At 59.6% G+C, this 139,583-nt stretch overlaps 2 protein-coding genes, 6 long non-coding RNA genes and 3 pseudogenes across 8 annotated transcripts; 5 read left to right on the top strand and 6 right to left on the bottom strand.

Annotated features, from left to right (window-relative positions):
- Nucleotides 1-4,794, top strand: part of LOC123381632 — a 7,881-nt pseudogene extending 3,087 nt beyond the window's left edge.
- Nucleotides 4,795-18,158: 13,364 nt separating this feature from the next.
- Nucleotides 18,159-19,456, top strand: LOC123381774. Its single transcript, XM_045043686.1, has 2 exons — nucleotides 18,159-18,711; nucleotides 19,015-19,456. Exons 1-2 carry the CDS (start codon nucleotides 18,195-18,197, stop codon nucleotides 19,416-19,418), a joined length of 921 nt encoding a protein of 306 aa, XP_044899621.1. The 5' UTR covers nucleotides 18,159-18,194; the 3' UTR covers nucleotides 19,419-19,456.
- Nucleotides 19,457-35,993: 16,537 nt separating this feature from the next.
- On the bottom strand, nucleotides 35,994-38,711 carry LOC123381697. Its single transcript, XR_006589025.1, has 3 exons — nucleotides 38,019-38,711; nucleotides 36,353-36,600; nucleotides 35,994-36,047 (listed from the first exon to the last, which is right to left on the bottom strand). It is a non-coding gene; the product is annotated as an uncharacterized LOC123381697 (long non-coding RNA).
- Nucleotides 38,712-44,515: 5,804 nt separating this feature from the next.
- Nucleotides 44,516-46,211, top strand: LOC123381712. Its single transcript, XR_006589052.1, has 3 exons — nucleotides 44,516-44,545; nucleotides 44,978-45,227; nucleotides 45,987-46,211. It is a non-coding gene; the product is annotated as an uncharacterized LOC123381712 (long non-coding RNA).
- A 4,726-nt stretch (nucleotides 46,212-50,937) lies between these two features.
- On the bottom strand, nucleotides 50,938-55,511 carry LOC123381518 (annotated as a pseudogene).
- Nucleotides 55,512-70,567: 15,056 nt separating this feature from the next.
- LOC123381694 lies at nucleotides 70,568-73,283 on the bottom strand. The gene is made up of 3 exons (XR_006589023.1): nucleotides 72,591-73,283; nucleotides 70,927-71,174; nucleotides 70,568-70,621 (listed from the first exon to the last, which is right to left on the bottom strand). It is a non-coding gene; the product is annotated as an uncharacterized LOC123381694 (long non-coding RNA).
- A 5,805-nt stretch (nucleotides 73,284-79,088) lies between these two features.
- LOC123381713 lies at nucleotides 79,089-80,784 on the top strand. Its single transcript, XR_006589053.1, has 3 exons — nucleotides 79,089-79,118; nucleotides 79,551-79,800; nucleotides 80,560-80,784. It is a non-coding gene; the product is annotated as an uncharacterized LOC123381713 (long non-coding RNA).
- A 4,726-nt stretch (nucleotides 80,785-85,510) lies between these two features.
- Nucleotides 85,511-89,958, bottom strand: LOC123381517 (annotated as a pseudogene).
- A 15,181-nt stretch (nucleotides 89,959-105,139) lies between these two features.
- Nucleotides 105,140-107,847, bottom strand: LOC123381693. The gene is made up of 3 exons (XR_006589022.1): nucleotides 107,155-107,847; nucleotides 105,499-105,746; nucleotides 105,140-105,193 (listed from the first exon to the last, which is right to left on the bottom strand). It is a non-coding gene; the product is annotated as an uncharacterized LOC123381693 (long non-coding RNA).
- A 5,807-nt stretch (nucleotides 107,848-113,654) lies between these two features.
- Nucleotides 113,655-115,354, top strand: LOC123381723. Its single transcript, XR_006589072.1, has 3 exons — nucleotides 113,655-113,684; nucleotides 114,121-114,370; nucleotides 115,130-115,354. It is a non-coding gene; the product is annotated as an uncharacterized LOC123381723 (long non-coding RNA).
- Nucleotides 115,355-120,036: 4,682 nt separating this feature from the next.
- On the bottom strand, nucleotides 120,037-127,125 carry LOC123381655 (histo-blood group ABO system transferase-like). The gene is given in 6 exon segments (XM_045043266.1): nucleotides 120,037-120,322; nucleotides 120,325-120,770; nucleotides 123,084-123,218; nucleotides 123,709-123,744; nucleotides 125,534-125,581; nucleotides 127,083-127,125. Coding segments are annotated over 4 exon segments (855 nt in total). The 5' UTR covers nucleotide 123,744; nucleotides 125,534-125,581; nucleotides 127,083-127,125; the 3' UTR covers nucleotides 120,037-120,083.
- Between the last annotated feature and the right edge of the window lie 12,458 nt (nucleotides 127,126-139,583).

Below are 139,583 nucleotides of genomic sequence, written 5' to 3'. Positions count from 1 at the left end.
TCGTGCCCAACTTTAAAAAAAAAAAAAAACCCAAAAAAGAAAAAACTTTTAACCATGCAAATATATATGCCCTGAAATTTACCCTCTTGACCATTTGTAGGTGGCATTAGGTGTATCACCGTGTTGTGCAACCATCACCCCCGTCTATCTCCAGAACTTTCTCATCTTCCCAGACTGAAACTCTGTCCCCATCCCCCTGCCACCAGCCCCTGGTGCCCCATTCAGCTTCCTGTCTCCATGAACTTGATTTCTCCGGTCCCTTCTGTAAGTGGGGTCACACCGTGTTCGCCCTTTTGTCACTGGCTCATTTCACTCTGCACGGTGTCCGACGTCCGCGGGTTCACACATGGGGTGGTTTGTTGCCGACTTTCCTGCCTTTTCAAAGCCGACGCCCTGCTTTTAAATGCCACCCAGGAAATGCAAAGTGCAGTCATTATGGACATGACAGACGACCCACTGGCTAATTTTTCCTCGGGCTCCACGACACTTTAGTCTGGGGCAGGACCGCTGCGCACGCATTTTCCCAGACTGCACGCCACTGTCGGGGCTGGGCACGGGTGTCCCTCTCTGCAGACAGGAAGCCTGGGCCCCGGGAGCTTAGAGACCTGCTCCGTCACCCAGCCGGGGAGGCAGTGTCAGGTCCAGGTAGACCGTCTGTGTGTCTGACTGCCGTTCCCTTGACCCAGCTACTTACTTGGGTGAAATACCTGGGACAGTGGCCACTTCCCGCCCCTCCCGCCAGGGTGAGATCTCTCCCTGAGGTTATGAGGGAGGGAATGCACCCCAAGGTCTCCACTCCCAGTTTCGAGACCGTGAAACCGAGCCACAGAGGCTCCGCCCTCCTTCAGGCCCTGGGATTGTGTGCAGGAAGCGCCCGGTACAGCTCCTCCTGGGGCGACTCAGAAGCTCAGTCACCTGCGGCAGCTTCCCAGCCCCACTGACTGAGGATGTTCATGCCATCTTCCTGCAGACTCCCATTGTGCTGTGTTTTTTTTCAGGATGGTTTACCCCCAGCCCAAGGTGCTAACACCCTCGTGAGTAAACTTGCGGAACCCACCCCACCTCCCGCCCTGAAATTCACCATATACACTAAAAGGCGGTTTCACTGAAAACTCGGCGGGAACTTGCTTCGGCAGCTTCTGAGTCTGAATTTGGAGCCCACCAATTCTTCTCCGTCCTTTCTCTCTCCACCAAAGAATGCACAAGGGGCGCCTCCTCCTTCCCGGAGTTCGGCCCCCGCCCCTCGCCGGCAAATCCCAACTCCCACGCTGAGGTCCAGCAGGGTCCAGTGTTCGCTAAGGGCTGCGAGTGATTTGCACGAGTCTGAGTTTTGATTTCCATGTCATTTGTTTCTTGCACATGTGAAGGCCTTCTGGAAGGAGGGTCAGCCCTGTGGGTCCCTGATGGGGTGGAGGCTGGGTGGGTGGGGTGGGGTGGGGTCCCGGGTGGGGGTGATGATGCGCCAGGGCCCTCCATGTGTTCACTGTCATGCTACTAACACCGGGTGGCTCTCTTGTGCCGCAGTAGGAAAGATGTCCTTGTCCTCACCCCTTGGCTGGCCCCCATCGTCTGGGAAGGGACTTTCAACATAGACATCCTGAATGAGCAGTTCCGGCTCCGGAACACCACCATCGGACTAACGGTGTTTGCGATCAAAAAGTAAGTAGGTGACGGGGCGCCTGGGTGGCCCAGTCTTTTCAGCATCGGACCTCAGCTCAGGGCAGAATCTCGCGGCCCGTGAGTTCGAGCCCGACCACATCGGGCTCTGTGCCGACAGTTCAGAGCCTGGAGCCTGCTTGGGATTCGGTGTCTCCATCTCTCTCTCTGCCCCTCCTCTGCTAATGCTCTGTCTCTCTCTGTGTCTCAAAAATAAATAAACATTAAAAAAAAAAAGTAACTAGATGAGATGACAGAGGGTGGGGACCGGGATGCAGGAGAGACCGAGGACATCAGGTCTGGCTGTGTGTTCAGCACACGGCGGGTGGGGGCCCAGCCTGTCCTCCTAGGGGTTAATGTGAAGGTTCACGTGTTCAGCAGTCTCTCCGGGCTCAGTGAGTGGACACCACTTGGCTCCCTTTCCGAAGGCTGCACGTCACCCAGGAAGGCAGCTCCAGACCCACCAATGACCCCAGGTTGCTCCTCTGCTGAGTCAAGGAAGGAGCAGAGCACCCCAACATCCAGGTGGCAGGGGAGCCCTCCTCCGGCCACAGTAGCAGAAGGGAGGAGGCTGTGTGCTTCCTTGGACGGGTAGGAAGCCAGTGTCTGTGGAGCTGGGCTCCTGTGTGCTCCCGTATGGGTGACGGTCATGGAGGGGGGACAGCCAGGTCAGGCACAGCACTCGGTGCCAGACCCCAGGCTCCTGTGAGGGAGCTGAGCAGTGAGGCCCTGGGACTCCAGGGACAGGTGACTTCCGCTGAATTAGCTAGGCAGCCGCAGGTAAGTGGCGTGGTCTCTCTGAGCCTCTGGAAAGTGGGGCTGATGACAGGATCCTCTCTCGGGATCGCCATGGGGGAACTGAAAGCTCGTAGGTGCTGGGCCCGCGTGTGGACAGGTGGGGCTTCCTCCCTCCGCAGAGCTCACCCGAGACCCCAGAGGATGGCCCTGAGGCCTTTGCAACCCCTTTCCCGGGTCTTGGCCCCAAGTGCAGGGAGTAAGAAGGGCACAGGGTCGCCTCCGAATCCTACTCCAGTCCCTGGAGACAAGCGGCTGAAATCACCAACCAGAAGCTTCACTGCCCAGGCTCCTCGGCCAGTGCCAGTAGCTCTGACGCAGCACTGCCTGCTGCGCGTGCGCTGGCTGTACAGTCCCCAGGGGGCTCCGAGTACAGTCCCCAGGGGGTTGGCAGGTGGTGGGCATGTCCTCAGAGGAAACCAGACTCCCCGAGTCGAGCTGTGAACCCACGATCACATCGGCTGGGTCTGGACTGCCCCTGGTGACCTGACTGGTGGCTGGGCAGGGGTGTGTGTGTGTGAGTGTGTGTGTGTGTGTGTGTGTGTGTGTGTATATGTGCGCGCATGTCCCCTATTGAAAGGGAGTGCCCACCTTCCCTGTGGGAGGGGTTTCTGGGCCAGGCACCGGGAAGTAGCCTTAGGGCCTGCTTAAAAAACTGTCACCGAGGGGCTCACCGCACTTGCCCGATGACAGGGAGCTGCTGTGTGCAGGGTGGGGAGCAGCGAGCCCCCTCAAAGAGGGACCAGCCATGGGAGGCGGTTGGAGAAGACTTCCAACCTCTTGGGGTTGGGGAGATACAGACCTGGACCCGGAAGCTTACACGCTCGGGTTCAGTGCTGTGACCCGAGCAAGCCCCCTGTTCCTCCAGGGGCCCTCTTTGGCCTCCCCTGGCCACATGCTGGGCCTGAGTCCTGATCTGGGGGAGATGGGGGGTGACCCCTCCCCGGAATACCCGCCATTGACTGAGGGCCCAGTAGCCTTCAAGGGAGGGCCCTGCAGGGGCAGACACAGTCCTGGGGGGCCAGGGACCGACCACTGAGCCAAGAGGGGCAGGTGGCCGGCCCTGCAGGTTCTGTGAAGTCTGCGAGGGCACGTTGACCAGAGCTGTGCCCGAAGGGTCTTGACTCCCTCACAGCAGGTGGGAACCGGCAGAGGATTTGCCAGGGGCGGGTCCTGCGGGTGGAGGGGGTCTGCCAGGGGAGCTCGGCACGGGGGTGCGCTGCTGGCTCCAGCATGCTGACTCGTGGCTGCACGGGTTTCCAGCCTCCTCCGCCTCAGGCTCGCTCCCCTTTGTAGGACGGGGCGCTGATGGTTCCCCGTCCCCCGGGGCAGAGGGTAGGGAGGCGCCGCGGGCAGACTCACCCAGGACAGGCCAGGACAGCGGCTGTTCCTTAAGCAGCCCAGGGTTTGCCTCCTCGATAAGGCGCACAGGTCCGTGGCCCCCAGCTTTGGGCTCCTGCCGCCAGCCTCTGGCAGCGACCCTCCTCCCGCCCTGTCCCCTGTCCCTGTAGATACGTGGCCTTCCTGAAGCTGTTCCTGCAGACGGTGGAGAGCACTTCATGGTGGGACACAAGGTCACCTACTACGTGTTCACCGACCGGCCGGGGGATGTGCCCCGCGTGCCCTTCGGGGAAGGGAGGCAGGTGGTGGTCCTGGAGGTCCGGAGCTACTCGCGCTGGCAGGACGTGTCCATGCACCGCATGGAGATGATCAGCAACTTCTCCCGGCGGCGCTTCCTCCACGAGGTGGACTATCTGGTGTGCGCGGACGTGGACATGAGGTTCCGCGACCATGTGGGCGTGGAGATCCTGTCCCCGCTCTTCGGCACCCTGCACCCCGGCTTCTACGGGGCGGCCCGCGAGGCCTTCACCTACGAGCGCCGGCCGCAGTCCCAGGCGCACGTCCCCAGGGACGAGGGCGAGTTTTACTACGCGGGAGGCTTTTTCGGGGGACGGTGGCCGAGGTTCTGCGGCTCACATCGGCCTGTCACCAGGCCATGGTGGTCGACCGGGCCCACGGCATCGAGGCCGTGTGGCACGACGAGAGCCACCTGAACAGGTACCTGCTGGACCACAAGCCCACCAAGGTGCTGTCCCCCGAGTACCTGTGGGACAAACAACGGCTGGGCTGGCCCGCCGTCGTGAAGAAGCTGAGGTATGTGACCGTGCCCAAGAGTCACCGGGTCATCCGGGACTGATGATGGGCTGGCCTAGTGTCCGTCAGGGGTGCCACCCTGACCCCAGCCGTCAGAGCAGATGGCCTGTCGCCGCTCCCTTTCTCTGTCCGGTCGCGGGACATGGCCGAGGCCCGGCGCCGCCCGCATCAGGCACGGGGACAGTTAGGCCTGACCGGGGGCCTGCCGGGGGGCGCGGCTCCAGCAAGACCCCTTGCTCTTCGGGTTCCTGGTCAGCTTTGAAAGGTCGCTTGCAGCCGCGGGCAGGACGTGAAGGTGAGGCCGGATCAGGACCCCCTTGGCTGGCGCCTGGCTTCCCGGCAGCCTGGGCACAGCCCGCCGCCCGCTGGGGCAGGACTGCCCCCCCAGCCCCTGGCCTCCCTCAGTCCCTGCGGTTTGTGGGTGTTGCGCTTTCCCTGTCACTGCCACTAAAATGTTTCTGGCGGATGACGGGTATTGCGGCTTGTCCCGCAAACCTGCCTTGTGCGCTTCCTCGAGGCCCCGGCCAGGGTGAGTGCTGCAGTCTCTCCGCCTTGCGTCTCCCTTCTCACATCAAGCACAGGGCGGTCCGTGTTGCCACTGCTATTTCTCCCTGACGTTGGCCAACTGTTACAATTTCCATGTCACTTGCTGCTGTAAACACCTCCAATTTTATGTCGGATGCTTTTCTATTTATTGTTTTATTTTTGTAAGGTTTATTTATTTTTGAGAGACAGAGAGAGACCATGAGCTAGTGCGGAGGGGGAGAGACAGAGGGAGACACAGCATCCGAAGCAGGCTCCAGGCTCCGAGCCGTCAGCACAGAGCCCGACGCGGGGCTCGAACTCACGAACCGTGAGCCGAAGTTGGACGCTCAACCGACTGAGCCCGCAGGCGCCCCTATAACCTTGATAATGTTAACCATGTTCAGGTGTACAATTCAGTGGCAATACGTTCATTCACTGTTCTGCAACTGTCCCCTCCATCCATCTTCACGACTTTTTCGTCACTCCAAACTCTGTGTCTGCCCACTAGACCCTAACCCTCCCACACCCATCCCCCTCCCAGGCCCGGCACCCACTGCTCCTCCCACCCCTCTGAATCTGACTGTTCTCCGTCCGTCATGAGCGGGGTCCTCCAATATCGGTCCTTTAGGGACTGGCTTGTTTCCCATAGCACAGTGGCCTCAAGGTCTGTCCCCGTGAGCCTGGACCTGACCCACTTTTCCCCCAGAGGAGTTGCTCAGCTCTGTCTTCTCTAACCTGAGCCTCCTCAGTCCCCTGTGCTCCCCTCATCTTCCTCCTCAGCCTGAAGGACCCCAGGGCACCGTCCCTTGGGCCTCATCGATCCCACCCCATCTGAACCGAACCGTTCAGTCCAGATGCCAGACACACACCCCTGGGGGCCTCGGGCCTCCCTTGCCCACCCGTCCGTGTCAGGTATCTGCTCCTCCCGAAGGTGTCCCCACGTCAGGAGAGAAACACTAGGTCCAGACCCTTGGTGTCATCTGTGACTTCTTGCTGGCCACCAACTCTCCCAGTGGTGAGGTGGCTACCGGAGGGCACTAAATGTTCAAAACATTTCAAGGCATATGTTAGTCTCGGCTGCCTAAGGCAATGGCAGAACCGAGCAGAACGACTGGAAGAAAGGCCGAGTGGTGAGGAGCTTTAGGGAATAAGGACCTAGAACCTCTGGCCCATTATTCCTGAGCCTCTAGGACGCTTGCGTGCATGGGCTGGGTGCATGTTCAGGAAAGACCTGAGAAGGGCCCCGGCTCTCCCCTCTGGTGACTGTCAGACTCTGCAATTAGGAAGGAAAGGTCAAGGCAGAGTTGTAAACAGCCTGGGTGGCGTGGAAGGTGTATCCTGATCTTTGCAGACCATCTCCTCCCCATCTGTAAAGACTGGAGGTTGTTTTCTTCTTTTGGGGGGGGGGCGGTGATTCCGGGTGTTTAAGGAAATGTCTGCCCAATGAGCACTACGTTCACAGAACAGACACTTCGGTGAGCACACACGACAAGGAATACAGATTTTACACAATTAGTTCGGAAATGTCACTACAGTCGCAACTGATGCGAGCTGTGCCAGGAAACCCTGGAGGGGAAGACTGATATTTGAGTTGTACATCATACTATTCAAAATGTCAATTTTCAACAAAAAACATTTAAAATTTTTAAATGTTTATTTGAGAGACAGAGAGAGAGAGACAGAGACAGAGCACAAGTAAGGAGGGGCAGAGAGAGAGGGACACAGAATCCAAAGCAGGCTCCAGGCTCCAGCTGTCAGCACAGAGCCCGACATGGGGCCTGAAGCCACAAAACAAGAGATCATGACCTGAGCTGAAGTCAGACGCTTAACCGACTGAGCCACCCAGGTGCCTCCCCCAAAACACTTTTTACAAAAAGTTTATTTATTTATTTTGAGGTAGAGAAAGAATGAATGGGGGGGAGAGAGAACGGGGGACAGAGGATCCTACGTGGGCTCTGTGCTGATGGCAGAGAGCCTGATGCGGGGCCAAAACTCACAAATCATGAGATCGTGACCTGAGCTGAAGTCGGATGCTTAACCAACTGAGCCACCGGGCACCCCAACTAAAAAACACTTTTGAGGCGTGCAAAAAAACAAGAACATGGACCCCGTAGACCGTTGAAAACAAAGCAATTGACGGAAACTGTTCCTGAGGAAGCTCATGCATTAGACTCTCTAGACTTACTTAAAACCAACGATTTCAAATATGCACAAATACGTAAAGGAAACCACGAGAACAATATCCCCCAGGGAGAAGATAACAATGGTGAATGCATTAGGAAGTGTCCCCTCCTCTCTTTTTGAGGAATTTGGGGACAAGTCGTGTTAATTCTTTGTCAGATGGTTGGTAGAATTAACCAGTGCCAGTGAATACTGGCACTGAGATTTTCTTTGTTGGGAGGGTTTGGATTCCTGATTCAATCTCTTACGATAGGTCTATTCAGATTTATTATTTATTCTTGAGTTGTTTTTGGTAGTGTTTATATTTCTAGGAATTGATCCTTTTTTTTTTTTTTTAGAGCAAGAGAGAGAGAGAGAGAGAAGTGGGGCTGACTGGAACTTGTGTTTTACCTGAAGTGGGGCTCGAGCTCACCTGATGTGGGACTTGAACACACGAATTGTGAGATCATGACCTGAGCCGAAGTCAGTCTTAATGAGTGAGCCACCCAGGTGCCCAGAAATTTACCCGTGTTATCTAGGCTGTCTGATGTGCTGGTGGAAAACTCTTTGTGGTATCGTCTTATAATCCTCTTTATTTCTGTAAGGTTGGTAGTGATGTCTCCATGTTCATTCCTGATTTTAACAATTTGAGTCTACTTCCCCCCCAACCCCGATCAGGCTAGGATGGGGCTACTATTATAAACAGCAAAGAGAAAAACCAGAAAATAACCAGTATTGGTGAGGATGTGGAGAAATCAGAACCCTCGTGCCCTGTTGGTGGGAAAGTAAAATCTGCCACCGCTCTGGAAAGCAGTGTGGTGTTTCCTCCAGCATTAAAAATGGAACCGGCATAGGATGCAGCCATTCCACTTCTGGATACACATGCAAAGGATTGAAAGCAGGAATGTGAAGAGTTATTTGCACACCCAAGTTTGCAGCAGCACAATTCCCAGCAGCCAAGAGGCAGGAGCACCCCAGTGTCCACCTCCACCAGTGGGTGATGGATGAACAAAATGTGGTAGGAACGTGCATTGGTACATCACCCAGCTTTCAGCGGGAAGGAATTGCTGCCACCTGCCATGTGGGTGACCCTGAGGACAGGATGCGAAGTGAACTAAGCAAGTCACGAAAACACAAACGTTGCATGGTTCCACTTCTATGAGATGAGGTATGTAGAGTGGTCGGCCTTACAGAAGCAGAAGGAACACGGTGGTTTTGGGGAGCTGGGCAGGAAAGGGAGACCGGGAGTTGTTGTCCACCGGGTATAGAGTTCCGGTTCTGTAAGATGCAAAAGATCTGGGCATCGGTTGTTCACCACTGAATACGCACCGTGATACTGTGCTTCACGGTTAATATATATTTGGTCTTCGCCCCTGTTTCTGGCACAGATTTCCCCAATTTCCTGAGTGATGAAAACTGTGACACTGCCTTTTCTGTGTTCATGGGTGGCTTTTGGACTCTACCTGAGGGGGGAGGCTGGCTGCTGGGGGAGCCAACCCTGCGATTAGATGGCTGGAACTTTCCATCCCCTCCCCCCACCTCTGGGGAGGGAGAGGGGCCGGAGATGGCGTTCGGGCCCCAGTGACCAGTGATCCAATCAATCGTGCCCATGTAATGAAGCCTCCCCGAACGCCCATCCGCCTGGTGAACACGTGGAGATAGCAGACAGTGTGACATGCTCGGTTACTGTCACGGGGCCCGAGTGTGCACGGGCACTAGCTTCGAGGGTCCCAACAGACCTGATTCGACCACTCACCGCTGACAAAAGCCAAGGGCAGAGAGACACAGGAAAGGGTGGTGACTCAAGAAAGGATCCATTTTGGTGAGGCCGGCGCTGGGAAGACGGGGGGCTGACATCTCAAGGTGCTGCAGACAGTCCTGGTGGTGGTTCTCTCTCTCTATTTTTCTTTCTTTTTTTAATTAAAAAAAATTTTTTAATGTTTATTTATTTCTGAGACAGGAGAGACAGAGTATGAGCAGGGAAGGGGCAGAGAGAGGGAGACACAGAATCGGAAGCAGGATCCAGGCTCGGAGCTGTTAGTACAGAGGCTGGTGAGGGGCTCGAACTCACAAGCTGTGAGATCATGACAGGTGCCCTCCCATCTCTTGTGAAGTTTTATTTGTTTCCTAGGATTTTACATGAGGACAAATTAGGACAATGGTCATGGGTACTTGAGATGGACATTGAAGGTCGGGTGGATCGTTGTCTTGGGGTCAATCCCGTGGGGTCTTGCTGATGTCAGGGACGTCCGTCCCTGTTGCTTGAGGGTTAGTTTGGCTGCCCTCAGGGTCTTTGGCTGGCGTTACGAGATGAGCTGGGAGGAAGGACCCGATCGGTCAGGAGCACAGATGATGGGCAGAGAGCAGGGGGGATCCGAGCCTCCGCTGCACCTTGCCCTGTGCTCCCCATCCCTCCGCCCGGCTGGTCCCGAGTGCTGTCCTGTGTGACAAACGGGCGATCTAGGAGGTGACAGGCTTGTCTGAGTTCTCTGAGTCGCTCCAACGTTATTCGAACCCGAGGGCAAGTTTGTGGGAACCTCCTCTCTATAACTTAGAGACGCAGGCGACCTCTCTCCCCGGCCGCTAAGTGACCCCTGAGTTGGCCGCACAGAGACTCCAGGGGCCACACACAACAAAGGAAACAGACCTCACGCGGTTCAGACAAGTCACAGCCCCGAAAAGCAAACAGTAGCAGCTTCACGGAGCAGCAATGATGAGGCTCGGGGAGCGGGGGCTGCAGAACTGAACGGTGGGCGGGTCGCCAACCTTCCACTGGAGCCAAGCGCCCCCTGCAGGGCCGGGTCCTGGTGGCTGCCAGATGTTCCACCTGCTTCTCCGCGACTCCACGGCCGGCCGGACACAGCGACGTCACAACGTGGGTCACAAACACAAACATCTCTGGGCATCCACCACCACCTGAACTATTGTCCATTTTTGTAACTTGAGGTGGGCAGAGAGAATGGGGGCAAGGCCTTGAAGAGGGTGGTTCCTGGCCCAGACTTTGTGTTTGGGGGTAAACGCCATGCAGACGGGCCTTTGCTGGGCCCGAGGAGGGGACAGGTATGGGGACCCCAGCCGCAGGCACTGCTGTCCCGATGATGCCACCTCAGGTGCCCGAGTCCACCTGCCCCTTGGGAAGCACTTGCGACCCTCCGCTCTGCCTGAGGGCTGTGTCCTGCCCCAGAGGCACCTCCTCTCCTGCCAGCCAGGGCCACGTGCCCCAGGGAGCGCGGGTACCCCGACGGCGCTGGGGACAGAGCCAGTCTGGTTAGGACACCGTCTCCCAGAAGCCCTGAGCTCCAGGCCACCACGGTGCTCCCCTCCCTTCCTCCTCCGGGCTGCGTGGGCCCAAGTCCTCCTCTGTTCAGGGACCACCTTTGTCCAGGTTCCACACGCAGGCACTTGGGGCAGCTCGTCTGGACCTTCTGGCCTCGTGTTTCCTTGTCGGGAACATGGGCAGAGGCCTCCCTCCCAGACTCGCCAAAGGGAACCCGGCCAGGAACATTCAGACCGTGCCAAGGAAGATGCCACGTGGGGGACCCCGTTGGGTCATGCAAACCGATGAGGTCACGGTGGTCGGCACACGGCAGGCACCTGAGATCCCTGGCTGAATTCCGGAAGGAAGGAGGGAAGGAGGGAGGGATGGAAGGAGGAAGTGAAACCACAGAAGCGGGGTCCACACCTGGTCAGGTCAGAGGGCGTCACAGCTCGGGCCCTGGAAGGGGGCACGGGACACGTCCTTCTGTCCCTCCAGCGCTGACCTTCCTCCACGTAGGACCTGCTGACCTCCTGGATCATCTTCACCTCCCCTGCAAACAACGCTGAGTGTTCCCAGAAGGGGGACAGCGGGCAGGGGCCAAGGAGGGGCTTCCGGAATCCTGTACCCTGGGGGACTCTGGGACAGCCTTCCAGGTGGCCCTTTATGTCCTCCAGGCACCAGGCCACGATTCCACATCATCTCTCAGGGAATGCGCCAACCCATCTGAAGGCCCGTTACGTCCCCATGTCACAGATGGGGACACCGGGGCTAATAGCACAGCCTGAGTCACTAGTAAGACGAGCTGGGTCAGGAAGCCCATCTCCTTGACTTTGGATTGTCCTACCCGCAGGTGTGCATTTTGGCGTCCTGGGGCTCGGGGTCCCTCCTCCTGGGGGATCCCACCACCCGCCGAGGGCCCCTACCCACTGAATCAGGGGAGCAGAGCTGACCAACCTGCCTGGGGCCCCACATGGGGCTGGGGAAGGGCCGACCCCGGGCTCTGGGGGCTCTCCCAGTACTGGGCCAGCCGGTCCCCTGCAGGACAAGGACTTCTCGCTGGGGATCGGCTGGGGCCTCAGCTTCCTCACATTGTCACCTGGGCTGGCGGTCCCAAGACCAGAAACCTGCCCGTCTGAAGGTGACCACCGCTGCCTCCCTTGGGTTTCACTTGCCCGAGTCCCTCCGCGGGACGACCCGCATCGTTGACGCCTGCTCCCGTGGGGGTCGCCTCCCCTTGGACTGGGACAGGTCTGGCCTCCATCCCGGGGAACGCACTGGCTTTGGCGCATTATTTGGCCCAGACGCCTGTGAACCTTTCTGGCTCTGGGTCGTGAGGGATGTTCTCCCTTCTGTGGTGTGACCGTCCAGCCTTCTGCATCTCCCGGTTTCTGTTTAGCCACGGGAGGACCCGCCGTGTCCTGTCTGGCTTCAGGCTGTGGTGTCACAGCACGCACAGGGGTCTCCACCCCGAGACCATTGTCACTGAAGGGGCCTCCTTTTTCCCTCCTAGTCTTTAATCCATTGCGATTTCAATAGCAAAGGAGAAAAAGTCTATTTCAAACGACCACAAAGTACAAAAATGTGAACTCATTCACAGCCTGTGCCCTCCGGACATGCACTCCAGGGGCCCCATTACATTTGGGCTCAGGTCCCAGAGCCTGGTCTGGGCCTACATGATGGGCGGTCCCCACTGTGGCTCCCTGCCTTCCCGAATCGTGGTCCCACGTGCTTCTGTCAACCCCTCCCCTCCCGGGTGGATGACCCATGTGACCGGGTTCTAAGGGCTAGAATATGATAACCGGGTGTCATTTCTGGGCTGATTCATGGAATTTCTGGTTTCCTCTCTCGTGGGTCCATTCTCTGTCTCTGCCTCGGACTCTGTCTGTCTCTGTGTGTCTCACGGGAGCAGGGCCTGTGGGCTCCAGGGTCCAGGTGACAACCCTCAGAAGCCTCCCTTGTGGCCCGTGTGCCTCCCCAGGTCCGGTGCTCAGCTCCCTCATGAGGCCTCCTCGGCCCAGCCAGCGCACTGCCTGGGGAACTACTTCCTCATGAGGGCCCAAGGCTCCATCAAGGAGGGTCTTGACCTCGGTCCCCACACCAGGGGCTGCTGCTTGGCCACGTACTGCAAACCCAGGTCCTCGGTGCTCCAAGCCCCCGGGCTGCCCTCTGCTCAGAAGGACCTTGAGGGAGTGGGAAGCATTTTCCCAGGAGGGGAGAACAGAGGGCCAGGGATGAAGATCTCAGGACACAGAGTCGTCTATGAGCCTGTGGGACCCTTGGGACACTGTCGACACAGCCCAGTTTAGGAGGAGGAAGCTGAGTCCTTCTGTGCTGTAGCCCCATCCACACTTCCTAGCTCCAGGGGCCCAGCGTGGTGGACACAGGACCCCAGACCCCGTCCTCCCCTAGTTCCTGGCAATCCCCCCGGACACCTTGGGGACCCCCTGACCCTCAACTGGCACATCTGCCCTCCCTATGTGGTGGGTCCCGGGCTATTGCCAGGAATCCTGATGTCCCTGCCCCATGACCCCACTGCCTCCAGCCTTTCTCTTCTTTCCCCCGTATTACCCACCCCCTCCCAGTGTGGACTCCCCTCTGATCTCCAGTGGGACAGTCAGAATATGTGTGTGTGTGTGTGTGTGTGTGTGTGTGCACGCCTTTCTGGAGATGCCCAGAGGTCACAGCCTCACAGGGACGGGGTAGATAGGACCTCCGAGCATCTCAGGGGCTCTCATTCCCAGGGGGAACCCCATGGGGTGTAGAGGCTGGCCTAGGATTGGAGACCAGCCCTGCTCCTTGGACCCTGCACACCTCACTTGTCCTGGGCCAGTCCTTGCCATTCCTCACGGTCCCTCTGTCCCTGGGGGTCAGACGGGGAAGTGCATCAGTGTGGCCACGGCCCAGGCTCGCCCCCAGGGGTAGGTGGAGGGGAGGTGCCCCAGGTACACAGGCCTCCGTCCACAGGGCCGGATGGGTCGAGCGGAGGCCCGGTGTGGCCAGAGACCCGCACTCAGCACCTGTAGATGATCCAGACGGACCGGTGATGTGCATGAATCCAACCGCTCCCCACCTGGCTGGTCACCCATGTTCCCACCTCCGCCAACTGCTCTGGGAACCAAACCTCTCCTGAGCCTCAGAACCACGCCCGCCCCTGCCAGGCAGACCTCAGGGTGCAAGGCAAGGTGGGTTGGACATCTGGGGACACGATGGCCAGTGACTACACCCACCCCACCCAGCTGGCCTGGACCGCAGACTCCACCCCGGGGTCCAGGTGCATGGACCCTGGGGCATGGCTGGGCCAGGGTCCTGGAGGCAGCAGTGGAGGCCGACTCAGGGCAGGGAGAAGTCGGTCCTCCCCCTGCCCTTCTCCTTTCCTCCTTCCGGCTTGTCTTCCTGGCAGGACCTTGGACAGAGGTCCAGCCTGTGCCTGGCTACAGCCCTGGGTGGAGTCAGAGGGTGGGAAGAGGCCCCTGGAGGCCAGGGGGCACCTCCAGGAAAACCAAGTGTCAGGGGGCTACTTTAACTGGGCATCCCCCGGGCACTCAGTGATTTCAGCCCTTTGTATACATGAGCCGTGACCCCAGGACCGGGTATCAGCCCATTCCTCACCCCAAGAGGCACGTATCCTCCCCAGCCGAGGCCCCGTCGGTGGCCGGTCCTCCCTCCAGCCCCAAGAGGTCCAGCTGCTCCACAGGCTCTACATCTTCCGCGGCTGGAGCCCGAGCAGCCATCAGGGGCCTGGATCCGGGCCCTGGAGCCCCTCAGGGAGGACAGGTGAGACTGGGCAGCAGCCAGGAGAGGGCAGAGTGCAGTCTCCTTGAGGTCATGGCCTCCTGCTCAACCCATACCCTGGTGTGTGCCGACCCCTAAGGCATCTGGGCCCCAGCTGCTGGGCAGGTTCGGGGACAGAGACCACAGTGTCGCTCCTGGTAGCTCACAGGTGTCCCTGTTCCCTGTAGTTACACCTGTCCTACCAGTTGGACTCCCTCCTGGTCGGCAGGCAATACCCATGGCCAAAAGGAACAGGCCACTGTCAAGGTCTGGGAAGAATGATAGGCCAGGCAGAAGGGGAATGCTCGTCCTCGCCTCGGGGGTCCCTGCCGGGCTGGCGGGGGCTCCGGAGGTGGTATTCCAGCTCTCTGCTGACCAGCCCTGTGCCCAGAAACACCTGCCTCCCTTCTCTGGGCCTCACTCTCCTGCTCTGTGAAATGGGTGATGCAGAGCGATCATTCCCATGGCAGGAACAAGGTGGGTACCGGTGACGGATGGAGCACCCGTACAGGGCCCGGATCGCAGACCACAGTGGGGAAGGGGGGAGGGGACGCCAGTGAGGCCCTGCCCACAAAGCCATCCAGCCTTTCCATGTAGCCACCAGGGCCTGGCTCTCCTCCTGGTCCTTCCCAGGGACATCAGGCGTCAGCTTAGCCTCAGCCTCCACAGCCCCGGGGCAGCACTGGGCGCTCACGAGCTCTGTCTCTCAGGGTCCGCAAGCACAGCTCCTCACTGCCCCTGTCCCCTCAGCCGGCGGACGACACCGCATCACCGGTGCCGGCCTGGACGTGAGGATCAGCGGCTTGGACGAGAGCATCGGCCGAGCTGGCAGGGGGAACGTCCTTTGGTCCCCTCTCCGAGACCTCTCCGGGTACAGACCTCACTTGAACAACTCCTGTGACAGGAGACCATCTCTGGACCTGCCGGGGAATCCAGCCCCGGGAGGAGGCGACGACCTGCTCTGCTCTACAGAGCAGGAGACTGAGGCAACATCATCCTCCCAGGCCGGTGCCTGGAAATCCATGCTTGCCTGGGGGCAAATACGAAACCCGCGAGCTCCCTCCACATCTAGGATGCCGTGGCTCTGATGACACTGCCTGGTCACGTCCCCTGCGCCTGGCAAGCTGCAGTGACCCCCGACTCCTTACCTGACATCCGAGCCCCGAGTGAACTGGGCCAGATGCCCTCCCCAGGGTGTTCCCCTCCCCCTTCCTTAGTGTTTTCCTCCCCCAGGGAGCCCACCATCCCTGCCCCTCGAGTCCCCTGGTACCACCGCCCCGCTCCATGGCTCCCATCCAGAGCACCCTCATCTCTAAGGCTGGCTTCAGAGGTCACCTCCTCGGGGTCCTGAGAAAGCCCACTGTTTGGGTCAGAACGACCCGGGCTCACACTCACAGCGGGGCCACGTCAGAGTCCTGTGACACGCAAGCTCTATGCCCGCTTCTGGGACCTCGGTGCTCTTTTTGAAGATGGGGTCGGCGGCTCCCACGTCCGGTGGGTGTCTGGGGGATGAAAGCAGGGAGGTGAAGGTGTCCGACGTAGGGGAGCTTGTGGGGGGAGGGGGCTCTCGGGAAGGCAGGGGGAGGTGATGGGGAGGAGGGAAAGGCAGCCTGACCTCTACCTGCCCAGACTGGTGTCCACCTCCCCCTCCCCCTGCTCAGCCAGGCGCCCGGATGAACAGTGGAGTGGAGTGTGGGGGCCAGGTCAGCAGGGTGGGGGTCTGTCTCGTTTCCCTCTTGCCCCCGTGTCTCCATACCCACTGCGTCCAGCCGCCCTGCCTGGGTGGAGTGGCCGTGGCCCCAGGCCTAAGAGGATATGAGGGTCACTGAGCGGGCGGTGGAGATCGGATAGGTGTGACCCGAGGTGTCATGGACTCCTGCCGCGAGGTGGTCCCGTGTGCGCAGTCCCATGGTCCCGGTGCACCTGCGCAGGCTCCACCTGCCTCGACCTTTGGTGGGAGCACCTCCCTGCTCCCAACGCTCCCCAGCCACATCCTGCCCAAAGGTGGGAGCCAGGGGCCACTCTAGCCGGACTGGTGAAGCTCCTCCTCCAAGTGCTCATGGAACAGTCGGGAAACTGAGGCCAGGAGAGGCAGGGACTGGCCGGGAACCCACCAGGTGAGCAGAGCCTAGAGGGGCTGGAGGAGGTTTCGGGCTCCTAGGCCAGGTATTCATTTTCCCAGGTGGTTTTCAAGGGAATGAGAGCCTCTAAGATCCTGGAGGACCACTGAACCCACCCCATGTGGGGTCCTTTCCTCTGGGCATCCCCGAGTGGGCACAGGTCCACGCAATTGCATGGAAACACAGTCCCTCGCCCCCCAGTAACTAACCACCCGCGTGGGGGTCAAAGGATGAGTGGACCCTGGAGGTGACAGGGGTTGGGGGAGAGAAGAGGTGTGGGGCGGGGACATTGTCTCCAGGGAACATGCCCATGAGGGCAGCCACGCCAGGCTAATGGCCAGGGGATCCCCAAATGTCCCCGTGTGTATCACAGGCACCCCCATTCTACAGAAGCACCCCACTCAGCTCCCGTGGTTGGAGACCTTCGAATGCGCAACGTGTTCTCATGCTGTGTCCTGATATCTCGAGGCTGTGGTCTCAGGAAAGCCCACAGGGAGAGCCTTTTCCCACTTGCAGACGGTGGGTCCGGTCTCACCCCCAAAGCATGTGGTCACGTGCCCACAGGGACGCAAAGGTGACACTAGAAGGCCCAGGCCTGCCCGGTCTAGCCTGACACGGCCCTGATCCGACTGGTGAGTCGCACGAGCCTTCTCTGTGAATGTGTGTGAGGCTGTGTGTGTTTGTAAGGATGGGACGTGGGGGGAAGCCACCACAACAGGCGCAGGCTGATGGGAGGGTCATGTCCACACCCCAGGTCAAGGGTGACTGGGCAGGACAGGGTGAGTTGTGTAGAGCTACAGGACACAGGGACACATTCTGGTGTCCGTCCCCGAGCCTGGCCAGCAGCTGGGGTCCAGGTGCCCTAGGGGTCGGCACACACCTGGGTCTGGGCTGAGAAGGAGGCCATGACCTCAAGGGGACTCCACTCTGCCCTCTCATGTGTTCCATGCCAGGCGCACCCCTTCCTCATCCTCCACGGCCACGTGTGCCCACGAGCCTCATGGGATAGCAGGCATGGGACGTGTCTACAGGTGGCTCCCTGATGGCGCCCCTACAAATAGATGCCAGAAGGACCCCACTGTGCAGACGGGGAGACTGGGGGGCCCCAGGAGGCACGGGGTCTGTGTGGGATCCCAGCACTGATCAGGAGGAAAACCCAGGTCTGAACCCAGCTCTGTGGCCTCAAAGCCACGGCACCGGCCGCACCAGGCCTTGCGGTGACGTGTCTGGGATGTGTTGGTGTCACTGTAGGGACAGGGCATGGGGTGGAGGGGAGCCCTTTGCAGCCTGGGAGGGGCTCTTGTAGGAGCAGGAAGCCGGGTAAGGGGGCCCCAGGAAATGACCTCACCTCCCTGGTCACAGAGCCCAATTGAACTCAGAACCCGGGTCACCAGGCACCCACGTTCTGGAGACAGCGCCCGACTGGGCTCATTCATTGGGACACTTTTGCCTGACGAACATGTTCTCCTGTTGTGTGCCCGTGACCCGCGGCTGCCGGCTCAGGGGAGCCCGCGGCCGCGACCCTTCCCGACCCTGGAGACAGTGGGTCAGGTCGTGCACAGGACGCCTCAGGTCTCTAGCTCGCAGGGACCCAAAGGTAACACAGGAGACCCAGAGACATCCAGTCCAGACCGACACCACTCTGATCTGAACTGTGCGGCCCCATGTCCCCCCGTGTTTGTGTGTGTGTGTGTGTGTGTGCGCGTGGAAGGAGGGGTCGTGTGTGGAGGGCCCACCTGAGCAGGTGCAGGCTGATGAAGGGGTCAGATGCCTGGTGGGTGGGTCAGGCTCACACTCGGTCAAGGCTGGTTGGGATGGACATGGTGTGCTGGGGTGGCCCTCTTGTCCCTGATGTTCATCCGGAGCCCTGTAGGTGGAATCACTGTGTCCCAGGCTCACGTCTATGCACACTCAGGTCTGTGTCCAATCTGGGAGCCACAGGTGGAGAAGGTGGAAGGACACTGAGGATGGCCACGCATGGCTGTGATGTCTCTGGGACGGCCGCGGGTCACTGTCTTTACAGAAATCAACTGAAAATCGGGAAACGTCTGGCCGAATCCCGATACACCTGCCCTACAGAGTTGTGCGTGTGCCCCGTCGCCCAGGAGGGCCACCCTGGACCGAGGGAGAGAGTGGCTGCAGGGAGGTCTTGGGAAGCAGAGCCTGGAGATGACCTGGGAAGGCCTCCTTCACTGCCCTGGCCCCTTCACAGGGTCCTGGTTCACCGGTCCTGGGATGAGGACCTGGAGCCCCCGGAGCCAGAGCCCGAGGGTGAGAAGGCTGGGGTGGGAGATGTGTGTTCACGGGGCCCGGGGGTGCTGGGCCAGGCAGGGAGGAGCCCCCGGGGGCTGGTGTGGGGCCAGGAGCAGAGACTGAGAGCCCCGGGCTGCGGCCTGCAGGGGGGCAGAGGTCCTCGTGTCGGTTCCTGGCCGTGACTTCTCGGGGAGGCTCTGGGGTGAGTTGTGTCTCTGCAAAGGCCCTGGAGAGGCGGGCGCTGGGTGGATGGGGGACCGTCCCTCCTCTTACCCTGAGGTCTTGGAGCCACTGCAACCATCACTCTGTTTCCTTCTCAAGAGTCCGGGGCAGGAGCAGAAGCCGGTGTGGCTCCAGAGCCCGACCCACGGGCATCCGGGTCCTCGGCGTCTCTGCAGGCAGGAGTGGAGTCTGGAGCGACTCCTGCAGGGGCCGGAGAGCCAGCAGGTGACCTGGGACCTGTGCTGGGACAGCGGGCACCTGAGCAGAGTCAGCTGGTTCCTGCTTCTGCTCCCGACACTGTTCCTGCCACAACCCTCTTTCCCGTATGGATTCGGGCCACAAATCAAGGGCTCAAAGGCCTTCCAGGGGTGTTTATTGTATTGCTAATTGTTGCTCCAGTCCCAGTCCCTGACCCCTCCACCAGAATGACTCTTCCTCTTCTCCCTTATCCTTTCTCTCCTCTACTTTTTAGGTGGTACATTATTTGTTCATGGTTTGTTTAAAATCCACATTAATCTTCAATAAAAATTTATTTATTTTACGTTGTGCAATTCCTGAGCACGGGGTATGCTCATGACACTGTGAACCATGGCACAGAATTTTGCTGCAGAATATCTCGGTCCCCAAGGGTCACCATGTACTCGGAGCCCTCACTCCCCATTCGTGTCCCCGCCAGCCCCTGGGCACCCCCAGTCTGCTTTCTCTCCGTGTTCCGTTACCTACACTGGAGGTTTCCTTCAAGTGGAATCTCGCCAGAGATACCTTTGGGTCCCCACCGACTTTTCAGATGGGACAGATTCATTTTTGTACTTTGTGGTCGTTTGAAATAGACTTTTTCTCCTTTGATATTGAAATCACAATGGATTAAAGATTAGGGGGGAAAAAGAGGCCCCTTCGGTGACAATGGTCTCTGGTGGAGACCCCTGTTTGTGCCGTGCCACCACAGCCTGACACCAGAGGGGACACGGCTGGTCCTCCCGTGGCCCAAACAGAAACCGGGAGATGCAGAAGGCTGGACGGTCACACCACAGTGGGGAGAGCATCCCTCCCGACGCAGGGCCAGAACGGTTCATAGGCCTGTGGGCCAAGTAATGCTCCAAATCAGTGCATTTCCCGGGATGGAGTCAGACCCGTCTCAGTCCAAGAGGAGGCAGCCCCCATGGGAGCAGGCGACAGAGATGCGGGGCGTCCCGGGGAGGGACTCGGGCAAATGAAACCCAAGGGACCCAGCGCTGGTCACCTTCAGACGGGCAGGTTTCTGGTCTGGGGACTGGCAGCCCAGGTGGCAACGTGAGGAAGCAGAGGCCCCAGCAGATCCCCAGCGAGAAGTGTGACCGGCACCCCTCTCTGAGACAACAGAGCGCAGCCCCCATCCTCGGCCGCAGGCGCAGACCCTCCCCCAGAAGGGCTCATACCAGGACCAGCGGAGAAACTCTGGTGCAGCGTGTGGGGTGAGGCGGGCGTGGAGTGTGTGCTCTTCCCGAACCAGCTTTCCCCAGGGCTGGGTGCTGGCCACTCAAGTCTCTTCCTCTGCATCCTGTGTCCCCACATCAGAATTTCCAAATCGCCCAGGCCCTGGAACGTGGGCCGTTTGTGAGTTTTCACTCCCAGCTTCCTCAAGGGATCAAGCATGTGCATAAATCTCTCCTTTTTCAGGACACAAGCCGTCAAGTGGAGTTTCTGGGTCAAATTTTATATCATTTGTCAGGTACAAGCCTCAGCTTTCAGCCTCCACGGTCTCCTGGTCCACTGAGAGCCTTGCTTGGGAAAACGGGGGTGCAGAGCCCCGGGACTATGATCTCCAGGAGTGATCGGACAGGCGAGCTCTGAGTGGAGTGACCAGGGTACCTGGGGTGGCTGGCCCAGCAAGGACCGTCCTGACCCCAGCCCATACCGTCCCCCACAACGGTGGCGGTTGAGGAAGGAGCGGACACTCGTATGGGTAGTTCCCGCTCTGGCTCTAACGGGGGCTCTACTCCCGGAACTGGCCCCAGGGCTGAAGCTGGAGCTGGCCCCAGCTCTGCAGCTGGGGCAAGAGGCGGTGCTGGACCTGGCTCCAGCTCTAGGGAAGGTGCTAGAACCGCAGGCACCTCCAGAGAGGACCCAGACCTGCTTCTGCAGCCGGATATAGCTCTGGAGCTGAAGCTAGAGCTTCTGCTGTAGACTCTGGCTCTGGCTCCCGAGTGGGTGCTGAAGCGGCTTCAGCTTTGGCCCTGGAACTGCAGCTGGCCGTGCAGCCAGTGCGAGCGACACAGCTGGTGCCAGAGTCCCCGGGGGGATCCAATTCTGGAACCGCTGCGGGAGCTCTCCATGGTGCTGGAGCTGCTTTGGTTCGGAGCTGGCTCTCCTCGCGGCTGCTATGCTGGACCCGGTGCCGGGGGCCCTGCTTGCATCGCCGGTCCTGGATGTGGCCTTCCGGCTGGTGGCAAAACCAGCGGGGGAGCTGGTCGGAGCCCCGGCGTTGGCTCCACCTGCAGAACCGGTGTCCGGGCGGACGCCGACACCAGAGCCGGCGCTGGAGCGGACACGGGCTCCGGCACAGGAGGCGGTGATGGAGCCAGTGCCAGAGCAGGACGTCTCTGGGATGTCGGTGCCAGAGCTGGTTCTTTGTCCGGAGGTGGCATCGGCTCTGCGTCTACCACTGGTGCCCCAGGCAGCTTTTGCTCTGGAGTTGGCGCAGCAGCCGGCACTTGTGGGGCTTCTGCTCCGGACCCGGTATGAGAACTGTTGCTGTCGCAGGCTCTGACCCTGAACTCAGTCCTGACTCTAGTTCTGGAGCCGATGCTGGAGCCGATGCTGGAGCCGATGCTGGAGCTGGCTCTTCCTTGCAACCTCGCACTGGCGCTACATGGGGCTCGAGCAGCTTCTCACTCTAAAGTGGGCATGGGAGCGACCACCGGGGCTGACACAGCAGTTGGCGAGACAGCGGCCGCCGTCTCTGGAGGCAGCGCTACAGCCAGCATCGAGCCAGGGCTGGCTGGTGGGAGAACACCGACCCTGACCTTGGACCTGGCACCGGAGCTAAAGCTGGAACGGCCTCAATCTCGGCAGTTGAATCAGTGCCGGACCTGGAGTTGACTCGAGCTGGGAAGGGGCTTGATCTCGGGCTCTGGAGCCGGTTCTGGCTCTGGTTCTGAGCTGGGGACAGAACCGGCTGTGCCAGTGGCTCAGACGCAGAGGCCGGGGCTCAGACTGACTCTGGGTCTGGAGCTTCGGCGGGAGCTTGCTGGCTCTGCAGGTCTCTCAAGCTCTTCAGCCGGTGCCGGAGCTGACCCTAGGGCGGGATCTGGCGCTGAGGCCACTTCCGGTGCTGACACTGGCTCTGGAGACGGGTCCAGCCCTAGAGATGCCTGTAGCTCTAGTCGTGCTGCCGAAAGCGATGAGGACCAGGTCTAGTTCACTCCTGCCTTGTCCGTTGCTCTGGAATGTACGTCGGTCCGACCCAGACTCCAGAGCTGGCTGGTGCCGGACCTGGCAAGTCGGTTGATGACAGAGCTGCCTCTGTCTCTGCAGCCGGTGATACTGCGGGTGCCTGTGCTGGTTCCAGCCCTTCCTCTGGTCCTGGAGCTGGTGCTGGAGCTGGCTGTGGTTCGGGGGCTCTCACGTGAGCTGATGTTAGAACAACGGCTCTGGACTTGACACTGGATCAGGTGGGAGAGCCGGCCCGAGCTCCATAGCTGCCGCTCTGTCTGCTGCTGGGCTTGTGCCGGAGACGCCTCTAACTCCGGATTCGGTACCAGAGCTGGGGCAAGAGCTGGCCCTGAAGGCTTTGGAGCCGGGGGTCGAGCCGGCACCGTGGTCGGCACTGGTGCCGCAAGAGGGCGAAAATTGGCCACACGAGCGCCTTCCCACGTGCCTTTGCAAAACCAGAAAACGTCCAGCACCACGCAGAGAAGCCCCAGCCCGAGGACCCACCCCAGGGCGTCTTCTTCACCTGTAGACCGTATACGTGAGTGTCAAATACCTTTCTTTTCTTCCCTTCCTTGTCTTCTTATCGTGTAACATAAGATGCATTAATAACGGCTCACTTCACATCATAGGATGTAAGTCACAGGATATCAAAGACAAGCGTGGACGTCCCCTGAGAGCTGAGCATCCTCCTCGGGGAGAGGATTCGTATGGTTTGAACTGTACGTGGGACAGCTGTGCTACGTTAGGAGGGAGGATGACTGTCTCACTCTCTTTATTTGGAGCTTAACCTGGAACCTCAACTACCACAGCGCTAAACTGCCTTCCCATTCCCACTTTAAGAGTCTCTGTCACTTGCGGGCCTTAGAGACCGAGCGCCACGTAGCGTGCAAAGTGCCTCCCCGGTCCAGGCCTCGCGCTGCGTACTAGGCTCTGGGGGCACCTCCTGGGAATGCCGAGAAGTGCCTGGCTGATGCTTTCCTGGCTGAGGACACAGGTGACCCCCCAAGCCCTCTTACCTGGAAGAGGCCACAGTGTGGGCTCAAGCTGCCGCTCGTGACACCGGCCAGACACACCGTCAGCACCCAGACTCCCGGAAGAGAAAAGCGGGCCTCCCGACGCGAGGCCTCAGAAAACAAGCCAGAAACGGTCTTTTCGGAACGTGGACTTCCACAAAGGAAGTCAGTACAGAAGATGCTGTATTCCCTCTGACATGCATCTTGGGCGAGCAGGGGTTTTGCCTCCTGGTCATTACCCGTTAGGACACATGCTTGATATGCTCTGTTTCCTGTACAGTCGTCTCCTTTAATGCTAAATATTCTCACTCTACAGTCGGAACAGAGAAGAGGAAATTATGGCATACGCATGCCAGAGGCAGCCACCACCTGGAAGATTATCATTACTATTTTGACTTCTAGTTGTCCCTTGTGGGGCGTGACATCTGAACGGGCCCACCCCCAGGCACACAGAGGCCCGAACGAGGCTAACCAGGACCAAAGCGCTCCCATCCGGATCCTGATGAGCTTCCAGAGAAGTTCTGTGTGTTTGTGTGAGGGAGAAAGACAGAAGAAGAGGGAAAGCGACACGACTTCGTGGTTTTCAAGCTGCTGTCAAATCCGATCGCCACTGAGTACAGAAACCGCGTGACAGAATCCAACAGCATTTCGTGATACGAACGCTCAAAGCAGAAACAGAAGGGAACTTCCTGAGCGCTCCTACAGGCCACCTGCGAACAAGCCACAGCTCCCATCACCCTGAACGGAGAAAAGACTGGAAGCCTTGTCCCTGAGTTCAGGAGCAAGACGGACGAGACCCAAGCCCCCGGCAGCAGCCCACGCTGTCCTAGAGGTCTCGGCCGTGTCGACGAGGCAAGAAAGGGGGATAACAGACATCTAGATTGGAGGGAATGAAGGAAAGACGTCTCTAGTTGCAAATAACATGACTGTGTACATGGGAAATCGTACAGAATACACAGAAAAGCTTCCAGAGGTAATAAAATAGTTCAGCAAGGCTGCAGGATACAAACACAGTACCAAGAAAGAAATTGTACGAGACTGTAAACTGGTGCAGCCGATGCATGGAAGCTCCTCAAGACATCGAAAAAAGAAACACCACGTAACATGACAATTCCACTTTCGGGTATTTACAGGAAGAAAACAAAACACTCACGCCAAAAGATATCTTACCCCCGCCCCCCAGCATTACTTACAGAGTCAAGACGTGGAAGGAACCCAAGCGTCCACGTGGATGGACGGAAAAAGAAGATGTGGGAGTGTGCGCACACAGACACGTACATATCACAGAATACTAGTCAGTCATAAACAAGGAGGAAATCTATTTGTGACAACACAGACGAGGATATTATGCTAAGTGAAATAAGTCCGACAGAGAAAAACAAATATCATATCTCCTTTGTAAGTGGGATCTTAAAAACAGAGCTCAAAGAACTCACAGATCAAGCGATCACACCGCCAGTTGCCAGAGGCAGGGGCTAAGGGATGAGCGAACCAGGGAAGCAGGTCGAAAGGTACAATCTGCTGGTGATAAAAGAAATAAGTCTCGGGACGTGATGTGCAGCGTGGTCACTATAGTTAATACTGCATTGCACGTGTGGAAACTGCCAAGGGGTAAATCTGAAAAGTCTCTGTAACAAGAAAACATGTGCAACCACGTGTGCAGATGGACGTTAACAGGACCTGCTGTGTGATCACTCGGCCATACACACAGCTACCCAATCATCGAGGTATATACGGAACTGACTGAATGCCACGCGTCAGTGAAACAAAATCAGGGGCGCCCGGGGCGCCCAGTCAGTCAAGCGGCCGACTTGAGCTCAGCTCATGATCTCACAGTTCGTGGGTTCAAGCCCCGCAACGGGCTCTGTGCTGATGGCTCAGAGCTGGAGCTGCTTCAGATTCCGTGTCTCCCTCTCTCTCTGCCCCTCCCCCACTTGCACTCTTTCTCTCTCTCTCTCAAAAAGAAACACTACAAGTAGGTGAACTGAAAGACAGCATCACGAAAGCTAGAAGGCACCCTACTGAATGGGACAATGAATCGGCTAAGGACATATATCCTAAGAGACTTGCATGTGGAATGCATATTAAATCTTACAACTCAATAGGAAGAAACTGCGCATCCAATTTAAAAATGGGAAATGCAGGGGCGCCTGGGTGGCTCAGTCGGTTGAGCGTCTGACTTCGGCCCAGTTCGTGATCTCACAGCTCGTGAGTTCGAGCCCCGCGTCGGGCTCTGTGCTGACCGCTCAGAGCCTGGAGCCTGCTTCTTCTTCTGTGTCTGCCTCTCTCTCTGCCCCTAACCCACTCACATTCTGTCTGTCTCTCTCAATAATAAATAAACGTTAAAAAAAAATTTAAAAAAATGGGAAATGCAGCTGAGGAGACATTTCTCGAGAAACGATAAACAAGTGACCAACAATGTTCCACATCGTTCTTTAGGATGGAAATCCAATCAAGGCCACAATGAGATACAAGTTCACATCCACCAGGACGGCTGTCATTAAAAAGATAGATATTAAGAAGTGTTGGCAAGGAAGCGTAGACGTTGGAGTCCTCCTCCTTTGCTGGCAGAAATATAAAGTGATGTAGCCCTTTGGGAGACTCTCTGGCCATTTTTCAAAACGTAAACACGGAGTATCCGTATGATCCAGGGATGAAAACCTGTGAAAAGCCTGACCGTGAACATTCACAGCATTGCCACTCACAGTTGCCCAAAGGTAGAAACACCCCCAGTGTCCATCGACTGCTGAGTGCATACAGAACACGGTCTATCTACACAATAAAAATGATTTGAAGAACATTATTAGGCTTGAGCCCGACTGAACTCCCGGTCCATGCCGCACTCATGGTGAACCTTGACAACATCAGCTGCATTAAAGGAGCCTCCGGAAACCAGCACATCTGCGTTATTCTGTGTATAGAAAAGGCCCCACACAGCCTCCCTAGCTATAGCTGGGCACCTGCTACCAGGTCATTACAGGAAAAATGACCTCAGGTGTGCCCCTGCCTCCAGGCGCCCCGAGGGGGTCGAGGGCAGTGGTGGTGGACGGTGCCCCCCTTGGTGCCGAGGATCCGCCCTCTCACCTGCTGGATGACGGGGGTCCCCGATCCTCCATGGAGGGACGGAGGTCTCCAGCCGGTCCCTTCATACACAAACAAGGACAGTGCAAGACAAAGGCCCGGGGACAGGCAAAGGATCCCCGGTCCCCCGGGGCGGCTGGGCAGTCAAAGGGCACCCAACCTGCCCCAGCACCGGAAAGTCCTAAGTGGACTCTGGGCACCGGCTGAGCCCCGTGCAAGGGCTGCAAACTGTGGGCGGACACGGGTCGCCCTGCAACAGGTTGCGCACACCGAGTGCGCACGACGAGGCCCCACAGCAACAGGAGGAACCCTTCCAACACCCCCACGGATGTGCACCATGCTGGACGAGGAGGGGCGGAGTCTCCGGGGCGGGGTGCGCGCTCTCCTGGCTGGGTCCCGGGACACGGCTAAGTGAGGACAGAGGCCCACGAGCTGAGCCCGAGCCTCCCTTCCCCTGCGCCAGGTTGCGTCTCCTCCCCTGCCCTGGTTGGAAGGCCCCAGTCCTGCCCCAGTGTCCCCACCTCTGCCTCTGGCGTCCCCACCCCTTGCCTCCTGCTACCCTCCAGCCCGGCTGAGAGCCCACACTGTCCCCAGACTGGGTGAGCGATGTGGTTCCACCTCAGGCCCTCAGGGACAGTTGGGAAACAAGCCAGGAAAGGCGGGCACTGGCCCAAGGCAGCTGGAGGAAACACCTGTGCGCTCACTCCTCTGTCCCGGCTGTTACTGGCCATGTGAAATTCTGGAACGAAAGGTTGGGCCAGTTTGAGGCGGAATACAAAATGTAGACACTGTGGGGAGGGCTGAGACCCAAGAAACACAGCAGGTTTCCGGGGGAGATGTGCGTCCCCCAACATCCCCGCCCCTGCCAGGCAGCCCTGCTGCCCCAGACCCTGCACGCCAGGCACGGTGTCGCCCACTGGGGTGCTGGCCGGGGTCCAGCGTCTGCCATGACCCTAATTGTAGAAGATCTTGTTTCAGAAAATCTAGAACAGGGTGTTATGCAGACATCGTGTGTGATACCTTGTTCCAGTTACTGGCATATTTCCTACAGGATATTAGAAACGAGAAAGAGAACAGTGATGGGCCCGGAGACACCCCATATTCCCACCGCTGACCTCCACCTCCCCTGGCTCCCAGGTGGGTCCTGGGCGTTTGAGTCGGCATCAAACTGGGAACAGGGTGCTTGGCTTTCCACGGCATCGCCCTCGGACGCCCCGGTGTCGTGGCTCCAGGGACTGACCGGCTAGAGGTCACCTGCTTAGCCCACACGCGTGTCCAGACGGGCAGGCTGCAGGCCCCGGGCGCTTCTCCCTGCCCCTCCGCGTCAGCTCTGTGCTGCCCCTGCCCCTTGCCTGGGGGCTGTTGGACTCCGCTCCAGGCCGGCGGCCACCACGTCCCCAGTCGGAGAGGGAGGGCTGGCGAGAACACCCGCAAGCGACGTATTTCTGGCGTCCGTGCCCGGCTCGAGCGGCACCCGCTCCGGTCAGCTCCATGCGCACACACCCCTCCCGTGCCCTGCTGGATTCTCAGCCCTCAAACTGTGCCGGGTGAGGAATGACACTTCACATCTCGCTGACTCACTGGGACCGTCCCAGAGCCGCACGACCCGGGCCCCGCTGTTTACAGTGACAGATGGGAGCCGCAGCCTCGTGTCCATTCACTCATCCCCGCACGCGTCAGCACCCGTGTCTGTCTGCTGCTGTGTGCAGGCACCCGCACACGATGGTGAAGCCCAGACACCACCCCGCCCTCGAGCTCACAGCCGAAGCGGTGGGACGGCGACTCCCCCACGGTCAGCAGCTGGGGGCCACAGAGGCAGAGCATCCCCACCCTCCCCAACCTGCAGTGACCCCCGACTCCTGGCCCGACATCCGGCGCCCTGCGTGAGCTGGTCCATACGCCCTCCCCCGTGGGCACCCCTCACCCCACTCCGGCCTCCCTAGGGCCTTCCTCCCCCAGGGAGCCCACGGAGCCCCAGCCCCTCATAGGCCACTGCCGCCACCACCCCTCCCATGGCCCCCACCCAGGACGTCCTCATCTCCAGGCTTGGAGCCTCCTCAGGCTCCGTGCGAGCTCAGGCTTTGGGTCGGATTGTCCGGGGGGCAAACCCACAATAGGGCCATGTCCCAGCCCTGTGACCCACAAGCTCACGTGGTGGGTGTCAGAGCCTCATTTTCTTCGTTGAAAATTGGGTCTGTGACTCCCATCTCAGGAAAGTGAGCAGGGGGCACAGGCGTCACCTGGCTGGGGGAGCCCCACCCCAACATAAGACCTGTGATGGTCAGGGCAGGGCTCCATGAGGGTGAAGACTGAGTCCCTCGTTCCCGTTCACGGCTGGACTTGGTCACTCAGAGCTGAGTGCCCTTGACCCGGGGCCACAGTTCATGTATAAGAAGGGGTGAAGTCAGTGAGCACCCTGGGGAGTCCCTAGCAACTCTAACCACACCCAACACTCAGACATCCCCCGATGTGCCCCCTCCTTCCTGGCCTCCCTCCCAACCCTCTGATCCAGCCAGGGCTGCAGCCAGGGACAGGCTCCCCTTGTGTCCCGGGTCCTGGCAGGAAGACCGTGGGAGGAGGTGGAGAGAAGGAGGGGGAGGCGGGAGGTGACAGGCCGATCCTCTCCTTGCCCATACTTGGTGTCCACCGTCTCCTCCAGGCCCCCTGCCCCGGCCGTGCACCCAGCTGGACCCTGGGGGGGAGCGTGGGGTCTGTGACAGCTGGGACGGTATAGGTACATTCGGCGACCCTCGTGTACCCGCGTGTCCAACCCACCCGGCCCTCAAGTCTGCAGCCCACTGGCTGGGGTGAGGCTGATCTGAGGGCTCACAGGATTTGGGGTTACAGGGCAGCGGTCTGGAGGCAGGGCGCACATGGGATCAGTGGCACGGAGTCCCCCGGGGAGGGCACACAGCCGCACCTGGCCGAGGTAACGAGACCCAGCTGCCCTTTGCTAGGGAGGCCTGTGTGCCTGGCACATCTCCTCTCCATCCACCCAGGAGGAGAGCCTGGGCCCTGTGCACGCTGACGTCACTCCACGCCCAACCTCAGGGCCAGGTGGGAGACTGAGGCCAGGGACCGGCCCAGGATACGTGAGGTGGGCAGAGTCCAAGCAGTGGGGATCTCCATCCTAGGCCAAACTCAGTCGTCCCCTAGGGTTCGCCCTGGGAATGAGACCCCTGAGATCTCGTCGGATCCCTATCAACGCCATACGAAGTGGGGCTGTTATATCTGGATGTCCCCAGACCGTACAGGCAAGCACACGCACACACACACACAGACACACACACAGACACACACACACACACACACACACACAAACAGACACACATGCGCACACTGACCACCCGGCAGTGGTTCAAGGGGAGTACACCCTGGAGGGGGGAGGTGACACCGGGGCAAGAAGGGGATTGGAGGCAGCTCTGCCACGGGGCAGGGGCCCCCAGTGGGCTGGCAGCACGACCAGGGCTCATACGTGGGGTGGGAGGACGTGCCAGCCTGATGGCCAGGGGGTTCCAGGGTACCCAGGGGGCTGCCTGGGCTGGGCACTTCCCCGGGGCACCCGGAGAAGACGGGGTTTGGGGTCCTGTGTCCACCACCAGCCTGGAGCTAGAAGGAGAAACCCCCCTACTGGGAGCGGGCTAAGGGACAGGCCTCAGCTTACTCCTGTGTAAATTGGGCTGCATAGACGTGGTGTCCCAAGGGTCCCACAGGCTTGTCTGCTGGCCCTGGGCCTCCACCCCTGCCCCAAGATGCTCCTGGTACTGGGAAAATGCTTTCTCCTCCCTCAAGGTCCTTCTGAGTGGAGTGCAGCCTGAGGGCTTGGAGGACCGAGGACCTGGGTGGGCAGCACGTGGCCGAGCAGTGGACCCTGGTGTGGGGACCGAGGTCAAGACCCTCCTTGTCGGAGCCCCGGGGCCTCATTAGGAAGGGCTTCCAGAGGTAGTGCCCTGGCTGGGGTGAGGAAGCCTTAGGAATGAACGGGACACCGGGACGGGAGAGGTGGAACGGGGGACAAGGGAGGCTTCTGAGGTCCTCACTTCGCCCGTGGAGCCCGCTGGTCCTGCCCCTGTGCCCCCCTAGGGCCAGGGAGGGCTGCTGCCTTGACTACATCCAAACAAAGTCTGTGTTTTGTTTTCTGGTTTCCAAGCCTGGGACTGTCATGATGGTGCTGACCACCAGGGGGCAGGCTGTGTCCACTGTGCTCAGTGAAGCCTCTGGAGCGGGAAGGGACGCTCAGGGTTCAATCTGGGCGTCCCCTGCCCCCAACCCAACATGTACCTCTTACTATTAGTCTGCATGTCCACAGCATGAGCTGCTCAGAGGCAGGTAGGGACTCTGAGATCCTCTCTGGACGCATTCAGCTCCTGTGCCTCTCACCCTGAGCAGGCACTGTTTGGCCCGGGGGCTGGAGTTAGAGGTCCCGTGAGGTCCCAGCCCTCCAGGAGCTCACAGCCCAGAGGGGGAGGTGGGTCAAGGCACAAGAGCGAATCCATGTGAAAGGAAAAACCAACACTGTCGGGAAATGAAGCAGGGTGAAGGAGGGCGGCCAGGGGCCCCTGAGTGGGTCTCACAGGCCTCCACGGTGGCCCTGATGCTGGGACCCAGAAGGACAAAAGGAGTCAGTCCCGCACATGTCTGCAAGCAGTGTGCTGTGGGGACAAGCAAAGCTGCAGAGACTCGGAGGCACAGAGGGTTTTTCTGGAGAGGAGCTGAGGAGGAGCCAGTGTGGCCGGAGAGAGCTCGGGAGGGAGGAGGGCGGCCCAGCCCCCAGCCTGGAGGATGGGCTGTTGTCTGTGCTGGGGGACACATTCACCTTCCTTGGACCACCTCACACTTTCTGTACCAGTCTCCCGGCTCGGCTCGGCTGGGAGCCTCAGTCCCACGGTCACCCAGGAGGCCAGGGCTGCAGCCTCAGCTGAGACTCGACTGGGGCAGGGTCCGCCTTCAAGACCGCGACCGGGCACGTGCTCTTGGCAGGATTCGGCTGGGCCTGGGGGGTCTCAGGACTTCTGTGTCTCAGCCCGGACCCTCTGCAGGTTCTTGGCACTGGGCGTCCTGGAGCAGCTCATATTATCTGCTCTTGCTTCGTCAGAGAGAGACACACACACAGACACAGACACTGACACAGAGACAGAGAATGGACCCGGGAGAAAAGGAACCCGGAGACGCCACAGGCTTTCATGAACCACCTTGGAAGCGACACCCATCGTTATATTCTCTCCCTCAGAACCGGTCACACGGGCCTTCCACCGGGGAGGGGAGGGGATGTCACGAGGATACAAGAGGCTGTGTCAGTGAAAGAGGGCACGTGTCAGAGATAGAGACCCCTGTGCGTGCTGTGACGCCACAGTCTGACGCCAGCCAGGACAGGGCTGGTCCTCCCGTGGCCCAATCACAAACTGGGAGATGCAGAAGGCTGGACAGTCACACCACAGAGGGGAGAGCATCCCTCACGACCCAGGGCCAGAACGGTTCACAGGCCTCTGGGCCAAATAATGCACCAAAGCCAGTGCGTTCCCTGGGATGGAGGCCAGACCCGTCCCAGTCCAAGGGAGGCGGCCCCACGGGAGCAGGCATCAGAGATGCGTGGCGTCCCGGGGAGGGACTCGGGCAAGTGAAACCCAGGGAGGCAGCCCTGGTCGCCTTCAGACGGGCAAATTTCTGCTCTGGGAACCAGCCGCCCAGGTGACAAGGTGAGGAAGCACAGGTCCCCAGAGACAAGTGTGACGGACTCCCGTCTCCGGAAGAGAGATGCCTCAGGCAGAGAGGAGGGACTGGGGACTCCAGTGGGACGCTGCCAGCCTGCCGGGAACCAGCCCCTCCGGCTGCAGGTGCACTCAGGTGGCAGAGGGGACCTGAACGGGACAGCAGTGCGTGGCTGGCCTCGCTTTCCCCATCCAAGGCCAACGTCCTCTGCAGCTCTTGCCACTCCGCCCCTCGTCTCAAAGCAAAGTGGTCTCTTCACTCAGGTTCCCTGGTGCCTGTTCAGGACAAGGATGCCTCCCGGGAAGAAAGAGGAGAACCGACGGGGCTCACCCAGCCCGGGGGCCCTGGCAGACAAGCCAGCACTTGGCCTGTGGGCCACGGCCCTCTCCTGCCCCCACCGGCACCGTCTGCCCTCTGTCCCCTGACCCCCACCTCCCAGGAGACGAATCCAGCCCGAGGACCGCCTCGGGGCCGGCCTGGGAAGAGCTGGGTGGAAGGACAGGTGAGGGAAGACACAAGGGGTGTTCTCGACTCCCAAATCTGACGACCGAAGTCTGGGAGGCGAGAGGAAGATGGGAGGAAATGCAGGGTGTGCATTTGCACGTCTTCCTAACAGGAGAGGTGAGTGGGTGACCCAGGGACTCGGGCGGAGACCTGACACCTTCAAAGGAGCCGGGAGGAGGATCCGAGAGAACCAGAGCAAGGCCACAAAAGCACAGGGGCGGCGGGAGGTGCAGGAGACATACGTGTGTGGGTCCTCCAGGGCCCTCAACCTTCGCTCTGTGTGTGTGTGTGTGTGTGTGTGTGTGCGTGTGTGTGTGTGTACCGTGGTTAAAAACCTTGGTGAATATGGCTTACGTGTCTTCTTTTTTTTTTGTTTTTTTAATTTTTTTTCCAACGTTTATTTATTTTTGGGACAGAGAAACACGGAGCATGAACAGGGGAGGGGCAAAGAGAGAGGGAGACACAGAATCGGAAACAGGGTCCAGGCTCTGAGCCATCAGCCCAGAGCCCGACGCGGGGCTCGAACTCACGGACCGCGAGATCATGACCTGGCTGAAGTCAGACGCTTAACTGACTGCGTCACCCAGGCGCACCTTACGTGTCTTCTTAAGGTGACGAGGGCCATGGGGACGGCGCTCCCCCTTGCTGGCTGCGGGTGAGAGGCCACACCACCTCCTGGGTGGGGTCCGGGGCTCGCTTCTGGGATCCAGGTGCGTGCACACAGCGGGGAGCAGACAGGGTGCTGAGGGCATGCATGGACGCATCCACAAAGGAACAAGGACAGAAGCGGTTTCTGCTCTGGGCGGTGGGGCAGAGGCTGTTAGGGTCTTGTGCTTGGATTTGGGGAACTGGGGCTGGCAAGGCACAGCTGCTCGGTGACGCCCCCTCAGGACACCCGAGTCCACCTGCCCCTGGGAGAGCACGGGCGACCCTCCGCTCTGCCTGAGGGCTCTGTCTTGTCCCAGGGGCACCTCCTCTTCTGCCAGCCGGGGCCAGCCTGCCACCTGGGAGTGCAGGTACCCCGAATGCCCTGGGACAGGGCCGGTCCGGGTAGGACACCGTCTCCCAGCGGACTTGAGCTCCTGGCCGCCCCGGTGCTCTTCCTCCTCCTGCGGGCTGCGTGAGCTCAAGTCCTCCTCTGCTCAGGGACCACCCTCTGTCCAGGCTCCACACACTGGCACTTGGGGCAGGTCCTCTGGACCTTCTGGATTCGTGCTTCCTTGTCGGGAACGTGGGCAGAGGCCTCCCTCCCAGACTCGCCAGAGGGGACACGGCCAGGAACATTCAGACCGTGCCAAGGAAGATGCCACGTGGGGGACCCCGTTGTGTCGTGCAAACCGATGAGGTCACGGCGGTCGGCACACGGCAGGCACCTGAGATCCCCGGCTGAATTACGGAAGGAGGGAGGGAAGGAGGGAGGGATGGAGGGAGGGAGTGAAACCACAGAAGGGGGGTCCACACCAGGTCAGGTCAGAGGGCGTCACAGCTCGGGCCCTGGAAGGGGGCACGGGACACGTCTTTCTGTCCCTCCAGCGCTGACCTTCCTCCACGTGGGACCTGCTGACCTACTGGATCATCTTCACCTCCTCCGCAAACAACGCTGAGTGTTCCCAGAAGGGGGACAGTGGGCAGGGGCCAAGGAGGGGCTTCCGGAATCCTGTGCCCTGGGGGACTCTGGGACAGCCTTCCAGGTGGCCCTTTGTGTCCTCCAGGCACCAGGCCACGATTCCACCTCATGTCTCAGGGAATGCGCCAACCCATCTGAAGGCCCGTTACGTCCCCATGTCACAGATGGGGACACCGGGGCTCATAGCACACCCTGAGTCACTAGTAAGACAAGCTGGGTCAGGAAGCCCATCTCCTTGACTTTGGATTGTCCTACCCGCAGGCGTGCATCTTGGCGTCCTGGGGCTCGGGGTCCCTACTCCTGGGGGATCCCACACCTGCCAAGGTCCCCTACCCACTGAATCAGGGGAGCAGAGCTGACCAACCTGCCTGAGGCCCCACATGGGGCTGGGGAAGGGCCGACTCCGGGCTCTGGGGGCTCTCCCAGTACTGGGCCAGCCGGTCCCCTGCAGGACAAGGACTTCTCGCTGGGGAACGGCTGGGGCCTCAGCTTCCTCACGTTGTCACCTGGGCTGCCGTTCCCTAGACCAGAAACCTGCCCGTCTGAAGGTGACCATCGCTGCCTCCTTGGGGTCTCACTTGCCCGAGTCCCTCCCCGGGACGACCCGCACCTCTGATGCCTGCTCCCGTGGGGGTCGCCTCCCCTTGGACTGGGACGGGTCTGGCCTCCATCCCGGGGAACGCACTGGCTTTGGCGCATTATTTGGCACAGAGGCCTGTGAACCTTTCTGGCCCTGGGTCGTGAGGGATGTTCTCCCTTCTGTGGTGTGACCGTCCCACCTTCTGCATCTCCCGGTTTCTGTTTGGGCCACGGGAGGACCAGCCGTGTCCTGTCTGGCTTCAGGCTGTGGTGTCACAGCACGCACGGGGGTCTCCACCCCGAGACCGTGCCCATTGTCACCGAAGGGGCCTCCATATTCCCACCTAATCCTTAATCCATTGTGATTTCAATGTCAATGGAGAAAAAGTCTATTTCAAACAGCCACAAAGTACAAAAATGAATCTGTCCCGTCTGAAAAGTCGGTGCAGAGCCAAAGGTATCTCTTGTGAGATTCCACTTGAAGGAAACCTCCAGACTAGGTAACGAAACACGGAGAGAAAGCAGGCTGGGGGTTCCCAGGGGCTGGAGGGGGCACGAATGGGGAGTGAGGGCTCTGGGTACACGGTGACCCTTGGGGATCGAGATATTCTGCAACAAAATTCTGTGGCGAGGTTCACAGCGTTGTGAGCGTACCCCGTGCTCAGGAATTGCACAACGTAAAATAAATAAAACATTTTATTGAAGATGAATATAGATTATAACTAATGAACAAATACCATAACAGCTAAAAAATCGAAGAGTAAAAGGAAAAGGGAGAAGAGGAAGAGACATTTTGGTGGGGGGTCGCAGTCAGGGATTGGAGAATGAATTTGAAATAAAATATAATAAACAAAAAATAAAATAAGATAAAAAAAGCACCCTGTATAGGTCTTCAAGCCCTTGTTTTTTGGCCGACATCCATGTGGGATCAAGGGCAGTGGCAGGGGCGGGGAGAAGGGCGATGGCAGGAGCAGTGTTGGGATCACAAGCAGGAACAGTGGAACCAGGAGAAGCGGGAGCAGAAGCAGGACCCAGCTGACTCTGCTCAGTTGCCTGTTGTCCCTGCACAGGTCCCAGGTCACTTGCTGGCTCCCAGGCCCCTGCAGGAGTCGCCCCAGACTCCACCCCTGACTGCAGAGACTCCGAGGACCCCGATGCCCTTGGGTCGGGCTCTGGAGCCGCACCGGCTTCCGCTCCTGCCCCGGACTCTTGAGAAGGAAACAGAGTGATGGTTGCAGTGGCTCCAAGGCGTCAGGGTGAGAAGAGGGATGGTCCCACCTCACACCAGCGCCAGCCTCTCCAGGGGCCTTTGCAGACACACAACTCACCCGAGAGCCTCCCCGAGAAGCCATGGCCAGGAACCCACATCAGGACCTCTGCCTCCCTGCAGGCCGCAGCCCAGGGCTCTCAATCTCTGCTCCTGGCCCCACACCAGCCCCGGGGGCTCCTCCCTGGGTGGCCCAGCACCGCCCTGGTCCCATGAACACACAAGTCCCACCCCCAGCCTTCTCACCCTCGGGCTCTGGCTCCGGGGGCTCCGGGTCCTGATCCCAGGACCCGTGAACCAGGACCCAGTGGGGGACTGGGCGGTGAAGGAGGCCTTCCCAGAACATCTCCAGGCTTATCTTCCCAAGACCTCCCTGCAGCCACTCTCTTCCTCGGTCCAGGGTAGCCCTCCTGGGCGACGGGGCACACGCACAACTCTGTAGGGCAGGTGTATCGGGATTCGGCCAGACATTTCCCGATTTCATCAGTTGATTTCTGTAAAGACAGTGACCCGCGGCCAACCCGGAGACATCACAGCCGTGCCCGGCCATCCTCAGTGTCCTTCCACCCTCTCCACCTGTGGCTCCCAGATCGGACACAGACCTGAGTGTGCACAGCCCTAGGCCTGTGACACAGTGACATCCACCTACAGGGCTCGGGATGAACATTGGGGTCAAGAGGGCCACCCCAGCACACCCTGTCCCTCCCAACCAGCCTTGACCGAGTGTGAGCCTGACCCGCCCACCAAGCATCTGACCCCTTCATCAGCCTGCACCTGCTCGGGTGGACCCTCCACACACGACCCCTCCATCCACACAGACACAGACACACACACACACACACACACACACACACACACACACACGGGGGGACATGGGGCCGCACAGGTCAGATCAGAGTGGTGTCGGGCTGGACTGGATGTCTCTGGGTCTCCCTGTGTTACCTTTGGGCCCCTACGAGCTAGAGACCTGAGGTGTCCTGTGCACGACCTGACCCACTGTCTCCAGGGTCGGGAAGGGTCGCGGCCACGGGCTCCCCTGAGCCGGCAGCCGTGGGACACGGGCACACAACAGGAGAACATGTTCATTAGGCTAAGGTGTCCCAACGAATGAGCCCAATCGGGCGCTGTGTCCAGAACCTGGGTGCCTGGTGACCCGGGTTCTCAGTTCAATTGGGCTCTGTGACCAGGGAGGTGAGGTCACTTCCTGGGGTCCCCTTACCAGGCTTCCTAATCCTACAAGAGCCACTCCCAGGCTGCAAAGGGTTCCCCTCCACGCCATGCCCTGTCCCTACAGTGACACCAACACAGCCCAAACACGTCCCCGCGAGGCCTGGGGCGGCCGGTGCCACAGCTTTGGGGCCACAGAGTGGGGTTCAGACCTGGGTTTTCCTCCTGACCAGTGCTGGGACCCTGCACAGACCCCGTGCCTCCTGGGGCCCCCCGGTCTCCCCATCTGCACAGTGGGGTCCTTGTGGCATCTACTTGTAGGGGCGCCATCAGGGAGACACGTGTAGACACGTCCCGTGCCTGCTATCCCATGAGGCTCGTGGGCACACGTGGCCGTGGAGGATGAGGAAGGAGTGCGCCTGGCACAGAACACAGGAGAGGGCAGAGTGGAGTCTCCTTGAGGTCATTGTCTCCTGCTCAGCCCAGACCCTGGTGTGTGCCGACCACTAGGGCACCTGGACCCCAGCTGCCGGCCGGGCTCGGGGACGGGCACCAGAATGTGTCCCTGTGTCCTGTAGCCCTACATAACTGACCCTGTTCCTCCCAGTCACCCTTGACCTGGGGTGTGGACATGACCCTCCCATCAGCCTGCTCCTGCTCTGGGTGGCTTCCCCCCACGTCCATCCTTACAAACACACACAGCCTCACACACATTCACAGACACAGGGAGGCTCGTGCAACTCACCAGTCGGATCAGGGCCGTGTCAGGCTAGACCGGCCAAGCCAGGGCCTCCCATGTCACCTTTGAGTCCCTCCGGGCAAGTGACCAGAGGCTTCGGGGGTGAGACCGGACCCACCGTCTGCAAGTGGGAAAAGGCTCTCCCTGTGGGCTCTCCTGAGACCACAGCCTCGAGATATCATGACACAGCATGAGAACACGTTGCGCACTCGAAGGTCTCCAACCACGGGAGCTGAGTGGGGTGCTTCTCTAGAATGGGGGTGCCTGTGATACACACGGGGGCATCTTGGGGATCCCCTGGCCATCGGCCTGGCATGGCTCCACTCATGGGCATGTTCCCTGGAGACAATGTCCCCGCCCCACACCACTTTTCTCCCCCACCGCCTGTCAACTCCAGAGTCCACTCATCCTTTGATACCCACGTGGGTGATTAGTTACTGGGGGCGGGGGACTGTGTTTCCATGCAATTGCGTGGACCTGTGCCCACTCAGGGATGCCCAGAGGAAAGGACCCCACATGGGATGGGTTCAGCGGTCCTCCAGGATCTTAGAGGCTCTCATTCCCTCAAAAACCCCATGGGAAAGTGAAGCCCTGGCCTAGGAGCCCGAAACCTCCCCCAGCCCCTCTAGGCTCTGCTCACCTGGTGGGTTCCCGGCCAGTCCCTGCCTCTCCTAGCCTCAGTTTCCCGACTGTTCCATGAGCGCTTGGAGGAGGAGCTTCACCAGTCCGGCTAGAGTGGCCCCTGGCTCCCACCTTCGGGCAGGATGTGGCGCGGGAGCCTTGTGGGCGGGGAGGTGCTCCCACCAAAGGTCGAGGTAGGTGGATCCCTCGCAGGTGCACCAGGACCATGGGACTGCGCGCACGGGACCACCTCGCGGCAGGAGCCCACGACCCCTGGGGTCGCACGTATCCGATCTCCACTGCCCGTTCAGTGACCCTCATATCCTCTGAGGTCTGGGGCCACGGCCACTCTACCCAGGCAGGGCGGCTGGACGCAGTGGGTATGGAGACACGGGGGCAAGAGGGAAACGAGACAGACCCCCACCCTGCTGACCTGGCCCCCACACTCCACTCCACTATTCATTCGGGCGTCTGGCTGAGCAGGGGGAGGGGGAGGTGGACACCAGTCTGGGCAGGGAGAGGTCAGGCCGCCTTTCCCTCCTCCCCATCCCCTCCCCGTGCCTTCCCGAGACCCCCTCCCCCCACAAGCTCCCCCACTTCAGACACCTTCACCTCCCTGCTTTCATCCCCCACACCCCCACCGGACGTGGGAGCCGCCGACCCCATCTTCAAAAAGAGCACCGAGGGCCCAGAAGCTGGCATAGAGCTTGTGTGTCACAGGACTCTGACGAGGCTCCGCTGTGAGTGTGAGCCCGGGTCGCTCTGACCCGAAGCCTGGGCTTTCGCAGGACCCCGAGGAGGTGACCTCTGAAGCCAGCCTTAGAGATGAGGGTGTTCTGGATGGGAGCCATGGAGCGGGACGGTGGTAGCAGGGGGCTCGAGGGAAAGGGATGGTGGGCTGCCTGGGAGGGGAAAACACTAGGGAGGAGGGAGAGGAACACCCTGGGGAGGGCATCTGGCCCAGTTCACTCGGGGCTCCGGACGTCAGGTAAAGAGTCGGGGGTCACCGCAGCTTGCCAGGTGCAGGGGACGTGATCAGGCAGTGTCGTCAGAGCCACGGCATCCTAGATGTGCAGGTGGCTTGCAGGCTTGGTATTTGCCCCCAGACAAGCATGGATTCCAAGGCACCGGCCTGGGAGGATGATGTTGCCTCAGTGTCGTCCTCTGTAGAGCAGAGCAGGTCGTCGCCTGCTCCCAGGGCTCGATTCCCCGGCAGGTCCACAGATGGTCTCATGTCAGAGGAGTTGTTCAAGTGAGGTCTGTACCTCGGTGGTCTCGGAGAGGGGACCAAGGGACGTTCCCCCTGCCAGCTCGGCGGATGCTCTCGTCCAGGCTGCTGATCCTCACGTCCAGGCCGGCACCGGTGATGCAGTGTCGCCCGCCGGTTGGGGGGACAGGGGCAGTGAGGAGCTGTGCTTGCGGACCCTGAGAGACAGAGCTCGTGAGCGCCCAAGGTTGCCCGGGGGAGCGTGGAGGCTGAGGCTGAGCTGACGCCTGATGTCTCTGGGAAGGACCAGGAGGAGAGCCGGGCCCTGGGGTCTCCGGGAGGGACGGGGAGGACAGTCAGGACCCTGGGGTATCCGGGAGGGAATGGGAGGACAGCCTGGGCCCTGGGGTCTCTGGGGGTGAATGGGAGGACAGCGCGAGCCTTGGGGTCTCTGAGAGGGACTGGGAGGACAGAACGGCCCTGGGGACTCTGGCAGGGACTGGGCTCCGAAGTCAGACTCACAAGTTGCCGAAGCAAGTTCCTGCCGAGTTTTCAATGAAACCGCCCTTCAGTGTATATGGTGAATTTGGGGGCTCACACATTCAAGTGCAGAGTCACTGTCTACAGCCAGTATAACCCGCTGACCCCCTACCCCCGCCAGGGAAATAGTCACGGGGAAGAGCTGTGTGGGCTGGGGGAGCGTTCATCCCATTTCTCCTGGCCTGGGGGACCCCAGAGAACGTCTCCATTGTTCTCTTTCCCTCCAAAGGAGGAGCTGCCCCGAACATCCCTGCACCCTGGGTGTCCCCGCCCCTGGGTCCCCACTGCTGAGAAAGAGGCCACAGGGACCTGTGTCAGGAGTCTGGTCGGCCACCACTCCTGGGGCCATGCCAAGCCCTGGTGGCTGCATGGAAAGGCTGGATGGCTTTGGGGGCAGGGCCTCACTGGCGTCCCCTCCCCGCTTCCCCACTGCGGTCTGCGATCCGGGTCCTGTACGGGTGCTCCATCCGTCACCGGTACCCGCCTTGTTCCTGCCATGGGAGGGATCTCTCTGCATCACCCATTTCACAGAGCAGGAGAGTGAGGCCCAGAGAAGGGAGGCAGGTGTTTCTGGGCACAGGGCTGGTCAGCAGAGAGCTGGAATACCACCTCTGGAGCCCCCGCCAGCCCGGCAGGGACCCCCAAGCCGAGGACGAGCATTCCCCTTCTGCCTGGCCACTCATTCTTCCCAGACCTTGACAGTGGCCTGTTCCTTTTGGCCATGGGTATTGCCTGGCGACCAGGAGGGAGTCCAGCTGGTAGGACAGGTGTAGCTACAGGGCACAGGGACACCTGTGAGCTACCAGGAGCCACATTGTGGTCTCTGTCCCCGATCCTGCCCGGCAGCTGGGGCCCAGATGACCTAGGGGTCGGCACACACCAGAGTCTGGCCTGAGCAGGAGGCCGTGACCTCAAGGAGACTGCACTCTGCCCTCTCCTGGCTCCTGCCTGGTCTCACCTGTCCTCCCTGAGGGGCTCCAGGGCCCGGATCCAGGCCCCTGTTGGCTGCTCTGACTCCAGCCAGGAAAGATGTAGAGCTTGTGGAGCAGCTGGACCTCTTGGGGCTTAAGGGAGGACTGGCCACCGATGGGGCCTCGGCTGGGGAGGATATGTGCCTCTTGGGGTGAGGAATGGGCTGATACCCGGTCCCGGGGTCACGGCTCAGGTATACAAAGGGCTGAAATCACTGAGTGCCTGGGGGATGCCCAGTTACAGTAGCTCCCTGACACTTGGTCATCCTGGAGTTGGCCCCCAGCCTCCCCGGGCAGCTTGCCACCCTCTGACTCCTCACAGGGCTGCAGCCAGGCACAGGCTGGAACCGTGTCCAACGTCTTGCAAGGAAGACAAGGCGGAAGGAGGAAAGGAGAAGGGCAAGGGCGGACCGACTTCTCCCTGCCCTGAGTCGGCCTCCACTGCTGCCTCCAGGAGCCCTGGCCCAGCCATGCCCCAGGGTCCATACACCTGGACCCCGGGGTGGAGTCTGCGGTCCAGGCCAGCTGGGTGGGGTTGGTGTAGTCACTGGCCATCTTGTCCCCAGATGTCCAACCCACCTTGCCTCGCACCCTGAGGTCTGCCTGGCAGGGGCGGGCATGGTTCTGCGACTCAGGAGAGGTTTGGTTCCCAGTGCAGTTGGCAGAGGTGGGAACATGGGTGACCAGCCAGGTGGGGAGCGGTTGGATTCATGCACATCACCGGTCCGTCTGGATCATCTACACGTGCTGAGTGCGGGTCCCTGGCAACACCTGGCCTCCGCACGACCCATCCGGCCCTGTGGAGGGAGGCCTGTGTACCTGGGGCACCTCCCCTCCACCTACCCCTGGGGGCGAGCCTGGGCCGTGGCCACACTGATGCACTTCCCTGTCTGACCCCCAGGGACAGAGGGACCCTGAGGAATGGCAAGGACTGGCCCAGGACAAGTGAGGTGTGCAGGGTCCAAGGAGCAGGGCTGGTCTCCAGTCCTAGGCCAGCCTCTACCCCCCATGGGGTTCCCCCTGGGAATGAGAGCCCCTGAGATGCTCGGGGGTCCCTATCCACCCCGTCGCTGTGAGGCTGTGACCTCTGGGCATCTCCAGAATGGCGCGTGCACACACACACAAACACACACACACACACACACACACACACACACACAAACACACACACATATTCTGACTGTCCCACTGGAGATCAGAAGGGAGTCCACACCGGGAGGGCGTGGGTAATAGGGGGAAAGAAGAGAAAGGCTGGAGGCAGTGGGGCTATGGGGCAGGGACATCAGGATTCCTGGCAATAGCTTGGGACCCACCACATAGGGAGGGCAGATGTGCCGGTTGAGGGTCAGGGGGTCCCCAAGGTGTCCGGGGGGGATTGCCAGGAACTAGGGGAGGACGGGGTCTGGGGTCCTGTGTCCACCACGCTGGGCCCCTGGAGCTAGGAAGTGTGGATGGGGCTACGGCACAGAAGGACTCAGCTTCCTCCTCCTAAACTGGGCTGCGTCGACAGTGTCCCAAGGGTCCCACAGGCTCATAGACCACTCTGTGTCCTGGGATCTTCATCCCTGGCCCTCTGTTCTCCCCTCCTGGGAAAATGCTTCCTACTCCCTCAAGGTCCTTCTGAGCAGAGGGCAGCCTGGGGGCTTGGAGGACCGAGGACCTGGGTTTGCAGCACGTGGCCGAGCAGCAGCCCCTGGTGTGGTGACCGAGGTCAAGACCCTCCTTGATGAAGCCTCGGGCCCTCATTAGGAAGTAGTTACCCAGGCAGTGCCCTGGCTGGGCCAAGGAGGCCTCATGAGGGAGCTGAGCACCGGGCCTGGGGAGGGACACGGGCCACAAGGGAGGCTTCTGAGGGTTGTCCCCAGGACGCTGGAGCCCAGAGGCCCTGCTTCCGTGAGACACACAGAGACAGACAGAGTCCTAGGCAGAGGGGCGCCTGGGTGGCGCAGTCCGTTAAGCGTCTGACTTCGGCCATGTTACGATCTCGCAGTCCGTGAGTTCGAGCCCCGCGTCGGGCTCTGGGCTGATGGCTCAGAGCCTGGAGCCTGTTTCTGATTCTGTGTCTCTCTCTCTCTCTGCACCTTCCCCATTCATGCTCTGTCTCTCTCTGTCCCAAAAATAAAATAAAAAAACGTTGAAAAGAAAATTAAAAAAAAAAAAAAAGAGTCCGAGGCAGAGACAGAGAATGGACCCACGAGAGAGGAAACCAGAAATTCCATGAATCGGCCCAGAAATGACACCCGGTCGTCATATTCTAGCCCTTAGAACCCGGTCACACGGGCCGTCCACCCAGGAGGGGAGGGGGTGACAGAAGCACGTGGGACCAGGAATCGGGAAGGCGGGGAGCCACAGTGGGGACCGCCCATCACGTAGGCCCAGACCAGGCTCTGGGACCTGAGCCCAAATGTAATGGGGCCCCTGGAGTGCATGTCCGGAGGGCACAGGGTGTGAACGAGTTCACCTCCACCTTCCCCCGGGACTGGGACCCAGGCAGGAGGGGTGGCTGTACCTGGACCCGGAGCAGACCCAGGCCCGTGTGAGTGTGTTCCGTGCCAGGCCCACCCCTTCCTCGTCCTTCCACACTCACGTGTGCCCACGAGCCTCATGGGATAGCAGGCACGGGACGTGTCTACAGGTGGCTCCCTGATGGCGCCCCTACAAGTAGATGCCAGAAGGACCCCACTGTGCAGCCGGGTGACCGGGGGCCCCGCGAGGCACAGTGCAGGGTCCCAGCACTGGTCAGGAGCAAAACCCAGGTCTGAACCCAGCTCTGTGGCCCCAAAGCCATGGCCCCGGCCGCACCAGGCTTCTCGGGGACGTGTCTGGGCTGTGTTGGTGTCACTGTAGGGACAGGGCATGGCGTGGAGGGGAGCCCCTTTGCAGCCTGGGAGGGGCTCTTGTAGGAGCAGGAAGTCGGGTAAGGGGACCCCAGGAAGTGACCTCACCTCCCTGGTAACAGACCCCAACAGAACTCGGAACCCGGGTCACCAGGCACTCACGTTCTGGAGACAGCGCCCTACTGGGCTCATTCGTTGGGACACCTTTGCCTGACGAACATGTTCTCCTGTTGTGTGCCCGTGTCCCGCGGCTGCCGGCTCGGGGGAGCCCGTGGCCGCGACCCTTCCCGACCCGGGAGACAGTGGGTCAGGTCGTGCACAGGACGCCTCAGGTCTCTAGCTCGCAGGGACCCAAAGGTAACACAGGAGACCCAGGAACATCCAGTCCAGTCCGAAACCGCTCTGATCTGACCTGTGAAGCCCCACGTCCCCTCCCGTGTGTGTGTGTGTGTGTGTGTGTGTGTGTGTGTGTAAGGAGGGTTCGTGTGTGGAGGGCCCACCTGAGCAGGAGCAGACTGATGAAGGGGTCAGATGCCTGGTGGGTGGGTCATGCTCACACCCCAGGTCAAAGCTGGCTAGGAGGAACAGGGTGTGCTGGGGTGGCCTTCTTGTCCCCAACGTTCATCCCGAGCCCTGTAGGTGGATGTCACTGTGCTCCGGGTGCAGGTCTGTGCACACTCAGGTCTGGGTCCGATCTGAGAGCTGCAGGGGGAGAGGGCGGAAGGACACTGAGGTGGCCGGGCGGGGCTGTGATGTCTCCGGGCCGTCCGCGGGTCACTGTCTTTACAGAAATCAACCGATGAAATCGGGAAACGATTGGCGGAATCTGGATTCACCCGCCCTACAGAGTTGTACCTGTGTCCCGTCGCCCAGGAGGGCCACCCTGGACCCGTGGAGAGAGTGGCCGCACGCAGGTCACCGGAAGCAAGGCCTGGAGTTGGCCTGGGAAGTCCTCCTCCAGCGCCCCGGCCCCGCCGTAAGTTCTTCGTTCACCGGTCCTGGGACCAGTATTTGGAGTCCCCGGAGTCAGAGCCCGAGGGTGAGAAGGCTGGGGGTGGGCGATGGGGGTGCACGGGGCCCGGGTGGTGCTGGGCCACCCTGGGAGGAGCCCCCGGGGGCTGGTGTGGAGCCAGGAGCGGACTGAGAGCCCCGGGCTGCGGACTGCAGGGTGCAGAGGTCCTCGTGTGGGTTCCTGGCCGTGGCTTCTCGGGGAGGCTCAGAGGTGAGTTATGTGTCTGCAAAGGCCCCTGCAAAGGCCGGCCGTGGAGTCGCGGAGAAGCAGGTGGAACATCTGGCAGCCACCAGGACCCGGCCCTGCAGGGGGCGGGGCTTGGCTCCAGTGGAAGGTTGGTGACCCGCCCACCGTTCAGTTCTGCAGCCCCCGCTCCCCAAGCCTCATCATTGCTGCTCCGTGAAGCTGCTACTCTTTGCTTTTCGGGGCTGTGACTTGTCTGAACCACGTGAGGTCTGTTTCCTTTGTTGTGTGTGGCCCCTGGAGTCCCTGTGCGGCCAACTCAGGGGTCACTCAGCGCCCGGGGAGATAGGTCGCCCGCGTCTCTAAGTTATAGAGAGGAGGTTCCCACAACCTTGCCCTCGGGTTCGAATAACGTTGGAGCGGCTCAGAGAACTCAGACAAGCCTGTCACCTCCTAGATCGCCTGTGTGTCACACAGGACAGCACTCGGGACCAGCCGGGCGGAAGGGATGGGGAGCACAGGGCAAGGTGCAGCGGAGGCTCGGAGCCCCCCTGCTCTCTGCCCATCATCTGTGCTCCTGACCGATCGGGTCCTTCCTCCCAGCTCATCTCGTAACGCCAGCCAAAGACCCTGAGGGCAGCCAAACTAACCCTCAAGCAACAGGGACGGACGTCCCTGACGTCAGCAAGACACCGCGGGATTGACCCCAAGACAGCGATCGACCCGAACTTCACTGTCCACCTCAAGTACCCACTGACCGTTGTCCTAGATTGTCCTCATGTAAAATCCAAGGAAACAAATAAAACTTCACAAGGGGGTGGCACCTGTCATGATCTCGCAGCTTGTGAGTTCGAGCCCCTCACCAGCCTCTATACTAACAGCTCCAAGCCTGGATCCTGCTTCCGATTCTGTGTCTCCCTCTCTCTGCCCCTCCCCTGCTCACACTCTGTCTCTCCTGTCTCAGAAATAAATAAACATTAAAAAAATTAAAAAAAGAAAGAAAAAGAGAGAGAGAGAACCACCACCAGGACTGTCTGCAGCACCTTGAGATGTCAGCCCCCCATCTTCCCAGCACCGGCCTCACCGAAATGGATCCTTTCTTGAGTCACCACCCTTTCCTGTGTCTCTCTGCCCTTGGCTTTTGTCAGCGGTGAGTGGTCGAATCTGGTCTGTTGGGACCCTCGAAGCTAGTGCCCGTGCACACTCGGGCCCCGTGACAGTAACCGAGCATGTCACGCTCTCTGCTATCTCCACGTGTTCACCAGTCGGATGGGCGTTTGGGGAGGCTTCATGACACGGGCACGATTGATTGGATCACTGGTCACTGGGGACCGAACGCCGTCTCCGGCCCCTCTCCCTCCCCAGAGGTGGGGGGAGGGGATGGAAAGTTCCAGCCATGTAATCGCAGGGTTGGCTCCCCCAGCAGCCAGCCTCCCCCCTCAGGTAGAGTCCAAAAGCCACCCATGAACACAGCAAAAGGCAGTGTCACTGTTTTCATCACTCAGGAAATTGGGGAAATCTGTGCCAGAAACAGGGGCGAAGACCAAATATATATTTACCGTGAATCACAGTATCACGGTGTGTATTCAGTGGTGCACAACCGATGCCCAGATCTTTTGCATCTTGCAGAACCGGAACTCTATACCCGGTGGACACCAACTCCCGGTCACCCTCTCCTGCCCAGCTCCCCAAAACCACCCTGCTCCTTCTGCTTCTGTGAGGCCGACCACTCTACATGCCTCATCTCATAGAAATGGAACCATGCAACGTTTGTGTTTTCGTGACTTGCTTAGTTCACTTCGCATCCTGTCCTCAGGGTCACCCACATGGCAGGTGGCAGCAATTCCTTCCCGCTGAAAGCTGGGTGATGTACCAATGCACGTTCCTACCACATTTTGTTCATCCATCACTCACTGGTGGAGGTGGACACTGGGGTGCTCCTGCCTCTTGGCTGCTGGGAATTGTGCTGCTGCAAACTTGGGTGTGCAAATAACTCTTCACAATCCTGCTTTCAATTCTTTGCATGTGTATCCAGAAGTGGAATGGCTGCATCATATGCCGGTTCCATTTTTAATGCTGGAGGAAACACCACACTGCTTTCCAGAGCGGTGGCAGATTTTACTTTCCCACCGACAGGGCATGAGGGTTCTGATTTCTCCACATCCTCACCAATACTGGTTATTTTCTGGTTTTCTCTTTGCTGTTTATAATAGTAGCCCCATCCTAGCCTGATCGGGGTTGGGGGGGAAGTAGACTCAAACTGTTAAAATCAGGAATGAACATGGAGACATCACTACCAACCTTACAGAAATAAAGAGGATTATAAGACGATACCACAAAGAGTTTTCCACCAGCACATCAGACAGCCTAGATAACACGGGTAAATTTCTGGGCGCCTGGGTGGCTCATTCATTAAGACTGACTTCGGCTCAGGTCATGATCTCACAATTCGTGTGTTCAAGTCCCACATCAGGTGAGCTCGAGCCCCACTTCACGTAAAACACAAGTTCCAGTCAGCCCGACTTCTCTCTCTCTCTCTCTCTCTCTCGCTCTAAAAAAAAAAAAAAAAAAAAAAAAAAAGGATCAATTCCTAGAAATATAAACACTACCAAAAACAACTCAAGAATAAATAATAAATCTGAATAGACCTATAGTAAGAGATTGAATCAGGAATCAAAACCCTCCCAACAAAGAAAATCTCGGTGCCAGGATTCACTGCTGGTTAATTCTACCAACCATCTGACAAAGAATTAACACGACTTGTCCCCAAATTCCTCAAAAAGAGAGGAGGGGACACTTCCTAATGCATTCACCATTGTTATCTTCTCCCTGGGGGATATTGTTCTCATGATTTCCTTTAGGTATTTGTGCATATTTGATATCATTGGTTTTAAGTAAGTCTAGAGAGTCTAATGCATGAGCATCCTCAGGAACGGTTTCCGTCAATTGCTTTGTTTTCAACGGTCTACGGGGTCCATGTTCTTGTTTCTTTGCACATCTCAAAAGTGTTTTTTAGTTGGGGTGCCCGGGTGGCTCAGTTGGTTAAGCATCCGACTTCAGCTCAGGTCACGATCTCATGATTTGTGAGTTTTGGCCCCGCATCAGGCTCTCTGCCGTCAGCACAGAGCCCACGTAGGATCCTCTGTCCCCCTCTCTCTCTGCCCCCCCATTCATTCTTTCTCTACCTCAAAATAAATAAATAAACTTTTTGTAAAAAGTGTTTTGGGGGAGGCACCTGGGTGGCTCAGTCGATTAAGCGTCTGACTTCAGCTCAGGTCATGATCTCATGGTTTGTGGCTTCGGGCCCCATGTCGGGCTCTGTGCTGACAGCTGGAGCCTGGAGCCTGCTTTGGATTCTGTGTCTCCCTCTCTCTCTGCCCCTCCTTACTTGTGCTCTGTCTCTGTCTCTGTCTCTCTGTCTCTCAAATAAACATTAAAAAAATTTTAAATGTTTTTTGTTGAAAATTGACATTTTGAATAGTATAATGTACAACTCAAATATCAGTCTTCCCCTCCAGGGTTTACTGGCACAGCTCGCAGTAGTTGCTACTGTAGTGACTTTTCTGAACTAATTGTGTAAAATCTGTATTCCTTGTCGTGTGTGCTCACCGAAGTGTCTGTTCTGTGAATGTGGTGCTCATTGGGCAGACATTTCCTTAAACACCTGGAACCACCGCCCCCCCCAAAAGAAGAAAACAACCTCCAGTAGTTACAGATGGGGAGGAGATGGTCTGCAAAGATCAGGATACACCTTCCACGCCACCCAGGCTGTTTACAACTCTGCCTTGACCTTTCCTTCCTAATTGCAGAGTCTGACAGTCACCAGAGGGGAGAGCCGGGGCCCTTCTCAGGTCTTTCTTGAACATGCACCCAGCCCATGCACGCAAGCGTCCTAGAGGCTCAGGAATAATGGGCCAGAGGTTCTAGGTCCTTATTCCCTAAAGCTCCTCACCACTCGGCCTTTCTTCCAGTTGTTCTGCCCAGTTCAGCCATTGCCTTAGGCAGCCGAGACTAACATATGCCTTGAAATGTTTTGAACATTTAGTGCCCTCTGGTAGCCACCTCACCACTGGGAGAGTTGGTGGCCAGCAAGAAGTCACAGATGACACCAAGGGTCTGGACCTAGTGTTTCTCTCCTGACATGGGGACACCTTCGGGAGGAGCAGATACCTGACACGGACGGGTGGGCAGGGGAGGCCCGAGGCCCCCAGGCATCTGGACTGAATGGTTCGGTTCAGATGGGGTGGGATAGGTGAGGCCCAAGGGACGGGGCCCTGGGGTCCTTCAGGCTGAGGAGGAAGATGAGGGGAGCACAGGGGACTGAGGAGGCTCAGGTTAGACAAGACAGAGCTGAGCAACTCCTCTGGGGGAAAAGTGGGTCAGGTCCAGGCTCACGGGGACCGACCTTGAGGCCACTGTGCTACGGGAAATAAGCCAGTCCCTAAAGCACCGATATTGGAGGACCCCGCTCATGACGGACCGAGAACAGCCAGATTCAGAGGGGTGGGAGGAGCAGTGGGTGCCGGGTCTGGGGAGGGGAATGGGTGTGGGAGGGTTAGGGTCTAGTGGGCAGACACAGAGTTTGGGGTGATGAAAAAGTCGTGAAGATGGATGGAGGGGACGGTTGCAGAACAGTGAATGTACCTATTGCCACTGAATTGTACACCTGAACATGGTTAACATTATCAAGGTTATAGGGGCGCCTGGGGGGCTCAGTCGGTTGAGCGTCCAACTTCGGCTCACGGTTCGTGGGTTCGAGCCCCGCGTCGGGCTCTGTGCTGACGGCTCGGAGCCTGGAGCCTGCTTCGGATGCTGTGTCTCCCTCTGTCTCTGCCCCTCCGCACTAGCTCATGGTCTCTCTCTCTCTCTCAAAAATAAATAAACCTTACAAAAATAAAACAATAAATAGAAAAGCATCCAACATAAAATTGGAGGTGTTTATAGCAGCAAGTGACATGGAAATTGTAACAGTTGGCCAACGTCACGGAGAAATAGCAGTGGCAACACGGACCGCCCTGTGCTTGATGTGAGAAGGGAGACGCAAGGCGGAGAGACTGCAGCACTCACCCTGGCCGGGGCCTCGAGGAAGCGCACAAGGCATGTTTGCGGGACAAGCCGCAATACCCGTCATCCGCCAGAAACATTTTAGTGGCAGTGACAGGGCAAGCGCGACACCCACAACACCGCAGGGACTGAGGGAGGCCAGGGGGTGGGGGGGCAGTCCTGCCCCAGCGGGCGGCGGGCTGTGCCCAGGCTGCCGGGAAGCCAGGCGCCAGCCAAGGGGGTCCTGATCCGGCCTCACCTTCATGTCCTGCCCGCGGCTGCAAGCGACCTTTCAACGCTGACCAGGAACCTGAAGAGCAAGGGGTCTTGCTGGAGCCGTGTCCCCCGGCAGGCCCCCGGTCAGGCCTAACTGTGCCCGTGCCCGATGCGGGCGGCGCCGGGCCTCGGCCATGTCCCGCGACCAGACAGAGAAAGGGAGCAGCGACAGGCCATGTGCTCTGACGGCTGGGGTCAGGGTGGCACCCCTGACGGACACTAGGCCAGCCCGTCATCAGTCCCGGATGACCCGGTGACTCTAGGGCATGGTCACATACCTCAGCTTCTTCATGACGGCGGGCCAGCCCAGCCGTTGTTCGTCCCACAGGTACTCGGGGGACAGCACCTTGGTGGGCTTGTGGTCCAGCAGGTACCTGTTCAGGTGGCTCTCGTCGTGCCACACGGCCTCGATGCCGTGCGCCCGGTCGACCACCATGGCCTGGTGACAGGCCGATGTGAGCCGCAGAACCTTGCCACCGACCCCCCGAAAAAGCCTCCCGCGTAGTAAAACTCGCCCTCGTCCCTGGGGACGTGCGCCTGGGACTGCGGCCGGCGCTCGTAGGTGAAGTCCTCGCGGGCCACCCCGTAGAAGCCGGGGTGCAGGGTGCCGAAGAGCGGGGACAGGATCTCCACGCCCACGTGGTCGCGGAACCTCATGTCCACGTCCACGCACACCAGATAGGCCACCTCGTGGAGGAAGCGCCTCCGGGAATAGTTGCTGATCATCTCCATGCGGAGCATGCACACGTCCTGCCAGCGCAAGTAGCTCCGGACCTCCAGGACCACCACCTGCCTCCCTTCCCCGAGGGGCACGCGGGGCACATCCCCCGGCCGGTCGGTGAACACGTAGTAGGTGACCTTGTGTCCCACCATGAAGTGCTTCTCTGCCGTCTGCAGGAACAGCTCCAGGAAGGCCACGTATCTACAGGGACAGGGGACAGGGCAGGAGGAGGGTCGCTGCCAGAGGCTGGCGGCAGGAGCCCAAAGCCGGGGGCCGCGGACCTGTGCGCATTATTGAGGAGGCAGACCCTGGGCTGCTTAAGGAACAGCCGCTGTCCTGGCCTGTCCTACGCGAGTCTGCCCGCGGCGCCTCCCTACCCTCTGCCCTGGGGGATGGGGGACCATCAGCGCCCCATCTTACAAAGGGGAGCGAGCCTGAGGCGGAGGAGGCTGGTAACCCCTGCAGCCATGAGTCAGCATGCTGGAGCCAGCAGCGCACCCCCGTGCCGAGCTCCCCTGGCAGACCCCCTCCACCCGCAGGACCCGCCCCTGGCAAATCCCCTGAAGGTTCCCACCTGCTGTGAGGGAGTCGAGACCCTTCGGGCACAGCTCTGGTCAACGTGCCCTCGCAGACTTCGGAGAAACTGCAGGGCCGCCCACCTGCACCTCTTGGCTCAGTGGTCGGTCCCTGGCCCCCCAGGACTGTGTTTGCCCCTGCAGGGCCCTCCCTTGAAGGCTACTGGGCCCTCAGTCAACGGTGGGTATTCCGAGAAGGTGTCACCCCCCCATCTCCCCCAGATCAGGACTCAGGCCCAGCATGTGGCAAGGGGAGGCTAAAGAGGGCTCCTGAAGGAAGAGGGGGCTTGCTCGGGCCCCAGCACTGAACCGAGCATGTAAGTTTCCGGGTCCAGGTCTGTATCTCCCCAACCCCAAGAGGTTGGAAGTCTTCTCCAACCGCCTCCCATGGCTGGTCCCTCTTTGAGGGGGCTCACTGCTCCCCACCCTGCACACAGCAGCTCCCCCATCATCGGGCAAGTGCGGTGAGCCCCTCGGTGACAGTTTTTTGAGCAGGCCCTAAGGCTACTTCCCGGTGCTTGGCCCAGAAACCCCTCCCACAGGGAAGGTGGGCACTCCGTTTCAATAGGGGACATGCACACACACACACACACACACACACACAAACACACACACACACCCACACACACTCACACACACACACCCCTGCCCAGCCACCAGTCAGGTCACCAGGGGCAGTCCAGACCCAGCCGATGTGATCGTGGGTTCACAGCTCGACTCGGGGAGTCTGGTTTCCTCTGAGGACATGCCCACCACATGCCCACCCCCTGGGGACTGCACTCGGAGCCCAGAGGGGACACACGCGGACAGCCAGCGCATGCGCAGCAGGCAGTGCTGCGTCAGAGCTACTGGCACTGGCCGAGGACCCTGGGCAGTGAAGCTTCTGGTTGGTGATTTCAGCCACTTGTCTCCAGCGACTGGAGTAGGATTCTGAGGCGACCCTGTGCCCTTCTTACTCCCTGCACTTGGGGCCAAGACCCGGGAAAGAGGTTGCAAAGGCCTCAGGGCCATTCTCTGAGGTCTCGGGTGAACTCTGCAGAGGGAGGAAGCCCCACCTGTCCACACGCGGGCCCAGCACCTACGAGCTTTCACTTCCTCATGGCGATCCCGAGAGAGGATCCTGTCGTCAACCCCACTTTCCAGAGGCTCAGAGAGACCACGCCACTTACCTGCGGCTGCCCAGCTCATTCAGCGGAAGTCACCTGTCCCTGGGGTCCCAGAGCCTCACTGGTCAGCTCCCTCACAGGAGCCTGGGGTCTGGCACCGAGTGCTGTGCCTGACCTGGCTGTCCCCCCTCCATGACCGTCACCCATAAGGGAGCACACAGGAGCCCAGCTCCACAGGCACTGGCTTCCTACCCGTCCAAGGAAGCACACAGCCTCCTCCCTTCTGCTACTGTGGCCGGAGGAGGGCTCCCCTGCCACCTGGATGTTGGGGTGCTCTGCTCCTTCCTTGACTCAGCAGAGGAGCAACCTGGGGTCATTGGTGGGTCTGGAGCTGCCTTCCTGGGTGACGTGCAGCCTTCGGAAAGAGAGCCAGGTGGTGTCCACTCACTAAGCCCGAGAAGACTGCTGAACACGTGGACCTTCACATTAACCCCTAGGAGGACAGGCTGGGTCCCCACCTGCCGTGTGCTGAACACACAGCCAGACCTGATGTCCTCGGTCTCTCCTGCATCCCGGTCCCCACCCTCTATCATCCCATCTACTTACTTTTTTTTTTAAATGTTTATTTATTTTTGAGACACAGAGAGAGACAGAGCATGAGCAGAGGAGGGGCAGAGAGAGAGACAGAGACACCGAATCCCGAGCAGGCTCAGCCTCTGAACTGTCGGCACAGAGCCCGATGTGGTCGGGCTTGAACTCACGGACCGCGAGATTCTGCCCTGAGCTGAGGCCGATGCTGAAAAGACTGGGCCACCCAGGCGCCCCGTCACCTACTTACTTTTTGATCGCAAACACCGTTAGTCCGGTGGTGGTGTTCCGGAGCCGGAACTGCTCATTCAGGATGTCAATGTTGAAAGTCCCTTCCCAGATGATGGGGGCCAGCCAAGGGGTGAGGACAAGGACATCTTTCCTACTGCAGCACAAGTGAGCCACCCTGTGTCAGTAGCATGACAGTGAACACACGGAGGGCCCTGGTGCATCACCACCCCCACCCGGGACCCCACCCCACCCACCCAGCCTGTACCCCATCAGGGACCCACAGGGCTGACCCTCCTTCCAGAAGGCCTTCACATGTGCAAGAAACAAATGACATGGAAATCAAAACTCAGACTCGTGCAAATCACTCACAGCCCTTAGCGAACACTGGACCCTGCTGGACCTCAGCGTGGGAGCTGGGATTTGCCGGCGAGGGGGCAGGGGCCGTCCTCCAGGAAGGAGGAGGCGCCCCTTGGGCATTCTTTGGTGGAGAGAGAAAGGACGGAGAATAATTGGTGGGCTCCAAATTCAGACTCAGAAGCTGCCGAAGCAAGTTCCCGCCGAGTTTTCAGTGAAACCGCCTTTTAGTGTGTATGGTGAGTTTGGGGAGGTGTTCAGCAAGTTAGTGACGAAGGTGTTAGCACCTTGAGCTGGGGGTAAACCATCCTGAGGTAAAACAACATGATGGGAGTGAGTCTGCAGGAAGATGGAGACCAGACATGTCCCAGTCCATGGGAGCAGGCGTCAGAGATGCGGGTCGTCCTGAGGAGGGACTCGGGCAAGTGAAACCCAAGGGAGGCAGCGGTGGTCACCTTCAGACGGACAGGTTTCTGGTCTGGGGACTGGCAGCCCAGGTGACAACGTGAGGAAGCAGAGGCCCCAGCGGATCCCCAGCGAGAAGTGTGACCGGCACCCCTCTCTGAGACAACAGAGCGCAGCCCCCATCCACGGCCGCAGGCGCGGACCCTCCCCCAGCACGGCTCATACCAGGACCAGCGAGAAACTCTGGTGCAGCGTGTGGGGTGAGGCGGGCGTGGGGTGTGTGCTCTTCCCGAACCAGCTTTCCCCGGGGCTGGGTGCTGGCCACTCAAGTCTCTTCCTCTGCATCCTGTGTCCCCACATCAGAATTTCCAAATCGCCCAGGCCCTGGAACGTGGGCCGTTTCTGAGTTTTCACTCCCAGCTTCCTCAAGGGATCAACCTTGTCCATAAATCTCTCCTTTTTCAGGACACAAGCCGTCAAGTGGAGTTTCTGGGTCAAATTTTATATCATTTGTCAGGTATAAGCCTCGGCTTTCAGCCTCCACGGTCTCCTGGGCCACTGAGAGCCTTGCTTGGGAAAACGGGGGTGCAGAGCCCCAGAGACTATGATCTCCAGGAGGGATCGGGCAGGCGAGCTCTGAGTGGAGTGACCAGGGTACCTGGGGTGACCGGCCTAGCAGGGACCGTCCTGTCCCCGGCCCCATACCGGCCCCCACGACGGTGGCGGTTGAGGAAGGCGCGGACACTCGTATGGGTAGTTCCCGCTCTGGCTCGAACGGGGGCTCTAATCCCGGAACTGGCCCCAGGGCTGAAGCTGGAGCTGGCCCCATCTCTGCAGCTGGGGCAAGAGGCGGTGCTGGACCTGGCTCCAGCTCTAGGGAAGGTGCTAGAACCGCAGGCACCTCCAGAGAGGACCCAGACCTGCTTCTGCAGCCGGATATAGCTCTGGAGCTGAAGCTAGAGCTTCTGCTGTAGACTCTGGCTCTGGCTCCCGAGTGGGTGCTGAAGCGGCTTCAGCTTTGGCCCTGGAACTGCAGCTGGCCTTGCAGCCAGTGCGAGCGACACAGCTGGTGTCAGAGTCCCCGGGGGGATCCAATTCTGGAACCACTGCGGGAGCTGTCCATGGTGCTGGAGCTGCTTTGGTTCGGAGCTGGCTCTCCTCGCGGCTGCTATGCTGGACCCGGTGCCGGGGGCCCTGCTTGCATCGCCGGTCCTGGATGTGGCCCTCCGGCTGGTGGCGAAACCGGCGGGGTCGCTGGTCGGAGCCCCGGCATTGGCTCCACTTGCGGAACCAGTGTCCAGGCGGACGCCGTCTCCAGAGCCGGCGCTGGAGCGGACACAGGCTCCGGCACAGGAGGCGGTGATGGAGCCAGTGCCAGAGCAGGACGTCTCTGGGATGTCGGTGCCAGAGCTGGTTCTTTGCCCGGAGGTGGCATCGGCTCTGCGTCTACCACTGGTGCCCAAGGCAGCTTTCGCTTTGGAGTCAACGCAGCAGCTGGCCCTTGCGGGGGCTTCTGCTCCAGACCCGGTATGAGAACTGTTGCTGTCGCAGGCTCTGACCCTGAAGTCGGTCCTGACTCTAGTTCTGGAGCCGATGCTGGAGTCGATGCTGGAGCCGATGCTGGAGCTGGCTCTTCCTTGCAACTTGGCACTGGCTCTACATGGGGCTCGAGCAGCTTCTCACTCTAACGTGGGCACTGGAGCGACCACCGGGACTGACACAGGAGTTCGCAAGAGAGCGGCCGCCATCTCTGGAGGCAGCGCTACAGCAGGCATCGAGTCAGGGCTGGCTGGTGGGAGAACACCGACCCTGACCTTGGACCTGGCACCGGAGCTAAAGCTGGAGTGGCCTCGATCTCGGCAGTTGAGTCAGTGCCGGACCTAGAGTTGACTCGAGCTGGCAAGTGGCTTGACCTCGGGCTCTGGAGCCGGTTCTGGCTCTTGTTCTGAGCTGGTGACAGAACCAGCTGTGCCAGTGGCTCAGACGCAGAGGCCGGGGCTCAGACTGACTCTGGGTCTGGAGCTTCAACGGGAGCTGGCTGGCTCTGCAGGTCTCTCAAGCTCTTGAGCCAGTGCCGGAGCTGGCTCTAGGGCGGGATCTGGCGCTGAGGCCACTTCCGGTGCTGATGCTGGCTCTGGAGATGGTTCCAGCCCTAGAGATGCCTGTAGCTCTAGTCGTGCTGCCGGAAGCGATGAGGACTAGGTCTAGTTCACTCCTGCCTTGTCCGTTGCTCTGGAATGTACGTCGGTCCGACCCAGACTCCAGAGCTGGCTGGTGCCGGACCTGGCAAGTCGGTTGACGACAGAGCTGCCTCTGTCTCTGCAGCCGGTGATACCGCGGGTGCCTGTGCTGGTTCCAGCCCTTCCGCTGGTCCTGGAGCCGGTGCTGGAGCTGGCTGTGGTTCCCGGGCTCTCACGTGAGCTGATGTTAGAACAATGGCTCTGGACTTGACACTGGATCAGGTGAGAGAGCCGGCCCGCACTCCGTAGCTGCCGCTCTGTCTGCTGCTGGGTTTGTGCCGGAGAGGGCTCTAACTCCGGATTCGGTACCAAAGAGCTGGCCCTGAAGGCGGTGCGAGCTTTGGAGCCGGGGGTTGAGCCGGCACTGGTGCCGCAAGAGGACGAAAATTGGCCACGTGAGCGCCTTCCCACCTGCCTTTGCAAAACCAGAAAACGTTCCAGCGCCGCGCAGAGAAGCCCCAGCCTGAGGATCCACCCCAGGGCGTCTTCCTCACCTGTAGACCGTATGCGTGAACATCAAATACCTTTCTTTTCTTCCCTTCCTTGTCTTCTTATCGTGTAACATAAGATGCATTAATAACGGCTCACTTCACATCATAGGATGTAAGTCACGGGATATCAAAGACAAGCGTGGACGTCCCCTGAGAGCTCAGCATCCTCCTCGGAGAGAGAATTCGTATGGTTTGAACTGTACGTGGGACAGCTGTGCTACGTTAGGAGGGAGGATGTCTTTCTCACTGTCTTTATTTGGAGCTTAACCTGGAGAACCTCAACTACCACAGCGCTAAACTGCCTTCCCGTTCCCACTTTAAGAGTCTCTGTCACTTGCGGGCCTTAGAGACCGAGCGCCACGTAGCGTGCAAAGTGCCTCCCCGGTCCAGGCCTCGTGCTGCGTACTGGGCTCGGCGGGCACCTCCTGGGAATGCCGAGAAGTGCGTGGCTGATGCTTTCCTGCTTTCCTGGCTGAGGACACAGGTGACCCCCCAAGCCCTCTTACCTGGAAGAGGCCACAGTGTGGGCTCAACCTGCCGCTCGTGAGACCGGCCAGACACACCGTCAGCACCCAGACTCCCGGAAGAGAAAAGCGGGCCTCCCGACGCGAGGCCTCAGAAAACAAGCCAGAAATGGTCTTTTCGGAACGTGGACTTCCAGAAAGGAAGTCAGTACAGAAGATGCTGTATTCCCTCTGACATGCGTCTCGGGCGAGCAGGGGATTTTGCCTCCTGGTCATTACCCGTTAGGACACATGCTTGACATGCTCTGTTTCCTGTATAGTCGTCTCCTTTAATACTAAATATTCTCACTCTACAGTCGGGACAGAGAAGAGGAAATTATGGCATACGCATGCCAGAGGCAGCCACCACCTGGAAGATTATCATTCCTATTTTGATTTCTAGTTGTCCCTGGTGGGGGGTGCCCTCTGAACGGGCCCACCCCCAGGCACACAGTGGCCCGAACGAGGCTAACCAAGACCAAAGAGCTCCCATCCGGATCCTGATGAGCTTCCAGAGAAGTTCTGTGTGTTTGTGTGAGGGAGAAAGACAGAAGAAGAGGGAAAGCGACACGACTTCGTGGTTTTCAAGCTGCTGTCAAATCCGATCGCCACTGAGTACAGAAAACGCGTGACAGAATCCAACACCATTTCGTGATACGAACGCTCAAAGCGGAAACAAAAGGGAACTTCCTGAGCGCTCCTACAGGCCACCTGCGAACAAGCCGCAGCTCCTGTCACCCTGAACGGAGAAAAGACTGGAAGCCTTGTCCCTGAGTTCAGGAGCCAGACGGACGAAGCCCAAGCCCCCGGCAGCAGCCCACGCTGTCCTAGAGGTCTCGGCCGTGTCGACGAGGCAAGAAAGGGGGATAACAGACATCTAGGTCGGAGGGAATGAAGGAAAGACGTCTCTAGTTGCAAATAACATGACTGTGTACATGGGAAATCGTACAGAATACACAGAAAAGCTTCCAGAGGTAATAAAATAGTTCAGCAAGGCTGCAGGATACAAACACAGTACCAAGAAAGAAATTGTACGAGACAGTAAACTGGTGCAGCCGATGCATGGAAGCTCCTCAAGACATCGAAAAAAGAAACACCACGTAGCATGACAATTCCACTTTCGGGTATTTACAGGAAGAAAACGAAACACTCACACCAAAAGATATCTTACCCCCGACCCCCAACATTACTTACAGAGTCAAGACGTGGAAGGAACCCAAGCGTCCACGTGGATGGACGGAAAAAGAAGATGTGGGAGTGTGCGCACACAGACACGTACATATCACAGAATACTAGTCAGTCATAAACAAGGAGGAAATCCATTTGTGACAACACAGATGAGGATATTATGCTAAGTGAAATAAGTCCGACAGAGAAAAACAAATATCATATCTCCTTTGAAAGTGGGATCTTAAAAACAGAGCTCAAAGAACTCACAGATAGAGCGATCACACCGCCGGTTGCCAGAGGCAGGGGCTAAGGGATGAGCGAACCGGGGAAGGTGGTCGAAAGGTACAATCTGCCGGTGATAAAATAAATAAGTCTAGGGATGTGATGTGCAGCGTGGTCACTATAGTTAATACCGCATTGCACGTGTGGAAACTGCCAAGGGGTAAATGTGAAAAGTCTCTGTAACAAGAAAACATGTGCAACCACGTGTGCAGATGGACGTTAACAGGACCTGCTGTGTGACCACTCGGCCATACACACAGCTACCCAATCATCGAGGTATATACGGAACTGACTGAATGCCACACATCAGTGAAACAAAATCAGGGGCGCCCGGGGGGCCCAGTCGGTTAAGCGGCCGACTTGAGCTCAGCTCATGATCTCACAGTTCGTGGGTTCAAGCCCCGCATCGGGCTCTGTGCTGATGACTCAGAGCTGGAGCTGCTTCGGATTCCCTGTCTCCCTCTCTCTCTGCCCCTCCCCCACTTGCACTCTTTCTCTCTCTCTCTGAAAAAGAAACACTACAAGTAGGTGAACTGAAAGACAGCATCACGAAAGCTAGAAGGCACCCTACTGAATGGGACAATGAATCGGCTAAGGACATATATCCTAAGAGACTTGCATGTGGAATGCATATTAAATCTTACAACTCAATAGGAAGAAACTGCGCATCCAATTTAAAAATGGGAAATGCAGGAGCGCCTGGGTGGCTCAGTCGGTTGAGCGTCCAACTTCGGCCCAGTTCGTGATCTCACAGCTCGTGAGTTCGAGCCCCGCGTCGGGCTCTGTGCTGACCGCTCAGAGCCTGGAGCCTGCTTCTGCTTCTGTGTCTCCCTCTCTCTCTGCCCTTAACCCACTCACATTCTGTCTCTCTCAATAATAAATAAACTTTAAAAAAAAAATTTAAAAAAATGGGAAATGTAGCTGAGGAGACATTTCTCGAGAAACGATAAACAAGTGACCAACAATGTTCCACATCGTTTTTAGGATGGAAATCCAATCAAGGCCACAATGAGATACAAGTTCACATCCACCAGGACGGCTGTCATTAAAAAGATAGATATTAAGAAGTGTTGGCAAGGATGCGTAGACGTTGGGGTCCTCCTCCTTTGCTGGCAGAAATATAAAGTGATGTAGCCCTTTGGGAGACAGTCTGGCCATTTTTCAAAACGTAAACACGGAGTATCCGTATGATCCAGGGATGAAAACCTGTGAAAAGCCTGACCGTGAACATTCACAGCATTGCCACTCACAGTTGCCCAAAGGTAGAAACACCCCCAGTGTCCATCGACTGCTGAGTGGATACAGAACACGGCCTATCTACACCATAAAAATGATTTGAAGAACATTATTAGGCTTGAGCCCGACTGAACTCCCGGTCCATGCCGCACTCATGGTGAACCTTGACAACATCAGCTGCATTAAAGGAGCCTCCGGAAACCAGCACATCTGCGTTATTCTGTGTATAGAAAAGGCCCCACACAGCCTCCCTAGCTACAGCTGGGCACCTGCTACCAGGTCATTACAGGAAAAATGACCTCAGGTGTGCCCCTGCCTCCAGGCGCCCCGAGGGGGTCGAGGGCAGTGGTGGTGGACGGTGCCCCCCTTGGTGCCGAGGATCCGCCCTCTCACCTGCTGGATGACGGGGGTCCCCGATCCTCCATGGAGGGACGGAGGTCTCCAGCCGGTCCCTTCATACACAAACAAGGACAGTGCAAGACAAAGGCCCGGGGACAGGCAAAGGATCCCCGGTCCCCCGGGGCGGCTGGGCAGTCAAAGGGCACCCAACCTGCCCCAGCACCGGAAAGTCCTAAGTGGACTCTGGGCACCGGCTGAGCCCCGTGCAAGGGCTGCAAACTGTGGGCGGACACGGGTCGCCCTGCAACAGGTTGCGCACACCGAGTGCGCACGACGAGGCCCCACAGCAACAGGAGGAACCCTTCCAACACCCCCACGGATGTGCACCATGCTGGACGAGGAGGGGCGGAGTCTCCGGGGCGGGGTGCGCGCTCTCCTGGCTGGGTCCCGGGACACGGCTAAGTGAGGACAGAGGCCCACGAGCTGAGCCCGAGCCTCCCTTCCCCTGCGCCAGGTTGCGTCTCCTCCCCTGCCCTGGTTGGAAGGCCCCAGTCCTGCCCCAGTGTCCCCACCTCTGCCTCTGGCGTCCCCACCCCTTGCCTCCTGCTACCCTCCAGCCCGGCTGAGAGCCCACACTGTCCCCAGACTGGGTGAGCGATGTGGTTCCACCTCAGGCCCTCAGGGACAGTTGGGAAACAAGCCAGGAAAGGCGGGCACTGGCCCAAGGCAGCTGGAGGAAACACCTGTGCGCTCACTCCTCTGTCCCGGCTGTTACTGGCCATGTGAAATTCTGGAACGAAAGGTTGGGCCAGTTTGAGGCGGAATACAAAATGTAGACACTGTGGGGAGGGCTGAGACCCAAGAAACACAGCAGGTTTCCGGGGGAGATGTGCGTCCCCCAACATCCCCGCCCCTGCCAGGCAGCCCTGCCGCCCCAGACCCTGCACGCCAGGCACGGTGTCGCCCACTGGGGTGCTGGCCGGGGTCCAGCGTCTGCCATGACCCTAATTGTAGAAGATCTTGTTTCAGAAAATCTAGAACAGGGTGTTATGCAGACATCGTGTGTGATACCTTGTTCCAGTTACTGGCATATTTCCTACAGGATATTAGAAACGAGAAAGAGAACAGTGATGGGCCCGGAGACACCCCATATTCCCACCGCTGACCTCCACCTCCCCTGGCTCCCAGGTGGGTCCTGGGCGTTTGAGTCGGCATCAAACTGGGAACAGGGTGCTTGGCTTTCCACGGCATCGCCCTCGGACGCCCCGGTGTCGTGGCTCCAGGGACTGACCGGCTAGAGGTCACCTGCTTAGCCCACACGCGTGTCCAGACGGGCAGGCTGCAGGCCCCGGGCGCTTCTCCCTGCCCCTCCGCGTCAGCTCTGTGCTGCCCCTGCCCCTTGCCTGGGGGCTGTTGGACTCCGCTCCAGGCCGGCGGCCACCACGTCCCCAGTCGGAGAGGGAGGGCTGGCGAGAACACCCGCAAGCGACGTATTTCTGGCGTCCGTGCCCGGCTCGAGCGGCACCCGCTCCGGTCAGCTCCATGCGCACACACCCCTCCCGTGCCCTGCTGGATTCTCAGCCCTCAAACTGTGCCGGGTGAGGAATGACACTTCACATCTCGCTGACTCACTGGGACCGTCCCAGAGCCGCACGACCCGGGCCCCGCTGTTTACAGTGACAGATGGGAGCCGCAGCCTCGTGTCCATTCACTCATCCCCGCACGCGTCAGCACCCGTGTCTGTCTGCTGCTGTGTGCAGGCACCCGCACACGATGGTGAAGCCCAGACACCACCCCGCCCTCGAGCTCACAGCCGAAGCGGTGGGACGGCGACCCCCCCACGGTCAGCAGCTGGGGGCCACAGAGGCAGAGCATCCCCACCCTCCCCAACCTGCAGTGACCCCCGACTCCTGGCCCGACATCCGGCGCCCTGCGTGAGCTGGTCCATACGCCCTCCCCCGTGGGCACCCCTCACCCCACTCCGGCCTCCCTAGGGCCTTCCTCCCCCAGGGAGCCCACGGAGCCCCAGCCCCTCATAGGCCACTGCCGCCACCACCCCTCCCATGGCCCCCACCCAGGACGTCCTCATCTCCAGGCTTGGAGCCTCCTCAGGCTCCGTGCGAGCTCAGGCTTTGGGTCGGATTGTCCGGGGGGCAAACCCACAATAGGGCCATGTCCCAGCCCTGTGACCCACAAGCTCACGTGGTGGGTGTCAGAGCCTCATTTTCTTCGTTGAAAATTGGGTCTGTGACTCCCATCTCAGGAAGGTGAGCAGGGGGCACAGGCGTCACCTGGCTGGGGGAGCCCCACCCCAACATAAGACCTGTGATGGTCAGGGCAGGGCTCCATGAGGGTGAAGACTGAGTCCCTCGTTCCCGTTCACGGCTGGACTTGGTCACTCAGAGCTGAGTGCCCTTGACCCGGGGCCACAGTTCATGTATAAGAAGGGGTGAAGTCAGTGAGCACCCTGGGGAGTCCCTAGCAACTCTAACCACACCCAACACTCAGACATCCCCCGATGTGCCCCCTCCTTCCTGGCCTCCCTCCCAACCCTCTGATCCAGCCAGGGCTGCAGCCAGGGACAGGCTCCCCTTGTGTCCCGGGTCCTGGCAGGAAGACCGTGGGAGGAGGTGGAGAGAAGGAGGGGGAGGCGGGAGGTGACAGGCCGATCCTCTCCTTGCCCATACTTGGTGTCCACCGTCTCCTCCAGGCCCCCTGCCCCGGCCGTGCACCCAGCTGGACCCTGGGGGGGAGCGTGGGGTCTGTGACAGCTGGGACGGTATAGGTACATTCGGCGACCCTCGTGTACCCGCGTGTCCAACCCACCCGGCCCTCAAGTCTGCAGCCCACTGGCTGGGGTGAGGCTGATCTGAGGGCTCACAGGATTTGGGGTTACAGGGCAGCGGTCTGGAGGCAGGGCGCACATGGGATCAGTGGCACGGAGTCCCCCGGGGAGGGCACACAGCCGCACCTGGCCGAGGTAACGAGACCCAGCTGCCCTTTGCTAGGGAGGCCTGTGTGCCTGGCACATCTCCTCTCCATCCACCCAGGAGGAGAGCCTGGGCCCTGTGCACGCTGACGTCACTCCACGCCCAACCTCAGGGCCAGGTGGGAGACTGAGGCCAGGGACCGGCCCAGGATACGTGAGGTGGGCAGAGTCCAAGCAGTGGGGATCTCCATCCTAGGCCAAACTCAGTCGTCCCCTAGGGTTCGCCCTGGGAATGAGACCCCTGAGATCTCGTCGGATCCCTATCAACGCCATACGAAGTGGGGCTGTTATATCTGGATGTCCCCAGACCGTACAGGCAAGCACACGCACACACACACACACAGACACACACAGACACACACACACACACACACACACACACACAGACACACATGCGCACACTGACCACCCGGCAGTGGTTCAAAGGGAGTACACCCTGGAGGGGGGAGGTGACACCGGGGCAAGAAGGGGATTGGAGGCAGCTCTGCCACGGGGCAGGGGCCCCCAGTGGGCTGGCAGCACGACCAGGGCTCATACGTGGGGTGGGAGGACGTGCCAGCCTGATGGCCAGGGGGTTCCAGGGTACCCAGGGGGCTGCCTGGGCTGGGCACTTCCCCGGGGCACCCGGAGAAGACGGGGTTTGGGGTCCTGTGTCCACCACCAGCCTGGAGCTAGAAGGAGAAACCCCCCTACTGGGAGCGGGCTAAGGGACAGGCCTCAGCTTACTCCTGTGTAAATTGGGCTGCATAGACGTGGTGTCCCAAGGGTCCCACAGGCTTGTCTGCTGGCCCTGGGCCTCCACCCCTGCCCCAAGATGCTCCTGGTACTGGGAAAATGCTTTCTCCTCCCTCAAGGTCCTTCTGAGTGGAGTGCAGCCTGAGGGCTTGGAGGACCGAGGACCTGGGTGGGCAGCACGTGGCCGAGCAGTGGACCCTGGTGTGGGGACCGAGGTCAAGACCCTCCTTGTCGGAGCCCCGGGGCCTCATTAGGAAGGGCTTCCAGAGGTAGTGCCCTGGCTGGGGTGAGGAAGCCTTAGGAATGAACGGGACACCGGGACGGGAGAGGTGGAACGGGGGACAAGGGAGGCTTCTGAGGTCCTCACTTCGCCCGTGGAGCCCGCTGGTCCTGCCCCTGTGCCCCCCTAGGGCCAGGGAGGGCTGTTGCCTTGACTACATCCAAACAAAGTCTGTGTTTTGTTTTCTGGTTTCCAAGCCTGGGACTGTCATGATGGTGCTGACCACCAGGGGGCAGGCTGTGTCCACTGTGCTCAGTGAAGCCTCTGGAGCGGGAAGGGACGCTCAGGGTTCAATCTGGGCGTCCCCTGCCCCCAACCCAACATGTACCTCTTACTATTAGTCTGCATGTCCACAGCATGAGCTGCTCAGAGGCAGGTAGGGACTCTGAGATCCTCTCTGGACGCATTCAGCTCCTGTGCCTCTCACCCTGAGCAGGCACTGTTTGGCCCGGGGGCTGGAGTTAGAGGTCCCGTGAGGTCCCAGCCCTCCAGGAGCTCACAGCCCAGAGGGGGAGGTGGGTCAAGGCACAAGAGCGAATCCATGTGAAAGGAAAAACCAACACTGTCGGGAAATGAAGCAGGGTGAAGGAGGGCGGCCAGGGGCCCCTGAGTGGGTCTCACAGGCCTCCACGGTGGCCCTGATGCTGGGACCCAGAAGGACAAAAGGAGTCAGTCCCGCACATGTCTGCAAGCAGTGTGCTGTGGGGACAAGCAAAGCTGCAGAGACTCGGAGGCACAGAGGGTTTTTCTGGAGAGGAGCTGAGGAGGAGCCAGTGTGGCCGGAGAGAGCTCGGGAGGGAGGAGGGCGGCCCAGCCCCCAGCCTGGAGGATGGGCTGTTGTCTGTGCTGGGGGACACATTCACCTTCCTTGGACCACCTCACACTTTCTGTACCAGTCTCCCGGCTCGGCTCGGCTGGGAGCCTCAGTCCCACGGTCACCCAGGAGGCCAGGGCTGCAGCCTCAGCTGAGACTCGACTGGGGCAGGGTCCGCCTTCAAGACCGCGACCGGGCACGTGCTCTTGGCAGGATTCGGCTGGGCCTGGGGGGTCTCAGGACTTCTGTGTCTCAGCCCGGACCCTCTGCAGGTTCTTGGCACTGGGCGTCCTGGAGCAGCTCATATTATCTGCTCTTGCTTCGTCAGAGAGAGACACACACACAGACACAGACACTGACACAGAGACAGAGAATGGACCCGGGAGAAAAGGAACCCGGAGACGCCACAGGCTTTCATGAACCACCTTGGAAGCGACACCCATCGTTATATTCTCTCCCTCAGAACCGGTCACACGGGCCTTCCACCGGGGAGGGGAGGGGATGTCACGAGGATACAAGAGGCTGTGTCAGTGAAAGAGGGCACGTGTCAGAGATAGAGACCCCTGTGCGTGCTGTGACGCCACAGTCTGACGCCAGCCAGGACAGGGCTGGTCCTCCCGTGGCCCAATCACAAACTGGGAGATGCAGAAGGCTGGACAGTCACACCACAGAGGGGAGAGCATCCCTCACGACCCAGGGCCAGAACGGTTCACAGGCCTCTGGGCCAAATAATGCACCAAAGCCAGTGCGTTCCCTGGGATGGAGGCCAGACCCGTCCCAGTCCAAGGGAGGCGGCCCCACGGGAGCAGGCATCAGAGATGCGTGGCGTCCCGGGGAGGGACTCGGGCAAGTGAAACCCAGGGAGGCAGCCCTGGTCGCCTTCAGACGGGCAAATTTCTGCTCTGGGAACCAGCCGCCCAGGTGACAAGGTGAGGAAGCACAGGTCCCCAGAGACAAGTGTGACGGACTCCCGTCTCCGGAAGAGAGATGCCTCAGGCAGAGAGGAGGGACTGGGGACTCCAGTGGGACGCTGCCAGCCTGCCGGGAACCAGCCCCTCCGGCTGCAGGTGCACTCAGGTGGCAGAGGGGACCTGAACGGGACAGCAGTGCGTGGCTGGCCTCGCTTTCCCCATCCAAGGCCAACGTCCTCTGCAGCTCTTGCCACTCCGCCCCTCGTCTCAAAGCAAAGTGGTCTCTTCACTCAGGTTCCCTGGTGCCTGTTCAGGACAAGGATGCCTCCCGGGAAGAAAGAGGAGAACCGACGGGGCTCACCCAGCCCGGGGGCCCTGGCAGACAAGCCAGCACTTGGCCTGTGGGCCACGGCCCTCTCCTGCCCCCACCGGCACCGTCTGCCCTCTGTCCCCTGACCCCCACCTCCCAGGAGACGAATCCAGCCCGAGGACCGCCTCGGGGCCGGCCTGGGAAGAGCTGGGTGGAAGGACAGGTGAGGGAAGACACAAGGGGTGTTCTCGACTCCCAAATCTGACGACCGAAGTCTGGGAGGCGAGAGGAAGATGGGAGGAAATGCAGGGTGTGCATTTGCACGTCTTCCTAACAGGAGAGGTGAGTGGGTGACCCAGGGACTCGGGCGGAGACCTGACACCTTCAAAGGAGCCGGGAGGAGGATCCGAGAGAACCAGAGCAAGGCCACAAAAGCACAGGGGCGGCGGGAGGTGCAGGAGACATACGTGTGTGGGTCCTCCAGGGCCCTCAACCTTCGCTCTGTGTGTGTGTGTGTGTGTGTGTGTGTGCGTGTGTGTGTGTGTACCGTGGTTAAAAACCTTGGTGAATATGGCTTACGTGTCTTCTTTTTTTTTTGTTTTTTTAATTTTTTTTCCAACGTTTATTTATTTTTGGGACAGAGAAACACGGAGCATGAACAGGGGAGGGGCAAAGAGAGAGGGAGACACAGAATCGGAAACAGGGTCCAGGCTCTGAGCCATCAGCCCAGAGCCCGACGCGGGGCTCGAACTCACGGACCGCGAGATCATGACCTGGCTGAAGTCAGACGCTTAACTGACTGCGTCACCCAGGCGCACCTTACGTGTCTTCTTAAGGTGACGAGGGCCATGGGGACGGCGCTCCCCCTTGCTGGCTGCGGGTGAGAGGCCACACCACCTCCTGGGTGGGGTCCGGGGCTCGCTTCTGGGATCCAGGTGCGTGCACACAGCGGGGAGCAGACAGGGTGCTGAGGGCATGCATGGACGCATCCACAAAGGAACAAGGACAGAAGCGGTTTCTGCTCTGGGCGGTGGGGCAGAGGCTGTTAGGGTCTTGTGCTTGGATTTGGGGAACTGGGGCTGGCAAGGCACAGCTGCTCGGTGACGCCCCCTCAGGACACCCGAGTCCACCTGCCCCTGGGAGAGCACGGGCGACCCTCCGCTCTGCCTGAGGGCTCTGTCTTGTCCCAGGGGCACCTCCTCTTCTGCCAGCCGGGGCCAGCCTGCCACCTGGGAGTGCAGGTACCCCGAATGCCCTGGGACAGGGCCGGTCCGGGTAGGACACCGTCTCCCAGCGGACTTGAGCTCCTGGCCGCCCCGGTGCTCTTCCTCCTCCTGCGGGCTGCGTGAGCTCAAGTCCTCCTCTGCTCAGGGACCACCCTCTGTCCAGGCTCCACACACTGGCACTTGGGGCAGGTCCTCTGGACCTTCTGGATTCGTGCTTCCTTGTCGGGAACGTGGGCAGAGGCCTCCCTCCCAGACTCGCCAGAGGGGACACGGCCAGGAACATTCAGACCGTGCCAAGGAAGATGCCACGTGGGGGACCCCGTTGTGTCGTGCAAACCGATGAGGTCACGGCGGTCGGCACACGGCAGGCACCTGAGATCCCCGGCTGAATTACGGAAGGAGGGAGGGAAGGAGGGAGGGATGGAGGGAGGGAGTGAAACCACAGAAGGGGGGTCCACACCAGGTCAGGTCAGAGGGCGTCACAGCTCGGGCCCTGGAAGGGGGCACGGGACACGTCTTTCTGTCCCTCCAGCGCTGACCTTCCTCCACGTGGGACCTGCTGACCTACTGGATCATCTTCACCTCCTCCGCAAACAACGCTGAGTGTTCCCAGAAGGGGGACAGTGGGCAGGGGCCAAGGAGGGGCTTCCGGAATCCTGTGCCCTGGGGGACTCTGGGACAGCCTTCCAGGTGGCCCTTTGTGTCCTCCAGGCACCAGGCCACGATTCCACCTCATGTCTCAGGGAATGCGCCAACCCATCTGAAGGCCCGTTACGTCCCCATGTCACAGATGGGGACACCGGGGCTCATAGCACACCCTGAGTCACTAGTAAGACAAGCTGGGTCAGGAAGCCCATCTCCTTGACTTTGGATTGTCCTACCCGCAGGCGTGCATCTTGGCGTCCTGGGGCTCGGGGTCCCTACTCCTGGGGGATCCCACACCTGCCAAGGTCCCCTACCCACTGAATCAGGGGAGCAGAGCTGACCAACCTGCCTGAGGCCCCACATGGGGCTGGGGAAGGGCCGACTCCGGGCTCTGGGGGCTCTCCCAGTACTGGGCCAGCCGGTCCCCTGCAGGACAAGGACTTCTCGCTGGGGAACGGCTGGGGCCTCAGCTTCCTCACGTTGTCACCTGGGCTGCCGTTCCCTAGACCAGAAACCTGCCCGTCTGAAGGTGACCATCGCTGCCTCCTTGGGGTCTCACTTGCCCGAGTCCCTCCCCGGGACGACCCGCACCTCTGATGCCTGCTCCCGTGGGGGTCGCCTCCCCTTGGACTGGGACGGGTCTGGCCTCCATCCCGGGGAACGCACTGGCTTTGGCGCATTATTTGGCACAGAGGCCTGTGAACCTTTCTGGCCCTGGGTCGTGAGGGATGTTCTCCCTTCTGTGGTGTGACCGTCCCACCTTCTGCATCTCCCGGTTTCTGTTTGGGCCACGGGAGGACCAGCCGTGTCCTGTCTGGCTTCAGGCTGTGGTGTCACAGCACGCACGGGGGTCTCCACCCCGAGACCGTGCCCATTGTCACCGAAGGGGCCTCCATATTCCCACCTAATCCTTAATCCATTGTGATTTCAATGTCAATGGAGAAAAAGTCTATTTCAAACAGCCACAAAGTACAAAAATGAATCTGTCCCGTCTGAAAAGTCGGTGCAGACCCAAAGGTATCTCTTGTGAGATTCCACTTGAAGGAAACCTCCAGACTAGGTAACGAAACACGGAGAGAAAGCAGGCTGGGGGTTCCCAGGGGCTGGAGGGGGCACGAATGGGGAGTGAGGGCTCTGGGTACACGGTGACCCTTGGGGATCGAGATATTCTGCAACAAAATTCTGTGGCGAGGTTCACAGCGTTGTGAGCGTACCCCGTGCTCAGGAATTGCACAACGTAAAATAAATAAAACATTTTATTGAAGATGAATATAGATTATAACTAATGAACAAATACCATAACAGCTAAAAAATCGAAGAGTAAAAGGAAAAGGGAGAAGAGGAAGAGACATTTTGGTGGGGGGTCGCAGTCAGGGATTGGAGAATGAATTTGAAATAAAATATAATAAACAAAAAATAAAATAAGATAAAAAAAGCACCCTGTATAGGTCTTCAAGCCCTTGTTTTTTGGCCGACATCCATGTGGGATCAAGGGCAGTGGCAGGGGCGGGGAGAAGGGCGATGGCAGGAGCAGTGTTGGGATCACAAGCAGGAACAGTGGAACCAGGAGAAGCGGGAGCAGAAGCAGGACCCAGCTGACTCTGCTCAGTTGCCTGTTGTCCCTGCACAGGTCCCAGGTCACTTGCTGGCTCCCAGGCCCCTGCAGGAGTCGCCCCAGACTCCACCCCTGACTGCAGAGACTCCGAGGACCCCGATGCCCTTGGGTCGGGCTCTGGAGCCGCACCGGCTTCCGCTCCTGCCCCGGACTCTTGAGAAGGAAACAGAGTGATGGTTGCAGTGGCTCCAAGGCGTCAGGGTGAGAAGAGGGATGGTCCCACCTCACACCAGCGCCAGCCTCTCCAGGGGCCTTTGCAGACACACAACTCACCCGAGAGCCTCCCCGAGAAGCCATGGCCAGGAACCCACATCAGGACCTCTGCCTCCCTGCAGGCCGCAGCCCAGGGCTCTCAATCTCTGCTCCTGGCCCCACACCAGCCCCGGGGGCTCCTCCCTGGGTGGCCCAGCACCGCCCTGGTCCCATGAACACACAAGTCCCACCCCCAGCCTTCTCACCCTCGGGCTCTGGCTCCGGGGGCTCCGGGTCCTGATCCCAGGACCCGTGAACCAGGACCCAGTGGGGGACTGGGCGGTGAAGGAGGCCTTCCCAGAACATCTCCAGGCTTATCTTCCCAAGACCTCCCTGCAGCCACTCTCTTCCTCGGTCCAGGGTAGCCCTCCTGGGCGACGGGGCACACGCACAACTCTGTAGGGCAGGTGTATCGGGATTCGGCCAGACATTTCCCGATTTCATCAGTTGATTTCTGTAAAGACAGTGACCCGCGGCCAACCCGGAGACATCACAGCCGTGCCCGGCCATCCTCAGTGTCCTTCCACCCTCTCCACCTGTGGCTCCCAGATCGGACACAGACCTGAGTGTGCACAGCCCTAGGCCTGTGACACAGTGACATCCACCTACAGGGCTCGGGATGAACATTGGGGTCAAGAGGGCCACCCCAGCACACCCTGTCCCTCCCAACCAGCCTTGACCGAGTGTGAGCCTGACCCGCCCACCAAGCATCTGACCCCTTCATCAGCCTGCACCTGCTCGGGTGGACCCTCCACACACGACCCCTCCATCCACACAGACACAGACACACACACACACACACACACACACACACACACACACGGGGGGACATGGGGCCGCACAGGTCAGATCAGAGTGGTGTCGGGCTGGACTGGATGTCTCTGGGTCTCCCTGTGTTACCTTTGGGCCCCTACGAGCTAGAGACCTGAGGTGTCCTGTGCACGACCTGACCCACTGTCTCCAGGGTCGGGAAGGGTCGCGGCCACGGGCTCCCCTGAGCCGGCAGCCGTGGGACACGGGCACACAACAGGAGAACATGTTCATTAGGCTAAGGTGTCCCAACGAATGAGCCCAATCGGGCGCTGTGTCCAGAACCTGGGTGCCTGGTGACCCGGGTTCTCAGTTCAATTGGGCTCTGTGACCAGGGAGGTGAGGTCACTTCCTGGGGTCCCCTTACCAGGCTTCCTAATCCTACAAGAGCCACTCCCAGGCTGCAAAGGGTTCCCCTCCACGCCATGCCCTGTCCCTACAGTGACACCAACACAGCCCAAACACGTCCCCGCGAGGCCTGGGGCGGCCGGTGCCACAGCTTTGGGGCCACAGAGTGGGGTTCAGACCTGGGTTTTCCTCCTGACCAGTGCTGGGACCCTGCACAGACCCCGTGCCTCCTGGGGCCCCCCGGTCTCCCCATCTGCACAGTGGGGTCCTTGTGGCATCTACTTGTAGGGGCGCCATCAGGGAGACACGTGTAGACACGTCCCGTGCCTGCTATCCCATGAGGCTCGTGGGCACACGTGGCCGTGGAGGATGAGGAAGGAGTGCGCCTGGCACAGAACACAGGAGAGGGCAGAGTGGAGTCTCCTTGAGGTCATTGTCTCCTGCTCAGCCCAGACCCTGGTGTGTGCCGACCACTAGGGCACCTGGACCCCAGCTGCCGGCCGGGCTCGGGGACGGGCACCAGAATGTGTCCCTGTGTCCTGTAGCCCTACATAACTGACCCTGTTCCTCCCAGTCACCCTTGACCTGGGGTGTGGACATGACCCTCCCATCAGCCTGCTCCTGCTCTGGGTGGCTTCCCCCCACGTCCATCCTTACAAACACACACAGCCTCACACACATTCACAGACACAGGGAGGCTCGTGCAACTCACCAGTCGGATCAGGGCCGTGTCAGGCTAGACCGGCCAAGCCAGGGCCTCCCATGTCACCTTTGAGTCCCTCCGGGCAAGTGACCAGAGGCTTCGGGGGTGAGACCGGACCCACCGTCTGCAAGTGGGAAAAGGCTCTCCCTGTGGGCTCTCCTGAGACCACAGCCTCGAGATATCATGACACAGCATGAGAACACGTTGCGCACTCGAAGGTCTCCAACCACGGGAGCTGAGTGGGGTGCTTCTCTAGAATGGGGGTGCCTGTGATACACACGGGGGCATCTTGGGGATCCCCTGGCCATCGGCCTGGCATGGCTCCACTCATGGGCATGTTCCCTGGAGACAATGTCCCCGCCCCACACCACTTTTCTCCCCCACCGCCTGTCAACTCCAGAGTCCACTCATCCTTTGATACCCACGTGGGTGATTAGTTACTGGGGGCGGGGGACTGTGTTTCCATGCAATTGCGTGGACCTGTGCCCACTCAGGGATGCCCAGAGGAAAGGACCCCACATGGGATGGGTTCAGCGGTCCTCCAGGATCTTAGAGGCTCTCATTCCCTCAAAAACCCCATGGGAAAGTGAAGCCCTGGCCTAGGAGCCCGAAACCTCCCCCAGCCCCTCTAGGCTCTGCTCACCTGGTGGGTTCCCGGCCAGTCCCTGCCTCTCCTAGCCTCAGTTTCCCGACTGTTCCATGAGCGCTTGGAGGAGGAGCTTCACCAGTCCGGCTAGAGTGGCCCCTGGCTCCCACCTTCGGGCAGGATGTGGCGCGGGAGCCTTGTGGGCGGGGAGGTGCTCCCACCAAAGGTCGAGGTAGGTGGATCCCTCGCAGGTGCACCAGGACCATGGGACTGCGCGCACGGGACCACCTCGCGGCAGGAGCCCACGACCCCTGGGGTCGCACGTATCCGATCTCCACTGCCCGTTCAGTGACCCTCATATCCTCTGAGGTCTGGGGCCACGGCCACTCTACCCAGGCAGGGCGGCTGGACGCAGTGGGTATGGAGACACGGGGGCAAGAGGGAAACGAGACAGACCCCCACCCTGCTGACCTGGCCCCCACACTCCACTCCACTATTCATTCGGGCGTCTGGCTGAGCAGGGGGAGGGGGAGGTGGACACCAGTCTGGGCAGGGAGAGGTCAGGCCGCCTTTCCCTCCTCCCCATCCCCTCCCCGTGCCTTCCCGAGACCCCCTCCCCCCACAAGCTCCCCCACTTCAGACACCTTCACCTCCCTGCTTTCATCCCCCACACCCCCACCGGACGTGGGAGCCGCCGACCCCATCTTCAAAAAGAGCACCGAGGGCCCAGAAGCTGGCATAGAGCTTGTGTGTCACAGGACTCTGACGAGGCTCCGCTGTGAGTGTGAGCCCGGGTCGCTCTGACCCGAAGCCTGGGCTTTCGCAGGACCCCGAGGAGGTGACCTCTGAAGCCAGCCTTAGAGATGAGGGTGTTCTGGATGGGAGCCATGGAGCGGGACGGTGGTAGCAGGGGGCTCGAGGGAAAGGGATGGTGGGCTGCCTGGGAGGGGAAAACACTAGGGAGGAGGGAGAGGAACACCCTGGGGAGGGCATCTGGCCCAGTTCACTCGGGGCTCCGGACGTCAGGTAAAGAGTCGGGGGTCACCGCAGCTTGCCAGGTGCAGGGGACGTGATCAGGCAGTGTCGTCAGAGCCACGGCATCCTAGATGTGCAGGTGGCTTGCAGGCTTGGTATTTGCCCCCAGACAAGCATGGATTCCAAGGCACCGGCCTGGGAGGATGATGTTGCCTCAGTGTCGTCCTCTGTAGAGCAGAGCAGGTCGTCGCCTGCTCCCAGGGCTCGATTCCCCGGCAGGTCCACAGATGGTCTCATGTCAGAGGAGTTGTTCAAGTGAGGTCTGTACCTCGGTGGTCTCGGAGAGGGGACCAAGGGACGTTCCCCCTGCCAGCTCGGCGGATGCTCTCGTCCAGGCTGCTGATCCTCACGTCCAGGCCGGCACCGGTGATGCAGTGTCGCCCGCCGGTTGGGGGGACAGGGGCAGTGAGGAGCTGTGCTTGCGGACCCTGAGAGACAGAGCTCGTGAGCGCCCAAGGTTGCCCGGGGGAGCGTGGAGGCTGAGGCTGAGCTGACGCCTGATGTCTCTGGGAAGGACCAGGAGGAGAGCCGGGCCCTGGGGTCTCCGGGAGGGACGGGGAGGACAGTCAGGACCCTGGGGTATCCGGGAGGGAATGGGAGGACAGCCTGGGCCCTGGGGTCTCTGGGGGTGAATGGGAGGACAGCGCGAGCCTTGGGGTCTCTGAGAGGGACTGGGAGGACAGAACGGCCCTGGGGACTCTGGCAGGGACTGGGCTCCGAAGTCAGACTCACAAGTTGCCGAAGCAAGTTCCTGCCGAGTTTTCAATGAAACCGCCCTTCAGTGTATATGGTGAATTTGGGGGCTCACACATTCAAGTGCAGAGTCACTGTCTACAGCCAGTATAACCCGCTGACCCCCTACCCCCGCCAGGGAAATAGTCACGGGGAAGAGCTGTGTGGGCTGGGGGAGCGTTCATCCCATTTCTCCTGGCCTGGGGGACCCCAGAGAACGTCTCCATTGTTCTCTTTCCCTCCAAAGGAGGAGCTGCCCCGAACATCCCTGCACCCTGGGTGTCCCCGCCCCTGGGTCCCCACTGCTGAGAAAGAGGCCACAGGGACCTGTGTCAGGAGTCTGGTCGGCCACCACTCCTGGGGCCATGCCAAGCCCTGGTGGCTGCATGGAAAGGCTGGATGGCTTTGGGGGCAGGGCCTCACTGGCGTCCCCTCCCCGCTTCCCCACTGCGGTCTGCGATCCGGGTCCTGTACGGGTGCTCCATCCGTCACCGGTACCCGCCTTGTTCCTGCCATGGGAGGGATCTCTCTGCATCACCCATTTCACAGAGCAGGAGAGTGAGGCCCAGAGAAGGGAGGCAGGTGTTTCTGGGCACAGGGCTGGTCAGCAGAGAGCTGGAATACCACCTCTGGAGCCCCCGCCAGCCCGGCAGGGACCCCCAAGCCGAGGACGAGCATTCCCCTTCTGCCTGGCCACTCATTCTTCCCAGACCTTGACAGTGGCCTGTTCCTTTTGGCCATGGGTATTGCCTGGCGACCAGGAGGGAGTCCAGCTGGTAGGACAGGTGTAGCTACAGGGCACAGGGACACCTGTGAGCTACCAGGAGCCACATTGTGGTCTCTGTCCCCGATCCTGCCCGGCAGCTGGGGCCCAGATGACCTAGGGGTCGGCACACACCAGAGTCTGGCCTGAGCAGGAGGCCGTGACCTCAAGGAGACTGCACTCTGCCCTCTCCTGGCTCCTGCCTGGTCTCACCTGTCCTCCCTGAGGGGCTCCAGGGCCCGGATCCAGGCCCCTGTTGGCTGCTCTGACTCCAGCCAGGAAAGATGTAGAGCTTGTGGAGCAGCTGGACCTCTTGGGGCTTAAGGGAGGACTGGCCACCGATGGGGCCTCGGCTGGGGAGGATATGTGCCTCTTGGGGTGAGGAATGGGCTGATACCCGGTCCCGGGGTCACGGCTCAGGTATACAAAGGGCTGAAATCACTGAGTGCCTGGGGGATGCCCAGTTACAGTAGCTCCCTGACACTTGGTCATCCTGGAGTTGGCCCCCAGCCTCCCCGGGCAGCTTGCCACCCTCTGACTCCTCACAGGGCTGCAGCCAGGCACAGGCTGGAACCGTGTCCAACGTCTTGCAAGGAAGACAAGGCGGAAGGAGGAAAGGAGAAGGGCAAGGGCGGACCGACTTCTCCCTGCCCTGAGTCGGCCTCCACTGCTGCCTCCAGGAGCCCTGGCCCAGCCATGCCCCAGGGTCCATACACCTGGACCCCGGGGTGGAGTCTGCGGTCCAGGCCAGCTGGGTGGGGTTGGTGTAGTCACTGGCCATCTTGTCCCCAGATGTCCAACCCACCTTGCCTCGCACCCTGAGGTCTGCCTGGCAGGGGCGGGCATGGTTCTGCGACTCAGGAGAGGTTTGGTTCCCAGTGCAGTTGGCAGAGGTGGGAACATGGGTGACCAGCCAGGTGGGGAGCGGTTGGATTCATGCACATCACCGGTCCGTCTGGATCATCTACACGTGCTGAGTGCGGGTCCCTGGCAACACCTGGCCTCCGCACGACCCATCCGGCCCTGTGGAGGGAGGCCTGTGTACCTGGGGCACCTCCCCTCCACCTACCCCTGGGGGCGAGCCTGGGCCGTGGCCACACTGATGCACTTCCCTGTCTGACCCCCAGGGACAGAGGGACCCTGAGGAATGGCAAGGACTGGCCCAGGACAAGTGAGGTGTGCAGGGTCCAAGGAGCAGGGCTGGTCTCCAGTCCTAGGCCAGCCTCTACCCCCCATGGGGTTCCCCCTGGGAATGAGAGCCCCTGAGATGCTCGGGGGTCCCTATCCACCCCGTCGCTGTGAGGCTGTGACCTCTGGGCATCTCCAGAATGGCGCGTGCACACACACACAAACACACACACACACACACACACACACACACACACAAACACACACACATATTCTGACTGTCCCACTGGAGATCAGAAGGGAGTCCACACCGGGAGGGCGTGGGTAATAGGGGGAAAGAAGAGAAAGGCTGGAGGCAGTGGGGCTATGGGGCAGGGACATCAGGATTCCTGGCAATAGCTTGGGACCCACCACATAGGGAGGGCAGATGTGCCGGTTGAGGGTCAGGGGGTCCCCAAGGTGTCCGGGGGGGATTGCCAGGAACTAGGGGAGGACGGGGTCTGGGGTCCTGTGTCCACCACGCTGGGCCCCTGGAGCTAGGAAGTGTGGATGGGGCTACGGCACAGAAGGACTCAGCTTCCTCCTCCTAAACTGGGCTGCGTCGACAGTGTCCCAAGGGTCCCACAGGCTCATAGACCACTCTGTGTCCTGGGATCTTCATCCCTGGCCCTCTGTTCTCCCCTCCTGGGAAAATGCTTCCTACTCCCTCAAGGTCCTTCTGAGCAGAGGGCAGCCTGGGGGCTTGGAGGACCGAGGACCTGGGTTTGCAGCACGTGGCCGAGCAGCAGCCCCTGGTGTGGTGACCGAGGTCAAGACCCTCCTTGATGAAGCCTCGGGCCCTCATTAGGAAGTAGTTACCCAGGCAGTGCCCTGGCTGGGCCAAGGAGGCCTCATGAGGGAGCTGAGCACCGGGCCTGGGGAGGGACACGGGCCACAAGGGAGGCTTCTGAGGGTTGTCCCCAGGACGCTGGAGCCCAGAGGCCCTGCTTCCGTGAGACACACAGAGACAGACAGAGTCCTAGGCAGAGGGGCGCCTGGGTGGCGCAGTCCGTTAAGCGTCTGACTTCGGCCATGTTACGATCTCGCAGTCCGTGAGTTCGAGCCCCGCGTCGGGCTCTGGGCTGATGGCTCAGAGCCTGGAGCCTGTTTCTGATTCTGTGTCTCTCTCTCTCTCTGCACCTTCCCCATTCATGCTCTGTCTCTCTCTGTCCCAAAAATAAAATAAAAAAACGTTGAAAAGAAAATTAAAAAAAAAAAAAAAAGAGTCCGAGGCAGAGACAGAGAATGGACCCACGAGAGAGGAAACCAGAAATTCCATGAATCGGCCCAGAAATGACACCCGGTCGTCATATTCTAGCCCTTAGAACCCGGTCACACGGGCCGTCCACCCAGGAGGGGAGGGGGTGACAGAAGCACGTGGGACCAGGAATCGGGAAGGCGGGGAGCCACAGTGGGGACCGCCCATCACGTAGGCCCAGACCAGGCTCTGGGACCTGAGCCCAAATGTAATGGGGCCCCTGGAGTGCATGTCCGGAGGGCACAGGGTGTGAACGAGTTCACCTCCACCTTCCCCCGGGACTGGGACCCAGGCAGGAGGGGTGGCTGTACCTGGACCCGGAGCAGACCCAGGCCCGTGTGAGTGTGTTCCGTGCCAGGCCCACCCCTTCCTCGTCCTTCCACACTCACGTGTGCCCACGAGCCTCATGGGATAGCAGGCACGGGACGTGTCTACAGGTGGCTCCCTGATGGCGCCCCTACAAGTAGATGCCAGAAGGACCCCACTGTGCAGCCGGGTGACCGGGGGCCCCGCGAGGCACAGTGCAGGGTCCCAGCACTGGTCAGGAGCAAAACCCAGGTCTGAACCCAGCTCTGTGGCCCCAAAGCCATGGCCCCGGCCGCACCAGGCTTCTCGGGGACGTGTCTGGGCTGTGTTGGTGTCACTGTAGGGACAGGGCATGGCGTGGAGGGGAGCCCCTTTGCAGCCTGGGAGGGGCTCTTGTAGGAGCAGGAAGTCGGGTAAGGGGACCCCAGGAAGTGACCTCACCTCCCTGGTAACAGACCCCAACAGAACTCGGAACCCGGGTCACCAGGCACTCACGTTCTGGAGACAGCGCCCTACTGGGCTCATTCGTTGGGACACCTTTGCCTGACGAACATGTTCTCCTGTTGTGTGCCCGTGTCCCGCGGCTGCCGGCTCGGGGGAGCCCGTGGCCGCGACCCTTCCCGACCCGGGAGACAGTGGGTCAGGTCGTGCACAGGACGCCTCAGGTCTCTAGCTCGCAGGGACCCAAAGGTAACACAGGAGACCCAGGAACATCCAGTCCAGTCCGAAACCGCTCTGATCTGACCTGTGAAGCCCCACGTCCCCTCCCGTGTGTGTGTGTGTGTGTGTGTGTGTGTGTGTGTGTAAGGAGGGTTCGTGTGTGGAGGGCCCACCTGAGCAGGAGCAGACTGATGAAGGGGTCAGATGCCTGGTGGGTGGGTCATGCTCACACCCCAGGTCAAAGCTGGCTAGGAGGAACAGGGTGTGCTGGGGTGGCCTTCTTGTCCCCAACGTTCATCCCGAGCCCTGTAGGTGGATGTCACTGTGCTCCGGGTGCAGGTCTGTGCACACTCAGGTCTGGGTCCGATCTGAGAGCTGCAGGGGGAGAGGGCGGAAGGACACTGAGGTGGCCGGGCGGGGCTGTGATGTCTCCGGGCCGTCCGCGGGTCACTGTCTTTACAGAAATCAACCGATGAAATCGGGAAACGATTGGCGGAATCTGGATTCACCCGCCCTACAGAGTTGTACCTGTGTCCCGTCGCCCAGGAGGGCCACCCTGGACCCGTGGAGAGAGTGGCCGCACGCAGGTCACCGGAAGCAAGGCCTGGAGTTGGCCTGGGAAGTCCTCCTCCAGCGCCCCGGCCCCGCCGTAAGTTCTTCGTTCACCGGTCCTGGGACCAGTATTTGGAGTCCCCGGAGTCAGAGCCCGAGGGTGAGAAGGCTGGGGGTGGGCGATGGGGGTGCACGGGGCCCGGGTGGTGCTGGGCCACCCTGGGAGGAGCCCCCGGGGGCTGGTGTGGAGCCAGGAGCGGACTGAGAGCCCCGGGCTGCGGACTGCAGGGTGCAGAGGTCCTCGTGTGGGTTCCTGGCCGTGGCTTCTCGGGGAGGCTCAGAGGTGAGTTATGTGTCTGCAAAGGCCCCTGCAAAGGCCGGCCGTGGAGTCGCGGAGAAGCAGGTGGAACATCTGGCAGCCACCAGGACCCGGCCCTGCAGGGGGCGGGGCTTGGCTCCAGTGGAAGGTTGGTGACCCGCCCACCGTTCAGTTCTGCAGCCCCCGCTCCCCAAGCCTCATCATTGCTGCTCCGTGAAGCTGCTACTCTTTGCTTTTCGGGGCTGTGACTTGTCTGAACCACGTGAGGTCTGTTTCCTTTGTTGTGTGTGGCCCCTGGAGTCCCTGTGCGGCCAACTCAGGGGTCACTCAGCGCCCGGGGAGATAGGTCGCCCGCGTCTCTAAGTTATAGAGAGGAGGTTCCCACAACCTTGCCCTCGGGTTCGAATAACGTTGGAGCGGCTCAGAGAACTCAGACAAGCCTGTCACCTCCTAGATCGCCTGTGTGTCACACAGGACAGCACTCGGGACCAGCCGGGCGGAAGGGATGGGGAGCACAGGGCAAGGTGCAGCGGAGGCTCGGAGCCCCCCTGCTCTCTGCCCATCATCTGTGCTCCTGACCGATCGGGTCCTTCCTCCCAGCTCATCTCGTAACGCCAGCCAAAGACCCTGAGGGCAGCCAAACTAACCCTCAAGCAACAGGGACGGACGTCCCTGACGTCAGCAAGACACCGCGGGATTGACCCCAAGACAGCGATCGACCCGAACTTCACTGTCCACCTCAAGTACCCACTGACCGTTGTCCTAGATTGTCCTCATGTAAAATCCAAGGAAACAAATAAAACTTCACAAGGGGGTGGCACCTGTCATGATCTCGCAGCTTGTGAGTTCGAGCCCCTCACCAGCCTCTATACTAACAGCTCCAAGCCTGGATCCTGCTTCCGATTCTGTGTCTCCCTCTCTCTGCCCCTCCCCTGCTCACACTCTGTCTCTCCTGTCTCAGAAATAAATAAACATTAAAAAAATTAAAAAAAGAAAGAAAAAGAGAGAGAGAGAACCACCACCAGGACTGTCTGCAGCACCTTGAGATGTCAGCCCCCCATCTTCCCAGCACCGGCCTCACCGAAATGGATCCTTTCTTGAGTCACCACCCTTTCCTGTGTCTCTCTGCCCTTGGCTTTTGTCAGCGGTGAGTGGTCGAATCTGGTCTGTTGGGACCCTCGAAGCTAGTGCCCGTGCACACTCGGGCCCCGTGACAGTAACCGAGCATGTCACGCTCTCTGCTATCTCCACGTGTTCACCAGTCGGATGGGCGTTTGGGGAGGCTTCATGACACGGGCACGATTGATTGGATCACTGGTCACTGGGGACCGAACGCCGTCTCCGGCCCCTCTCCCTCCCCAGAGGTGGGGGGAGGGGATGGAAAGTTCCAGCCATGTAATCGCAGGGTTGGCTCCCCCAGCAGCCAGCCTCCCCCCTCAGGTAGAGTCCAAAAGCCACCCATGAACACAGCAAAAGGCAGTGTCACTGTTTTCATCACTCAGGAAATTGGGGAAATCTGTGCCAGAAACAGGGGCGAAGACCAAATATATATTTACCGTGAATCACAGTATCACGGTGTGTATTCAGTGGTGCACAACCGATGCCCAGATCTTTTGCATCTTGCAGAACCGGAACTCTATACCCGGTGGACACCAACTCCCGGTCACCCTCTCCTGCCCAGCTCCCCAAAACCACCCTGCTCCTTCTGCTTCTGTGAGGCCGACCACTCTACATGCCTCATCTCATAGAAATGGAACCATGCAACGTTTGTGTTTTCGTGACTTGCTTAGTTCACTTCGCATCCTGTCCTCAGGGTCACCCACATGGCAGGTGGCAGCAATTCCTTCCCGCTGAAAGCTGGGTGATGTACCAATGCACGTTCCTACCACATTTTGTTCATCCATCACTCACTGGTGGAGGTGGACACTGGGGTGCTCCTGCCTCTTGGCTGCTGGGAATTGTGCTGCTGCAAACTTGGGTGTGCAAATAACTCTTCACAATCCTGCTTTCAATTCTTTGCATGTGTATCCAGAAGTGGAATGGCTGCATCATATGCCGGTTCCATTTTTAATGCTGGAGGAAACACCACACTGCTTTCCAGAGCGGTGGCAGATTTTACTTTCCCACCGACAGGGCATGAGGGTTCTGATTTCTCCACATCCTCACCAATACTGGTTATTTTCTGGTTTTCTCTTTGCTGTTTATAATAGTAGCCCCATCCTAGCCTGATCGGGGTTGGGGGGGAAGTAGACTCAAACTGTTAAAATCAGGAATGAACATGGAGACATCACTACCAACCTTACAGAAATAAAGAGGATTATAAGACGATACCACAAAGAGTTTTCCACCAGCACATCAGACAGCCTAGATAACACGGGTAAATTTCTGGGCGCCTGGGTGGCTCATTCATTAAGACTGACTTCGGCTCAGGTCATGATCTCACAATTCGTGTGTTCAAGTCCCACATCAGGTGAGCTCGAGCCCCACTTCACGTAAAACACAAGTTCCAGTCAGCCCCACTTCTCTCTCTCTCTCTCTCTCTCTCTCGCTCTAAAAAAAAAAAAAAAAAAAAAAAAAGGATCAATTCCTAGAAATATAAACACTACCAAAAACAACTCAAGAATAAATAATAAATCTGAATAGACCTATAGTAAGAGATTGAATCAGGAATCAAAACCCTCCCAACAAAGAAAATCTCGGTGCCAGGATTCACTGCTGGTTAATTCTACCAACCATCTGACAAAGAATTAACACGACTTGTCCCCAAATTCCTCAAAAAGAGAGGAGGGGACACTTCCTAATGCATTCACCATTGTTATCTTCTCCCTGGGGGATATTGTTCTCATGATTTCCTTTAGGTATTTGTGCATATTTGATATCATTGGTTTTAAGTAAGTCTAGAGAGTCTAATGCATGAGCATCCTCAGGAACGGTTTCCGTCAATTGCTTTGTTTTCAACGGTCTACGGGGTCCATGTTCTTGTTTCTTTGCACATCTCAAAAGTGTTTTTTAGTTGGGGTGCCCGGGTGGCTCAGTTGGTTAAGCATCCGACTTCAGCTCAGGTCACGATCTCATGATTTGTGAGTTTTGGCCCCGCATCAGGCTCTCTGCCGTCAGCACAGAGCCCACGTAGGATCCTCTGTCCCCCTCTCTCTCTGCCCCCCCATTCATTCTTTCTCTACCTCAAAATAAATAAATAAACTTTTTGTAAAAAGTGTTTTGGGGGAGGCACCTGGGTGGCTCAGTCGATTAAGCGTCTGACTTCAGCTCAGGTCATGATCTCATGGTTTGTGGCTTCGGGCCCCATGTCGGGCTCTGTGCTGACAGCTGGAGCCTGGAGCCTGCTTTGGATTCTGTGTCTCCCTCTCTCTCTGCCCCTCCTTACTTGTGCTCTGTCTCTGTCTCTGTCTCTCTGTCTCTCAAATAAACATTAAAAAAGTTTTAAATGTTTTTTGTTGAAAATTGACATTTTGAATAGTATAATGTACAACTCAAATATCAGTCTTCCCCTCCAGGGTTTACTGGCACAGCTCGCAGTAGTTGCTACTGTAGTGACTTTTCTGAACTAATTGTGTAAAATCTGTATTCCTTGTCGTGTGTGCTCACCGAAGTGTCTGTTCTGTGAATGTGGTGCTCATTGGGCAGACATTTCCTTAAACACCTGGAACCACCGCCCCCCCCAAAAGAAGAAAACAACCTCCAGTAGTTACAGATGGGGAGGAGATGGTCTGCAAAGATCAGGATACACCTTCCACGCCACCCAGGCTGTTTACAACTCTGCCTTGACCTTTCCTTCCTAATTGCAGAGTCTGACAGTCACCAGAGGGGAGAGCCGGGGCCCTTCTCAGGTCTTTCTTGAACATGCACCCAGCCCATGCACGCAAGCGTCCTAGAGGCTCAGGAATAATGGGCCAGAGGTTCTAGGTCCTTATTCCCTAAAGCTCCTCACCACTCGGCCTTTCTTCCAGTTGTTCTGCCCAGTTCAGCCATTGCCTTAGGCAGCCGAGACTAACATATGCCTTGAAATGTTTTGAACATTTAGTGCCCTCTGGTAGCCACCTCACCACTGGGAGAGTTGGTGGCCAGCAAGAAGTCACAGATGACACCAAGGGTCTGGACCTAGTGTTTCTCTCCTGACATGGGGACACCTTCGGGAGGAGCAGATACCTGACACGGACGGGTGGGCAGGGGAGGCCCGAGGCCCCCAGGCATCTGGACTGAATGGTTCGGTTCAGATGGGGTGGGATAGGTGAGGCCCAAGGGACGGGGCCCTGGGGTCCTTCAGGCTGAGGAGGAAGATGAGGGGAGCACAGGGGACTGAGGAGGCTCAGGTTAGACAAGACAGAGCTGAGCAACTCCTCTGGGGGAAAAGTGGGTCAGGTCCAGGCTCACGGGGACCGACCTTGAGGCCACTGTGCTACGGGAAATAAGCCAGTCCCTAAAGCACCGATATTGGAGGACCCCGCTCATGACGGACCGAGAACAGCCAGATTCAGAGGGGTGGGAGGAGCAGTGGGTGCCGGGTCTGGGGAGGGGAATGGGTGTGGGAGGGTTAGGGTCTAGTGGGCAGACACAGAGTTTGGGGTGATGAAAAAGTCGTGAAGATGGATGGAGGGGACGGTTGCAGAACAGTGAATGTACCTATTGCCACTGAATTGTACACCTGAACATGGTTAACATTATCAAGGTTATAGGGGCGCCTGGGGGGCTCAGTCGGTTGAGCGTCCAACTTCGGCTCACGGTTCGTGGGTTCGAGCCCCGCGTCGGGCTCTGTGCTGACGGCTCGGAGCCTGGAGCCTGCTTCGGATGCTGTGTCTCCCTCTGTCTCTGCCCCTCCGCACTAGCTCATGGTCTCTCTCTCTCTCTCAAAAATAAATAAACCTTACAAAAATAAAACAATAAATAGAAAAGCATCCAACATAAAATTGGAGGTGTTTATAGCAGCAAGTGACATGGAAATTGTAACAGTTGGCCAACGTCACGGAGAAATAGCAGTGGCAACACGGACCGCCCTGTGCTTGATGTGAGAAGGGAGACGCAAGGCGGAGAGACTGCAGCACTCACCCTGGCCGGGGCCTCGAGGAAGCGCACAAGGCATGTTTGCGGGACAAGCCGCAATACCCGTCATCCGCCAGAAACATTTTAGTGGCAGTGACAGGGCAAGCGCGACACCCACAACACCGCAGGGACTGAGGGAGGCCAGGGGGTGGGGGGGCAGTCCTGCCCCAGCGGGCGGCGGGCTGTGCCCAGGCTGCCGGGAAGCCAGGCGCCAGCCAAGGGGGTCCTGATCCGGCCTCACCTTCATGTCCTGCCCGCGGCTGCAAGCGACCTTTCAACGCTGACCAGGAACCTGAAGAGCAAGGGGTCTTGCTGGAGCCGTGTCCCCCGGCAGGCCCCCGGTCAGGCCTAACTGTGCCCGTGCCCGATGCGGGCGGCGCCGGGCCTCGGCCATGTCCCGCGACCAGACAGAGAAAGGGAGCAGCGACAGGCCATGTGCTCTGACGGCTGGGGTCAGGGTGGCACCCCTGACGGACACTAGGCCAGCCCGTCATCAGTCCCGGATGACCCGGTGACTCTAGGGCATGGTCACATACCTCAGCTTCTTCATGACGGCGGGCCAGCCCAGCCGTTGTTCGTCCCACAGGTACTCGGGGGACAGCACCTTGGTGGGCTTGTGGTCCAGCAGGTACCTGTTCAGGTGGCTCTCGTCGTGCCACACGGCCTCGATGCCGTGCGCCCGGTCGACCACCATGGCCTGGTGACAGGCCGATGTGAGCCGCAGAACCTTGCCACCGACCCCCCGAAAAAGCCTCCCGCGTAGTAAAACTCGCCCTCGTCCCTGGGGACGTGCGCCTGGGACTGCGGCCGGCGCTCGTAGGTGAAGTCCTCGCGGGCCACCCCGTAGAAGCCGGGGTGCAGGGTGCCGAAGAGCGGGGACAGGATCTCCACGCCCACGTGGTCGCGGAACCTCATGTCCACGTCCACGCACACCAGATAGGCCACCTCGTGGAGGAAGCGCCTCCGGGAATAGTTGCTGATCATCTCCATGCGGAGCATGCACACGTCCTGCCAGCGCAAGTAGCTCCGGACCTCCAGGACCACCACCTGCCTCCCTTCCCCGAGGGGCACGCGGGGCACATCCCCCGGCCGGTCGGTGAACACGTAGTAGGTGACCTTGTGTCCCACCATGAAGTGCTTCTCTGCCGTCTGCAGGAACAGCTCCAGGAAGGCCACGTATCTACAGGGACAGGGGACAGGGCAGGAGGAGGGTCGCTGCCAGAGGCTGGCGGCAGGAGCCCAAAGCCGGGGGCCGCGGACCTGTGCGCATTATTGAGGAGGCAGACCCTGGGCTGCTTAAGGAACAGCCGCTGTCCTGGCCTGTCCTACGCGAGTCTGCCCGCGGCGCCTCCCTACCCTCTGCCCTGGGGGATGGGGGACCATCAGCGCCCCATCTTACAAAGGGGAGCGAGCCTGAGGCGGAGGAGGCTGGTAACCCCTGCAGCCATGAGTCAGCATGCTGGAGCCAGCAGCGCACCCCCGTGCCGAGCTCCCCTGGCAGACCCCCTCCACCCGCAGGACCCGCCCCTGGCAAATCCCCTGAAGGTTCCCACCTGCTGTGAGGGAGTCGAGACCCTTCGGGCACAGCTCTGGTCAACGTGCCCTCGCAGACTTCGGAGAAACTGCAGGGCCGCCCACCTGCACCTCTTGGCTCAGTGGTCGGTCCCTGGCCCCCCAGGACTGTGTTTGCCCCTGCAGGGCCCTCCCTTGAAGGCTACTGGGCCCTCAGTCAACGGTGGGTATTCCGAGAAGGTGTCACCCCCCCATCTCCCCCAGATCAGGACTCAGGCCCAGCATGTGGCAAGGGGAGGCTAAAGAGGGCTCCTGAAGGAAGAGGGGGCTTGCTCGGGCCCCAGCACTGAACCGAGCATGTAAGTTTCCGGGTCCAGGTCTGTATCTCCCCAACCCCAAGAGGTTGGAAGTCTTCTCCAACCGCCTCCCATGGCTGGTCCCTCTTTGAGGGGGCTCACTGCTCCCCACCCTGCACACAGCAGCTCCCCCATCATCGGGCAAGTGCGGTGAGCCCCTCGGTGACAGTTTTTTGAGCAGGCCCTAAGGCTACTTCCCGGTGCTTGGCCCAGAAACCCCTCCCACAGGGAAGGTGGGCACTCCGTTTCAATAGGGGACATGCACACACACACACACACACACACACACAAACACACACACACACCCACACACACTCACACACACACACCCCTGCCCAGCCACCAGTCAGGTCACCAGGGGCAGTCCAGACCCAGCCGATGTGATCGTGGGTTCACAGCTCGACTCGGGGAGTCTGGTTTCCTCTGAGGACATGCCCACCACATGCCCACCCCCTGGGGACTGCACTCGGAGCCCAGAGGGGACACACGCGGACAGCCAGCGCATGCGCAGCAGGCAGTGCTGCGTCAGAGCTACTGGCACTGGCCGAGGACCCTGGGCAGTGAAGCTTCTGGTTGGTGATTTCAGCCACTTGTCTCCAGCGACTGGAGTAGGATTCTGAGGCGACCCTGTGCCCTTCTTACTCCCTGCACTTGGGGCCAAGACCCGGGAAAGAGGTTGCAAAGGCCTCAGGGCCATTCTCTGAGGTCTCGGGTGAACTCTGCAGAGGGAGGAAGCCCCACCTGTCCACACGCGGGCCCAGCACCTACGAGCTTTCACTTCCTCATGGCGATCCCGAGAGAGGATCCTGTCGTCAACCCCACTTTCCAGAGGCTCAGAGAGACCACGCCACTTACCTGCGGCTGCCCAGCTCATTCAGCGGAAGTCACCTGTCCCTGGGGTCCCAGAGCCTCACTGGTCAGCTCCCTCACAGGAGCCTGGGGTCTGGCACCGAGTGCTGTGCCTGACCTGGCTGTCCCCCCTCCATGACCGTCACCCATAAGGGAGCACACAGGAGCCCAGCTCCACAGGCACTGGCTTCCTACCCGTCCAAGGAAGCACACAGCCTCCTCCCTTCTGCTACTGTGGCCGGAGGAGGGCTCCCCTGCCACCTGGATGTTGGGGTGCTCTGCTCCTTCCTTGACTCAGCAGAGGAGCAACCTGGGGTCATTGGTGGGTCTGGAGCTGCCTTCCTGGGTGACGTGCAGCCTTCGGAAAGAGAGCCAGGTGGTGTCCACTCACTAAGCCCGAGAAGACTGCTGAACACGTGGACCTTCACATTAACCCCTAGGAGGACAGGCTGGGTCCCCACCTGCCGTGTGCTGAACACACAGCCAGACCTGATGTCCTCGGTCTCTCCTGCATCCCGGTCCCCACCCTCTATCATCCCATCTACTTACTTTTTTTTTTAAATGTTTATTTATTTTTGAGACACAGAGAGAGACAGAGCATGAGCAGAGGAGGGGCAGAGAGAGAGACAGAGACACCGAATCCCGAGCAGGCTCAGCCTCTGAACTGTCGGCACAGAGCCCGATGTGGTCGGGCTTGAACTCACGGACCGCGAGATTCTGCCCTGAGCTGAGGCCGATGCTGAAAAGACTGGGCCACCCAGGCGCCCCGTCACCTACTTACTTTTTGATCGCAAACACCGTTAGTCCGGTGGTGGTGTTCCGGAGCCGGAACTGCTCATTCAGGATGTCAATGTTGAAAGTCCCTTCCCAGATGATGGGGGCCAGCCAAGGGGTGAGGACAAGGACATCTTTCCTACTGCAGCACAAGTGAGCCACCCTGTGTCAGTAGCATGACAGTGAACACACGGAGGGCCCTGGTGCATCACCACCCCCACCCGGGACCCCACCCCACCCACCCAGCCTGTACCCCATCAGGGACCCACAGGGCTGACCCTCCTTCCAGAAGGCCTTCACATGTGCAAGAAACAAATGACATGGAAATCAAAACTCAGACTCGTGCAAATCACTCACAGCCCTTAGCGAACACTGGACCCTGCTGGACCTCAGCGTGGGAGCTGGGATTTGCCGGCGAGGGGGCAGGGGCCGTCCTCCAGGAAGGAGGAGGCGCCCCTTGGGCATTCTTTGGTGGAGAGAGAAAGGACGGAGAATAATTGGTGGGCTCCAAATTCAGACTCAGAAGCTGCCGAAGCAAGTTCCCGCCGAGTTTTCAGTGAAACCGCCTTTTAGTGTGTATGGTGAGTTTGGGGAGGTGTTCAGCAAGTTAGTGACGAAGGTGTTAGCACCTTGAGCTGGGGGTAAACCATCCTGAGGTAAAACAACATGATGGGAGTGAGTCTGCAGGAAGATGGAGACCAGACATGTCCCAGTCCATGGGAGCAGGCGTCAGAGATGCGGGTCGTCCTGAGGAGGGACTCGGGCAAGTGAAACCCAAGGGAGGCAGCGGTGGTCACCTTCAGACGGACAGGTTTCTGGTCTGGGGACTGGCAGCCCAGGTGACAACGTGAGGAAGCAGAGGCCCCAGCGGATCCCCAGCGAGAAGTGTGACCGGCACCCCTCTCTGAGACAACAGAGCGCAGCCCCCATCCACGGCCGCAGGCGCGGACCCTCCCCCAGCACGGCTCATACCAGGACCAGCGAGAAACTCTGGTGCAGCGTGTGGGGTGAGGCGGGCGTGGGGTGTGTGCTCTTCCCGAACCAGCTTTCCCCGGGGCTGGGTGCTGGCCACTCAAGTCTCTTCCTCTGCATCCTGTGTCCCCACATCAGAATTTCCAAATCGCCCAGGCCCTGGAACGTGGGCCGTTTCTGAGTTTTCACTCCCAGCTTCCTCAAGGGATCAACCTTGTCCATAAATCTCTCCTTTTTCAGGACACAAGCCGTCAAGTGGAGTTTCTGGGTCAAATTTTATATCATTTGTCAGGTATAAGCCTCGGCTTTCAGCCTCCACGGTCTCCTGGGCCACTGAGAGCCTTGCTTGGGAAAACGGGGGTGCAGAGCCCCAGAGACTATGATCTCCAGGAGGGATCGGGCAGGCGAGCTCTGAGTGGAGTGACCAGGGTACCTGGGGTGACCGGCCTAGCAGGGACCGTCCTGTCCCCGGCCCCATACCGGCCCCCACGACGGTGGCGGTTGAGGAAGGCGCGGACACTCGTATGGGTAGTTCCCGCTCTGGCTCGAACGGGGGCTCTAATCCCGGAACTGGCCCCAGGGCTGAAGCTGGAGCTGGCCCCAGCTCTGCAGCTGGGGCAAGAGGCGGTGCTGGACCTGGCTCCAGCTCTAGGGAAGGTGCTAGAACCGCAGGCACCTCCAGAGAGGACCCAGACCTGCTTCTGCAGCCGGATATAGCTCTGGAGCTGAAGCTAGAGCTTCTGCTGTAGACTCTGGCTCTGGCTCCCGAGTGGGTGCTGAAGCGGCTTCAGCTTTGGCCCTGGAACTGCAGCTGGCCTTGCAGCCAGTGCGAGCGACACAGCTGGTGTCAGAGTCCCCGGGGGGATCCAATTCTGGAACCACTGCGGGAGCTGTCCATGGTGCTGGAGCTGCTTTGGTTCGGAGCTGGCTCTCCTCGCGGCTGCTATGCTGGACCCGGTGCCGGGGGCCCTGCTTGCATCGCCGGTCCTGGATGTGGCCCTCCGGCTGGTGGCGAAACCGGCGGGGTCGCTGGTCGGAGCCCCGGCATTGGCTCCACTTGCGGAACCAGTGTCCAGGCGGACGCCGTCTCCAGAGCCGGCGCTGGAGCGGACACAGGCTCCGGCACAGGAGGCGGTGATGGAGCCAGTGCCAGAGCAGGACGTCTCTGGGATGTCGGTGCCAGAGCTGGTTCTTTGCCCGGAGGTGGCATCGGCTCTGCGTCTACCACTGGTGCCCAAGGCAGCTTTCGCTTTGGAGTCAACGCAGCAGCTGGCCCTTGCGGGGGCTTCTGCTCCAGACCCGGTATGAGAACTGTTGCTGTCGCAGGCTCTGACCCTGAAGTCGGTCCTGACTCTAGTTCTGGAGCCGATGCTGGAGTCGATGCTGGAGCCGATGCTGGAGCTGGCTCTTCCTTGCAACTTGGCACTGGCTCTACATGGGGCTCGAGCAGCTTCTCACTCTAACGTGGGCACTGGAGCGACCACCGGGACTGACACAGGAGTTCGCAAGAGAGCGGCCGCCATCTCTGGAGGCAGCGCTACAGCAGGCATCGAGTCAGGGCTGGCTGGTGGGAGAACACCGACCCTGACCTTGGACCTGGCACCGGAGCTAAAGCTGGAGTGGCCTCGATCTCGGCAGTTGAGTCAGTGCCGGACCTAGAGTTGACTCGAGCTGGCAAGTGGCTTGACCTCGGGCTCTGGAGCCGGTTCTGGCTCTTGTTCTGAGCTGGTGACAGAACCAGCTGTGCCAGTGGCTCAGACGCAGAGGCCGGGGCTCAGACTGACTCTGGGTCTGGAGCTTCAACGGGAGCTGGCTGGCTCTGCAGGTCTCTCAAGCTCTTGAGCCAGTGCCGGAGCTGGCTCTAGGGCGGGATCTGGCGCTGAGGCCACTTCCGGTGCTGATGCTGGCTCTGGAGATGGTTCCAGCCCTAGAGATGCCTGTAGCTCTAGTCGTGCTGCCGGAAGCGATGAGGACTAGGTCTAGTTCACTCCTGCCTTGTCCGTTGCTCTGGAATGTACGTCGGTCCGACCCAGACTCCAGAGCTGGCTGGTGCCGGACCTGGCAAGTCGGTTGACGACAGAGCTGCCTCTGTCTCTGCAGCCGGTGATACCGCGGGTGCCTGTGCTGGTTCCAGCCCTTCCGCTGGTCCTGGAGCCGGTGCTGGAGCTGGCTGTGGTTCCCGGGCTCTCACGTGAGCTGATGTTAGAACAATGGCTCTGGACTTGACACTGGATCAGGTGAGAGAGCCGGCCCGCACTCCGTAGCTGCCGCTCTGTCTGCTGCTGGGTTTGTGCCGGAGAGGGCTCTAACTCCGGATTCGGTACCAAAGAGCTGGCCCTGAAGGCGGTGCGAGCTTTGGAGCCGGGGGTTGAGCCGGCACTGGTGCCGCAAGAGGACGAAAATTGGCCACGTGAGCGCCTTCCCACCTGCCTTTGCAAAACCAGAAAACGTTCCAGCGCCGCGCAGAGAAGCCCCAGCCTGAGGATCCACCCCAGGGCGTCTTCCTCACCTGTAGACCGTATGCGTGAACATCAAATACCTTTCTTTTCTTCCCTTCCTTGTCTTCTTATCGTGTAACATAAGATGCATTAATAACGGCTCACTTCACATCATAGGATGTAAGTCACGGGATATCAAAGACAAGCGTGGACGTCCCCTGAGAGCTCAGCATCCTCCTCGGAGAGAGAATTCGTATGGTTTGAACTGTACGTGGGACAGCTGTGCTACGTTAGGAGGGAGGATGTCTTTCTCACTGTCTTTATTTGGAGCTTAACCTGGAGAACCTCAACTACCACAGCGCTAAACTGCCTTCCCGTTCCCACTTTAAGAGTCTCTGTCACTTGCGGGCCTTAGAGACCGAGCGCCACGTAGCGTGCAAAGTGCCTCCCCGGTCCAGGCCTCGTGCTGCGTACTGGGCTCGGCGGGCACCTCCTGGGAATGCCGAGAAGTGCGTGGCTGATGCTTTCCTGCTTTCCTGGCTGAGGACACAGGTGACCCCCCAAGCCCTCTTACCTGGAAGAGGCCACAGTGTGGGCTCAACCTGCCGCTCGTGAGACCGGCCAGACACACCGTCAGCACCCAGACTCCCGGAAGAGAAAAGCGGGCCTCCCGACGCGAGGCCTCAGAAAACAAGCCAGAAATGGTCTTTTCGGAACGTGGACTTCCAGAAAGGAAGTCAGTACAGAAGATGCTGTATTCCCTCTGACATGCGTCTCGGGCGAGCAGGGGATTTTGCCTCCTGGTCATTACCCGTTAGGACACATGCTTGACATGCTCTGTTTCCTGTATAGTCGTCTCCTTTAATACTAAATATTCTCACTCTACAGTCGGGACAGAGAAGAGGAAATTATGGCATACGCATGCCAGAGGCAGCCACCACCTGGAAGATTATCATTCCTATTTTGATTTCTAGTTGTCCCTGGTGGGGGGTGCCCTCTGAACGGACCCACCCCCAGGCACACAGTGGCCCGAACGAGGCTAACCAAGACCAAAGAGCTCCCATCCGGATCCTGATGAGCTTCCAGAGAAGTTCTGTGTGTTTGTGTGAGGGAGAAAGACAGAAGAAGAGGGAAAGCGACACGACTTCGTGGTTTTCAAGCTGCTGTCAAATCCGATCGCCACTGAGTACAGAAAACGCGTGACAGAATCCAACACCATTTCGTGATACGAACGCTCAAAGCGGAAACAAAAGGGAACTTCCTGAGCGCTCCTACAGGCCACCTGCGAACAAGCCGCAGCTCCTGTCACCCTGAACGGAGAAAAGACTGGAAGCCTTGTCCCTGAGTTCAGGAGCCAGACGGACGAAGCCCAAGCCCCCGGCAGCAGCCCACGCTGTCCTAGAGGTCTCGGCCGTGTCGACGAGGCAAGAAAGGGGGATAACAGACATCTAGGTCGGAGGGAATGAAGGAAAGACGTCTCTAGTTGCAAATAACATGACTGTGTACATGGGAAATCGTACAGAATACACAGAAAAGCTTCCAGAGGTAATAAAATAGTTCAGCAAGGCTGCAGGATACAAACACAGTACCAAGAAAGAAATTGTACGAGACAGTAAACTGGTGCAGCCGATGCATGGAAGCTCCTCAAGACATCGAAAAAAGAAACACCACGTAGCATGACAATTCCACTTTCGGGTATTTACAGGAAGAAAACGAAACACTCACACCAAAAGATATCTTACCCCCGACCCCCAACATTACTTACAGAGTCAAGACGTGGAAGGAACCCAAGCGTCCACGTGGATGGACGGAAAAAGAAGATGTGGGAGTGTGCGCACACAGACACGTACATATCACAGAATACTAGTCAGTCATAAACAAGGAGGAAATCCATTTGTGACAACACAGATGAGGATATTATGCTAAGTGAAATAAGTCCGACAGAGAAAAACAAATATCATATCTCCTTTGAAAGTGGGATCTTAAAAACAGAGCTCAAAGAACTCACAGATAGAGCGATCACACCGCCGGTTGCCAGAGGCAGGGGCTAAGGGATGAGCGAACCGGGGAAGGTGGTCGAAAGGTACAATCTGCCGGTGATAAAATAAATAAGTCTAGGGATGTGATGTGCAGCGTGGTCACTATAGTTAATACCGCATTGCACGTGTGGAAACTGCCAAGGGGTAAATGTGAAAAGTCTCTGTAACAAGAAAACATGTGCAACCACGTGTGCAGATGGACGTTAACAGGACCTGCTGTGTGACCACTCGGCCATACACACAGCTACCCAATCATCGAGGTATATACGGAACTGACTGAATGCCACACATCAGTGAAACAAAATCAGGGGCGCCCGGGGGGCCCAGTCGGTTAAGCGGCCGACTTGAGCTCAGCTCATGATCTCACAGTTCGTGGGTTCAAGCCCCGCATCGGGCTCTGTGCTGATGACTCAGAGCTGGAGCTGCTTCGGATTCCCTGTCTCCCTCTCTCTCTGCCCCTCCCCCACTTGCACTCTTTCTCTCTCTCTCTGAAAAAGAAACACTACAAGTAGGTGAACTGAAAGACAGCATCACGAAAGCTAGAAGGCACCCTACTGAATGGGACAATGAATCGGCTAAGGACATATATCCTAAGAGACTTGCATGTGGAATGCATATTAAATCTTACAACTCAATAGGAAGAAACTGCGCATCCAATTTAAAAATGGGAAATGCAGGAGCGCCTGGGTGGCTCAGTCGGTTGAGCGTCCAACTTCGGCCCAGTTCGTGATCTCACAGCTCGTGAGTTCGAGCCCCGCGTCGGGCTCTGTGCTGACCGCTCAGAGCCTGGAGCCTGCTTCTGCTTCTGTGTCTCCCTCTCTCTCTGCCCTTAACCCACTCACATTCTGTCTCTCTCAATAATAAATAAACTTTAAAAAAAAAATTTAAAAAAATGGGAAATGTAGCTGAGGAGACATTTCTCGAGAAACGATAAACAAGTGACCAACAATGTTCCACATCGTTCTTTAGGATGGAAATCCAATCAAGGCCACAATGAGATACAAGTTCACATCCACCAGGACGGCTGTCATTAAAAAGATAGATATTAAGAAGTGTTGGCAAGGATGCGTAGACGTTGGGGTCCTCCTCCTTTGCTGGCAGAAATATAAAGTGATGTAGCCCTTTGGGAGACAGTCTGGCCATTTTTCAAAACGTAAACACGGAGTATCCGTATGATCCAGGGATGAAAACCTGTGAAAAGCCTGACCGTGAACATTCACAGCATTGCCACTCACAGTTGCCCAAAGGTAGAAACACCCCCAGTGTCCATCGACTGCTGAGTGGATACAGAACACGGCCTATCTACACCATAAAAATGATTTGAAGAACATTATTAGGCTTGAGCCCGACTGAACTCCCGGTCCATGCCGCACTCATGGTGAACCTTGACAACATCAGCTGCATTAAAGGAGCCTCCGGAAACCAGCACATCTGCGTTATTCTGTGTATAGAAAAGGCCCCACACAGCCTCCCTAGCTACAGCTGGGCACCTGCTACCAGGTCATTACAGGAAAAATGACCTCAGGTGTGCCCCTGCCTCCAGGCGCCCCGAGGGGGTCGAGGGCAGTGGTGGTGGACGGTGCCCCCCTTGGTGCCGAGGATCCGCCCTCTCACCTGCTGGATGACGGGGGTCCCCGATCCTCCATGGAGGGACGGAGGTCTCCAGCCGGTCCCTTCATACACAAACAAGGACAGTGCAAGACAAAGGCCCGGGGACAGGCAAAGGATCCCCGGTCCCCCGGGGCGGCTGGGCAGTCAAAGGGCACCCAACCTGCCCCAGCACCGGAAAGTCCTAAGTGGACTCTGGGCACCGGCTGAGCCCCGTGCAAGGGCTGCAAACTGTGGGCGGACACGGGTCGCCCTGCAACAGGTTGCGCACACCGAGTGCGCACGACGAGGCCCCACAGCAACAGGAGGAACCCTTCCAACACCCCCACGGATGTGCACCATGCTGGACGAGGAGGGGCGGAGTCTCCGGGGCGGGGTGCGCGCTCTCCTGGCTGGGTCCCGGGACACGGCTAAGTGAGGACAGAGGCCCACGAGCTGAGCCCGAGCCTCCCTTCCCCTGCGCCAGGTTGCGTCTCCTCCCCTGCCCTGGTTGGAAGGCCCCAGTCCTGCCCCAGTGTCCCCACCTCTGCCTCTGGCGTCCCCACCCCTTGCCTCCTGCTACCCTCCAGCCCGGCTGAGAGCCCACACTGTCCCCAGACTGGGTGAGCGATGTGGTTCCACCTCAGGCCCTCAGGGACAGTTGGGAAACAAGCCAGGAAAGGCGGGCACTGGCCCAAGGCAGCTGGAGGAAACACCTGTGCGCTCACTCCTCTGTCCCGGCTGTTACTGGCCATGTGAAATTCTGGAACGAAAGGTTGGGCCAGTTTGAGGCGGAATACAAAATGTAGACACTGTGGGGAGGGCTGAGACCCAAGAAACACAGCAGGTTTCCGGGGGAGATGTGCGTCCCCCAACATCCCCGCCCCTGCCAGGCAGCCCTGCCGCCCCAGACCCTGCACGCCAGGCACGGTGTCGCCCACTGGGGTGCTGGCCGGGGTCCAGCGTCTGCCATGACCCTAATTGTAGAAGATCTTGTTTCAGAAAATCTAGAACAGGGTGTTATGCAGACATCGTGTGTGATACCTTGTTCCAGTTACTGGCATATTTCCTACAGGATATTAGAAACGAGAAAGAGAACAGTGATGGGCCCGGAGACACCCCATATTCCCACCGCTGACCTCCACCTCCCCTGGCTCCCAGGTGGGTCCTGGGCGTTTGAGTCGGCATCAAACTGGGAACAGGGTGCTTGGCTTTCCACGGCATCGCCCTCGGACGCCCCGGTGTCGTGGCTCCAGGGACTGACCGGCTAGAGGTCACCTGCTTAGCCCACACGCGTGTCCAGACGGGCAGGCTGCAGGCCCCGGGCGCTTCTCCCTGCCCCTCCGCGTCAGCTCTGTGCTGCCCCTGCCCCTTGCCTGGGGGCTGTTGGACTCCGCTCCAGGCCGGCGGCCACCACGTCCCCAGTCGGAGAGGGAGGGCTGGCGAGAACACCCGCAAGCGACGTATTTCTGGCGTCCGTGCCCGGCTCGAGCGGCACCCGCTCCGGTCAGCTCCATGCGCACACACCCCTCCCGTGCCCTGCTGGATTCTCAGCCCTCAAACTGTGCCGGGTGAGGAATGACACTTCACATCTCGCTGACTCACTGGGACCGTCCCAGAGCCGCACGACCCGGGCCCCGCTGTTTACAGTGACAGATGGGAGCCGCAGCCTCGTGTCCATTCACTCATCCCCGCACGCGTCAGCACCCGTGTCTGTCTGCTGCTGTGTGCAGGCACCCGCACACGATGGTGAAGCCCAGACACCACCCCGCCCTCGAGCTCACAGCCGAAGCGGTGGGACGGCGACCCCCCCACGGTCAGCAGCTGGGGGCCACAGAGGCAGAGCATCCCCACCCTCCCCAACCTGCAGTGACCCCCGACTCCTGGCCCGACATCCGGCGCCCTGCGTGAGCTGGTCCATACGCCCTCCCCCGTGGGCACCCCTCACCCCACTCCGGCCTCCCTAGGGCCTTCCTCCCCCAGGGAGCCCACGGAGCCCCAGCCCCTCATAGGCCACTGCCGCCACCACCCCTCCCATGGCCCCCACCCAGGACGTCCTCATCTCCAGGCTTGGAGCCTCCTCAGGCTCCGTGCGAGCTCAGGCTTTGGGTCGGATTGTCCGGGGGGCAAACCCACAATAGGGCCATGTCCCAGCCCTGTGACCCACAAGCTCACGTGGTGGGTGTCAGAGCCTCATTTTCTTCGTTGAAAATTGGGTCTGTGACTCCCATCTCAGGAAGGTGAGCAGGGGGCACAGGCGTCACCTGGCTGGGGGAGCCCCACCCCAACATAAGACCTGTGATGGTCAGGGCAGGGCTCCATGAGGGTGAAGACTGAGTCCCTCGTTCCCGTTCACGGCTGGACTTGGTCACTCAGAGCTGAGTGCCCTTGACCCGGGGCCACAGTTCATGTATAAGAAGGGGTGAAGTCAGTGAGCACCCTGGGGAGTCCCTAGCAACTCTAACCACACCCAACACTCAGACATCCCCCGATGTGCCCCCTCCTTCCTGGCCTCCCTCCCAACCCTCTGATCCAGCCAGGGCTGCAGCCAGGGACAGGCTCCCCTTGTGTCCCGGGTCCTGGCAGGAAGACCGTGGGAGGAGGTGGAGAGAAGGAGGGGGAGGCGGGAGGTGACAGGCCGATCCTCTCCTTGCCCATACTTGGTGTCCACCGTCTCCTCCAGGCCCCCTGCCCCGGCCGTGCACCCAGCTGGACCCTGGGGGGGAGCGTGGGGTCTGTGACAGCTGGGACGGTATAGGTACATTCGGCGACCCTCGTGTACCCGCGTGTCCAACCCACCCGGCCCTCAAGTCTGCAGCCCACTGGCTGGGGTGAGGCTGATCTGAGGGCTCACAGGATTTGGGGTTACAGGGCAGCGGTCTGGAGGCAGGGCGCACATGGGATCAGTGGCACGGAGTCCCCCGGGGAGGGCACACAGCCGCACCTGGCCGAGGTAACGAGACCCAGCTGCCCTTTGCTAGGGAGGCCTGTGTGCCTGGCACATCTCCTCTCCATCCACCCAGGAGGAGAGCCTGGGCCCTGTGCACGCTGACGTCACTCCACGCCCAACCTCAGGGCCAGGTGGGAGACTGAGGCCAGGGACCGGCCCAGGATACGTGAGGTGGGCAGAGTCCAAGCAGTGGGGATCTCCATCCTAGGCCAAACTCAGTCGTCCCCTAGGGTTCGCCCTGGGAATGAGACCCCTGAGATCTCGTCGGATCCCTATCAACGCCATACGAAGTGGGGCTGTTATATCTGGATGTCCCCAGACCGTACAGGCAAGCACACGCACACACACACACAGACACACACACAGACACACACACACACACACACACACACAAACAGACACACATGCGCACACTGACCACCCGGCAGTGGTTCAAAGGGAGTACACCCTGGAGGGGGGAGGTGACACCGGGGCAAGAAGGGGATTGGAGGCAGCTCTGCCACGGGGCAGGGGCCCCCAGTGGGCTGGCAGCACGACCAGGGCTCATACGTGGGGTGGGAGGACGTGCCAGCCTGATGGCCAGGGGGTTCCAGGGTACCCAGGGGGCTGCCTGGGCTGGGCACTTCCCCGGGGCACCCGGAGAAGACGGGGTTTGGGGTCCTGTGTCCACCACCAGCCTGGAGCTAGAAGGAGAAACCCCCCTACTGGGAGCGGGCTAAGGGACAGGCCTCAGCTTACTCCTGTGTAAATTGGGCTGCATAGACGTGGTGTCCCAAGGGTCCCACAGGCTTGTCTGCTGGCCCTGGGCCTCCACCCCTGCCCCAAGATGCTCCTGGTACTGGGAAAATGCTTTCTCCTCCCTCAAGGTCCTTCTGAGTGGAGTGCAGCCTGAGGGCTTGGAGGACCGAGGACCTGGGTGGGCAGCACGTGGCCGAGCAGTGGACCCTGGTGTGGGGACCGAGGTCAAGACCCTCCTTGTCGGAGCCCCGGGGCCTCATTAGGAAGGGCTTCCAGAGGTAGTGCCCTGGCTGGGGTGAGGAAGCCTTAGGAATGAACGGGACACCGGGACGGGAGAGGTGGAACGGGGGACAAGGGAGGCTTCTGAGGTCCTCACTTCGCCCGTGGAGCCCGCTGGTCCTGCCCCTGTGCCCCCCTAGGGCCAGGGAGGGCTGCTGCCTTGACTACATCCAAACAAAGTCTGTGTTTTGTTTTCTGGTTTCCAAGCCTGGGACTGTCATGATGGTGCTGACCACCAGGGGGCAGGCTGTGTCCACTGTGCTCAGTGAAGCCTCTGGAGCGGGAAGGGACGCTCAGGGTTCAATCTGGGCGTCCCCTGCCCCCAACCCAACATGTACCTCTTACTATTAGTCTGCATGTCCACAGCATGAGCTGCTCAGAGGCAGGTAGGGACTCTGAGATCCTCTCTGGACGCATTCAGCTCCTGTGCCTCTCACCCTGAGCAGGCACTGTTTGGCCCGGGGGCTGGAGTTAGAGGTCCCGTGAGGTCCCAGCCCTCCAGGAGCTCACAGCCCAGAGGGGGAGGTGGGTCAAGGCACAAGAGCGAATCCATGTGAAAGGAAAAACCAACACTGTCGGGAAATGAAGCAGGGTGAAGGAGGGCGGCCAGGGGCCCCTGAGTGGGTCTCACAGGCCTCCACGGTGGCCCTGATGCTGGGACCCAGAAGGACAAAAGGAGTCAGTCCCGCACATGTCTGCAAGCAGTGTGCTGTGGGGACAAGCAAAGCTGCAGAGACTCGGAGGCACAGAGGGTTTTTCTGGAGAGGAGCTGAGGAGGAGCCAGTGTGGCCGGAGAGAGCTCGGGAGGGAGGAGGGCGGCCCAGCCCCCAGCCTGGAGGATGGGCTGTTGTCTGTGCTGGGGGACACATTCACCTTCCTTGGACCACCTCACACTTTCTGTACCAGTCTCCCGGCTCGGCTCGGCTGGGAGCCTCAGTCCCACGGTCACCCAGGAGGCCAGGGCTGCAGCCTCAGCTGAGACTCGACTGGGGCAGGGTCCGCCTTCAAGACCGCGACCGGGCACGTGCTCTTGGCAGGATTCGGCTGGGCCTGGGGGGTCTCAGGACTTCTGTGTCTCAGCCCGGACCCTCTGCAGGTTCTTGGCACTGGGCGTCCTGGAGCAGCTCATATTATCTGCTCTTGCTTCGTCAGAGAGAGACACACACACAGACACAGACACTGACACAGAGACAGAGAATGGACCCGGGAGAAAAGGAACCCGGAGACGCCACAGGCTTTCATGAACCACCTTGGAAGCGACACCCATCGTTATATTCTCTCCCTCAGAACCGGTCACACGGGCCTTCCACCGGGGAGGGGAGGGGATGTCACGAGGATACAAGAGGCTGTGTCAGTGAAAGAGGGCACGTGTCAGAGATAGAGACCCCTGTGCGTGCTGTGACGCCACAGTCTGACGCCAGCCAGGACAGGGCTGGTCCTCCCGTGGCCCAATCACAAACTGGGAGATGCAGAAGGCTGGACAGTCACACCACAGAGGGGAGAGCATCCCTCACGACCCAGGGCCAGAACGGTTCACAGGCCTCTGGGCCAAATAATGCACCAAAGCCAGTGCGTTCCCTGGGATGGAGGCCAGACCCGTCCCAGTCCAAGGGAGGCGGCCCCACGGGAGCAGGCATCAGAGATGCGTGGCGTCCCGGGGAGGGACTCGGGCAAGTGAAACCCAGGGAGGCAGCCCTGGTCGCCTTCAGACGGGCAAATTTCTGCTCTGGGAACCAGCCGCCCAGGTGACAAGGTGAGGAAGCACAGGTCCCCAGAGACAAGTGTGACGGACTCCCGTCTCCGGAAGAGAGATGCCTCAGGCAGAGAGGAGGGACTGGGGACTCCAGTGGGACGCTGCCAGCCTGCCGGGAACCAGCCCCTCCGGCTGCAGGTGCACTCAGGTGGCAGAGGGGACCTGAACGGGACAGCAGTGCGTGGCTGGCCTCGCTTTCCCCATCCAAGGCCAACGTCCTCTGCAGCTCTTGCCACTCCGCCCCTCGTCTCAAAGCAAAGTGGTCTCTTCACTCAGGTTCCCTGGTGCCTGTTCAGGACAAGGATGCCTCCCGGGAAGAAAGAGGAGAACCGACGGGGCTCACCCAGCCCGGGGGCCCTGGCAGACAAGCCAGCACTTGGCCTGTGGGCCACGGCCCTCTCCTGCCCCCACCGGCACCGTCTGCCCTCTGTCCCCTGACCCCCACCTCCCAGGAGACGAATCCAGCCCGAGGACCGCCTCGGGGCCGGCCTGGGAAGAGCTGGGTGGAAGGACAGGTGAGGGAAGACACAAGGGGTGTTCTCGACTCCCAAATCTGACGACCGAAGTCTGGGAGGCGAGAGGAAGATGGGAGGAAATGCAGGGTGTGCATTTGCACGTCTTCCTAACAGGAGAGGTGAGTGGGTGACCCAGGGACTCGGGCGGAGACCTGACACCTTCAAAGGAGCCGGGAGGAGGATCCGAGAGAACCAGAGCAAGGCCACAAAAGCACAGGGGCGGCGGGAGGTGCAGGAGACATACGTGTGTGGGTCCTCCAGGGCCCTCAACCTTCGCTCTGTGTGTGTGTGTGTGTGTGTGTGTGCGTGTGTGTGTGTGTACCGTGGTTAAAAACCTTGGTGAATATGGCTTACGTGTCTTCTTTTTTTTTTGTTTTTTTAATTTTTTTTCCAACGTTTATTTATTTTTGGGACAGAGAAACACGGAGCATGAACAGGGGAGGGGCAAAGAGAGAGGGAGACACAGAATCGGAAACAGGGTCCAGGCTCTGAGCCATCAGCCCAGAGCCCGACGCGGGGCTCGAACTCACGGACCGCGAGATCATGACCTGGCTGAAGTCAGACGCTTAACTGACTGCGTCACCCAGGCGCACCTTACGTGTCTTCTTAAGGTGACGAGGGCCATGGGGACGGCGCTCCCCCTTGCTGGCTGCGGGTGAGAGGCCACACCACCTCCTGGGTGGGGTCCGGGGCTCGCTTCTGGGATCCAGGTGCGTGCACACAGCGGGGAGCAGACAGGGTGCTGAGGGCATGCATGGACGCATCCACAAAGGAACAAGGACAGAAGCGGTTTCTGCTCTGGGCGGTGGGGCAGAGGCTGTTAGGGTCTTGTGCTTGGATTTGGGGAACTGGGGCTGGCAAGGCACAGCTGCTCGGTGACGCCCCCTCAGGACACCCGAGTCCACCTGCCCCTGGGAGAGCACGGGCGACCCTCCGCTCTGCCTGAGGGCTCTGTCTTGTCCCAGGGGCACCTCCTCTTCTGCCAGCCGGGGCCAGCCTGCCACCTGGGAGTGCAGGTACCCCGAATGCCCTGGGACAGGGCCGGTCCGGGTAGGACACCGTCTCCCAGCGGACTTGAGCTCCTGGCCGCCCCGGTGCTCTTCCTCCTCCTGCGGGCTGCGTGAGCTCAAGTCCTCCTCTGCTCAGGGACCACCCTCTGTCCAGGCTCCACACACTGGCACTTGGGGCAGGTCCTCTGGACCTTCTGGATTCGTGCTTCCTTGTCGGGAACGTGGGCAGAGGCCTCCCTCCCAGACTCGCCAGAGGGGACACGGCCAGGAACATTCAGACCGTGCCAAGGAAGATGCCACGTGGGGGACCCCGTTGTGTCGTGCAAACCGATGAGGTCACGGCGGTCGGCACACGGCAGGCACCTGAGATCCCCGGCTGAATTACGGAAGGAGGGAGGGAAGGAGGGAGGGATGGAGGGAGGGAGTGAAACCACAGAAGGGGGGTCCACACCAGGTCAGGTCAGAGGGCGTCACAGCTCGGGCCCTGGAAGGGGGCACGGGACACGTCTTTCTGTCCCTCCAGCGCTGACCTTCCTCCACGTGGGACCTGCTGACCTACTGGATCATCTTCACCTCCTCCGCAAACAACGCTGAGTGTTCCCAGAAGGGGGACAGTGGGCAGGGGCCAAGGAGGGGCTTCCGGAATCCTGTGCCCTGGGGGACTCTGGGACAGCCTTCCAGGTGGCCCTTTGTGTCCTCCAGGCACCAGGCCACGATTCCACCTCATGTCTCAGGGAATGCGCCAACCCATCTGAAGGCCCGTTACGTCCCCATGTCACAGATGGGGACACCGGGGCTCATAGCACACCCTGAGTCACTAGTAAGACAAGCTGGGTCAGGAAGCCCATCTCCTTGACTTTGGATTGTCCTACCCGCAGGCGTGCATCTTGGCGTCCTGGGGCTCGGGGTCCCTACTCCTGGGGGATCCCACACCTGCCAAGGTCCCCTACCCACTGAATCAGGGGAGCAGAGCTGACCAACCTGCCTGAGGCCCCACATGGGGCTGGGGAAGGGCCGACTCCGGGCTCTGGGGGCTCTCCCAGTACTGGGCCAGCCGGTCCCCTGCAGGACAAGGACTTCTCGCTGGGGAACGGCTGGGGCCTCAGCTTCCTCACGTTGTCACCTGGGCTGCCGTTCCCTAGACCAGAAACCTGCCCGTCTGAAGGTGACCATCGCTGCCTCCTTGGGGTCTCACTTGCCCGAGTCCCTCCCCGGGACGACCCGCACCTCTGATGCCTGCTCCCGTGGGGGTCGCCTCCCCTTGGACTGGGACGGGTCTGGCCTCCATCCCGGGGAACGCACTGGCTTTGGCGCATTATTTGGCACAGAGGCCTGTGAACCTTTCTGGCCCTGGGTCGTGAGGGATGTTCTCCCTTCTGTGGTGTGACCGTCCCACCTTCTGCATCTCCCGGTTTCTGTTTGGGCCACGGGAGGACCAGCCGTGTCCTGTCTGGCTTCAGGCTGTGGTGTCACAGCACGCACGGGGGTCTCCACCCCGAGACCGTGCCCATTGTCACCGAAGGGGCCTCCATATTCCCACCTAATCCTTAATCCATTGTGATTTCAATGTCAATGGAGAAAAAGTCTATTTCAAACAGCCACAAAGTACAAAAATGAATCTGTCCCGTCTGAAAAGTCGGTGCAGACCCAAAGGTATCTCTTGTGAGATTCCACTTGAAGGAAACCTCCAGACTAGGTAACGAAACACGGAGAGAAAGCAGGCTGGGGGTTCCCAGGGGCTGGAGGGGGCACGAATGGGGAGTGAGGGCTCTGGGTACACGGTGACCCTTGGGGATCGAGATATTCTGCAACAAAATTCTGTGGCGAGGTTCACAGCGTTGTGAGCGTACCCCGTGCTCAGGAATTGCACAACGTAAAATAAATAAAACATTTTATTGAAGATGAATATAGATTATAACTAATGAACAAATACCATAACAGCTAAAAAATCGAAGAGTAAAAGGAAAAGGGAGAAGAGGAAGAGACATTTTGGTGGGGGGTCGCAGTCAGGGATTGGAGAATGAATTTGAAATAAAATATAATAAACAAAAAATAAAATAAGATAAAAAAAGCACCCTGTATAGGTCTTCAAGCCCTTGTTTTTTGGCCGACATCCATGTGGGATCAAGGGCAGTGGCAGGGGCGGGGAGAAGGGCGATGGCAGGAGCAGTGTTGGGATCACAAGCAGGAACAGTGGAACCAGGAGAAGCGGGAGCAGAAGCAGGACCCAGCTGACTCTGCTCAGTTGCCTGTTGTCCCTGCACAGGTCCCAGGTCACTTGCTGGCTCCCAGGCCCCTGCAGGAGTCGCCCCAGACTCCACCCCTGACTGCAGAGACTCCGAGGACCCCGATGCCCTTGGGTCGGGCTCTGGAGCCGCACCGGCTTCCGCTCCTGCCCCGGACTCTTGAGAAGGAAACAGAGTGATGGTTGCAGTGGCTCCAAGGCGTCAGGGTGAGAAGAGGGATGGTCCCACCTCACACCAGCGCCAGCCTCTCCAGGGGCCTTTGCAGACACACAACTCACCCGAGAGCCTCCCCGAGAAGCCATGGCCAGGAACCCACATCAGGACCTCTGCCTCCCTGCAGGCCGCAGCCCAGGGCTCTCAATCTCTGCTCCTGGCCCCACACCAGCCCCGGGGGCTCCTCCCTGGGTGGCCCAGCACCGCCCTGGTCCCATGAACACACAAGTCCCACCCCCAGCCTTCTCACCCTCGGGCTCTGGCTCCGGGGGCTCCGGGTCCTGATCCCAGGACCCGTGAACCAGGACCCAGTGGGGGACTGGGCGGTGAAGGAGGCCTTCCCAGAACATCTCCAGGCTTATCTTCCCAAGACCTCCCTGCAGCCACTCTCTTCCTCGGTCCAGGGTAGCCCTCCTGGGCGACGGGGCACACGCACAACTCTGTAGGGCAGGTGTATCGGGATTCGGCCAGACATTTCCCGATTTCATCAGTTGATTTCTGTAAAGACAGTGACCCGCGGCCAACCCGGAGACATCACAGCCGTGCCCGGCCATCCTCAGTGTCCTTCCACCCTCTCCACCTGTGGCTCCCAGATCGGACACAGACCTGAGTGTGCACAGCCCTAGGCCTGTGACACAGTGACATCCACCTACAGGGCTCGGGATGAACATTGGGGTCAAGAGGGCCACCCCAGCACACCCTGTCCCTCCCAACCAGCCTTGACCGAGTGTGAGCCTGACCCGCCCACCAAGCATCTGACCCCTTCATCAGCCTGCACCTGCTCGGGTGGACCCTCCACACACGACCCCTCCATCCACACAGGCACACACACACACACACACACACACACACACACACGGGGGGACATGGGGCCGCACAGGTCAGATCAGAGTGGTGTCGGGCTGGACTGGATGTCTCTGGGTCTCCCTGTGTTACCTTTGGGCCCCTACGAGCTAGAGACCTGAGGTGTCCTGTGCACGACCTGACCCACTGTCTCCAGGGTCGGGAAGGGTCGCGGCCACGGGCTCCCCTGAGCCGGCAGCCGTGGGACACGGGCACACAACAGGAGAACATGTTCATTAGGCTAAGGTGTCCCAACGAATGAGCCCAATCGGGCGCTGTGTCCAGAACCTGGGTGCCTGGTGACCCGGGTTCTCAGTTCAATTGGGCTCTGTGACCAGGGAGGTGAGGTCACTTCCTGGGGTCCCCTTACCAGGCTTCCTAATCCTACAAGAGCCACTCCCAGGCTGCAAAGGGTTCCCCTCCACGCCATGCCCTGTCCCTACAGTGACACCAACACAGCCCAAACACGTCCCCGCGAGGCCTGGGGCGGCCGGTGCCACAGCTTTGGGGCCACAGAGTGGGGTTCAGACCTGGGTTTTCCTCCTGACCAGTGCTGGGACCCTGCACAGACCCCGTGCCTCCTGGGGCCCCCCGGTCTCCCCATCTGCACAGTGGGGTCCTTGTGGCATCTACTTGTAGGGGCGCCATCAGGGAGACACGTGTAGACACGTCCCGTGCCTGCTATCCCATGAGGCTCGTGGGCACACGTGGCCGTGGAGGATGAGGAAGGAGTGCGCCTGGCACAGAACACAGGAGAGGGCAGAGTGGAGTCTCCTTGAGGTCATTGTCTCCTGCTCAGCCCAGACCCTGGTGTGTGCCGACCACTAGGGCACCTGGACCCCAGCTGCCGGCCGGGCTCGGGGACGGGCACCAGAATGTGTCCCTGTGTCCTGTAGCCCTACATAACTGACCCTGTTCCTCCCAGTCACCCTTGACCTGGGGTGTGGACATGACCCTCCCATCAGCCTGCTCCTGCTCTGGGTGGCTTCCCCCCACGTCCATCCTTACAAACACACACAGCCTCACACACATTCACAGACACAGGGAGGCTCGTGCAACTCACCAGTCGGATCAGGGCCGTGTCAGGCTAGACCGGCCAAGCCAGGGCCTCCCATGTCACCTTTGAGTCCCTCCGGGCAAGTGACCAGAGGCTTCGGGGGTGAGACCGGACCCACCGTCTGCAAGTGGGAAAAGGCTCTCCCTGTGGGCTCTCCTGAGACCACAGCCTCGAGATATCATGACACAGCATGAGAACACGTTGCGCACTCGAAGGTCTCCAACCACGGGAGCTGAGTGGGGTGCTTCTCTAGAATGGGGGTGCCTGTGATACACACGGGGGCATCTTGGGGATCCCCTGGCCATCGGCCTGGCATGGCTCCACTCATGGGCATGTTCCCTGGAGACAATGTCCCCGCCCCACACCACTTTTCTCCCCCACCGCCTGTCAACTCCAGAGTCCACTCATCCTTTGATACCCACGTGGGTGATTAGTTACTGGGGGCGGGGGACTGTGTTTCCATGCAATTGCGTGGACCTGTGCCCACTCAGGGATGCCCAGAGGAAAGGACCCCACATGGGATGGGTTCAGCGGTCCTCCAGGATCTTAGAGGCTCTCATTCCCTCAAAAACCCCATGGGAAAGTGAAGCCCTGGCCTAGGAGCCCGAAACCTCCCCCAGCCCCTCTAGGCTCTGCTCACCTGGTGGGTTCCCGGCCAGTCCCTGCCTCTCCTAGCCTCAGTTTCCCGACTGTTCCATGAGCGCTTGGAGGAGGAGCTTCACCAGTCCGGCTAGAGTGGCCCCTGGCTCCCACCTTCGGGCAGGATGTGGCGCGGGAGCCTTGTGGGCGGGGAGGTGCTCCCACCAAAGGTCGAGGTAGGTGGATCCCTCGCAGGTGCACCAGGACCATGGGACTGCGCGCACGGGACCACCTCGCGGCAGGAGCCCACGACCCCTGGGGTCGCACGTATCCGATCTCCACTGCCCGTTCAGTGACCCTCATATCCTCTGAGGTCTGGGGCCACGGCCACTCTACCCAGGCAGGGCGGCTGGACGCAGTGGGTATGGAGACACGGGGGCAAGAGGGAAACGAGACAGACCCCCACCCTGCTGACCTGGCCCCCACACTCCACTCCACTATTCATTCGGGCGTCTGGCTGAGCAGGGGGAGGGGGAGGTGGACACCAGTCTGGGCAGGGAGAGGTCAGGCCGCCTTTCCCTCCTCCCCATCCCCTCCCCGTGCCTTCCCGAGACCCCCTCCCCCCACAAGCTCCCCCACTTCAGACACCTTCACCTCCCTGCTTTCATCCCCCACACCCCCACCGGACGTGGGAGCCGCCGACCCCATCTTCAAAAAGAGCACCGAGGGCCCAGAAGCTGGCATAGAGCTTGTGTGTCACAGGACTCTGACGAGGCTCCGCTGTGAGTGTGAGCCCGGGTCGCTCTGACCCGAAGCCTGGGCTTTCGCAGGACCCCGAGGAGGTGACCTCTGAAGCCAGCCTTAGAGATGAGGGTGTTCTGGATGGGAGCCATGGAGCGGGACGGTGGTAGCAGGGGGCTCGAGGGAAAGGGATGGTGGGCTGCCTGGGAGGGGAAAACACTAGGGAGGAGGGAGAGGAACACCCTGGGGAGGGCATCTGGCCCAGTTCACTCGGGGCTCCGGACGTCAGGTAAAGAGTCGGGGGTCACCGCAGCTTGCCAGGTGCAGGGGACGTGATCAGGCAGTGTCGTCAGAGCCACGGCATCCTAGATGTGCAGGTGGCTTGCAGGCTTGGTATTTGCCCCCAGACAAGCATGGATTCCAAGGCACCGGCCTGGGAGGATGATGTTGCCTCAGTGTCGTCCTCTGTAGAGCAGAGCAGGTCGTCGCCTGCTCCCAGGGCTCGATTCCCCGGCAGGTCCACAGATGGTCTCATGTCAGAGGAGTTGTTCAAGTGAGGTCTGTACCTCGGTGGTCTCGGAGAGGGGACCAAGGGACGTTCCCCCTGCCAGCTCGGCGGATGCTCTCGTCCAGGCTGCTGATCCTCACGTCCAGGCCGGCACCGGTGATGCAGTGTCGCCCGCCGGTTGGGGGGACAGGGGCAGTGAGGAGCTGTGCTTGCGGACCCTGAGAGACAGAGCTCGTGAGCGCCCAAGGTTGCCCGGGGGAGCGTGGAGGCTGAGGCTGAGCTGACGCCTGATGTCTCTGGGAAGGACCAGGAGGAGAGCCGGGCCCTGGGGTCTCCGGGAGGGACGGGGAGGACAGTCAGGACCCTGGGGTATCCGGGAGGGAATGGGAGGACAGCCTGGGCCCTGGGGTCTCTGGGGGTGAATGGGAGGACAGCGCGAGCCTTGGGGTCTCTGAGAGGGACTGGGAGGACAGAACGGCCCTGGGGACTCTGGCAGGGACTGGGCTCCGAAGTCAGACTCACAAGTTGCCGAAGCAAGTTCCTGCCGAGTTTTCAATGAAACCGCCCTTCAGTGTATATGGTGAATTTGGGGGCTCACACATTCAAGTGCAGAGTCACTGTCTACAGCCAGTATAACCCGCTGACCCCCTACCCCCGCCAGGGAAATAGTCACGGGGAAGAGCTGTGTGGGCTGGGGGAGCGTTCATCCCATTTCTCCTGGCCTGGGGGACCCCAGAGAACGTCTCCATTGTTCTCTTTCCCTCCAAAGGAGGAGCTGCCCCGAACATCCCTGCACCCTGGGTGTCCCCGCCCCTGGGTCCCCACTGCTGAGAAAGAGGCCACAGGGACCTGTGTCAGGAGTCTGGTCGGCCACCACTCCTGGGGCCATGCCAAGCCCTGGTGGCTGCATGGAAAGGCTGGATGGCTTTGGGGGCAGGGCCTCACTGGCGTCCCCTCCCCGCTTCCCCACTGCGGTCTGCGATCCGGGTCCTGTACGGGTGCTCCATCCGTCACCGGTACCCGCCTTGTTCCTGCCATGGGAGGGATCTCTCTGCATCACCCATTTCACAGAGCAGGAGAGTGAGGCCCAGAGAAGGGAGGCAGGTGTTTCTGGGCACAGGGCTGGTCAGCAGAGAGCTGGAATACCACCTCTGGAGCCCCCGCCAGCCCGGCAGGGACCCCCAAGCCGAGGACGAGCATTCCCCTTCTGCCTGGCCACTCATTCTTCCCAGACCTTGACAGTGGCCTGTTCCTTTTGGCCATGGGTATTGCCTGGCGACCAGGAGGGAGTCCAGCTGGTAGGACAGGTGTAGCTACAGGGCACAGGGACACCTGTGAGCTACCAGGAGCCACATTGTGGTCTCTGTCCCCGATCCTGCCCGGCAGCTGGGGCCCAGATGACCTAGGGGTCGGCACACACCAGAGTCTGGCCTGAGCAGGAGGCCGTGACCTCAAGGAGACTGCACTCTGCCCTCTCCTGGCTCCTGCCTGGTCTCACCTGTCCTCCCTGAGGGGCTCCAGGGCCCGGATCCAGGCCCCTGTTGGCTGCTCTGACTCCAGCCAGGAAAGATGTAGAGCTTGTGGAGCAGCTGGACCTCTTGGGGCTTAAGGGAGGACTGGCCACCGATGGGGCCTCGGCTGGGGAGGATATGTGCCTCTTGGGGTGAGGAATGGGCTGATACCCGGTCCCGGGGTCACGGCTCAGGTATACAAAGGGCTGAAATCACTGAGTGCCTGGGGGATGCCCAGTTACAGTAGCTCCCTGACACTTGGTCATCCTGGAGTTGGCCCCCAGCCTCCCCGGGCAGCTTGCCACCCTCTGACTCCTCACAGGGCTGCAGCCAGGCACAGGCTGGAACCGTGTCCAACGTCTTGCAAGGAAGACAAGGCGGAAGGAGGAAAGGAGAAGGGCAAGGGCGGACCGACTTCTCCCTGCCCTGAGTCGGCCTCCACTGCTGCCTCCAGGAGCCCTGGCCCAGCCATGCCCCAGGGTCCATACACCTGGACCCCGGGGTGGAGTCTGCGGTCCAGGCCAGCTGGGTGGGGTTGGTGTAGTCACTGGCCATCTTGTCCCCAGATGTCCAACCCACCTTGCCTCGCACCCTGAGGTCTGCCTGGCAGGGGCGGGCATGGTTCTGCGACTCAGGAGAGGTTTGGTTCCCAGTGCAGTTGGCAGAGGTGGGAACATGGGTGACCAGCCAGGTGGGGAGCGGTTGGATTCATGCACATCACCGGTCCGTCTGGATCATCTACACGTGCTGAGTGCGGGTCCCTGGCAACACCTGGCCTCCGCACGACCCATCCGGCCCTGTGGAGGGAGGCCTGTGTACCTGGGGCACCTCCCCTCCACCTACCCCTGGGGGCGAGCCTGGGCCGTGGCCACACTGATGCACTTCCCTGTCTGACCCCCAGGGACAGAGGGACCCTGAGGAATGGCAAGGACTGGCCCAGGACAAGTGAGGTGTGCAGGGTCCAAGGAGCAGGGCTGGTCTCCAGTCCTAGGCCAGCCTCTACCCCCCATGGGGTTCCCCCTGGGAATGAGAGCCCCTGAGATGCTCGGGGGTCCCTATCCACCCCGTCGCTGTGAGGCTGTGACCTCTGGGCATCTCCAGAATGGCGCGTGCACACACACACAAACACACACACACACACACACACACACACACACACACAAACACACACACATATTCTGACTGTCCCACTGGAGATCAGAAGGGAGTCCACACCGGGAGGGCGTGGGTAATAGGGGGAAAGAAGAGAAAGGCTGGAGGCAGTGGGGCTATGGGGCAGGGACATCAGGATTCCTGGCAATAGCTTGGGACCCACCACATAGGGAGGGCAGATGTGCCGGTTGAGGGTCAGGGGGTCCCCAAGGTGTCCGGGGGGGATTGCCAGGAACTAGGGGAGGACGGGGTCTGGGGTCCTGTGTCCACCACGCTGGGCCCCTGGAGCTAGGAAGTGTGGATGGGGCTACGGCACAGAAGGACTCAGCTTCCTCCTCCTAAACTGGGCTGCGTCGACAGTGTCCCAAGGGTCCCACAGGCTCATAGACCACTCTGTGTCCTGGGATCTTCATCCCTGGCCCTCTGTTCTCCCCTCCTGGGAAAATGCTTCCTACTCCCTCAAGGTCCTTCTGAGCAGAGGGCAGCCTGGGGGCTTGGAGGACCGAGGACCTGGGTTTGCAGCACGTGGCCGAGCAGCAGCCCCTGGTGTGGTGACCGAGGTCAAGACCCTCCTTGATGAAGCCTCGGGCCCTCATTAGGAAGTAGTTACCCAGGCAGTGCCCTGGCTGGGCCAAGGAGGCCTCATGAGGGAGCTGAGCACCGGGCCTGGGGAGGGACACGGGCCACAAGGGAGGCTTCTGAGGGTTGTCCCCAGGACGCTGGAGCCCAGAGGCCCTGCTTCCGTGAGACACACAGAGACAGACAGAGTCCTAGGCAGAGGGGCGCCTGGGTGGCGCAGTCCGTTAAGCGTCTGACTTCGGCCATGTTACGATCTCGCAGTCCGTGAGTTCGAGCCCCGCGTCGGGCTCTGGGCTGATGGCTCAGAGCCTGGAGCCTGTTTCTGATTCTGTGTCTCTCTCTCTCTCTGCACCTTCCCCATTCATGCTCTGTCTCTCTCTGTCCCAAAAATAAAATAAAAAAACGTTGAAAAGAAAATTAAAAAAAAAAAAAAAAGAGTCCGAGGCAGAGACAGAGAATGGACCCACGAGAGAGGAAACCAGAAATTCCATGAATCGGCCCAGAAATGACACCCGGTCGTCATATTCTAGCCCTTAGAACCCGGTCACACGGGCCGTCCACCCAGGAGGGGAGGGGGTGACAGAAGCACGTGGGACCAGGAATCGGGAAGGCGGGGAGCCACAGTGGGGACCGCCCATCACGTAGGCCCAGACCAGGCTCTGGGACCTGAGCCCAAATGTAATGGGGCCCCTGGAGTGCATGTCCGGAGGGCACAGGGTGTGAACGAGTTCACCTCCACCTTCCCCCGGGACTGGGACCCAGGCAGGAGGGGTGGCTGTACCTGGACCCGGAGCAGACCCAGGCCCGTGTGAGTGTGTTCCGTGCCAGGCCCACCCCTTCCTCGTCCTTCCACACTCACGTGTGCCCACGAGCCTCATGGGATAGCAGGCACGGGACGTGTCTACAGGTGGCTCCCTGATGGCGCCCCTACAAGTAGATGCCAGAAGGACCCCACTGTGCAGCCGGGTGACCGGGGGCCCCGCGAGGCACAGTGCAGGGTCCCAGCACTGGTCAGGAGCAAAACCCAGGTCTGAACCCAGCTCTGTGGCCCCAAAGCCATGGCCCCGGCCGCACCAGGCTTCTCGGGGACGTGTCTGGGCTGTGTTGGTGTCACTGTAGGGACAGGGCATGGCGTGGAGGGGAGCCCCTTTGCAGCCTGGGAGGGGCTCTTGTAGGAGCAGGAAGTCGGGTAAGGGGACCCCAGGAAGTGACCTCACCTCCCTGGTAACAGACCCCAACAGAACTCGGAACCCGGGTCACCAGGCACTCACGTTCTGGAGACAGCGCCCTACTGGGCTCATTCGTTGGGACACCTTTGCCTGACGAACATGTTCTCCTGTTGTGTGCCCGTGTCCCGCGGCTGCCGGCTCGGGGGAGCCCGTGGCCGCGACCCTTCCCGACCCGGGAGACAGTGGGTCAGGTCGTGCACAGGACGCCTCAGGTCTCTAGCTCGCAGGGACCCAAAGGTAACACAGGAGACCCAGGAACATCCAGTCCAGTCCGAAACCGCTCTGATCTGACCTGTGAAGCCCCACGTCCCCTCCCGTGTGTGTGTGTGTGTGTGTGTGTGTGTGTGTGTGTGTGTAAGGAGGGTTCGTGTGTGGAGGGCCCACCTGAGCAGGAGCAGACTGATGAAGGGGTCAGATGCCTGGTGGGTGGGTCATGCTCACACCCCAGGTCAAAGCTGGCTAGGAGGAACAGGGTGTGCTGGGGTGGCCTTCTTGTCCCCAACGTTCATCCCGAGCCCTGTAGGTGGATGTCACTGTGCTCCGGGTGCAGGTCTGTGCACACTCAGGTCTGGGTCCGATCTGAGAGCTGCAGGGGGAGAGGGCGGAAGGACACTGAGGTGGCCGGGCGGGGCTGTGATGTCTCCGGGCCGTCCGCGGGTCACTGTCTTTACAGAAATCAACCGATGAAATCGGGAAACGATTGGCGGAATCTGGATTCACCCGCCCTACAGAGTTGTACCTGTGTCCCGTCGCCCAGGAGGGCCACCCTGGACCCGTGGAGAGAGTGGCCGCACGCAGGTCACCGGAAGCAAGGCCTGGAGTTGGCCTGGGAAGTCCTCCTCCAGCGCCCCGGCCCCGCCGTAAGTTCTTCGTTCACCGGTCCTGGGACCAGTATTTGGAGTCCCCGGAGTCAGAGCCCGAGGGTGAGAAGGCTGGGGGTGGGCGATGGGGGTGCACGGGGCCCGGGTGGTGCTGGGCCACCCTGGGAGGAGCCCCCGGGGGCTGGTGTGGAGCCAGGAGCGGACTGAGAGCCCCGGGCTGCGGACTGCAGGGTGCAGAGGTCCTCGTGTGGGTTCCTGGCCGTGGCTTCTCGGGGAGGCTCAGAGGTGAGTTATGTGTCTGCAAAGGCCCCTGCAAAGGCCGGCCGTGGAGTCGCGGAGAAGCAGGTGGAACATCTGGCAGCCACCAGGACCCGGCCCTGCAGGGGGCGGGGCTTGGCTCCAGTGGAAGGTTGGTGACCCGCCCACCGTTCAGTTCTGCAGCCCCCGCTCCCCAAGCCTCATCATTGCTGCTCCGTGAAGCTGCTACTCTTTGCTTTTCGGGGCTGTGACTTGTCTGAACCACGTGAGGTCTGTTTCCTTTGTTGTGTGTGGCCCCTGGAGTCCCTGTGCGGCCAACTCAGGGGTCACTCAGCGCCCGGGGAGATAGGTCGCCCGCGTCTCTAAGTTATAGAGAGGAGGTTCCCACAACCTTGCCCTCGGGTTCGAATAACGTTGGAGCGGCTCAGAGAACTCAGACAAGCCTGTCACCTCCTAGATCGCCCGTGTGTCACACAGGACAGCACTCGGGACCAGCCGGGCGGAAGGGATGGGGAGCACAGGGCAAGGTGCAGCGGAGGCTCGGAGCCCCCCTGCTCTCTGCCCATCATCTGTGCTCCTGACCGATCGGGTCCTTCCTCCCAGCTCATCTCGTAACGCCAGCCAAAGACCCTGAGGGCAGCCAAACTAACCCTCAAGCAACAGGGACGGACGTCCCTGACGTCAGCAAGACACCGCGGGATTGACCCCAAGACAGCGATCGACCCGAACTTCACTGTCCACCTCAAGTACCCACTGACCGTTGTCCTAGATTGTCCTCATGTAAAATCCAAGGAAACAAATAAAACTTCACAAGGGGGTGGCACCTGTCATGATCTCGCAGCTTGTGAGTTCGAGCCCCTCACCAGCCTCTATACTAACAGCTCCAAGCCTGGATCCTGCTTCCGATTCTGTGTCTCCCTCTCTCTGCCCCTCCCCTGCTCACACTCTGTCTCTCCTGTCTCAGAAATAAATAAACATTAAAAAAATTAAAAAAAGAAAGAAAAAGAGAGAGAGAGAACCACCACCAGGACTGTCTGCAGCACCTTGAGATGTCAGCCCCCCATCTTCCCAGCACCGGCCTCACCGAAATGGATCCTTTCTTGAGTCACCACCCTTTCCTGTGTCTCTCTGCCCTTGGCTTTTGTCAGCGGTGAGTGGTCGAATCTGGTCTGTTGGGACCCTCGAAGCTAGTGCCCGTGCACACTCGGGCCCCGTGACAGTAACCGAGCATGTCACGCTCTCTGCTATCTCCACGTGTTCACCAGTCGGATGGGCGTTTGGGGAGGCTTCATGACACGGGCACGATTGATTGGATCACTGGTCACTGGGGACCGAACGCCGTCTCCGGCCCCTCTCCCTCCCCAGAGGTGGGGGGAGGGGATGGAAAGTTCCAGCCATGTAATCGCAGGGTTGGCTCCCCCAGCAGCCAGCCTCCCCCCTCAGGTAGAGTCCAAAAGCCACCCATGAACACAGCAAAAGGCAGTGTCACTGTTTTCATCACTCAGGAAATTGGGGAAATCTGTGCCAGAAACAGGGGCGAAGACCAAATATATATTTACCGTGAATCACAGTATCACGGTGTGTATTCAGTGGTGCACAACCGATGCCCAGATCTTTTGCATCTTGCAGAACCGGAACTCTATACCCGGTGGACACCAACTCCCGGTCACCCTCTCCTGCCCAGCTCCCCAAAACCACCCTGCTCCTTCTGCTTCTGTGAGGCCGACCACTCTACATGCCTCATCTCATAGAAATGGAACCATGCAACGTTTGTGTTTTCGTGACTTGCTTAGTTCACTTCGCATCCTGTCCTCAGGGTCACCCACATGGCAGGTGGCAGCAATTCCTTCCCGCTGAAAGCTGGGTGATGTACCAATGCACGTTCCTACCACATTTTGTTCATCCATCACTCACTGGTGGAGGTGGACACTGGGGTGCTCCTGCCTCTTGGCTGCTGGGAATTGTGCTGCTGCAAACTTGGGTGTGCAAATAACTCTTCACAATCCTGCTTTCAATTCTTTGCATGTGTATCCAGAAGTGGAATGGCTGCATCATATGCCGGTTCCATTTTTAATGCTGGAGGAAACACCACACTGCTTTCCAGAGCGGTGGCAGATTTTACTTTCCCACCGACAGGGCATGAGGGTTCTGATTTCTCCACATCCTCACCAATACTGGTTATTTTCTGGTTTTCTCTTTGCTGTTTATAATAGTAGCCCCATCCTAGCCTGATCGGGGTTGGGGGGGAAGTAGACTCAAACTGTTAAAATCAGGAATGAACATGGAGACATCACTACCAACCTTACAGAAATAAAGAGGATTATAAGACGATACCACAAAGAGTTTTCCACCAGCACATCAGACAGCCTAGATAACACGGGTAAATTTCTGGGCGCCTGGGTGGCTCATTCATTAAGACTGACTTCGGCTCAGGTCATGATCTCACAATTCGTGTGTTCAAGTCCCACATCAGGTGAGCTCGAGCCCCACTTCACGTAAAACACAAGTTCCAGTCAGCCCCACTTCTCTCTCTCTCTCTCTCTCTCGCTCTAAAAAAAAAAAAAAAAAAAAGGATCAATTCCTAGAAATATAAACACTACCAAAAACAACTCAAGAATAAATAATAAATCTGAATAGACCTATAGTAAGAGATTGAATCAGGAATCAAAACCCTCCCAACAAAGAAAATCTCGGTGCCAGGATTCACTGCTGGTTAATTCTACCAACCATCTGACAAAGAATTAACACGACTTGTCCCCAAATTCCTCAAAAAGAGAGGAGGGGACACTTCCTAATGCATTCACCATTGTTATCTTCTCCCTGGGGGATATTGTTCTCATGATTTCCTTTAGGTATTTGTGCATATTTGATATCATTGGTTTTAAGTAAGTCTAGAGAGTCTAATGCATGAGCATCCTCAGGAACGGTTTCCGTCAATTGCTTTGTTTTCAACGGTCTACGGGGTCCATGTTCTTGTTTCTTTGCACATCTCAAAAGTGTTTTTTAGTTGGGGTGCCCGGGTGGCTCAGTTGGTTAAGCATCCGACTTCAGCTCAGGTCACGATCTCATGATTTGTGAGTTTTGGCCCCGCATCAGGCTCTCTGCCGTCAGCACAGAGCCCACGTAGGATCCTCTGTCCCCCTCTCTCTCTGCCCCCCCATTCATTCTTTCTCTACCTCAAAATAAATAAATAAACTTTTTGTAAAAAGTGTTTTGGGGGAGGCACCTGGGTGGCTCAGTCGATTAAGCGTCTGACTTCAGCTCAGGTCATGATCTCATGGTTTGTGGCTTCGGGCCCCATGTCGGGCTCTGTGCTGACAGCTGGAGCCTGGAGCCTGCTTTGGATTCTGTGTCTCCCTCTCTCTCTGCCCCTCCTTACTTGTGCTCTGTCTCTGTCTCTGTCTCTCTGTCTCTCAAATAAACATTAAAAAAGTTTTAAATGTTTTTTGTTGAAAATTGACATTTTGAATAGTATAATGTACAACTCAAATATCAGTCTTCCCCTCCAGGGTTTACTGGCACAGCTCGCAGTAGTTGCTACTGTAGTGACTTTTCTGAACTAATTGTGTAAAATCTGTATTCCTTGTCGTGTGTGCTCACCGAAGTGTCTGTTCTGTGAATGTGGTGCTCATTGGGCAGACATTTCCTTAAACACCTGGAACCACCGCCCCCCCCAAAAGAAGAAAACAACCTCCAGTAGTTACAGATGGGGAGGAGATGGTCTGCAAAGATCAGGATACACCTTCCACGCCACCCAGGCTGTTTACAACTCTGCCTTGACCTTTCCTTCCTAATTGCAGAGTCTGACAGTCACCAGAGGGGAGAGCCGGGGCCCTTCTCAGGTCTTTCCTGAACATGCACCCAGCCCATGCACGCAAGCGTCCTAGAGGCTCAGGAATAATGGGCCAGAGGTTCTAGGTCCTTATTCCCTAAAGCTCCTCACCACTCGGCCTTTCTTCCAGTTGTTCTGCTCAGTTCAGCCATTGCCTTAGGCAGCCGAGACTAACATATGCCTTGAAATGTTTTGAACATTTAGTGCCCTCTGGTAGCCACCTCACCACTGGGAGAGTTGGTGGCCAGCAAGAAGTCACAGATGACACCAAGGGTCTGGACCTAGTGTTTCTCTCCTGACATGGGGACACCTTCCGGAGGAGCAGATACCTGACACGGACGGGTGGGCAGGGGAGGCCCGAGGCCCTCAAGGGTGTGTGTCTGGCATCTGGACTGAACGGTTCGGTTCAGATGGGGTGGGATTGATGAGGCCCAAGGGACGGGGCCCTGGGGTCCTTCAGGCTGAGGAGGAAGATGAGGGGAGCACAGGGGACTGAGGAGGCTCAGGTTAGACAAGACAGAGCTGAGCAACTCCTCTGGGGGAAAAGTGGGTCAGGTCCAGGCTCACGGGGACCGACCTTGAGGCCACTGTGCTACGGGAAATAAGCCAGTCCCTAAAGGACCGATATTGGAGGACCCCGCTCATGACGGACCGAGAACAGTCAGATTCAGAGGGGTGGGAGGAGCAGTGGGTGCCGGGTCTGGGGAGGGGAATGGGTGTGGGAGGGTTACTGTCTAGTGGGCAGACACAGAGTTTGGGGTGATGAAAAAGTCGTGAAGATGGATGGAGGGGACGGTTGCAGAACAGTGAATGTACCTATTGCCACTGAATTGTACACCTGAACATGGTTAACATTATCAAGGTTATAGGGGCGCCTGGGGGGCTCAGTCGGTTGAGCGTCCAACTTCGGCTCACGGTTCGTGGGTTCGAGCCCCGCGTCGGGCACTGTGCTGACGGCTCGGAGCCTGGAGCCTGCTTCGGATGCTGTGTCTCCCACTGTCTCTGCCCCTCCGCACTAGCTCATGGTCTCTCTCTGTCTCTCAAAAATAAATAAACCTTACAAAAATAAAACAATAAATAGAAAAGCATCCAACATAAAATTGGAGGTGTTTACAGCAGCAAGGGACATGGAAATTGTAACAGTTGGCCAACGTCACGGAGAAATAGCAGTGGCAACGCCGACCGCCCTGTGCTTGATGTGAGAAGGGAGACGCAAGGCGGAGAGACTGCAGCAGTCACCCTGGCCGGGGCCTCGAGGAAGCGCACAAGGCAGGTTTGCGGGACAAGCCGCAATACCCGTCATCCGCCAGAAACATTTTAGTGGCAGTGACAGGGCAAGTGCAACACCCACAACACCGCAGTGTCTGAGGGAGGCCAGGGGGTGGGGGGCTGTCCTGCCCCAGCGGGCGGCGGGCTGTGCCCAGGCTGCCGGGAAGCCAGGCGCCAGCCAAGGGGGTCCTGATCCGGCCTCACCTTCACGTGCTGCCCGCGGCTGCAAGCGACCTTTCAACTCTGACCAGGAACCCGAAGAGCAAGGGGTCTTGCTGGAGCCGCGCCCCCCGGCAGGCCCCCGGTCAGGCCTAACTGTCCCCGTGCCGGATGCGGGCGGCGCCGGGCCTCGGCCATGTCCCGCGACCGGACAGAGAAAGGGAGCAGCGACAGGCCATGTGCTCTGACGGCTGGGGTCAGGGTGGCACCCCTGACGGACACTAGGCCAGCCCGTCATCAGTCCCGGATGACCCGGTGACTCTTGGGCACGGTCACATACCTCAGCTTCTTCATGACGGCGGGCCAGCCCAGCAGTTGTTCGTCCCAAAGGTACTCGGGGGACAGCACCTTGGTGGGCTTGTGGTCCAGCAGGTACCTGTTCAGGTGGCTCTCGTCGTGCCACACGGCCTCGATGCCGTGCGCCCGGTCGACCACCATGGCCTGGTGACAGGCCGATGTGAGCCGCAGAACCTTGCCACCGACCCCCCGAAAAAGCCTCCAGCGTAGTAAAACTCGCCCTCGTCCCTGGGGACGTGCGCCTGGGACTGCGGCCGGCGCTCGTAGGTGAAGGCTTCGCGGGCGGCCCCGTAGAAGCCGGGGTGCAGGGTGCCGAAGAGCGGGGACAGGATCTCCACGCCCACGTGGTCGCGGAACCTCATGTCCACGTCCGCGCACACCAGATAGTCCACCTCGTGGAGGAAGCGCCGCCGGGAGAAGTTGCTGATCATCTCCATGCGGTGCATGGACACGTCCTGCCAGCGCGAGTAGCTCCGGACCTCCAGGACCACCACCTGCCTCCCTTCCCCGAGGGGCACGCGGGGCACATCCCCCGGCCGGTCGGTGAACACGTAGTAGGTGACCTTGTGTCCCACCATGAAGTGCTTCTCCGCCGTCTGCAGGAACAGCTCCAGGAAGGCCACGTATCTGCAGGGACAGGGGACAGGGCGGGAGGAGGGTCGCTGCCAGAGGCTGGCGGCAGGAGCCCAAAGCCGGGGGCCGAGGACCTGTGCGCCTTATCGAGGAGGCAGACCCTGGGCTGCTTAAGGAACAGCCGCTGTCCCGGCCTGTCCTGGGCGAGTCTGCCCGCGGCGCCTCCGTACTCTCTGCCCCGGGGGACGGGGGACCATCAGCGCCCCGTCTTACAAAGGGGAGCGAGCCTGAGGCGGAGGAGGCTGGAAACCCGTGCAGCCACGAGTCAGCATGCTGGAGTCAGCAGCGAACCCCCGTGCCGAGCTCCCCTGGCAGACCCCCTCCACCCGCAGGACCCGCCCCTGGCGAATCCCCTGAAGGTTCCCACCTGCTGTGAGGGAGTCGAGACCCTTCGGGCACAGCTCTGGTCAACGTGCCCTCGCAGACTTCGCAGAACCTGCAGGGCCGGCCACCTGCCCCTCTTGGCTCAGTGGTCGGTCCCTGGCCCCCCAGGACTGTGTCTGCCCCTGCAGAGCCCTCCCTTGAAGGCTACTGGGCCCTCAGTCAATGGTGGGTATTCCGAGAAGGCGTCACCCCCCCATCTCCCCCAGATCAGGACTCAGGCCCAGCATGTGGCCAGGGGAGGCGAAAGAGGGCTCCTGGTGGAAGAGGGGGCTTGCTCGGGCCCCAGCACTGAACCGAGCATGTAAGCATCCGGGTCCAGGTCTGTATCTCCCCAACCCCAAGAGGTTGGAAGTCTTCTCCAACCGCCTCCCATGGCTGGTCCCTCTTTGAGGGGGCTCGCTGCTCCCCACCCTGCACACAGCAGCTCCCCCGTCATCGGGCAAGTGCGGTGAGCCCCTCGGTGACAGTTTTTTGAGCAGGCCCTCAGGCTACTTCCCGGTGCTTGGCCCAGAAACCCCTCCCACAGGGAAGGTGGGCACTCCGTTTCAATAGGGGACATGCACACACACACACACACACACACACACACACACACACACACACACACTCACACACACACACCCCTGCCCAGCCACCAGTCAGGTCACCAGGGGCAAGTCCAGACCCAGCCGATGTGATGGTGGGTTCACAGCTCGACCCGGGGAGTCTGGTTTCCTCTGAGGACATGCCCACCACCTGCCCACCCCCTGGGGACTGCACTCGGAGCCCAGAGGGGACACACGCGGACAGCCAGCGCATGCGCAGCAGGCAGTGCTGCGTCAGAGCTACTGGCACTGGCCGAGGACCCTGGGCAGTGAAGCTTCTGGTTGGTGATTTCAGCCGCTTGTCTCCAGGGACTGGAGTAGGATTCTGAGGCGACCCTGTGCCCTTCTTACTCCCTGCACTTGGGGCCAAGACCCGGGAAAGGGGTTGCAAAGGCCTCAGGGCCATCCTCTGAGGTCTCGGGTGAACTCTGCAGAGGGAGGAAGCCCCACCTGTCCACACGCGGGCCCAGCACCTACGAGCTTTCACTTCCCCCATGGCGATCCCGAGAGGGGATCCTGTCGTCAGCCCCACTTTCCAGAGGCTCAGAGAGACCACGCCACTTACCTGCGGCTGCCCAGCTCATTCAGCAGAAATCACCTGACCCTGGAGTCCCAGGGCCTCACTGCTCAGCTCCCTCACAGGAGCCTGGGGTCTGGCACCGAGTGCTGTGCCTGACCTGGCTGTCCCCCCTCCATGACCGTCACCCTATAAGGGAGCACACAGGAGCCCAGCTCCACAGGCACTGGCTTCCTACCCGTCCAAGGAAGCACACAGCCTCCTCCCTTCTGCTACTGTGGCCGGAGGAGGGCTCCCCTGCCACCTGGATGTTGGGGTGCTCTGCTCCTTCCTTGACTCAGCAGAGGAGCAACCTGGGGTCATTGGTGGGTCTGGAGCTGCCTTCCTGGGTGACGTGCAGCCTTTGGAAAGGGAGCCAGGTGGTGTCCACTCACTAAGCCCGAGAAGACTGCTGAACACGTGGACCTTCACATTAACCCCTAGGAGGACAGGCTGGGTCCCCACCCGCCGTGTGCTGAGCACACAGCCAGACCTGATGTCCTCGGTCTCTCCTGCATCCCAGTCCCCACCCTCTGTCATCTCATCTACTTTTTTTTTTAAATGTTTATTTATTTTTGAGACACAGAGAGAGACAGAGCATGAGCAGAGGAGGGGCAGATAGAGAGATGGAGACACCGAATCCCGAGCAGGCTCCAGGCTCTGAACTGTCGGCACAGAGCCCGATGTTGTCGGGCTCGAACTCACGGACCTTGAGATTCTGACCTGAGCTGAGGTCCGATGCTGAAAAGACTGGGCCACCCAGGCGCCTCGTCACCTACTTACTTTTTGATCGCAAACACCGTTAGTCCGATGGTGGTGTTCCGGAGCCGGAACTGCTCATTCAGGATGTCAATGTTGAAGGTCCCTTCCCAGACGATGGGGGCCAGCCAAGGGGTGAGGACAAGGACATCTTTCCTACTGCGGCACAAGAGAACCACCCGGTGTTAGTAGCATGACAGTGAACACACAGAGGGCCCTGGCGCATCATCACCCCCACCCGGGACCCCACCCCACCCCACCCACCCAGCTTCCACCCCATCAGGGACCCACAGGGCTGACCTTCCTTCCAGAAGGCCTTCACATGTGCAAGAAACAAATGACATGGAAATCAAAACTCAGACTCGTGCAAATCACTCGCAGCCCTTAGCGAACACTGGACCCTGCTGGACCTCAGCGTGGGAGCTGGGATTTGCCGGCGAGGGGCGGGGGCCGTCCTCCGGGAAGGAGGAGGCGCCCCTTGGGCATTCTTTGGTGGAGAGAGAAAGGACGGAGAAGAATTGGTGGGCTCCAAATTCAGACTCAGAAGCTGCCGAAGCAAGTTCCCGCCGAGTTTTCAGTGAAACCACCTTTTAGTGTATATGGTGAATTTCAGGGCGGGAGGTGGGGTGGGTTCAGCAAGTTTACTCACGAGGGTGTTAGCACCTTGGGCTGGGGGTAAACCATCCTGAAAAAAAACACAGCACAATGGGAGTCTGCAGGAAGATGGCATGAACATCCTCAGTCAGTGGGGCTGGGAAGCTGCCGCAGGTGACTGAGCTTCTGAGTCCCCCCAGGAGGAGCTGTACCGGGCGCTTCCTGGACACAATCCCAGGGACTGAAGGAGGGCGGAGCCTCTGTGGCTCGGTTTCACGGTCTCGAAACTGGGAGTGGAGACCTTGGGGTGCATTCCCTCCCTCATAACCTCAGGGAGAGATCTCACCGTGGCGGGAGGCGCTGGAAGTGGCCACTGTCCCAGGTATTTCACCCAAGTAAGTAGCTGGGTCAAGGGAACGGCAGTCAGACACACAGACGGTCTACCTGGACCTGACACTGCCTCCCCGGCTGGGTGACGGAGCAGGTCTCTAAGCTCCCGGGGCCCAGGCTTCCTGTCTGCAGAGAGGGACACCCGTGCCCAGGCCCGACAGCGGCGTGCAGTCTGGGAAAATGTGTGCGCAGCGGTCCTGCCCCAGACTAAAGTGTCGTGGAGCCCGAGGAAAAATTAGCCAGTGGGTCGTCTGTCATTGTCCATAATGACTGCACTTTGCATTTCCTGGGTGGCATTTAAAAGCAGGGCGTCGACTTTGAAAAGGCAGGAAAGTCTGCAACAAACCACCCCATGGGTGAACCCGCGGACGTCGGACACCGTGCAGAGTGAAATGAGCCAGTCACAAAGGGCGAACACGCTGTGACCCCACTTACAGAAGGGACCCAAGAAATCAAGTTCATGGAGACAGGAAGCTGAATGGGGCACCAGGGGCTGGTGGCAGGGGGATGGGGACAGAGTTTCAGTCTGGGAAGATGAGAAAGTTCTGGAGATAGACGGGGGTGATGGTTGCACAACACGGTGATACACCTAATGCCACCTACAAATGGTCAAGAGGGTAAATTTCAGGGCATATATATTTGCATGGTTAAAAGTTTTTTCTTTTTTGGGTTTTTTTTGTTTGTTTTTTAAAGTTGGGCACGAGAGGGGCGCCTGAGTGGCTCAGTCAGTTGAGCTACCGACTTCGGCTCCAGTCATGATCTCACGGTCCGTGGGTTCGAGTCCTGCATCGGGCTCTGTGCTGACAGCTCAGAGTCTGGAGCCTGCTTCGGATTCTGTGTCTCCTTCTGTCTCTGCCCCTCCCCTGCTTGCACTCTGTCCTTCTCTCTCTCTCAAATATAAATAAACGTTAAAAAATTTTTTTAGAAAGTTGGGCACCAAGGGTGCCTGGGTGGCTCAGTCGGTTAAGCATCCAACTTCGGCTCAGGCCATGATCTTGCTGTTCATGAGTTCAAGCCCTGCCTCGGGCTCTGTGCTGACAGCTCGGAGCCTGGAGCCTGGTTCAGATTCTGTCTCCCTCTCCCTGCCCCTCCCCTGCTTGTGCTCTCTCTCTTTAAAAAAATAAACATTAAAAAAAATTAAAACAAAAAAATTGTCGGACACCAGTTCACGAGACTGCCTGAGACCTTCCCAGTCTCATCCCCTCTGAAGACCCTCTTCCCAGGAACCGCTCTGAGCCCAGACAAAGCAGGCCAGTTGGTGACCCTCTTTAAGAGCCAAATTCCAGGCAGCTGGTCAAACCCAAACCGCCAGCTACCCCTGGATCTTTCCATGGCTTCAAGGGAAGGGCCAAGTCTGACCCAGGACTTGGGGAGGAGAGTGGTGCTCCCCATGTGAGGCGCAGGAGAGAGCCTGTCTAGGCACTCTCGCCTCTCCCCTGGGGCTGTGGAGCAGGTGAAGGGGGCAGAGGCACCCAGGGAAGACGTCCTACCTGGACAGTGTCACTGCTTGCGGGCCATCCAGCTCTCCACCCACCTCGCTGTGGAATGAGAACACAGAGTGGGGGCTTTACCGGGAGAGTTCAGGGCTCAGGTTCATAGATGGTGGCTGGGGGCCCAGGAGAGGGGGACAGTGGTGACCTAGGGTATGAAGAGGGCGTCCGTCTGAAAGTGGCCAGAACAGCTGTCACTGTGGGCAGTGGGCCTGGCGCCGGCCCATGTCCCCGCGTGTCCCCAGACGTGACGTCAGACCCCACGGGGGCAGGTTTGGCCTCTGCTCAGCCACAGACCCCCGCCTTCACCTCATGCTTCTGAGTGAAGGAGACTGAGCAGCTGGTGGTTTCAGACCACGTGGGCATCCCGAGTCCCCTCCCATCAGGGGGTCCTTCCCCGGGCCCTGCACACAGCGGCCTTGGTCTCAAGGACCCGACAAATGCAGAACAGCTGTGCTGGGGCTGTGGGTCTTCTGAAGCCACGTGCTCAGGGGGAACAGTCTGACTGGGAGACACAGATCGGGGAACCTCCGAATGACCCGGGAAGGAGCCCAGGCCGAGCCCTGGGTGCCGTCTCAGGCGGGAGCCAGCATCAACCCTGCAAATGTGAGGGGCCTTCAAGCCGCCCCTGTCCCAGCCACCGTCGGTCTACACTCACCTGACACACCTGGGCCCACACTGCCCAGCTGAGCCCAGTCAACCCCAGGATCTGGCGAGATGTGGGCTCAGTGGTTGTGATGGTCTCACACCACGAATTGGGTATTTTGTGACCCAGTAGCAGATGGCTGCTACAAGGGGGAAAAGCCAGACGCACAGCAGGGGACAGGCAGGAGAGCGGTCCGGGCAGACGACATAGCACGTGCAAAGCCTCAGAGTCACGACACGTGCCAGGCGACCACAGACCCCCGGGTGGACCGCAGAGGTGGGGTTCACGATGGGAGAGGTGAGGCTGGCGAGGACGGGCAGGCAGGGAGCCAACCACAGAGGGGCTCATGCATATGTTCCGGAAAGATCACTCTGGCTAACGGAGGAGAGTGGGTCCGTGTGCAGGAGGATGGGGAGATGGCACGGAGGCTGCCAGAAAGATGGGGGAGCCTCACCCAGAGCAGGACGGGGGGAGCAGAGAGAAGAGCGTGAACTGAGAGATACTGACCGGCAGTTCTCTGAGTGGGGCGCGGGTGGGGGTGGGGGAGGGGCAAGGATGATGCCCAGGCTTCCACCTTGGGCTGGGTGGGGGGAGGTGAGGCCTTTCACTGAATCAGGGACTTGAGAGCAGGAGCAGGGGGTCACTGTGGGGACACCCAAGTGTCCAACAGGTTGAAGCCAGACCCGGGATGGGGTGGGATGGGTGTTAGTCCTGCCCAGGTGACCCACCCAGGCCCCGGAAATGACCTGGCTGCTCTGGGCAGAGCGGAGGGGGCAGAGGGTGAGGCCCAGATCACGGGTGCATCAGCCTGAGGGGTGGGGGCAGCAGCCATCTCTGCCCTCCCAGCACACAGCCAGTCCCCGAGGCTGTTGGGCAATGTGACCCTGCCTCCACTCCACTCACCTGGCCCCTACCTGCCTCCCCAGCCTCGAGTTCCTCAGGTTCAGGAAACCGGCCCTGTGGAAAGAGCCACCAGAGGCCCCTGTTGAGGAGGGTGCACCTGGGTTGGCTGTTCATCCATCCCCATGCAAAGCAGGATGAGACCACACATCTCATAAGGACCAGGCATCCCAAATTAAGGAACTCTGCATACACAACGAAGAAAACGAACACTCCAATTTCTTAAAAGGCAAATATTTTTTACCGACTTTTCACCAAAGACATTTGAATGGCTGATAAGTGCATGGAAAGGTGCTCCACCAACGTCATTGGTCATTAGGTGACGCAAATCAATACCACTGGGAGACACCCCTTTCCACCGACACGTGTGGCAAGAACAAGCAAGGCTACGGAGAGACGGAAACCCTCGTACCCCGCGGATGGGGACGCAGAATGGCGGAACCACTTTGGAAGAGTTTGGTAGTATTCTTAAAATGTTAAACATACATTTACCATACGACCTGGCGATCCCTCTGCAAGGTAACCACCTGGGGGAAACGCAAGCACAGGTCCACACAGAGACGTGAACGCGGTGCGCACTACAGCGTTGTCCACAAAACTACAAAGTGGTCTGTACCGCTTTTTGTACTCTCGCAGAATGTCCATCCACCGATGAGTGGGTACATCCATACACTGGAATGACTCAGCAAAAAATAAATAAATGATACACGCTCCGAGGTGGACGAGCCTTAAAACATTCATTCCAAGAGAAAGGAGTCCGATGCAAGAGATCACAGGTTATTAAGATGTTATTAGGCTCTGTTTAAATTTCTTTTAACGTTTATTTATTTTTGAAGGAGAGAGAGACAGAGTGTGAGTGGGGGAAGGGCAGAAAAGAGAGGGAGACACAGAATCGGAAGCAGGCTCCAGGCTCTGAGCTGTGAGCACAGAGCCCGACGCGGGGCTCGAACTCATGAGCTGTGAGATGGTGACCCGAGCCAAAGTCAGCCGCCCAGCCCAACCTACTGAGCCGCCCAGGGGCCCCAGTTAGGCTCTATTTATATGAAAATCCCATAAAAGGTAAGGCTATAGAAACAAAGTGGTTGCCTGAGGTGGGTGGGGCCACACTGGAACAGGGAGGGATTGCAAATGGACACCAGGGAATTCTGAGGAAAGTTCCAAAATCTATTACAAACTCTGCAAAGTGACTAAGCGAATGCTACGGTATATAAATGATACTTCGATAAAACCGTTAAAACCAAGAGCCATCAGGGGGGCCTGGGTGGCTCAGTCAGTTATTCGTCCGGCTTTGGCTCAGGCCATGAGTTCGAGCCCTACGTTGGGCTGTGCTGTCAGCACAGAACCTGTTTGGGAGTCTCTCTTGTGGTCGGGTCCCCTCCCTAAGGAAAGAAAAAAAACCTCAAGGCAACTGGCTCCACTTAAGTGACAACATCCCTCACGACCTTTTAACATGAGACCACTTAATCAGACTGCAAGTTTGCGTGTTACCATATATGGGAGACAAAGAAGTGAAAATATACGTAAAAAACTACCTCCCACGGCAGTAGGCTCAGTTCTTCCGGTAAGAACCCAACTGACCTAAGCGGTGCCTGCTCCAATAACATTGCTTCCAGAAAGAAAAGCCTCGGGGTCACGACTCTGTGCGAGAATCTTGCTGCAATCGCTCCCTCCCTCTTTCTCTCTCAAAAATAAATAAATAAACTTAAGACAATATTTTAAAATATTGGTTGAACGAATGAACAGGGAATCTAAGAATGGGGATTATTTGCCAGTTTTCTCGAAAGATCTGAACTCGGTCTTCAGGTTTGCATGGGGTCAGTTGTGGGCCCGACGTCCCTGCAGCCTCAGGGGTATGGAGACCAAGGGCAGAGTCCCTGGGCCTCAAGAGTCCCAGAGCAGGTAGAACCTCGGTCCCTGTGGCCTGAGGCCAACTAACACAGCACAGGACCTGGGGCCTGGGGGGCAGGCGAGCAGGGAGACCAGAGCAACTGTCCTGCAGGTGGCCGGTGGGTTACGACTAAGCTGCACACCTCATGTGGGGTTTATTGCATAGATGCTGTTAAAATATTTTTACAGAAGGGGGCGCCTGGGGGGCTCAGTCAGTTAAGCAGCTGACTTCCGCTCAGGTCATGATCCCATGGTTTGTGGGTTCCAGCCCCGCATCAGACTCTGCGCTGACCGTGCGGGGCCAGCCTGCTTGGGATTCTATTTCTTCCTCTCTCTCTCTGCCCCTCGCACACTCTCACTCCCTCTCCCTCCCTCTCTCTCTCTCTCTGGAAATAAATAAACTTAAAAAGAAAGAAAAAGGAAAATATTTCTCGAGGAGAAAGGGAGCCGACAACAGGAGCACACGGAGGCTCAGGGAGGAGCGCAGGGAAGCATGAGCCTCAGGCGAGGAGACCTGGATTCCAGACTCCATTGTGCCCCTCCCTGCCTTGTGACCCAGGACAGCGACCTAGATGTCCCTAAACCAGCCTTCCAGCCGGTAAACCGAGAACAGCCCTCGCCACCCAGGCTTTCCCGGGCTTACAGGAAACACGAACAAACGGTGAGTGTGTCTGAGGCCAGAGAGAGTGAGCACCGCACCCCCACGGAGCCCACACTGCCCCCAGGCTGGGTGAGCGATGTGGTTCCACCTCAGGCCCTCAGGGACAGTTGGGAAACAGGCCAGGAAAGGCAGGCACTGACCCAGGGCAGCTGTAGGAAACAACTGTGGGCTCACTCCTCTGTCCCGGCTGTTACTGGACATGTGAAATTCTGGAACGACAGGTTGGGCCAGTTTCAGGCGGAATACAAAATGTAGACACTGCAGGGAGAGCTGAGACCCAAGAAACACAGCAGGTTTCCGGGGGAGATGTGCGTCCTCCAACATCCCCGCCCCTGCCAGGCGGCCTTGCCGCCCCAGACCCTGCACGCCAGCCACGGTGTCTCCTGCCGGGGTGCTGGCCAGGGTCCAGCGTCTGCCATGACCCTAATTGTAGAAGATCTTGTTTCAGAAAGTCTAGAACAGGGTGTTATGCAGACATCGTGTGTGATACCTTGTTCCAGTTACTGGCATATTTCCTACAGGATGTTAGAAATGAGAAAGAGAACAGTGATGGGCCCGGAGACACCCTATAATCCCACCGCTGACCTCCACCTCCCCTGGCTCCCAGGTGGGTCCTGGGCGTTTGAGTCGGCATCAAACTGGGAACAGGGTGCTTGGCTTTCCACGGCATCGCCCTCGGACGCCCCGGTGTCGTGGCTCCAGGGACTGACCGGCTAGAGGTCACCTGCTTAGCCCACACGCATGTCCAGACGGGCAGGCTGCAGGCCCCGGGCGCTTCTCCCTGCCCCTCCGCATCAGCTCCGTGCTGCCCCTGCTCCTCGCCTGGGGGCCGTGTGGACTCCGCTCCAGGCCGGCGGCCACCACGACCCCAGCCGGAGAGGAAGGACCGGCGAGAACACCCGCAAGCGACGTATTTCTGGCGTCTGTGCCCGGCTCGAGTGGCACCGGCTCCGGTCAGCTCCATGCGCACACACCCCGTCCCGTTCCCTGCTGGATTCTCAGCCCTCAAACTGTGCCGGGTGAGGAATGACACTTCACATCTCGCTGACTCACTGGAACCGTCCCAGAGCCGCACGACCCGGGCCCCGCTGTTTACAGTGACAGATGGGAGCCGCAGCCTCGTGTCCATTCACTCATCCCCGCACGCGTCAGCACCCGTGTCTGTCTGCTGCTGTGTGCAGGCACCCGCACACGATGGTGAAGCCCAGACACCACCCCGCCCTCGAGCTCACAGCCTAAGCGGTGAGACGGCGACTCCCCCATGGTCAGCAGCTGGGGGCCACAGAGGCAGAGCATCCCCACCCTCCCCAACCTGCAGTGACCCCCGACTCCTGGCCCGACATCCGGCGCCCTGCGTGAGCTGGTCCAGACGCCCTCCCCCGTGGGCACCCCTCACCCCAATCCGGCCTCCGTAGGGCCTTCCTCCCCCAGGGAGCCCATGGAACCCCGACCCTCAGATGCCCCTGCCGCCACCACCCCTCCCATGGCCCCCACCCAGGACGTCCTCATCTCCAGGCTTGGAGCCTCCTCAGGCTCCGTGCTAGCTCAGGCTTTGGGTCAGATTGTCCGGGGGGCAAACCCACAATAGGGCCATGTCCCAGACCTGTGACCCACAAGCTCACGATTGGTGGGTGTCAGAGCCTCATTTTCTTCGTTGAAAATGGGGTCTGTGACTCCCATCTCAGGAAGGTGCGCAGGGGACACGGGGGTCACCTGGCTGGGGGAGCCCCAACCCAGGACAAGACCTGTGATGGTCAGGGCAGGGCTCCATGAGGGTGAAGACTGAGTCCCTCGTTCCTGTTCACGGCTGGACTTGGTCACTCAGAGCTGAGTGCCCTTGATCCCGGGGCCGCAGTTCATGTATAAGAAGGGGTGAAGTCAGTGAGCACCCCGGGGGTCCATAGCAACTCTAACCACCCCCAACACTCAGACATCCCCACGATGTGCCCCCTCCTTCCTGGGCTCCCTCCCACCCCTCTGACCCGGCCAGGGCTGCAGCCAGGGACAGGCTGCCCCTTGTGTCCCGGGTCCTGGCAGGAAGACCGTGGGAGGAGGTGGAGAGAAGGAGGGGGAGGCGGGAGGTGACAGGCCGATCCTCTCCTTGCCCGTACTTGGTGTCCACTGTCTCCTCCAGGCCCCCTGACCCGGCCCTGCACCCAGCTGGACCCTGGGGGGGGAGCGTGGGGTCTGTGACATCTGGGACGTTATAGGTACGTTCGGCGACCCTCGTGTACCCGCGTGTCCAACCCACCCGGCCCTCAAGTCTGCAGCCCACTGGCTGGGGTGAGGCTGATCTGAGGGCTCACAGGATTTGGGGTTACAGGGCAGCGGTCTGGAGGCAGGGCGCACATGGGATCAGTGGCACGGAGCCCCCCGGGGAGGGCACACAGCCGTGCCAGGCCGAGGACACGAGACCCAGCTGCCCTTTGCTAGGGAGGCCTGTGTGCCTGGCACATCTCCTCTCCACCCACCCAGGAGGAGAGCCTGGGCCCTGTCCACGCTGACGTCACTCCACGCCCAACCTCAGGGCCAGGTGGGAGACTGAGGCCAGGGACCGGCCCAGGATACATGAGGTGGGCAGAGTCCAAGCAGTGGGGGTCTCCGTCCTAGGCCAAACTCAGTCCTCCCCTGGGGTTCGCCCTGGGAATGAGACCCCTGAGATCCCGTCGGATCCCTATCATTACCATACGAGGTGCGGCTGTTATATCTGGATGTCCCCAGACCGTACATGCAAGCACACGCACACACACACAGACACACACACACACACACACACACACACACACGCACACTGACCACCCGGCAGCGGCTCAAGGGGAGTCCACCCTGGAGGGGTCAGTGACACCGGGGCAAGGAGAAGGGGACTGGAGCCAGCTCTGCCTAGGGGCAGGGGCGCCCAATGTGCTGGCAGCATGACCAGGGCTCAAACGTGGGGTGGGGAGACGTGCCAGCCTGATGGCCAGCGGGGTCTCCAGGGTACCCAGGGGGCTGCCTGGGCTGGGCACGTCCCCGGGGCACCCTGAGAAGACAGGGTTTGGGGTCCTGTGTCCACCACCAGCCTGGAGCTAGAAACAGACACCCCCCTACTGGGAGGGGGCTACGGGACAGGCCTCAGCTTACTCCTGTGTAAATTGGGCTGCATAGACGTGGTGTCCCAAGGGTCCCACAGGCTTGTCTGCTGGCCCTGGACCTCCACCCCTGCCCCAAGATGCTCCTGGTCCTGGGAAAATGCTTTCTCCTCCCTCAAGGTCCTTCTGAGCGGAGAGCAGCCTGGGGGCTTGGAGGACCGAGGACCTGGGTGGGCAGCACGTGGCCGAGCAGCGGACCCTGGTGTGGGGACCGAGGTCAAGACCCTCCTTGTCGGAGCCCCGGGGCCTCATTAGGAAGGGTTTCCAGAGGTAGTGCCCTGGCTGGGGTGAGGAAGCCTTAGGAATGAACGGGGCGCCGGGACGGGAGAGGTGGAACAGGGGACAAGGGAGGCTTCTGAAGTCCTCACATCACCCCTGGAGCCCACAGGTCCTGCCCCTGTGCCCCCCTAGGGCCAGGGAGGGCTGCTGCCTTGACTACATCCAAACAAAGGTGTGTGTTTTGTTTTCTGGTTTCCAAGCCTGGGACTGTCATGACGGTGCTGACCACCAGGGGGCAGGCTGTGTCCACTGTGCTCAGTGAAGCCTCTGGAGCAGGAAGGGACGCTCAGGGGTCAAGCTGGGCGTCCCCTGCCCCCAACCCAGCATGTACCTCTTACTATTAGTCTGCATGTCCACAGCGTGAGCTGCTCAGAGGCAGGTAGGGACTCTGAGATCCTCTCTGGACGCATTGAGCTCCTGTGCCTCTCACCCTGAGCAGGGGCTGTTGGGCCCGGGGGCCGGAGTCAAAGGTCCCGTGAGGTCCCAGCCCTCCAGGAGCTCACAGCCCAGAGGGGGAGGTGGGTCAAGGCACAAGAGCGAATCCATGTGAAAGGAAAGACCAACACTGTCGGGAAATGAAGCAGGGTGAAGGAGGGCGGCCAGGGGCCCCTGGGTAGGGGGGGGGTCTCACAGGTCTCCACAGTGGCCCTGATGCTGGGACCCAGAAGGACAAGAGGAGCCAGTCCCACACATGCCTGCAAGCAGTGTGCTGCGGGGACGAGCAAAGCTGCAGAGACTCGGAGGCACAGAGGGTTTGTCCGGAGAGGAGCTGAGAGGAGCCAGTGTGGCCAGAGAGAGCTCGGGAGGGAGGAGGGCGGGCCCAGCCCCCAGCCTGGAGGATGGGCTGTTGCCTGTGCTGGGGGACACATTCACCTTACTTGGACCACCTCACACTTTCTGTGCCATTCTCCCGGCTCGGCTCGGCTGGGAGCCTCAGACCCACGGTCACCCAGGAGGCCAGGGCTGCAGCCTCAGCTGAGGCTCGACTGGGGCAGGGTCCCCCTCCAAGACCGCGACCGGGCACGTGCTCTTGGCAGCACTCGGCTGGGACTGGGGGGTCTCAGGACTTCTGTGTCTCAACCCGGAGCCTCTGCAGGTTCTTGGCACTGGGCCTCCTGGGGCAGCTCATTTTATCTGATCTTGCTTCGTCAGAGAGAGACACACATACTGACACAGACACAGAGAATGGACCCGGGAGAGAAGGAACCTAGAGACACCACAGGCTTTCATGAACCAGCTTGGAAGCAACACCCATTGTTATATTCTCTTCCTCAGAACTGGTCACATGGGCCTTCCACCGGGGAGGGGAGGGGATGTCACGAGGATACAAGAGGCTGTGTCAGTGAAAGAGGGCACGTGTCAGAGATAGAGACCCCTGTGCGTGCTGTGACGCCACAGTCTGACGCCAGCCAGGACAGGGCTGGTCCTCCCGTGGCCCAATCACAAACTGGGAGATGCAGAAGGCTGGATGGTCACACCACACTGGGGAGAGCATCCCTCACGACCCAGGGCCAGAAAGGTTCACAGGCCTCTGGGCCAAATAATGCGCCAAAGCCAGTGCGTTCCCCGGGATGGAGGCCAGACCTGTCCCAGTCCAAGGGGAGGCGACCCCCACGGGAGCAGGCGTCAGAGATGTGGGTCGTCCCGGGGAGGGACTCGGGCAAGTGAAACCCGAGGGAGGCAGCGGTGGTCTACTTCAGACGGGCAGGTTTCTGGTCTTGGGACCGCCAGCCCAGGTGACAACGTGAGGAAGCAGAGGCCCCAGCCGATCCCCAGCGAGAAGTCCTTGTCCTGCAGGGGACCGGCTGGCCCAGTACTGGGAGAGCCCCCAGAGCCCGGAGTCGGCCCTTCCCCAGCCCCATGTGGGGCCCCAGGCAGGTTGGTCAGCTCTGCTCCCCTGATTCAGTGGGTAGGGGCCCTCGGCGGGTGGTGGGGTCCCCCAGGAGGAGGGACCCCGAGCCCCAGGACGCCAAGATGCACGCCTGCGGGTAGGACAATCCAAAGTCAAGGAGATGGGCTTGCTGACCCAGCTCGTCTTACTAGTGACCCAGCTGTGCTATTAGCCCAGGTGTCCCCATCTGTGACATGACATGTTTGCCACACAGGGCTTCTGCCTTAGGTACCTTCGGGACAGCAAAATCCTGCCCCCATATAGGTGATGTTTGAAACTGTAAGGGCAGGTGAGCGCTGGGCCAAGCCTGTCCCTCCGGGTCTCTGCTCCTCTGTTCCGTGTTGTCCTGTGCGCTCTGGGGGCACCAGTGGGTATGCAGTCTGGTTGCTCAGTCTACAGGAGTCCAGCTGAACCTGCAGGTCCTTCTTTTACCAAATCCCATCGTCCCGCACTCGCTAAGGCCAGGCCTCGACCCACAGCCCCCATTCTGTCCCTGTTCCCACGCTGGTCACGGGGAGCAAATCTGCAAGCTCTTCTGAGACCAGCAGGCCGGGACCCCAGGAGCAGACCCAGGGAGAGGAGAGGGCTCCCCCTGCATCCGGCAGAGGAGCTGAGGGTGGGGCAAGGGGCCCAGACCCAGATGTGAACGAGGGCATGTTCGGAGGGCCCTGTGTGCCCATCAGGCTCACCCTGGGCTGGAGAGAAGGCCTTGCACTCTGGAGAAGGCTGGGAGGGATGAAGGTCCAGCCTCCCTCATCCACTGTGGGGGTTGGGGCCGCCTTGCCGTTCAGGCTCCACAGGCTGGGACCTGGGGCAGGTGGTCTGGACCTTCTGGACTCGTGCTTCCTTGCAGGCACATGTGCAGCGGCCTCCCTCCCAGACTCGCCAGACGGGACACAGCACAGGAAGATTCAGACCCTGCAAAGGAAGATGCCACCCGGGCGACCCCGTAGGGTCGTGCTCACTGAAGAGGTCATGGTGCTCAGCACACAGCAGGGACCTGAGTTCCCCGGCTGAATTAGGGAAGGAGGAACGGAAGGAGGGAGGGAGGGAAACCATAGAAGCGGGGTCCACACCGGGTCAGGTCAGAGGTCCGGTCAGAGGGAGTCACAGCTCGGGCCCTGGAAGGGGGCACGGGACACGTCCTTCTGTGCCTCCAGCGCTGACCTTCCTCCACGTGGGACCTGTTGACCTCCTGGATCGTCTCCACCTCCTCCGCAAACAACGCTGAGTGTTCCCAGAAGGGGGACAGTGGACAGGGGCCAAGGAGGGGCTTCCGGAATCCTGTGCCCTGGGGGACTCTGGGACAGCCTTCCAGGTGGCCCTTTATGTCCTCCAGGCACCAGGCCACGATTCCACCTCATCTCTCAGGGAACGCGCCAACCCATCTGAAGGCCCGTTACATCCCCGTGTCACAGATGGGGACACCGAGGCTAATAGCACAGCCTGGGTCACTAGTAAGATGACCTGGGTCAGGAAGCCCATCTCCTTGACTTTGGATTGTCCTACCCGCAGGCGTGCATCTTGGCGTCCTGGGGCTCGGGGTCCCTCTTCCTGGGAAACCCTACCACCTGCCGAGGGCCCCCCACCCCGAACTCAAGGGAGCAGAGCTGACCAACCTGCCTGGCGCCCCACATGGGGCTGGGGTAGGGCCGACCCCGGGCTCTGGGGGCTCTCCCAGTACTGGGCCAGCCGGTCCCCTGCAGGACAAGGACTTCTCGCTGGGGATCGGCTGGGGCCTCAGCTTCCTCACGTTGTCACCTGGGCTGCCGTTCCCTAGACCAGAAACCTGCCCGTCTGAAGGTGACCACCGCTGCCTCCCTGGGGTCTCACTTGCCCGAGTCCCTACCCGGGACGACCCGCACCTCTGACGCCTGCTCCCGTGGGGGTCGCCTCCCCTTGGAATAGGACAGGTCTGGCCTCCATCCCGGGGAACGCACTGGCCTTGGCGCGTTATTTGGCCCAGAGGCCTGTGAACCTTTCTGGCCCTGGGTCGTGAGGGATGTTCTCCCTTCTGTGGTGTGACCGTCCCACCTTCTGCATCTCCCGGTTTCTGTTTGGGCCACGGGAGGACCAGCTGTGTCCTGTCTGGCTTCAGGCTGTGGTGTCACAGCACGCACGGGGGTCTCCACCCTGAGACAGTGCCCATTGTCACCGAAGGGGCCTCTTTTTTCCCACCTAATCCTTAATCCATTGTGATTTCAATGTCAATGGAGAAAAAGTCTATTTCAAATGGCCACAAAGTACAAAAATGAATCTGTCCCGTCTGAAAAGTCGGTGCTGACCCAAAGGTATCTCTTGTGAGATTCCACTTGAAGGAAACCTCCAGAGGAGGTAACAGAACATGGAGAAAAAGCGGACTGGGGGTTCCCAGGGGCTGGAGGGGGCACGAATGGGGAGTGAGGGCTCCGGGTACACGGTGACCCTTGGGGATCGAGATATTCTGCAACAAAATTCTCTGGCGAGGTTCACAGCGTTGTGAGCGTACCCCGTGCTCAGGAATTGCACAACGTAAAATACATAAAACATTTTACTGAGGATTAATATAGATTGTAGCTAATGAACAAATACCATAACAGCTAAAAAATCGAAGAGAAAAAGGATAAGGGAGAAGAGGAAGAGACATTTTGTTGGGGAGTCGGGATCAGGGATTGGAGAATGAATTTGAAATAAAATATAATAAACAAAAAATAAAATAAGATAAAAAAAGCACCCTGTATGTCTTCAAGCCCTTGATTTTTGGCCGACATCCATGTGGGATCAAGGGCAGTGGCAGGGGCGGGGAGAAGGGCGATGGCAGGAGCAGTGTTGGGATCAGAAGCAGGAACAGTGGAACCAGGAGAAGCGGGAGCAGAAGCAGGACCCAGCTGACTCTGCTCAGTTGCCTGCTGTCCCTGCACAGGTCCCAGGTCACTTGCTGGCTCCCAGGCCCCTGCAGGAGTCGCCCCAGACTCCACCCCTGAGTGCAGAGACTCCGAGGACCCCGATGCCCTTGGGTCGGGCTCTGGAGCCGCACCGGCTCCCGCTCCTGACCCGGACTCTAGAGAAGGAAACCGAGTGATGGTTGCAGTGGCTCCAAGGCATCAGGGTGAGAAGAGGGACGGTCCCACCTCACACCAGCGCCAGCCTCTCCAGGGGCCTTTGCAGACACACAACTCACCCCAGAGCCTCCCCGAGAAGCCATGGCCAGGAACCCACACGAGGACCTCTGCCCCCCTGCAGGCCGCAGCCCAGGGCTCTCAATCTCTGCTCCTGGCCCCACACCAGCCCCCAGGGGCTCCTCCCTGGGTGGCCCAGCAACGCGCTGGCCCCGTGAACACACATCTCCCACCCCAGCCTTATCACCCTCGGGCTCTGGCTCCAGGGGCTCCGGGTCCTCATCCCAGGACCGGTGAACCAGGACCCTGTGGAGGGGCCAGGTCGGTGAAGGAGGCCTTCCCAGGCCAACTCCAGGCCCTGCTTCCGGAGACCTGCGTGCGGCCCCTCTCTCCCTGGGTCCAGGGTGGCCCTCCTGGGCGACGAGGCACTCGCACAGCTCTGTAGGACAGACGAATCCGGATTCCGCCAATCGTTTCCCGATTTCATCGGTTGATTTCTGTAAAGAGAGTGACCTGCGAACTGCCCGGAGACATCACAGCCCCGCCCAGCCATCCTCAGTGTCCTTCCGCCCTCCCTCCCCCCTGCTCCCAGATCAGACACAGACCTGAGTGTGCACAGCCCTGCGCCTGGGACACAGTGACATCCACCTACAGGGCTCGGGATGAACCTTGGGGACGAGAGGGCCACCCCAGCACAACCTGTTCCTGCCCTCCAGCCTTGACAGGGGTGTGAGCCTGACCCGCCCACCAGGCATCTAACCCATTCATCAGCCTGCACCTGCTCAGGTGGGCCCTCCACACACGACCCCTCCTTCCACGCGCACACACACACACACACACACACACACTGGAGGGGACGTGGGGCCGCACAGTTCAGATCAGAGCGGTGTCGGTCTGGACTGGATGTCTCTGGGTCTCCTGTGTTACCTTTGGGTCCCTGCGAGCTAGAGACCTGAGGCGTCCTGTGCACGACCTGACCCACTGTCTCCAGGGTCGAGAAGCGTCGCGGCCACGGGCTCCCCCGAGCCGGCAGCCCCGGGACACGGGCATACAACAGGAGAACATGTTCGTCAGGGGAAGGTGTCCCAACGAATGAGCCCAGTCTGGCGCTGTCTCCAGAACGTGGGTGCCTGGTGACCCGGGTTCCGAGTTCTGTTGGGGTCTGTTACCAGGGAGGTGAGGTCACTTCCTGGGGTCCCCTTACCAGGCTTCCTGCTCCTACAAGAGCCCCTCCCAGGCTGCAAAGGGCTCCCCTCCACCCCATGCCCTTTCCCTACAGTGACACCAACACAGCCTAGACACATCACCGCGAGGCCTGGTGCGGCCGGTGCCGCGGCCTGGGGCCACAGAGCTGGGTTCAGACCTGGGTTTCTCCTGACCAGTGCTGGGACCCTGCATTGTGTCTCCCAGGGCCCCCGGTCACCCGTCTGCACAGTGGGGTCCTTGTGGCATCTACTTGTAGGGGCGCCATCAGGGAGAAACCTGTAGACACGTCCCGTGCCCGCTATCCCAAGAGGCTCCTGGGCACACGTGGCCGTGGAAGGACGAGGAAGGGGTGGG

This window comes from Felis catus, chromosome D4 (assembly GCF_018350175.1).
Source record: "Felis catus isolate Fca126 chromosome D4, F.catus_Fca126_mat1.0, whole genome shotgun sequence".
NCBI classification, from domain to species: domain Eukaryota; kingdom Metazoa; phylum Chordata; class Mammalia; order Carnivora; family Felidae; genus Felis; species Felis catus.
The sequence above is the reverse complement of the archived record's forward strand: the minus strand, read 5'-3'. Positions and strand labels throughout refer to the sequence as shown.

Bases quoted from the DNA above. Each gene is read 5' to 3' on its own strand.
- LOC123381774 (XM_045043686.1), top strand. From the start codon at position 18,195: ATGAAGGGGTCAGATGCCTGGTGGGTGGGTCAGGCTCACACTCGGTCA. The intron at 18,712-19,014 runs GTGAGAAGGCTG...TTCCTTCTCAAG, and splicing joins CCCGGAGCCAGAGCCCGAGG to AGTCCGGGGCAGGAGCAGAA.